This window comes from Lepidochelys olivacea, assembly GCF_965140295.1.
Source record: "Lepidochelys olivacea isolate rLepOli2 genome assembly, chromosome: 6".
Lineage (NCBI taxonomy): Eukaryota > Metazoa > Chordata > Testudines > Cheloniidae > Lepidochelys > Lepidochelys olivacea.
Window position 1 is genome coordinate 7,901,176 of NC_140416.1, and position 137,997 is coordinate 8,039,172.

Consider the following 137,997-nt stretch of genomic DNA (forward strand, 5'->3'; position numbering starts at 1 on the left):
TAAGGTAGCTTTCCTTGCTGATCCCTCCCATCTTCCACTCCCTGTATGCTTTCTGCTTTTTCTTAATCACCTCTCTGAGATGCTTGCTCATCCAGCTTGGTCTACAACTCCTGCCTATGAATTTTTTCCCCTTTCTTGGGATGCAGGCTTCTGATAGCTTCTGCAGATTTGATTTAAAATAATCCCAATGACATTAGGGGGTGGCTGGGTCTGGAAAACCACCTAAAGCGTATTCTGTAATTGATGGGCAGCCCCATGGCTGGGGGAGGGCGCTCTGTTCCTGGCCTGCTGTTTTGGGCGCCTGTCTGGATGGCTGGAGCAGGGGCAGTTCCAGGTTGGCAAGAGGGATTGAAAATAGCTTATAGGAGCCAGTGACACCTAGCTCCTCCACGGTAGGTGCTGAACAGCTGCTCTGGGGAGCGCATGCTGTAGGAGCCACTCCCACAGCCCCGTGCCTCGTGAGCACATGGCCCACCCACTCCATGCCAAGCCAGGTCCGTGGGCAGCGGCTGTCCCCCGAAGGCCCGGCCCTGCCACAGCACCTCCCCCCGCCATCATGATGCGTTTCACCCTCCTCTTGAGGAAGATCAGAGTTGAGTGCCCCCTTCTGCTGCCTCCTTCCCTTCACAGAGTGCCCCACTCCTCTCTGGGTTCCTCACTGAGATGCCAGGGAGCCAGCCTGGCAAGGCAAGTATGAGCCCCAGGTGGCAATAGCTGGTCTGGGCCAGGGTGCCAGAGTGCATGGGCATCTGGCCCGTGAATGACCTCCCCACCCAGAACACAACCCAGCAGCCCCCTCAGCCCAGATACACACAGTCCCGGCAGCTCAGAGAGAGGATCTTTATTGGGAAAGGGCCTTTACAAAGCACAGTAGGACACGGGAGGTGTGGGGGGCAGTGTCCAGTATCCAGAACTCAGCCTGCAGACATGGTATGCTCTGCTTCTTGCGGGGGCTGGTGGGGCAGGGACAGGGAAAAGCAGCTCGAGCAGCAGGAATCACAGCTCCTCTACTGCAGGACAGGGCTTTACAGCACCAGTGCCCAGGCTGGCCTGGCCTCATGGGCTTCCCCGCTCACACAGGTGCCAGGCCTCAGTAGGCTGCTGAGTATGGGGCTGGGCCCTCCCCTCCTGGAAGGGGGCGCTGGCAGAAAGCTCTCCATGCCCCTCCCTTGCTTTGCCAGGAAAAGGCAGCTGTGGGGGCTGGCATCGTCCCCTTATGTGGGCACCATGTGTGCTGGGAAAAACAACTGCTGCCCTTTTCAGATGGGAACAGCAGTGGTGCCCATGCACAAAGGGCAACGATCAGTGCCAGCCACTCCACGTTTGGAAGAGGGCAGATCCCAAGCCCGAGTATCAGGCATGGTAACACAGTACTACTCCACAATGCACCAGCCTCTCTACGCACTACCCAGGGCTGGGCTGGGCCCGGCCCATTACAGACAGCACCATGCACAGTCCAGAGCTGACACGAGCCGGTGCCTGCCCTGGGAGACCGGGCCTGATTCCCGACCAGCTCCAACAGCACCAAGGCCCCTGGAGACCCCAACCAGTGCAGGGGGCGCTCTGGGGGCAGCCCGGAGGGACGGATGCTAAACAGCCCCATAGCAAACCTGCTTTGTGAAGTGGACTGGGAGTCCCAGCGGAACAGGGCTCCAATGCCCTCTGGAATAGTCACCGGGTCACCTTGATGTGCGGGGTCCTCTCTCTGCCTCCAGGCCCCTCCCACCAGGCCTGGAAGAGGGTGGGAGATGCTGCCAGGCCCGGCTGGCACAGTTCGGTGGGGACAATCCAGCACCACAGCCAATGGGCAAGATGGGGGGAAAGCTGCAGTGAGTTGGTGATGGTGGCGGGCATGGGGGGCTCCCTAGCCCACGTTCTCCCCATCCTCCTCCCCCAGTGCTTGCTCATAAGCACACTTCTGCTGGTGCCGCTGCCCACCGGGCCCTGCCTGCTCTTGCTGGGAGCTGTCACTGTCCTGCTCAGACTCCCCCTCCGAGCCCGTCTCGTCTGAGTTCTCGGCCTCCAGGTAGCGGTAGCCCCGCACCTTGTGCCGCGGCTTGGGGATCTTGGGCACGCGGTAGAGCACGTGCCGCCCCAGCTTGTGCTCCATCCACAGGTAGGAGAGCACCGAGGCCACCAGGGTCAGCAGCATGATGGACAGCTTGGCCTGGGGGAAGGGAGAGTGCAGGCTGAGCAGGGGTAGGGCTGGACTCTCCCCCACCCCTGCCCCCCACCAGCTGGGCCCAGGAGAGGGGACAGGCTAGGGTCACCCCTCCCGCCCAACCATCTGGGCCAGGCTGCCTACCTCACCCAGAGGGGGAAATGATGGGAGAGGCAGTTCCAGGAAGGGGCTTGTCCTGACTGAGGCCAGGGCCAGGCCCATGACTAAACAGTTTGATCTAGAACCAAAGGAAAGTCTCTCACGGCCCCGCTGGGGAGCAGGGCAATTGCCCCTACGGCTGGTGAAAATGGCTCCTGTCCCACATCAGTCCTGCGCCCTTTGGGGATCGTGGCCTTAGGCCTGCACCTCCCATGACCCAGCCCCCTGTGCCCTGCCCCACTGGAGAGCAGGCTGGGAGCAGCTCCCGCTTACCTTCATGGGCAGCCCCGACCATAGGTACACCACAAAGATGGCCAGCGCCTGCCACCAGTGGTAGATGGTGAAGACGAAGTCCTGGCGCTCCTTGTCTTGGTACAGCATCCCCAGGAGCGCTGCGGGGGGACGGACAGACAGACAGACAGACATACATACAGACAGCAGCTCCTCCCCCACACTGGACAAGGTCACAGCTCCCGGGTCCACTGGGGCCAGGGGAGGGGTGGGGGGACCTTCCAACTGCACAGACAGGCCCAAAGCCCCATTCCAGAGCCACTGGGCTGCCTCCCCCATGGGGGTGGAGGTATCACTGGGAGCGACGGGCAGGGTCCGGCTGATATTGGGCCCGGGGCTACACTCCACCCCACCACCCCTGACCCCACTACTCACTGCTGAGGCTGGTCTTGTTCAGGGCGCTACCCAGCCCCCAAAGCGCTGCCACCAGGTAGAGCAGGGGGGCCTGGTCCAGGACACGCGGGTGGGGTGCCCAGCAGAACAGGCCGATGAGCAAGATGGCATGGGCGGCAGCTCCAGCCAGCAGTGGGGCCTGGCGGGGCAGGCGCAGCATGGACAGCGCCAGGCTGGAGCAAGCTGCAGCCGAGAAGCCATAGGCCATGATGATGTAGGCCAGCTTCTCCAGGCCAATGGCGCAGACGCCATAATTCTGGGGGGGGCAGATGCTGGTTAGCATGGCATGGCTGGCCCCCAACCAGAGTGCAGCCCCCCTTCCCACTCCTGCTCCCCCAGCAGAGGGCAGTCCCCCTGCTCCCCCAGCCCCTGGCAGAGGGCACCCGCATCCAAATCCCCACCCCTTCTGCTACACGCAGCCCCACCCCCATAGTGCAGACCCCCACCCCTTTGCCTGTGCCCAGCCCCCCACCAGAGCACTGTACTCCACTCCTTCTGCTGTGGCCTCCCCCACCCCCACGGAAATGGGCGCAGCTGTACCAGGGAGAAGCCGGTGCAGACGAAGAGCACCTCGAAGCCGCTGTAGATGAAGAAGGGGAAGAGGTGGCGCAGGCGATAGTCCCGCATGTGCTTGAAGGGCAGCTGGAAGATGTTGCCCCAGCCGATGCTGCGCAGGTCAATTTCCTCCGTGGGGCGATAAGCCGAGCCGCACAGGATCAGCACCTGGGGGCGGGGGGTGAGTATGGGAGACCCTGAAACCCAGAGGGGTAGGGACCCCACTCCAAGGGGGGGCACTGCCACCGCTTGCATAGGGTGAGCTAGGGAGTGATGGGAAGAGCTGGCCAAGGCTGTGGGTCAGGTTGGGTGTGGAAGCTGTAGACCCCTCTCCAGCAACTGCCCCATTCCACAGCTCCCACCATGGGCTCCTTGACCCCATCACACCCACCTTGGGGAGCTCTGCGTGATGAGCATGGAGGAGGGTGGCACAGCATGGAGAGGAAAGCCCTGCCCCCATTCCCGCCCACCAGTCCATACCATGAGCATGGAGAGAAAGGCCCCCCACTGCCCTACTGAGCAGGAGTTGGACTAGATGACCTCCTGAGGTCCCTTCCAACCCTGATATTCTATGATTCTATGCCCCACCCCACCAGTCCCTACCATGAGCATGGAGTGGAAGGCCCCCTACACACTCCCCTACTGGCCCATGCCATGAGCATGGAGAGGAAGGCCCCCTACACACTCCCCTGCTGGCCCATGCCATGAGCATGGAGAGGAAGGCCCCCTACACACTCCCCTGCTGGCCCATGCCATGAGCATGGAGAGGAAGGCCCCCTACACACTCCCCTGCTGGCCCATGCCATGAGCATGGAGAGGAAGGCCCCCTACACACTCCCCTGCTGGCCCATGCCATGAGCATGGAGAGGAAGGCCCCCTACACACTCCCCTGCTGGCCCATGCCATGAGCATGGAGAGGAAGGCCCCCTACACACTCCCCTGCTGGTCCATGCCATGAGCATGGAGAGGAAGGCCCCCTACACACTCCCCTGCTGGTCCATACCATGAGCATGGAGAGGAAGGCTACGCCCATGAGCACACTCTCGACGATGATGAGGTTAATGCTGCGTGGCAGGCTCTGCAGCACGGTGGCGTTGAAGCCGGGGAGCATGCCTTTGCTCAGTGTGCCTGAGGAGCAAACATGGTGTCACAGCCCAACCGGCCTGCAGGGGGCGCCCAGAGCCCCACCTACAGGATGGCGTGGGACTCAGGGCAGGTGCTCCGACAGCGAGGAGGGGGCAGGGGCAGCAGGCAGGGGACGGGGCAGGGAGCAACAGGCGGGAGCACTGGGGTGAGGGGAGTGTAAGTGGCAAGGATAAGGATGGGGCAGGAGGAGCCAGTCTGCACTGGCTGGGTAACGCTGCCCCTCTGCCAGCAGGAAGCGCCCCCTCCGCAGATGCTCACCGCAGTTCTTCACATTGCAGAGCGTGTGGTTCAGGTCGTACAGGTACGAATTCAGGAAGAAAAGCATGGGCATCTGGGCGCAGACGAAGCTCAGCTGGAACCCAGGAATGGGGAGGAGGTGAGGCCGGGCCTGTCCCGTGCGTGTGTGGGGGGGGTCTCCTACCCCAGCCCGGCCACACTAGCACACTCCACTCCACCCGCAGCTCTGTCCTGGGACACGAGGCCCAGCACTGCCCAGGCCAGCCCCTGGGCCAGCACAGCCAGCTGCATTTCCTGGACTTGGCACATGAGAACCAAGCTGCAGCCAGAGTGCCCGCCGCGCCCAGCCCACCTCCCTGTTCCCCCCCCGCGTCTCCCGCCGCGCCCAGCCCACCTCCCTGTTCCCCCCAGTGTCCCCCCCCCGCGCCCAGCCCACCTCCCTGTTCCCCCGCGTCCCCCCCACGCCCAGCCTCCCCCAGTTCTCCTCCCGCGTCCAGCCTAGCTCCATGCCCCCCCAATACAGCCCCAGTGCCTAGTCCACAATGGGCCACCTCCCTGCCTCCTCCCCCAGTACCCCCAGCCCCCAAGGCCCAGCCCTCCTCCCTGGCCAGCCAACACCTAGCCCCTGGCCCCTCCCCCGTACCCCCAGGCCCTGCCTCACGTGGAAGCAGCCGTAGAAGAGGCTCTGGAAGGCGATGATGTAGGCGTTGTAGGCACCACGTGGGGCACGCTGCTGCTCCTGCACATGCTCCTCCTTGTAGTTCATGTATTCGTAGTACTTCTGCGCCATCCTGCAGGGGGCAACTGTGAGCACGAAATGGGGGAGGGAGGGAGGGTGTGGAGCAGCAGCCCCATGAGCCACACAGTGCCCACCAGGGGTCACAACCCCTCCTTCGCCAACACCTGAGCGCCCCCCCCCCCAGCAGGCAGGGCCTTGCTCCATGGCAGCTCACCGGGTGACGTAGTTGCCCATGGAGGCCCAGAGGGGCACAATGGCCACGCCGATGGCCACGGCCGAGGGCACCAGCGTGTAGTAGCGCTCCCAGTAGTTGGTGGAGACGAAGAGGGCGTAGATCCCCACGGCCAGAAACATGGTCCACTTGGTGCCGAAGAACCTGGGCAGTCACATGGGGAGCTGGGTCAGCAGTAGGACCTCCATGTCCCCGTCCCTCCCCTCCCCCCCATGAGGAGACATGGGGCTCTGCCTGCCTCGGGGATAGGACGTGGGTCTGTTCACCACAGGGGGCGCTAGCTCAGTGGGCAGGGGCACCAGCTCTGATCAGCCCCAGGGCAGGGACTGGCTCAAGGGGGCAGGGAATGGGACATGGAGCCTTTCCCCTCTAAGGGGCACCAGAGCGGGGGCTGGCTCGGGAGGGAGGGATCTCTCGGGTTCCGGAGGGTGTGGTGGGCTGGCGGGCAGGGCAGGTACCTGATGAGGATGGGCGTGTAGAGCAGAGCCACAATGGGGGTGACATTGATGCCCATCAGCATCTTGCTGTCGATGTCCTGCAGCCCCATGTTGCTGTATTTCACCTCCCGGTACGTCTCGTCATAGTGCAGGATCAGCTGCATCTGCAGCAGGCCTGGCGGGGCCGGATGCACCAGCGTGAATCCTGCCCTGCACCCCATGAGCCCAGCCCAGCACATGGGGGAACTGAACCCAGAGGGACAGGGCCTCTTCCCCAGCCCCTGCAGGATGGGGCAGCTGGGAAAGGATGGGGGAAGTTACCAGGGCCGAGGTGCTGCCATGCAAGGGCCCTGGATGCTTGGAATCAGGCTGAGATCTGACCCACCTCCATTCCTCCCCGCACTCTCCTGGGATTGGAGGGGCAGCGACACAGGACCCAGGGAGTGAGTTGAGAGGCAGGGAGGGACAGCTCAGTGGTTTGAGCATTGGCCTGCTAAACCCAGGGTTGTGAGCTCAATCCTTGAGGGGGGCCATTTGGGATCTGGGGCAAAAATTGGGGATTGGTCCTGCTTTGAGCAGGAGGTTGGACTAGATGACCTCCTGAGGTCCCCACAGCAGCTATCTGCAAGGGAAGGGGGACAGAGGAAAAGTTGTGGGGGCACCAGGAAAAACCCTGCACACAGTTAGCAGGAGGGGGCCCCCAGAACAGTGGTCTGTAACATAGATAGATGCCGTATTCCAACATCACACCCAGGTAGGGGGCAGTGGGTCGGCCATACTTAGGGAGACACCCAGGCTGAGGGTGGGGGCGGCCAGGAGGCAGGGACACTGGTGGAGCATACCCCGGTAGATCCTGTAAGTCAACACCCCATCCAGGCTGCGGGCCAATGGGTGGGGCCAGGAGACAGAGGTGAGGCAGTGGGCGGGCCATACCCAGCTAGATGCCTGGGGGGGCAGTGGGTGGGCCATACCCAGCTAGACGCCTGGGGGGGCAGTGGGCGGGCCATACCCAGCTAGACGCCTGGGGGGGCAGTGGGCGGGCCATACCCAGCTAGACGCCTGGGGGGGCAGTGGGCGGGCCATACCCAGCTAGACGCCTGGGGGGGCAGTGGGCGGGGCGGGGCAGTGGGCGGGCCATACCCAGGTAGATGCCTGGGGGGCAGTGGGCGGGCCATACCCAGGTAGACGCCATAGGTCAGCATCCCGCCCAGGCTGGCTGCAAGCACATTTTTGACGATGGCGAGGCGCTTGCGGCGGAAGTACTTGCGCTCCTCCTCCTCCTCGTTATAGTCGGGGTTGGCGCCCACAAAGTCATCCAGCTGAGGAGAACCAGGGAGCCATGAGGGAGGCGGGGCCAGAATCGGAACCCTTTTTCCCAGGGGCCAGCCCCTCACTTTGCTACCCACACTGCTCCATGGAGGGGCCCTGCCGGGCACTTCTGGAACTGCCAGCATAGCGGCTGCCCTCCTTACCCACCAATCCCCATCCCCACTCCCACCAGACAGCGACACCCCTTGGGCTGGGAGCCATGTGACTGCTGGAAGCACTGAGGGGCCCGGCTGGCCCTCGCCCAGCCCAGCCCTGACCTTCCTCAGCCCACAGCCGCCAGGACACAGCGCACAGCCAGACAGGCTCAGCAGGGAATAGGGGGCTCACCCCCACATCCAGGCCAGGCACGTCACCAGCTCCCGCCACCAGTCTGTCAGCTGCCACCCCATTGCCCACGGCCTCCTGGTAGTGATTGGGGTCCTTCTCCATCGCTGGGTTCACAATGCCACCTGCAGGGACACAGACACAGGAAAGAGAGACAGGAATGGGGAAAAGTGCCACGACCTGGCCACAGCACCGCCAGCGCCCCTCACTCCCGACAGGCCCCTGCTATCCCAGCCCTGGGCTCCCCCTACAGCACTGCCAGCGCCCCTCGCTCCCGACAGCCCCCTAGTATCCCAGCCCTGGGCTCCCCCCACAGCACCGCAAACGCCCCTCACTCCCGACAGCCCCCTGCTATCCCAGCCCTGGATCCCCCACAGCACCGCCAGGGCCCCTCACTCCCAACAGCCCCCTGCTATCCCGCCCTGGGCTCCCCCTACAGCACCGCCAGGGCCCCTCACTCCCGACAGCCCCCTAGTATCCCAGCCCTGGGCTCCCCCCACAGCACCGCAAACGCCCCTCACTCCCGACAGCCCCCTGCTATCCCAGCCCTGGATCCCCCACAGCACCGCCAGGGCCCCTCACTCCCGACAGCCCCCTGCTATCCCGCCCTGGGCTCCCCCCACAGCACCGCAAACGCCCCTCACTCCCGACAGCCCCCTGCTATCCCAGCCCTGGATCCCCCACAGCACCGCCAGGGCCCCTCACTCCCGACAGCCCCCTGCTATCCCGCCCTGGGCTCCCCCCACAGCACCGCAAACGCCCCTCACTCCCGACAGCCCCCTGCTATCCCAGCCCTGGATCCCCCACAGCACCGCCAGGGCCCCTCACTCCCAACAGCCCCCTGCTATCCCGCCCTGGGCTCCCCCTACAGCACCGCCAGGGCCCCTCACTCCCGACAGCCCCCTAGTATCCCAGCCCTGGGCTCCCCCCACAGCACCGCAAACGCCCCTCACTCCCGACAGCCCCCTGCTATCCCAGCCCTGGATCCCCCACAGCACCGCCAGGGCCCCTCACTCCCGACAGCCCCCTGCTATCCCGCCCTGGGCTCCCCCCACAGCACCGCCAGGGCCCCTCACTCCTGACAGCCCCCTGCTATCCCGCCCTGGGCTCCCCCCACAGCACCGCAAACGCCCCTCACTCCCGACAGCCCCCTGCTATCCCAGCCCTGGATCCCAACCACAGCACCGCCAGGGCCCCTCACTCCTGACAGCCCCCTGCTATCCCACCCTGGGCTCCCCCCACAGCACCGCCAGCGCCCCTCGCTCCCGACAGCCCCCTAGTATCCCAGCCCTGGGCTCCCCCCACAGCACCGCAAACGCCCCTCACTCCCGACAGCCCCCTGCTATCCCAGCCCTGGATCCCCCACAGCACCGCCAGGGCCCCTCACTCCCGACAGCCCCCTGCTATCCCGCCCTGGGCTCCCCCTACAGCACCGCCAGGGCCCCTCACTCCCGACAGCCCCCTGCTATCCCGCCCTGGGCTCCCCCCACAGCACCGCCAGGGCCCCTCACTCCCGACAGCCCCCTGCTATCCCGCCCTGGGCTCCCCCCACAGCACCACCAGGGCCCCTCACTCCCAACAGCCCCCTAGTATCCCAGCCCTGGATCCCCCACAGCACCGCCAGGGCCCCTCACTCCCGACAGCCCCCTGCTATCCCGCCCTGGGCTCCCCCCACAGCACCGCCAGGGCCCCTCACTCCCGACAGCCCCCTGCTATCCCGCCCTGGGCTCCCCCCACAGCACCGCAAACGCCCCTCACTCCCGACAGCCCCCTGCTATCCCGCCCTGGGCTCCCCCCACAGCACCGCCAGGGCCCCTCACTCCCGACCCGCAGCCCCCTGGTTTGGGGACGGGGGACGGGGGGGGTTTCAGGAAGTTCCGTCTGACACAGAAAGACTCAAGAATGAGCAGATTCCTCCCCAACAAGAGGCACCGGGGCGGAGGAGGAGCACGCGGGGCAGGTGCAGGGGTTCTTGGGCTGGGAAGCGGGGAGGAGAATGGGCCGGGCAGGAGGGAGGGAAGGGGGGACATGAGGAAAGCAGGGCAGGGGTGCAGGCGGGACGGGGATCAAGCGCAGGAGCCGCCCCGGCCCCGGTACCTGACTCCATAGCGCTGGCGAATTCTGCAAGCTCCGGTCCGGGCTGGGCTGGGCTGGGACCCGCGGTGGGGGAGGGAGCGGGCAGCACTTCCCCTTTCGGCCAGGGGGAAGGGTGGGGAGCATCTCTTAAAGTGGCAGGACCCGCCCGGCCAGCCTCGGCGCTCTTGCCTCCATCAAGGCTGCCCCTTGGGATGGAGATAGAGGGGTACGATCCCTTGCCCCTCCCACGTTCCCCTGTCCCCCAGGATCTGATTTTTGAGGGACGCCCAGTTACAGCCTCTACCCTGGAATATTGTGATGACACAAGGGCACTTGCTACTGTGCGGGGACTCAGCTCCAGCGCTGCCCCTCCATCCCCTTAATTCTGCCTGCACCTCCTTAACTTTGCCCCCTGCAGGGGCAGCAGTGGAGACTCGCCCAGAAAATACCCCATGGCCCCCGAGGTGAGCACCCAGCAGGGCAGAGTTAAAGGGACATTATTGCCCCAGCAGGAAGTGGCACCCTCACTACGTGCTGCCGGTTCCCAAGGGTGTTGGGGTCAATTTGGGGTCAGTGCTAGGAGCAAATTGGCTCTGATTCCCTGGCAGCAAGATGGGGCTGACCCTCCCCCTGCACACACACATACTTGCTGGAGGGCCCGTATAAAGGGAGGGGACCAGTCCCAGTCACTAGCTGCAACAGGGGGCAAAGACGGGCTTAGATCTTGGCCTGTTGGTGCACCGGGATGGGAGGGGATCACACTGCCCCCACACCTCCCCAGGGTCACATGGCAGGGAGAGTCCTGGCCTTTGCCAGGCAGGAGGCCCTGATCTCCTTGGCGGTCTCTAGGCACTGGGGAAATCTCAGAGGGAAAGAGCTAGAGCAGCCTGCATTTGGGGATGGGGTGGGGATGGGGATGGGGCAGCATGGCCTCCTGCTCCCCTTTCTTGCAAGCACGGACGCAGCAAGTGCCAATCTTATTGCCAGCTCTTGATAATTGGAGCTTTTCGTCAAGGCCCAGCTCCTGGAGTTCCCAAAGGATCTCAACACAGCGCCCCCTAGTGCTGACCTGAGGCATTGAGCCAGCACTGACTGCCAGGGGAGAGTGCCCCGTATATACTTGCATCCCTATTGGCTGCAGTGCTGCTGTTCAGCCTGGCCCTGATCTCCAGCCAGCACCCATCAGAGGGATCCTTACTATATCCTGAAGAAGATGACCAGGCCAGACAGCACAAGAGCAAGTCCACAGGAGAGCAAGCCAAGCGGGGTCTCTGCAGTGAGCTCTGCCAGCTCAGCAGGCCCTGGGGCAATGGACTCAGAAATCCACAGCTGACAGAGTGCCCCAGGCCCTACACAGCTCCCCCAAACCCAGTCGCCTGGTGAGTGGTGGTGGGAGTCCCATCACCGGGGAAGGTGCCTGTCAGGACAGGCGTCTGATACAGGTTCCTTCTCTGCTTGGTACGTTCACCATCTGCCCTAGTGCGGCCATCTCTGCCCATCGGGCCCATGGTGGGTTACTAGTCCTAGCGCTGCCTCACTTATGTGCTGAATCTCCCCTTTTACTGGCTGCTCAATGTCTTTTCCCCCAATCTCCCACCCTCTCTGCCCATCCAGATACCCTAGCTCCTGCCTCTTCTGGATTTGCCCTCCCCTAGCCCGGCCCCAGGAGCAGCCTCTTCAAAGCTAAAACTAGGGGCAGGGCCTTAACGCCTCCCCAGAAAAAGCCCAGCTGCTCCAACCAGCCATGGGCTGCCCTTGTTGGCCACTTGAAGGGTCTGTGCTGCTTCACAGCATGCTAGGATGGGAGCAGCTCTAGAGGATTGTGGGAAATTCCTGCCATGCTGCCTCAAGCAGCAGCAGGTGTATTCAGCGGTGCCTGGATGCACTGTGCCACGGAGGGGTTTGCCCCAGGGGTGTCACATGCAGTGAACGTGAGCCCCTGCTCAGGAAGTGAGCTTGCAGTGCAAAGGCCAGCCGCTCGCAGCAGACGGGAGCAGCTCATCCAGCTGACACCACACAGCTTCGAGCAGGTTTCACTTGCCCCAACTTCCCTTTCTGCAGCGAGTCGCATGCTCACCAAATTCCCTTTCCGGGGCTGCATCTGGTGGAACAGCCACCAGCTTTCATTCTCAGTTCCCCATCGAGGGTAGGCTAGTCTGTCTGGAGCAGGGAAAGAGGCAAGGGCTGTGGACTGAAGGGATGTTGAACAGATTCACAGATGTTCAGGCCCGGAGGGACAATTAGATCAGCTAGGCAGACCTCCTGCATCACACAGGCCAGAGAACCCACCCAGTGGTCCATGCCTCCAGCCCACAATGCCCGGCTGAGCCTGCTTGTTATACCAGCAACCCTGTTCCCATCCGTCCTTGGCACTGAATGGAGGTGGGAGTCTGGGCAGTTAGGCTTGTGATCACAAACCAACATGGTGCAATTGTGCAAGGGGAAGGTGGCGCAGGCGGCTGGCCTGCGGCCATCTCCTAGCACCCGAGTGCAGTCCTTGGCCACCTCTGCCACATCCTGGTCCTGTGGAATTTCCTAAAAGAAAAACTCAGGTGAGAAATTCCACCAGGTGCAGCTGCACAAACCCCCCCACAGCTCCATAGCTGGACGTGAGCCCAGAGCCTGCAGCAACTCCCCTGCCCCCCTACTGCATGGCCCCGCAGCCAGCCGGGGGTGAGCCCAGCTCCTTCATCCTGCAGCACTGAACCCTGGCACCTGCAGTCAAGGAGGAGCTGCACTAATTGACTGCAGTAGTTGGTTGTTATCCTCTCTGACCCAGCCACTAGCAGGGAGCCATGCAACATACTGGAAGATTCATATATTCCAAGGCCAGGAAGGACCACTGTGATCATCTAGTCTGACTTCCTACAACACAGGCCAGAGACCTGCCCCAAAATAATTCCTAGAGCAGAGCTTTGAGAAAAACATCCAATCTTGATTTAAACATTGTCAGTGATGGAAAATTCACGGCAACCCTTGGTAAATTAGTCCAATGGTTAATTACTCTCACTGGTAAACATTTACACCTTATTTCCAGTCTGAATTTGTCTAGTTTCAGCTTCCAGCCATGGGATCATGTTAGGCCTTTCTCTGCTAGACTGATAAGACCATTATTACATATTTGTTCCCCACGTAGGTACTTAGAGACTGTGATCAAGTCAACCCTTAACCTGCTCTTTGTTAAGCTAAATAAATTGAGCTCATGGAGTCTATCACTCCAAGGCAGGTTTTCCAATCCCTTAATCATTCTCTGACCGCTCTCCAATGTATCAACACCCTTCTGGAAGTAAAAAGAAAAGGAGTACTTGTGGCACCTTAGGGACTAACCAATTTATTTGAGCATGAGCTTTCATGAGCTACAGCTCACTTCATCGGATGCATTCCTATACAGACTAACATGGCTGCTACTCTGAAACCTTCTGGAAGTGTGTGCTCCAGATCTGGGCTCCAGATTCCAGCAGTGGGTGCGCGAGGGCCAACTACAGAGGGTGGGTTACACCTGCATTTCTGCCTCCACAGCTGAGCACATACTCCACACTGCCCCACTGTGGCCGGGGGAACCATGGGGCGCACACCGCTCCACTCTGGCTGACTGTTGCTCCGCAATGCTCTGTGCTCTCCGAGCTACCAGCGCGGGGCTCCCATTGACACTCACATACCAGCTCACAGAGGGGGATTTACTAGGGCAACCAGAAGCTGAGTGGTGCCAACTACCCGGGGCCCCAGGCACCCAGCAGCTCTGCAGTCCCATTGGGGCAGCTCAGTTCAAGGGGGCAGGGCCATCCCAGTGCAATGCCTTCCCCGCCCCCGCTCTGCAGGCCATTGCCCAGAATCTTCCTGCCTGCTGCCAGCCAGCTCCCTGCTCCTAGCAGCCCCAGTTGACAGGCTGCTGCCCGCAACCCTCTCCCCAGCCTGCTTCCCTTCCCCAACCTCCAGACATTGCGTTCTGGGGGCATGGAGCCCTCCACAATCTGGCTAACATGGCAGCCTCCAGGGCTGGATCCTTCCCCACCAGTGCAGGCGTGTATGTGGGGCAAGATGGCCCCCAAGAGTGGCCAGCCTTCAGCTCCTGGTCTCCTGAATCCCAGCCCAGTGCACTTTCCTCGAGGCCAAAGGGGAAAGCCAGAGGGGGAGCATCCGTTTGCTGCGGTTCAGTTATGTGTGGCTGCTTCTGGGTGACAAGGGCAGCTCAGCATGGCGGGGGGAATGCGCCCTGCATGGTGCCAGAGGTGAAGAGGCAGCACGCTCAGTGTGCCACTGGCAAGTGGGCGTGATGGGGGGGTGCTCTCAGTGTGCCCCTGACAAGTGGGCGTGACGGGGGGTGCTCTCAGTGTGCCCCTGGCAAGTGGGCATGACGGGGGGGGGGTGCTCTCAGTGTGCCACTGGCAAGTGGGCATGGCCAGGGGTTCTTGGTGTGGCGGTGAGAAGTGGGGATGGTTGGGGGCACTCTTGGTGTCAGGTGGGCATGGCTGGGGAGAACTCTCAGTGTGACACTGGCCAGTGGGCATGGCTGGGGAGCACTTTTGGTGTGACACCATGGGCGGGCATGGCTGGGGCGTGCACTTGGGGTGACACTAGCGGGTGGGTGTGGCGGGGGAGCACTAGAGGACAAGAATGGGGTCTGTTTAGATAACTTCAGTGTCAAGGGGCATTCAAAGTTGAAGCAGGAAATTCAGTGTTATTTTACATGGACCTCTGGAACTTCCTTCTACTAGATGGCACCGAGAACAGGAACTTAGCCAGGGTGGGTGCAACTGTCCCACAACTGCAGGCATCCTGGTGCTGTCCTGAAGCAGCTGGCTGGAGCTGGGACACCGGGCTAGACGGGCCCCGGGCTGACTCTGTGGGATAACCCCGGTGAGATTTGAGGGCCGCTTCCCACCCCCTGCCCTGGCACGGCCAATCAGCTCCTTGGATTTCGGGCAGCCATCCAAGCAGTAGCGAGGCTGGCAGGTGAAGCTGGAGGCTGGGTCCTGTGCCAGCTCAGCAAGGCCTTCCCTGTGGGCTCAGCGGTGAGGAGACAAGGGGCAGGGGGCGCTGAGGCAAGGGGACCTGCACTCCAGCGCGGAGACTGGCATGGCGCGGGAGCTACTGGCGGAGTCGCCACTCCCCCGGGCAGGAGCTCGCTGCCAGGGATGGTGCCGAGGAGGAGGTGGGCGGATGCCACGATGGGGGGACCCGGCCAGAAAGACAGGGAGAGCCTTCGCAGGGGGGGCCTCAGCTGGGCCGGGTAGATTGGCTGGGGCAGTGCTAAGGTTGCAGTGCAGCCGGGTTGGGCATCGTGCCCAGGGAATGAGCGGCAGGGGGACACGTTGCCCAGAGGCCCCTTGGTAACTCGATCGCCCGCCTTTGTTCCTGCTTTCGGGGATGCACCTGCATCCTGCCAAGCAGCAGTACAGGTGGGCACTGGCTGGGCCCTTGCTCTGGAGGGGAGCTGCCTGGGGCCTTGCCCTGGCTTCCAAAGCCCAGGCCTGGGATGGCACTGTTGGTGTGGGCAGCCTGTGGGCAGAATGGCCAGCCAGCTGAGCAGAGGGGCGGGGGCATAGGGACTTGTGGCAGGGCCCTGCTACCCAGCCTGACAAGCCCTGGCTGGGGGGCTGGCTGGACAGCCCCAGACAGACAGTGAGAGTACATGGATTCCCTGGCTGTCTGGCTTCCCCCATGTAAGGGGGTGTGTGCAGCCAGCACCTTCCATCCTCTTAGAGAGCTACAAGGGGCAAGGTGCCCCTGGTATTGGGAGAACTTGTGCGCATGAGGGTGCAAGTGTGCCTGAGGGTGTGTGGGTGCAGGTGTCCCTAGGGATGTGTGCGTGTGGGTGCAAGTGTGCCTGAGGGTGTGTGCGTGTGGGTGCAGGTGTGGGGGGGTGTGCATTTGTAGACACAAGTGTGCACATGTCTGTGTGAACTCATCTGCCAGGTGCCTGGGGGAGCAACAAGCTCCAGGCTCAGTACATAAAAGAAATCAGAGCTCCCCCCTGCTGCCCTGCTCCTATTTCTGACATCGGGACATTAACGTGCCCCCTGCTGCCCCTTGGCCCTTTGTCCTCCCCCCTCGCAGGTGTTGAGCACCACAGGAAACACGGACCCCCAAGGATCCCTCTATTGCGGGAGATGGAAAAACCCAGAGCCCCTCTCTGTATATTTCCAAACAAGAAAACCAGCAACACCCAGCTCCGTGCTTCCGGAGCCTGCTCCCCACCCGTCCCCTTCCCCTGGATTCAGGGAGCCTCTGTCTGCCTTAGCCAAGTCCAGATCTCTTAGCCCTTCTGCAGACGTGCTGCACCAAGAGCTCTGCCTCTGCCCAGCCTGCCGGAGGGGCGTGAAGATCCCATAGGTCAGGGCGAACTCTGCTTTGTGCCATTGCTGCTCCAGCCAGGCTTCACGCTGAGGCCAGCTCAGCACCTCTACTGGGGCGTCCCCTGGCCAGGCTGCCGCAGCCACACCCCCTGGCGCAAAACGGGCCTGCTCCAGGACCCGCTCACCGCCTCCTGAGCATCAGTCTCTCTGCTGAGTTCGGAGCGTGTTTCTTGACCAAAGCTCGCTGCTTCTCCAGGCGGGGCAACCCTCCTGCAGGGCTTATCCTGTCAATCCCGCTGCCCTTTCGCAACGACATCCGGTGACCCTTCACTGACCCTCGAAGGTGCCTGGCTCGCCCTGTTCATTGCACAGGGGGCTGAGGCGGCTGAGTCAGCATCGTGAATCGCAGCTTGGCGTTCCTGGGATCTCCTAGTGCAGCGACACTTCATGGGTCCCCCTCGAAATCCAAGGATGGGCTTGAGCTCTCTGTTATTACCTGGGCCTGACCATGGGATCAGAGGGTCTGGACTCCCCCTTCTTGGGGTGCAAGGTGCCCCACCTACAGAAGTGCCAGTTGTGAGAACAGCTGCATTCATTGCTAGCTTCACTACCCGACCTGACACTCACAGGAGCCTTGCTTCACTTTGTGCTCCTCTGAGCGCACAATCAGCTCATCAGATTACACCCGTGCTTGTGGTAAATTCACCCCCGCACACCTGCTTTCTCCACAGGCTGTTGGAATAAGGTGGTGCTCCAGCTGTGCATCCTCAAATTGAGTCACAGTCAGCTGTGGGCTCTGCCCTGCTCCCATGGGTTCTCAGGCCTTGCTGCAAAGGACAACCCCTCATTCTACACAGAGGGCAAAACCCCTCTACTCTCTGCAATACAACTTTCCTCTTGCACGAGCTAGGATTTCCTTACCCAACCAAAGTCCACTAACAACAGGCTTGGAGTGACCCCTCTCCCCGGGCCCAGCGCAATGCCACTGTCCTGGTCCCAAGTACAGGGCACAATCCTTGAGACAATTGACACAGAAACCAATTCTGAGCAAACTCTGCAACACACGGAATTGGAGCTAAGCCAGCTTAAAGTGTGATGCAAACAAAGCTGACCAGAGCTGATTTCCCCTTCTCCCCGATAGCAGAGAGCCCCATCCCTAGAGAAGTGGTTCTCAAACTTTTTGTATTGGTAATGCTGACCCCTTTCACACAGCATGCCTCTGAGTGTGACCCCCCCTTTATAAATTAAACACATTTTTTATATTTCACACTATTTCAAACGTGAAATGTATAACCCTGTTGTTTAAAATGAATTGATGTTTTCTCACCGCTTTTAAATGAAGACTAAAACACATTTGTGTCAAAATTATTGTTATAAGCAGAAAAGTTATTTTTTAAAACTAGTTACTGTTTAATACACAGGGCGTCTGCAGAGGGGCGGCCTTCTGCCTCCCCCACCTCTGGGAGGGACAGAGGCTGCTGGATCCCAAGGCGCCCTGGCTGGAGGGGCCCTGTGTTGCAGATGCAGCATTGCGTGAGGAGGAAGCGCTGAGCCGGCCTTACAGCACCTGCACAATGCTGCCGATCCGTTTGGCTGGCGTCCTGTCCGGCCCTGCGCCTCCAGCCCTGGAGTCTAGGACCTGCCAGCCCTGCGCCTCCCATGCCTCTCCCCACAGCTCAGGCTGGGCCGGCAGCTGGCTCTACCCCCTGCCGAAGCAGTTGCCGGGGGGAGGGGGGGGGTTCCCCTCTCCATTCAGCGCTAGGTCAGCTCTGCCCTCCCCCCAGGGACCTGCTTTCCCTCTCGTTTCTGCACCCCCTCCCCACAAGCAGGGTCTGTCGGGCCCCCTGGCAGCAGGCAGGGGCCATTGGCAGGTCTCCCAAGGGCAGCCCCACAGGGGCCAATGGCCCGGGGCCATTTACAACCATTAAGAGCAAATGAAGGAAATTCCAAGGCAAAGAACTTGGGTCCAGCTCCTCAAAGGGACAGTGGAGTTTGATTTCAGCGGATGTTGGGAGCTGAAAGACCTTTGAAGAGCTGGGCACTTAGTCCTGGGGGGGCCAGGGGATTGGGGCCTTAGGGGGGAAGCAGAAACAGGACCCCATCCACACTGAAAAGGCAGAGGACTCAGGTTAAACTCAATCAACAACCAGTGGGAAAGGCTAGGAATGACCAGGCCAGGGTGCCTTAAGTGGACCCCCAGATTGGGCATGTAGTGTGCATCCTGGCCCACAGCAGGCTGCAGGAGATGTGCTGGGCAAGTCACACAGCCACGGACCCTGCAGAGCCCCCCACCTTTGCGGGCAGGGCTGGCAGCCTTGCCTTAGTGATGGCAGGGGGAGGATTCATAGGCAGCACAGAGTCTCCCCATGCAGAACACTGAGGTGGAGCAAGGTAAGGCCAACTGGGCCTCACCCCTGTGCGGGACCTGGAGCTCTCTTTCCCTGACATTAGCTCCTGGAGGTGACTTTGGCCTGGCTGTTTCCTGTCTTGGTGCCTCAGTTTCCCTTCTGCAGCTGGGGCACTACTGCCACTACCCCTTGCTTACAGGAACGGTAATTAGCAGGGCAAGGAGCCGGCCGGCATGTGGATCCCTGCGGGAGGTGAGTTACTGCCGGGCATGCCAGTGGCAGGGGCAGATGTGCTGGCACAGGGGCCCAGCTGTGTCACCTCCCACACATGATTCTGTGGGATTATTAGGGTGTGGGGTTTTCAGAATCAGATCATGACTAATCCCAGCCAAGCTGATGGGTGGGAATCTGCCTGAGCCCCAGAGAGTCAACCTCTGGGGCAGGGTCCCATGGGGAGCAGTGTGGGGGAGGAGAGTTCCTGGGGGGGCAGTGTGAGGGGAGGGGGATTCCCAGGGCAGTGTCTGGGTGTGGGTGTGTGAGGGGAGGGGGGTTCCCAGGGCAGGGTCCGGGGGGTCAGTGTGAGGGGAGGGGGGTTCACAGGGGGGCAGTGTGAGGGAATGGGGGTTCCTGGGGCAGGGTCCAGGGGGTCAGTATAAGGGGAGGGGGGTTCCTGGGGCAGGGTCCCAGGGGGGCAGTGTGAATGGAAGGGGGTTCCCAGGGGGTGGTGGTGTGAGGGGAGGAGGGCTCCCAGGGCAGGGTCCCAGGGGGGCAGTGTGAAGGGCAGGGGGTTCCCAGGGCAGGGTCCAGGGGGGCAGTTTGAGGGGAGGGGGGTTTGCAGGGTCCCAGGGCGGTGGTGTGAGCGTGGTTCCCAGGGCAAGGTCCAGGGGGTCAGTGTGAGGGGAGGGAGGTTTCCAGGGGGGCAGCATGAGGGAAGGGGGGTACCGAGGGCAGGGTCCAGGGGGGCACTGTGAGTGGAGGGGGTTCCTAGGACAGGGTCCTGGGGGTGGGCAGTGTGAGGGGAGTGGGGTTCGCAGGGTCCCAGGGGTGGTGGTGTGAGGGTGGTTCCCAGGGAGTACTGGTCCCCAGGTTCCTGCGTGTCAGTGAGGCGGCATGGTCCAGCTGTGCCCAGCTCTCTGGGGTGCTCACAGTGCCCCCTGGCAATCACCCCCATCTCCGAGGCACTGCCCTGCTCTACACTTTGCACCCCGCTTTGTGTTTCCACAGAGGTGGGGAGCCGTCCCGCCCTCTCTGCTGTGCCCCAATTGGCTGCCACCCACCCACGAGCACTGCTGGAGTGAAGCACTGAGCAAACAACACTGCCAAGAGGGCTGAGTCGGAGGAAATCCCTGCGAGAAGCCAGCAAGGTGCTGAGCTCCCACCTCAACAGCACCCAACCCTGGAGTGCATGGGCAGTGCCTCAGGTACAGGTCCCTCGCTGAGCCACTCCAATGGGGTGTCCAGCCTGGAACAGGGCCTTTCCCTTCTAGGGGGTGCCTGCTCCAATCCAGTCCTAGGGAGGGCAGGCTTGCTCAGGTGTGTGTGGTGGGGATGGGACATGGGGTCTTTCCCCTCTAGGAAGTGCCAGCTCCTATTTGGTCCCAGGGTTGAGGGCAGGCTGGCTCAGGGGGTCAGAGAATAGGCAGGGGGCCTTTCCCCCCTAGGGAGTGCTGGCTCTGATCCAGGCCCAGGGCAGGAATGAGTTGGAGTCAGTGCTGTCCGATATCTCCTGGTGGCCCCGTGTGGACAGCGTTGGGGTCTGTAGGCTGGATCCAGCTCACTAGGTGGCTAATGCAGTAAGTGCAAATAGCACCTTGTGGGGAAGTGTCAGCATGGCTGGGCCCTGGGCAGCTTCCTGCCCCCTTGCCCCAGGAGGTTCCAGCCCTTCTGCTGTCTGGTGAGTGAGAGGAGCCTGGAGAGGCTTGTGGTAAGGCACTGGGCGCTGTGCCCAGCCCTGGGCTGGCGGCCTGAGGACCAGCTAAAGCCCTGTACCTGGGCTGGGCTGTGCCTCTTCACCATGGCAGCAGGTACACATGTGGGCCAGGGCTATTATCCCTGATGTACTGATGGGAAGCAGTGCCCTGAGAGATCCAGGGCTGGCAGGGATCCCAGAAGGGAACCCAGTTCTCCTGAGTCTCACCCCGTGCCTGAACAACAGGGCCAGCCCCTTCCTGGCTCTGTGCCTCAGTTTTGTCCATGGAAGGGGACAAAATTTCACTGCTCCTCCCACCAGGGTGGCAGAAAGGCTGGATCCACCAGGGATGCAAGGGCCAGAGCCCAGTGCAGGGATGCCCAAGGCACGGGGGGCAGAAATGGGCTCTGGGTGGGCCCTGTACAGATCCCTGGGGGACACCACTATTTACCTCTGTCCATTCTGAAAACTGACCATTTATTCCTACCCTTCGTTTCCAATCTTTTAACCAGTTACCAATCCATGAGAGGACCTTCCCTCTTATCCCATGACTGCTTGTTTTGCTTAAGAGCCTTTGATGAGGGACCTTGTCAAAGGCTTTCTGAAAGTCCAAGTACACTATATCCACTGGATCCCCCTTGTCCACCTGCTTGTTGACCCCCTCAGAGAATTCTAGTAGATTGGTGAGGCATGATTTCCCTTTACTAAAACCATGTTGACTCTTCCCCAACACATCATGTTCATCCAGGAGTCTGATGATTCTGTTCTTCACTACAGTTTCAACCAATTTGCCTGGTACTGAAGTCAGGCTTACCTGCCTGTAATTGCCAGGATCACCTCTGAATCCCTTTTTAAAAATTGGCATCACATTAGCTATCCTCTGATCATCTGGTACAGCAGCTAAGTTAAACGATAGGTTACACACTGCAATTAGGTTACATATTGCAGGGTGGGGGAAGCTTACCCCACTGCAAATCCCCTCAGACTCAGGACTGGGTCCCATGAGGACCAGCCCTGGGACAGGGGAGAGGAGCTGGCAGTCAGATGGCTGAGTCCCATGGGTCCCAGCTGCTCTCCTTGGGCCTGTTCTTCCTGCTGCCCGAGCTGTATGCAGAGATCTGAGCCAGTTGCCCAGGGGCTCCTAGACCCACACGTCTCCTCTCACTGCTCAGACCTGCCTGGGGTGGGTCGCACCCATTCCTTGGAGAAGCTGTTGGGCTCATCCCTTCCCTGGGCTGCCCCCAGGCAGAGAGGCTGCCTGGCAGCTCTGACAGGTTTGGCCAGTTACAAGTGCCTGGGAACGTGAGTGGGCGTGGGGCTGGGTGACAGACTCCTGCTCCCAGCCCTGGCATGTACCCAGGAAGGGGCTGGCGTTCACTGTGCATCCCAGACTAAGCTTTGGGGTCTCCGCTCCCCTCTGCTGGCCACACCATGTTCACAGGCTTAGGGCTCTGCTCCTGCGCCCTCCAGCCAGGGGCGTCGGCCCTGGCACTTGGGTAGTGGTGCCTCCCGCTTTCAGAGCCAGAGGCCATGGGTTCAAGCCTCTATTTACAATAGTTCCAATATGCTAATCCTGAGACCGAATCCCATCTCCCCGGGCTGCCACTGCCCTGTACCCCATAGGTACCCCTAAACACCCTACTGAATCTGGTGAGGGCCACAGACCGAGCGGTGCTCTGTGCTCCTCCGTGCCCACCCCTGCCCTCCGCTGGGATAGGCTGCATCCCCCTTGGAGCTGGGCACTGCTGAGTGCTGTGCCAGTGACCTCCTTCCTCACTGGCTGCAGGACTTCCAAGGCCCCGTACACCGCGCCCCTGAAGCCTAAATAACCCCATACTCCTCATCGATGTTGGAGCGACTGACAGAGTCACTGCAGAAGCCAGGCGTCTGAAGGCAGCTGTTCTCCTGCTGGATGGCAAACACAGGAGAGAAGTTGTGGGGTACAGGGGGTGCCGGGTGGGGTGTGGCCTATCTTGGCTGCAGCCTGGGGCACCCTTCTCCCTGGGGTGGGATAGGAAGTGACCCCTTGAACAGCAGTTGGGGAAATCAGGATAGGCCTGACTCCCTGCAAAGCTTCTCGTAACCCAGTAGTCGCTCCAGGCTCCCAGGAGCCGGTGAGGCAGGGAAGCAGGGTTCCCAGCATTGGTAGGCCCACTCCAGGGCTGCGTCGTCACCCCTGAGCTGTGTACATGCAAGGAACCCATTTCTCCTCCTGGAGATAACCCCATTGCTCCAGCCCCTAGGACAGAGAGAGTCCCCACCTGTCCAGGTGGGCTGCATCAGGGTCTCTTGGTTAAGGGAACTCACAGCACGCATGGCCACCCTTAGCTCTGCCTGGTTGCTGTACCCATCGCGGGGGCTTTCCTCAGTCCATCCACAGTAAATCCTTCACATCCTCAGCTCCAGCAGGGCACCCACCCCGCCCCACCCCACACACACACACGCCAGGTGCAGCATTTGTGGGGCATTTCCCTTTGCAGCTGAAAACATTATCGTCCCTTTGGCCCCAGCTAGGGTAACCAGATAGCAACTGTGAAAAACTGGGACGGGGGGTGGGGGGTAATAGGCACCTATATAAAAAAAAGTCTCCAGAATGGGACTGTCCCTTTAAAAACGGGACATCTGGTCACCCTAGCCCCAGCCGTTCATTCAGGCCTTACCAGGCTGTTTCCATTAGAAGCAGAAATGGGGGCTACGTGTCAGGGCTGTTCTTTGGTGCAATCCCATTTCTGCCCAAAGAATGCAGCCAGAGTCCGGTCCCCTGTGCCCAGCAAAGAAACAGGAGGCAGGTCCCTTGCTCAGAAATCCAAGGCTGCCCCTCCAGAGAGCTCCCTGCCCAAAGGCAGCCCAGTCTCTGCTTCCTCCAGGGCCCCACTCTCTGCTGCATCTCTTGCAGCCTGGCTGCTTTTTCACACACAACAAATCAGTATCCCCCCTTTGCCCACCCCCCACATTTGCAATCAATCCCAGGAAAGCTCCTTAGCTTGTGATTAGCTTTGCCATGAGGTTCATTGCCTTGGACAGTGGCTTCCTGGTGTTTCCAGCTACCACTACACAAAGGGACATTTAATGGCTCCATTCCTTTGGCCTGAATGACAGGTGCTTAGCACAGCCATTGACTTTAACCAGTTCTTTGACTTTCTATAGATCAAAGACACGTTTGTTGAAAGCCACCAACACCTTCCAGGGTCACAACATGGACACAAACAGAGACACCCCAGGGAAGGCGCCCACAGGCAAGACGGACTCCAAAGCTGCTGGGTGAGGGGCTGAGTGCCGAGAGACACCAAGCTCTGTGGGTCACCTCAGCTGTGGGGTGCAGAGCCCAGTGGGTGGGCTAGCAGGTTTAAGACTTGGGGCAGCCAGACCCCCCCACCACCACACAAAGGGGGCCCAGGCCAAGCCCTGCTGACTGAAGCAGGGTTAGGGCCTAGGAGGGCAGTGGCAGCGCTGGGCTCTTGCGCTAAGCCACCAGTCCCTGCCCCTCCGAGCATCTTACTGGGGAGAGCACCCAATAGCAGAGTCTCCTCCCAACCAAACCAACACCCAGCACAGGCCAGGCAAGCCCATCCTCACACTGACAGCAGGGAGCCACAGGCCAGTAGGGTCACACCTGTGCGGGACACTGATGGGAGGATAAATCTGTGCTCTGAACAACTGCAGGACAGAGCTGGGATAGAACCCAGGAGTCCTGGCTCTCAGCTGCCCCCAGCCTCTAACCACTAGACCCCACTGCCCTCCCCAAGCCAGGAAAGGACACCAGAGCCCTAGCCCCCAGTCCCTGTCACCAGTCTAACCACTAGACCCCACTCCCCAAGTGAGGCTACAACCCAGGAGTCCTGGCTCCCAGACCCCAGCTCTAACCCAGCAGACCTGCCTCTCCCCTACCCCCCTCCCAGAGCAGGGATGGAACCCAAGAGTCCTGGCTCCCAGCCCCCCACTCTAACCCAGCAGACCTGCCCGTCCCCTGCTCTGACCCCCACTCCCCTCCCAGAGCAGGGAAAGAACCCAGGAGTCCTGGCTCCCAGCCCCCGCCAGCGCTCACGGCTCTAGGTCTCTGCCCTGCCCCAGGAGGCGGGGGGCGGAGCCGTGGCCGCGTCACCCGGCAGGAAATCACAGCGCGTGAAGGGCCACAAGATCCCACCCCTGGTTCAGCCCCGCCCCAGCCCAGCCAATCACCTTCCTCCGCCGGAGGGCCGGTGCCCAATCGTCATCAGCATGGCGGGAAGGGGGCGGGGCTGTGCCAATCCCAACAGCCGCGATAGGTACGTGGTACGGGGGGGATCCGGACCCGGGGGCGGGGCCTGTTGCAGGGGCGAGGTGAACAGGTGCTGGGGGCGGGGCCTGCTGCGGGGGCGAGGTGAACAGGTGCTGGGGGCGGGGCCTGCTGCGGGGGCGAGATGAACAGGTGCTGGGGGCGGGGCCTGCTGCGGGGGCGAGATGAACAGGTGCTGGGGGCGGGGCCTGCTGCGGGGGCGAGATGAACAGGTGCTGGGGGCGGGGCCTGCTGCGGGGGCAGGGTGATCAGGCGGTGAGGCCGGGGCTTGCTTCATGGGGCGGTAGGGGGCAGAAGAGGGTTGTGGGATTGTGTCCAAGTTGTCGCTGCCACCCCCCGTCCCCCGCGTCCCTGATTTCACTAAAATTCCCAACCTTTGGGCCCCTCTGGGGCTGGACCACTCCACTCCCCATTTGCACCCCCCCGAAGGGGGCAGACCCCCCCCCACTGCCTGTGCCCCCCCCCGACAGGGGTCAGGGTTGGGGACTGTGGGGATGGGCATGGTCAGAGGCTCAGAGGCCGTGGGGATGGGCAGGGACTGCAGGGGGAGAGGGGTTAGGGGATCAGAGGCCTTGGGGATGGACAGGGAGTGGGGATTAGGGGATCAGAGAGTATGGGGATATGTAGCGGGTGCAGAGGGAGGGGAGTTAGAGGCTCAGATGCCGTGGGAATGGGCAGGGGGAAGGATCAGTGGCCGTGAAGGTGGGTGGGGGTCAGCGGCTGTGTGGATGAGAGTTGGGGATGGGCGGGGGGGACTCTGGGTCCTCCCAGGACAGGCTGACCTACCCCCTCCCAACCAGCATGAACCCCTATGTGGGTTTGGTGAGCAGCCTGCGCGCTGCGTGGCTCACGGGGAAGACGCGCACCGCTGAGCACCGGGTCTCCCAGCTGGAGGCGCTGGGCCGCTTCCTGGATGACAAGAAGCAGCCTATCCTGGATGCCATGGCCTCGGACATGCGCAAGGTGAGCCGGGTGGGGCTAAGCCCAGCGCAGGGCAAGTGGGGGGCAGGTCTCCCTGTAGGGAAGGGTTGGAGGGGGAATGGGGATCTCCCTGGGGATCCCCCACAGCGCAGTTAGCAGGGGGTGCACTGGGGCCTCATCTGCCCAGGTTTCTGGCCCACCCTCCTACCCGCAGGAGCCGAGGGCTGTGGGTTGTGCATTACGCGAGGTGACTGCAGCATGTGGTCCCCTCTCTTCTCCCCTGGGGGCAGGACTGTGTGTGTGCAGGTGGGGGTGTTTTGGTAGGGTCTAGTTAAATGTCCTTGTTGCTCTGGGTTCTGTCAGTGAAGGCCACTGGGAGCAGCACCTGGCCCTTGGAGGGGAAGGCTGGGATGAACCGTAGTTCCCAGGACAGTTCGTTCCCTGGGCTGTGACTGGCCCCGGAGGAGGCTCTGTCTCCTGCACAGACCAGCTTTGCCTGGTGGCAGAGAGTCCCCCTGGCCCAAGGAGTGGAGCTGTCAACGCCGGTCCCCCTCCCTGGGCTTTAGGCTCTGTTAGATACGCCGGGCCCAGGCCATGGAGCGCTGAGACGCGCCTGACCCAGCCCTGGTCTCTCTTGTCCATGGGGCGCCAGTGCAGGGCGAGATTATGGGGTGAGGGCTCCTGTGGTGCTGAGGAGATGTGCTACGGTGACTTGCCCCAGCTGGCATTTCCTGCGGGCGGGACGGCTCTGTGCCGAGGCCTGTCGCGTTGCTTGGGGCCAGCTGGGAGGTGACAAAGGCAAGAAGATCTGAGGCCAGGGATCGCCTACCGGCATGGGTCAGCATCTCCTGGCTGCCCGGAGCTGGCAGAAGGCCTCATGCGCCCAGGTGGCTGTGTGAGAGTCTGGTGTTGGCGCAGAGTCCAGGCACCACTGGCCCGGGGACCGCACTGACCCATGAGGGGTCCTTTTGCCAGGGGAGATGGCACTGCATCTGCCCCCAACCCCGTGAGCTTCCCCCAGCTGGTCCTATCCCTGCCCCACACCGCCCCCAGGGTCAGTAGTGGTGGATGGGCAGAGCTGTGTATCTGGTGGGGGGGTCCCTGATGGGTAGGGGTTGAAGATAACGCTGCTGTATGCCCCCAGCCCCGCTTGGAAGCGGAGCTCTCTGAGGTCATGCTGGTCAAGAACGAGGTCAACTACGCGCTCAACAACCTGTCCAGCTGGATGAAGGACGAGTTTGTGGTGAAGAATCTGGTAATGGGGAGATGCGCCCCCGGGGCTGAGCTGCGGGGATAGGGGAGGAAACACACCCACAGGTCGAGGCCTGCAGCGGGTGGGAACAAGCATCCAGGGCTGAACTGGGACGTGCCCCCATGACCGTGCTAGGACTCCTATCCCCATGGGCGAGTTCAGTCCCCCCCTGGACCTGGGACCTGTTCTGCCCAGGTCCTGATGCCGAGGCCTCCCCTGCAGGTTACTCAGCTCGACACGGCCTTCATCCGGAAGGAGCCCCACGGCGTGGTGCTGATCATCGGGCCCTGGAACTACCCCTTGCACCTCATCCTGGTGCCCCTGGTTGGGGCCATCGCTGCTGGTGAGTCAGGGACCTAAAACTCCAAAGCCTGGAACCTGCCCCAGGCAAAGAGGGCCCACCCCCAGCATGGTGCCCAAGTGCTCCAAGGCAGGGCTCCTGACCCAGAGCCTTGCCCCAGCACCAAATGAGGCTCCTGGTGTTTTCTTGGGGGGCATATCCTTGCAGTGCTCCCCAGTGGTGGGTCGGGGTGCTGCGGCAAGGCCCTGGGGAGGGGAGGTGTCTGTGCTGCTTAGTGACGTCCCCCCTGCCCCACCAGGGAACTGTGTCATCATCAAACCCTCCGAAATCAGCAGCAGCACTGAGAAGCTCGTGGCTGAGGTGCTGCCCAGTTACCTGGACAAGGTAAGGAGCTGCCCCCTCCCCTGGCACCATGCCCATTTGTTCCCCAGGCGCTGAGCCACTTCTTCATGCCTAGCACCGTGCCCAGTCCCCTGCCCCAGCCTCCCACACCCAGCTATCCTCTGTGCTCCCCAATACCTCGACCACTGCATCCCCGCACCCACTGAGCTGCTCCCCAGTGCCCCCCTTCCCCCCCAATGCCCCATCAGTGCTGGTAGCCAGAGTGACGGGGACAGGGCCACAGGGAGCAGAGAGGGGAAACAGTACAGTAATGGGCAGGAGTGGGGCAGAGTAAAGGAGGCAGGATGAGGATCACCCCAAACACCCTCCCCTCTCCGATTGCAGGACTGCTTTGCTGTGGTGACTGGGGGCCCCGTGGAGACCACCCAGCTGCTGGAGAACAAGTTTGACTACATCTTCTTCACTGGTATGTCCTGAGTGGCCCAGCCCTTCCCATGGTTCCCTCCCCTTCCACACCAGAGGGCACTGTCCAGCCCCCCCCTACACACGTCCTCTGCCTACCCTCTCCCAGGGAGCTCCCCCCAGAGCCCATTGCCAGGGCCCACACTTGGGGCCTGGCCAGTGGCTCTGGGCCCCTCGGGGTTGTCCTGACTGGGCCAAGAGGAGGCTCTCCAGGGCTGGGATCCCAGCTGAGTGACTCTCCGAGCCCTGAGGCCCCTGAAGACTGGGCCTGGGAGTGACTGGAGCTCCCAGCCAGATGCAGGGTCCTTCCTCCTCCTGGGTGAGGCCGAGGCTGCCTGCATCCTCGGGTGGAAGAGTGGCAGGTCTGTGCCCTGACGCGTCTCCCCAACCCCCACAGGCAACCCCCAAGTGGGCAAGATCGTGATGGCAGCTGCGGCCACGCACCTGACGCCGTTGACGCTGGAGCTGGGGGGCAAGAACCCCTGCTACGTGGCTGACGAGAGCGACATGCAGAATGTGGCCAACCGGCTGGTCTGGGGGCGCTGCTTCAACGCGGGGCAGACCTGCGTCGCGCCCGACTACGTACTGTGCAGTGCGGAGACGCAGGAGAAGCTGCTGCCCGCCCTGCGCCACGCCATCACCCAGTTCTTCGGCCCCGACCCCCGGGAGTCGCCCGACTTCGCCCGCATCATCAGTGACAAGCAGTTCCAGCGCATCCGGGCCCTGCTGGGCAGCGGGCGCGTGGCCATCGGGGGGCAGACGGACGAGAAGGAGCGCTACATCGGTGAGGGCCCTGGCCAGGGTACGGGGCTCTGGGGGACCTATTGCCAGGGAGCTGGGTTCTGGCCTGCGGATCCAGGGGAGCCCTGATGGTGGAGAAATGAGTGCTGGGAGCTCTGGTGGCAGGGCAGGGCCTGTGGGGAGCTCCGGTGCCAGGGCAGGGCTGGATGAGGGCAGACCCATGGCAGATGAGGGCTGCCATGTGCCCCTGTGCAGTGAGTGATGCCCCCTCCCCACAGCCCCCACGGTGCTGGTGGACGTGCAGCCATCGGAGCCTGCCATGCAGGAGGAGATCTTCGGGCCTGTCCTGCCCATCGTCACTGTGCCCAACGTGGACGAAGCCATCGCCTTCATCAACAGCCGGGAGCGGCCGCTGGTCGTGTACGTCTTCGCCGCTGACAGCAAGGTGCGGGGCAGGGATCTAGGGTTAGTTCTGCCTGAGGACTCATGCTGGAACCGGCCTTTCACCCATTTACTGCTGGGCCAGTGCAACCCCCCGCCCCGACCCTGGGGCCAGTCTCCACAGGAAAATGGCTCTGCTTTGCACCCCAGGTCAGCCGCCCCCCATGTGGACACTCTTGGCTGGGTTCAGGAGCAGATGCACTGGACTTAGCTCCAGTAGATTGGGAATAGGCCAAAGCTGAATCGCTGTGAAGCGGAGTGAAAGCGTCCAGATGGGGGTGGTACTGTGAGACTGTACGACTGACATGAAACCAGCCCAGGTCTCTGTCAGCCGTGAGGACACAACTGGGGCCCTTCAGGGGTCCGCACAAGGCCCCAGCCGCAGAGTCACCCTCTGGGCATCATGAGCACAGTGCGTGGCACTGGCTGGTGGGTGGCAGAGGCTGCCCTGGTACCTGTAGCCCCCTTGCTTCTGTGTCGGACGGTCTGACTGTCCTGGGAGAACACGTGGGGCACCACCCTGGTGGGAGAAGTGGGGAGGAGTGTGGCTGTTACAAGGCGAGGGCTGAACTGCACCTGCCTGGGCAGTGATGTAACCGCATGGCGAGGGCAAGGGGGCAGGAGAGGACGGGCTGGAGAACATGGCTGGGCTGGGTAGGAATTGGAGAGACGGCCCCAGTGTCCCAGACCCTGCCCCGGGCCTGGTCGCCCTTCCCAGAGGGAAGCAGCTGTGTGGGAGGGGCTCCTGGCCAGCTGATGGGGTGGCACCCACCCCCAGCTGCCCCAGTATCAGGCAGGAATGGGGCTCCCTCACTCCCCATCTCTGCTTCCCCCCAGCTGGTGCACCGGGTGCTGGAGCGGACGAGCAGCGGTGGTTTTGGTGCCAACGACCCCATAATGCAAATGACGCTGCTCTCACTGCCCTTTGGTGGGATTGGTACGTCTGGGCCCCCAGCCTGCCCCTGTTCCCTGCCCCCCAGCCTGGGGCCGAGCCTCTGGGGGGCTGCTAGATGCACAGCCTGGGGAAGGGGCCTGTCTGCCATGGGGCTCCTGGAACAGGCTGTGGCACGTCGGGGCCTGGCTCTAATCAGCTCCAGCCATCACAGCCCGGAGCCGTGCAGCCTCCCACTGCTGACCCAGCTGCCTCCAGATATCCGGGCTGGGAGCAGGGCCCAGCGTCTCTGCCCAGGGCATGGTGCATACACTGGGCCTTGGCTGGGGCACTGGGACTGCACAGAGCGGCCCACGGACACGCTGCTTGGCTGCATCTCCTCCGATGTGACCAGGGCCTGCAGCTATGCCATGGCTGAGCTGCGCTGTATGGGCAGGGCCTTGTGGGCTGGGATCATACTGTGTGTGTGGTGGGGGCTCAGCCCCGTGACTGAGCCACGCTGTGTGGGCAGGGCTCCGTGGTCAGGGATCATACCGTGGGGGTGTGTGTGTGTGTGTGGCTGGGCCCCGTGACCGTACCGTGGGGGGGGGGATGTGTGTGGCTGGGCCCCATGACTGAGCCACGCTGCGTAGGCAGGGCCCAGTGGGCAGGGATCATACTGTGGGCAGGGCCCAGTGGGCTGGGATCGTACTGTGAGGGTGAGCGCGGCTGGGCCCTGGCATGTGCCCATGTCCGAGCTCTGCTCTATTTCTAGGGAACAGTGGGCTGGGCTCGTACCACGGCAAGTTCAGCTTTGACACCTTCTCTCACCACCGCGCCTGCCTCCTGCGCAGCATGGGCCTGGAGACCATGAACTCCCTGCGCTACCCACCCTACAGTGAGCGCAAAATGGGGCTGCTATCTTCTGCCTCCGAGATCAAGCGCAAGGGTACCTGCGCCCTGCTGTGACGGGAGTGTCGGGCCCACCCAGCCCAGCCGCCCAACACCGTACAACCCACAGGCTGCCTGACTGCCATGGGGGGAGAAGGCCTGGCTGACCTTAGGAGGGCCCCTCCAAAGGGGCTAAATAGTCTTCGTCTGACTCCTTCATCTTCCTGGGGAGAGGGGCACAGCTTCCTCCATCCCATCTCTGGGAGCTCCTGCCCCTCCTAGCCCAGCCTCTTGCTTCCCCATCTCCAGCTGCTTGGGTAGTAGGGAGAGAGCTTCCCCTGTGTCTCCGAGCTGCCCCTACCCCACTGCCCCCATGGAGACAGATGCTGGGAGGGGGGAAATGCCAAGGGGGCTGCCTAGGAATGACCCCTCCAGGCCAGGTGTCTGCCCCACCATGTAGGCCCTGTAATCCAAGTGGTGCCCTCCCACACTGGTGCCCCCCCAGGCTGCTGCTGTGTTGCCCAGGAAGGGCAGTGCCATCCTCTCAGTGCATGTTTGGGGAGGGTAGGTGTCCCGGAGCCGAAGGACCCTGCTCCAAGGGGGACGAGGGCCACAGGGGCAGCAAGGGCAGCTAGCAACCCAGCCTGCTCTCAGGGAATCACTCCTGCCTCAGACATGCCCGCTGTGCTGGCCTATCCTCATTCTCCCATCATGCTCTGTGCTCTCTGCCCATCGCTGCCTTTGCCCCCTGCTCTGTGCTTCGCCCTGTGTAGATTTTGGTTTAGTAAAGACTCAGCGTTGAACTCGCCTGCCTGGTCCTGCAGGTCCTTCGCCCTCCCTGGCTCTGGCTTGGCGGGCAGCATAGGCGGGGCTGGGGTGAGGGCACCAGAGAGGGGACTAGGCACAGCAGCCAGCAGGGCCAGCGTCACCCCCTGGTCTTCTCCCTGCTGCCAAGGAGCAGCTTGTGGGAGAAAGAAAGACAGGGAGCAACAGCTAGCATGGGGGAGCGGGGGGAGCCTTGCGAGTTGGGATTGAGGGGCACTAGCAGGCAGGGCTGGTGCAGCAGAGGTCTGTGGGTCAGCATTGAGGGCACTGGCATAGCTGGGGGTAGGAGGAGCCTAGGGATGGGCCAGCAGGGAGCTGAGGGTCAGGATTGAGGGCTATTGGAAGAGCTGTAGGGGGAGCCCAAGGCTGGGATAAGAGGGGGCTATGGGTGGCCCCAGTGGGCTAAATTTAAAGTGTGCATTAATTTTCAAGTGGCCCAAGGCAGCTCTTCTGTTCTTCCCCATGGCCACAGCTCAGTGCCTCTGGGGCCAGGCACTCGAGGGCGAAGCCCCTGAGAGCTGGCTGTGGGCTCTCTGGGCAGTGGGAGTGTGAAATTCCTTAGCAGGGCCAGCTGCAAACCAAGGTTCCTCATGGCAGAGCTGGGAGTAGCCCCCGGGTGCCCAGGGGGACAGACTGGGTGGCTGAGCCCTGCAGCGCAGACTGACTGTGCCACATCGCTGTCTGCGTACGCGCAGACGTAGCCCCTCGGCCACACATACCTCCTTGGGCCCGAAACAAAACCCACGCCCATGAGCCCTGGCAAACAGCGAATCCCACGGGCCAAGGCTGGGTCCCCTCTGCTGTGGTTGACCCGCACAGCCTTTGTTCTCATAGCTGGGGCTGAGGGGCCCAGGTTCAAAGGCTGCTTAGGAGACCCCCTCCCGTTTTAGTGCACATGAAGGAGTTTGTGTTGTTCCAGTTTCCTTTTCAGCTCACCTGTGGAATTGGCCCAGCGAGAAGAAGAGGGACTGACCCGCCAGGAACTGCTCCTACAGCCGCTGGGCCAGGGTATTCCACTTCAGATGGGCACGTGTCCTCATGCACAGTGGTAGTGTCCAGTGGGGCCATGACCGTGCTCCATAGATGAGGACACAAAGTGCCTCACCCATCCCGCTGCCTAGCTAAAAAAAGCTCCCATCACCTCACCCATCCATAGGTGCCAATTCCTGCTCGCACCAGTGGGTGCTCGACGCCCCTCTGCCCCCAGCCCTGCCCTGCCGCCCCTGCCTTGACCCCATTCCAACCCCTTCCCCAAAGTCCTCGCCCCCTCCCTGCCCCTATTCCGACTCCTTCCTGAAATCCCCGGCTCAGTCCCACCTCCTCCCCTGAGCATGCCACGTTCCTGCTCCTCTCTGCTCCCTCCCGGAGCTTGCTATGCTGCCAAACAACTGTTTGGTGGCAGCAAGCGCTGGGAAATAGGCGGAGGAGCAGGGATGCGGCACACTCGGAGGATGGGGGGGGGCGGGGAGGGGCTCTTGGCTGCCAGTGCCTGCAGAGCACCCACTAATTTTTCCCTGTGGGTGCTCCAGCCCTGGAGCACCCACAGAGTCCGTGCCTATGCACCCATCCCCCTCCACCCAGGCTGACAACCCCCATTGCCTCACCCATCCTGCCTTGTCTAGCCACAACCACATCCCAGTCCTTGTCCCCCCTTAAAAACCATTCTGAATGAGATTTAGGAATTGTTTAAAAACATTTCATTAGATATCCAAAGAAGTCACAATCCAGAAGAAAGACCACACTGGCAAAAAAAACCAACCTAACTTAGAGGGAAGTGAAGTCAGTAATAGAAAATATATATATAAGAAATGGAAGACAAGGCAGTTTGATAGTAATGGATAGAAATCAGAAGCTAGGAATAGTAGAAAAATGATAAGGGAAGCAAGAGGACTCAAGGAAAAATCCATTGCCAGCAGAGTTAAGGACAATACATTTTAAAAATGTACTAGAAAACAAAAGAATCATAACATGGTATCAGTCTATTGCTAGTTAGAAATAGAATTGTCAATAATAATGCCAGAAAAAACAAAAGTGTTATATAAATATTTCAGTTCTGTATTTGGGAAAAAGCTGTATGATGTAGTTGTATCATATGATGACTCTTTTCATTACACTAGTATCTCAGCAGGATTTTAAACAGCAGCTACCAAACTTAGACATTTTTAAATCAGCAGGCCTGGATAACTTCCATCCAAGAGTTTTACAAGAGCTGGCCAAGAGAACTGCTGGACCATTAATGATATTCAATACATCTCAGAAAATTGGGGATGTCCCAGAAGACTGGAAGAAAGTTAATGTTGTGCCAATAATTAAACTGGATAACCTGGGTAATTATAGGCCTGTCAGCCTTACATTAATCCTGGACAAGATAATGAAGCAGCTGATATAGTAACCCATTAATAAAGAATAAAAAGAGGACAATGTAATAACTGCCCATCAACATGGGATTATGGAAAATAGATCCTGTCAAACCGCCTCATATCTCTTATGGGATTACAAGTTTAGCTGATAAAGGTAATAGTATTGATGTAATAGACTTCTGTAAGGCATTTCACTTGGTATCACATTTTGATTAAAAACTAGCATAATACAAAATTAACTTGTCACACACTAAATGGATTAAAAACTGGCTAAATGCCATATCTCAAAATGTAATTATAAATGGGAAACTGTCATTGAACAAGTGTGTTTCGGGGGAGGGGGAGGGTGTCACCCAGGGTTCAGTTTTTGGCCCTATGCTATTTAACATTTTAATCAACAACCTGGAAGAAAACAAAATAATTGCTGATAAAGTTTGCAGATGATGCAAAGATTAGGGAAGTGGTAAATACTGGAGATTACAGGTCACTGATACAGGGTTCAAGCAAACCATATTCATTTGAATATGGCTAAACATAAATGTATACATCTAGGAACCAAGAATATTGGCCACACCTACAGGATGGGGAACTCTATCCTGGGAAGCAGTGACTCTGTGAAAGACTTGGGGGTTGTGATGGATAATCAGCTGAACATGAGCTCCCAGTGCAAGACTGCAGCCAAAAGGGCTAATGCGATCCTGGGATGCATAAACAGGGGAATCTGGAGTAGGGGAGAGGTGATTTTACCTGTATATTTGGCACTGGTGCAACTACTGCTGGAATGCTGTGTCCAGTTCTGCTGCCGTTATGGGGTTTGCCAGTCACCACTAGGGGCACCTCCTGCTGGCTGCTCTGGGGCTCAGCTCTTTCAGCCTGGTGCCCTCTTCTTGCTGTTCCTTGGCCTGCTGTCTTGCTCTGGGGCCCCTCTCTTGCTCCTCAGAAGCTGCAGCGCCTCGTCTCCATGGCTTAGCCCTCCAGCCAAGTCACAATGGTCCTCCTCTTCCGAGGTTCTACAAAGTCCTCCACAGCCTCCCAGGCATGCTGTAGCCAGACAGCCAGCCCCCCCCCCCCTCAGACCAGCATTGCTGGAAACAAGGAGGAAGCAGGAACAGGGCACTTAACATATATTCCAGCACAGCCTTTGAAGCTGTGAAAGCACAGGTGTGCTGCTACAATGTGCCTCTGGGAACAGATACAACGATTAAGCTCACAGCAGGCAGAGGCCCTGTGACAGACATGGCTCTTAGCCCCAACTAAATAGCGTGATGCACACACACCAACATCCTAGGTGGGAAAATATTTACCCTGATAAAAGAAATGTCCAGTAGTCGAAACTTATTGTTTCTCTCCCTTGCAAGTGTAAACTTCTCTTGTGAAAGCTGGCGTCACCCCGACAGACCAGCCTCAATTTGGCATAAGAAAGGAGAAAGAGAATAAAGGAGTACAGAGGTATAAGTAGGGGACCTACAGCACCATGATTTTTGAGTGCTTTTCACTATCTATCTGCTGGTCAGATAAGTGACAGCCTCCCAAGGCTTCTGCAGCTAAGAGGGTCCCTACGCCTTGTCCCTTATTCGTCTTTCCACGGAATTAAGTGACCGATCCTGGCTTGGCACCGCTGGAATCGAGAGATGCAAGGAGGGTAAGAAGCACCCACACCTGATCTCCTATCTTTAGTGTACACATATTTTGAAATAGAGCTCTATACTTTGTTTTCTTTCTTTGGGATTGTGGCTTCAGTTTTGTAACTTGTTTGTGTGTGTAACATCTCTACATTTAAATAAGTAGGCACTAGCAATTTTGTAACCACATGATTAGAATCTAGCTTAATAAATTTTGGTAACCATTTATGCATAAGCCTGACTTGTTTTCTCTGGTTTACTGTAAAGCAGCCAACACAATTAAAGAACCTCAGCCGTTTTGGCTCTAAAGCCTGGCCATTAGGTGAGAGTACTAAGAGCCTAGCGTTGAGTTGTGCTGCCTCCACGGGGCAAACTCTTGGGGCACCTGTCAGTCAATCCTGGCTGCCCGCTGCGAAGGAGCTCTGAGCTCTAGCAGTTAAAGTCACGGGTGTGGAGAGGCTCTTAGTGCTGCCATTGGGGCACCTGTCAGTCAGTATTGACTGCCCGCTGCAAAGGAGCTCTGAGCTCTAGCAGTTAAAGTCACGGGTGGTTAGGACCTTGGGGCATCCGTCAGCCTAGCCCGGGCTGCCCGCCGCAAAGGGACAGTGCGTCCTAGCAGTTAAAGTCACGGATGGTATAAACGGGCATAGCTGGCACCTCACCAAACATCCTTGGCCGTCGGCTAACACATGCGCCCTCAGTGACTGGGATGAACAGTCCCAGACGGTCTTCACGATCACTGCCCGGATCGTGCCAGTCCTTCAGGGACTGTAGGGGAACCCAGGCCCACCCTCTATGCTGGGTTCTGGTCCAGGGGTCCTGTCTCCAGCAGCCAAGCTCTGTACTACCCCAAACCTTCCTGCCTCACCCCTAGAGTACTCCCTACCGTGCATGTCCCAGGCTTGCATTGTCCACCCTAGCTAGACCCCTATGTCCTCCTGGTCTACTAGCCAAACCTTCCTCTTGGGGCCAATACCCCTTTCTCTCCTTATCCCAGGGACAGCGACTGCAGTTCTCCTCCCTGCAGCCTCTTTCTGCCACCAGCCGCCTGGTTTTATAGACGCCTCTCCTGTTCCACCACAGGTGAGCTTCCCTTACTTAGGGCTCTCCTCTCAGCCTAAATGGTACGGTAAGGAGGGTCAGCTCCCAAGGCTCACACTCCCCCACTCTTCTCGCAGAGGTAATTGCTACCCCAAACACCCCTTTCGTGGAAAGACGAAGGAAAGAGCAGGCAGCCATTGGTTCCAAGCGTGGACCCCTCGACCCTGATAATAGTAGATTTAAATTCCAAGGAAGGATTGAATCCGCCACCTAGGGAGATAGTCTGTCCAGACCCTTTAAGTACCCAACGGACATGCAATTGGAGAATCCTGAGTGACCTGCACTTGGTGGCTGGAAAACAGAAATAGCTGCTAGTGAGCTCTGACAGAACTAACAGCCAGGCCGTGTTATTTCCAGCAGAACAAACAGTCCAGAACATGTTTTTATTCTGAGATCACGAGGAGAACTGCGTCCAATTTCACAGGTAAATTATCTAGGCAGAAGGCTTTCTGCTATTTAGGAGAATGTTTTGCATGTTCTCTGAACAGTCGGCCTCCTGCGGAGTCAACCATGGAGTGTCCATAGCGTGTGATGAAGAGCTGCTGGGTTGGGATGCAGCAGGCGACCATGCTCTTGTGAGGTCAGGTCTAGTTCTGGAGGCAGTGTCAAGGGAGGTCTGGCGGACAGGGTCAGCAGAGTAGAGAACTGAGGCCAAGCCAGTGCTATAAGGGATCATCCAAGCACGATCCTTCTTGATTTTTGAGCAGCACCATAGGATAAACATACATCTGTTTGTCCTTCCAGGGTAAGAGGAAGGTGTCTGTGAGAGATCCTTGTTACCTGCTCTTGAACAGAAATGAGTCTTACACAATCCAGCCTGAGAGATCCTTTTAAAGCAGCAGGTATGATATATTACTGGTCCAGATTTTATTCTGTTTGCACATCACAGATGTGATCAAGTCATGATCACTTACATCTAAGCCCCATTCATTTTCAGTTCTGTTATCAGTTCCTCTTTATCTGTCAGGACAAGAGCTAATAAAGAATTTCCCCCATGTTGGCAGCAATGCTTTCTGAGTGAGGAACTTGTCATCTATAACGTTTTGCAATTCAAGTGTGTTTCAGTGCTGATAGCAGGACACCTCCAGCATATGGCACTCAAATTAAAGTCCCGCATGAACACGCAGTGTTTTCCCAACACATTAAGATGTGTAAGGATCTGGTCACCCTACTCCCTAGTGCATGGGCAGTGCGTAATAGAGGCTAAGCCTCCTCAAACCTTGTGCAGCCGGGGCCACAGGGGGAGGGAGGGAGTTCTCTGGCTCCCCTCCAGCCCGGCTAGGCCATAGCGGGGCTGCAGCCTCAGCCAAAAGAGGCGGGGCAGGAGGGCTAGCCCTAGTGTGATTTGGTGGTTGTAGCAGACACCAACTAACACCCTGTGCTTTATCTGTTAGGACAGCAGGTCTCAAACATTAGCAACCTGAGGACCCCCATTTAGATTTAATTTTTTTTGCAGACTCCCAAGTCCCCTGCTCAGCCCTAGCCTCCACCCCCCACTACACCCCTTCCCCCAAGGCCCCACCTCTTCCCGCCCCTGCCCCTCATCTTCCCTGCCTCTTTCCACCCCCTCCCCCAAGTGCACCCCATCCCCACTCCTCCCTGCTCCCTCCCAGCATTTCCTGCACCCCACTAAACAGCTGTGTCACGGCAATGCTCTGGAACTACTCCCCATGAAGCCAATCAGGACTCTGGGGAAGTCTCCTTTCTGTGAGCAGCCTGTCTGCAGGACACACAGCTCACACAGCTTCCACCTTCCTGGGTCCAACCTCGGAGCATTTAGCATCCTCTGCCCCTCCGTGCGCTTCCCACAGCGAGTCCGCCCAGGCAGGCTCCTGGAGAAGTCAGAGGGTCCTGCACCCCAACTTCGCAGTCAGACATGACTCTCAGCTAGCCAGTAAAACAGAGGTTTATCAGACGACCGGAACATGGTGTAAAACAGAGCTTGTAGGTGCAGAGAACAGGACCCCTCAGCTGGGTCCATTTTGGGGGGCAGTGAGCCAGACAACCACTTCTGCACTTCACTTCATGTCCCAGCCAGCCCCAAACTGAAACTCCCTCCAGCCCCCCCTCCTCTGGGCTTTGTTCCTTTCCCAGGCCAGGAGGTCACCTGATTCCTTTGTTCTCCAACCCTTTAGCTCTCACCTTGCAGGGGGGAAGGGCCAGGCCATCAGTTGCCAGGAAACAGGGTGTCGGCCATTGTCTGTGTCCAGACCCCTGCACACACCTGCCCTCTAGGGCTCTGCAATGATCATATACCCTTACCCCACCACCTAGATACTTAAGAACTGCATAGAGGAAACTGAGGCACCCCCACACTATTCAGAGGAAACATTAAGAACAGTCCCACTTCGTCACAAGCTGTTCCCCACTGTGCTGGAGGCACTGGGAGGGAGGGAGAGGAGTTGAGGGAGGAACAGGGAAGAGTTGATCAGCAGGGCCGGTGGACCCCCTGGGGTATCCTCACAGACCCCAGTTTGAAAAATGCTGTGTTAGGACATTGAGCCTTAAACATTCCAGATCATTTTCTTCCCTCGTCAGTAGGGGAAAGAGGAAGGCTGGAGAGTGTCTTTAACCCATGGAAGGTGGGGGTCAGATTTCCTAGGTCAGCTTGGGAGCTCAAGCCAGCTGCTCCTCCCCAGCATGGCAGTCAGGCAATACAGGAGTCGTGTGGTGCTGGGTGGCTGGGCTGGGCCACCCATCACAGCAGGGTGCAGGTGCCCGTATGCTTGATCCTGAAGGTGGAGAGGACCAGCCCCCTTTTGCGCTCGCTGTAGGGTGAGTAGCGCAGGGAGTTCATGGTCTCCAGGCCCATGCTGCGCAGGAGGCAGGCGCGGTGGTGAGAGAAGGTGTCAAAGCTGAACTTGCCGTGGTACGAGCCCAGCCCACTGTTCCCTAGAAACAGAGCAGAGCTTGGATACGGGCACAGGCCAGGGCCCAGACGCATCCACCCCCACGGTATGATCCCTGCCCACACACGCACACACCCAACGGTACGATCCCTGCCCACCCCCACCCCCCCGCCCCACGGTACGAGCCCAGCCCACTGAGCTCTGCCCACACAGCGTGGCTCAGTTACGGGGCCCAGCCCCCCCCCACCCCAGCGTACGATCCCTGCCCATAGAGCGCGGTTCAGTCACGGGGCCCAGCCCCAGGCTGGAGGGCAGGGAACAGGGGCAGGCTGGGGGCCCAGACGTACCAATCCCACCAAAGGGCAGCGAGATTAGCGTCATTTGCATCACGGAGTCATTGGCACCAAAACCTCCGCTGCTCGTCCGCTCCAGCACCCGGCGCACCAGCTAGGGGGAAGCAAAGATGGGAAGTGAGGAAGCCCTCATTTGTGACGGATACCCACCCGCAGCTACCCCAGTGATGCCACATCAGATGGCCCGGAGCCCCTCCCACACAGCTGCTTCCCTCTGGGAGGAGTGACCAGGCCCGGGCGGAATGTGGGGAGCCAAGCAGAGCCATCCTCCTGTGGAGAGTGGCCCCCAAGGTGGTGGGGTCGTACTGCCCCAGCAGCGAATGGATGAAAGGCCAGTTCCAGCATGGAGCTGTGGGCCCAGACATGAGTCCTCAGCCAGAACTAGCCCTAGATCCCTGCCCCGCACCTTGCTGTTGGCGGCGAAGACGTACACGACCAGCGGCCGCTCCCGGCTGTTGATGAAGGCGATGGCTTCGTCCACGTTGGGCACGGTGACGATGGGCAGGACAGGCCCGAAGATCTCCTCCTGCATGGCAGGCTCCGACGGCTGCACGTCCACCAGCACCGTGGGGGCTGTGGGGAGGGGGCATCACTCACTGCACAGGGGCACATGGCAGCCCTCATCCGCCATGGGTCTGCCCTCATCCAGCCCTGCCCTGCCACCAGAGCTCCCAGCGCTCATTTCTCCACCATCAGGGCTCCCCTGGATCCGCAGGCCAGAACCCAGCTCCCTGGCCATGGGTCCCCCAGAGCCCCGTACCCTGGCCAGGGCCCTCACCGATGTAGCGCTCCTTCTCGTCCGTCTGCCCCCCGATGGCCACGCGCCCGCTGCCCAGCAGGGCCTGGATGCGCTGGAACTGCTTGTCACTGATGATGCGGGCGAAGTCGGGCGACTCCCGGGGGTCGGGGCCGAAGAACTGGGTGATGGCGTGGCGCAGGGCGGGCAGCAGCTTCTCCTGCGTCTCCGCACTGCACAGCACGTAGTCGGGTGCGACGCAGGTCTGCCCCGCGTTGAAGCAGCGCCCCCAGATAAGCCGGTTGGCCACATTCTGCATGTCGCTCTCGTCAGCCACGTAGCAGGGGTTCTTGCCCCCCAGCTCCAGCGTCAGCGGCGTCAGGTGCGTGGCCGCAGCTGCCATCACGATCTTGCCCACTTGGGGGTTGCCTGTGGGGGTTGGGGAGACGCGTCAGGGCACAGACCTGCCACTCTTCCACCCGAGGATGCAGGCAGCCTCGGCCTCGCCCAGGAGGGGGAAGGATCCTGCATCCGGCTGGGAGCTCCAGTCACTCCCAGGCCCAGTCTTCAGGGGCCTCAGGGCTCGCAGAGTCACTCAGCTGGGATCCCAGCCCTGGAGAGCCTCCTCTTGGCCCAGTCAGGACAACCGCGAGGGGCCCAGAGCCACTGGCCGGGCCCCAAGTGTGTGTCCTGGCAATGGACTCTGGGGGGAGCTCCCTGGGAGAGAGAAGGCAGAGGACATGTGGGGGGGGGGGGCTGGACGGTGCCCTCTGGTGTGGAAGGGCAGGGAACCATGGGGAGGACTGAGTCACTCGGGACATACCAGTGAAGAAGATGTAGTCAAACTTGTTCTCCAGCAGCTGGGTGGTCTCTGCGGGGCCCCCAGTCACCACAGCAAAGCAGTCCTGCAATCGGAGAGGGGAGGGTGTGTGGGGTCATCTTCATCTTGCCCCCTTTACTCTGCCCCACTCCTGCCCATTGCTGTACTGTTCCCCTCTCTGCTCCCTGTGGCCCTGTCCCCATCACTCTGACTACCGGCACTGACGGGGCATTGGGGGAAGGGGGCACTGGGGAGCAGCTCAGTGGGTGCGGGGATGCAGTGGTCAAGGTATTGGGGAGCACAGAGGATAGCAGGGTGTGGGAGGCTGGGGCATGGGGGCCAGCTTGGCATGGGGCAGGGGGCTGGGCATGGTGCTAGGTGTGCAGAAGTGGCTCAGCATCTGGGGAACAGGAGATGGGTGTGGAGCCAGGGGAGGGGGCAGCTCCTTACCTTGTCCAGGTAGCTGGGCAGCACCTCAGCCACGAGCTTCTCAGTGCTGCTGCTGATCTCGGAGGGTTTGATGATGACACAGTTTCCTGGTGGGGCAGGCGGGACGTCACTGAGCAGCACAGACACCTCCCCTCCCAAGGGCCTCGCCTCAGCACCCCGACCCGGCACCAGGGGCCACTGCAGGGAGGTGTCCCTAGGGAACACACCAGGAGCCTCATTTGCGGCTGGGGCAGGTTGTGGGTTAAGAGCTCTGGCCCAGAGGATGTGGGTGTGATACTTCACCCCGTATTCTTCACAGTGATATTATTATGATATGATTATGGCATAATTATGATGCACTTTATGCAAGACGGGTCATGTAAGGTGTCATTGGGAAGGTTATGATTTGCTGAATATCATTATCCTAGTTGTATGCATGTATCATTTTTGTATCTGAAGTTATAAATACGGACACTGTATCTATACTCAAATGTAGTTACACCTGGATAATGCCCACTAGACAAGATGCTTTTAGTGTAGATAGATGGCTGCGAAGAGCCTATTGAGGGCAATGGGCCATTAGGAAAAACAACAGGCCTTAGGAGAAGTTTATCCCCCACCTGGTGAGCCTTCCTGAGAACGCTACAAACAGCCTGTAGGTAATGGCTACTATTACTCCACAAGGACATGTGACCAGGCTACTCCATCTTGGGATGTCAGTATTTTCCCCACAAACTGGTTTGGGAAGCAACTGTGGAAACAAAGGCTTCCCGCCATATGCTAAAGCCATATAAGGCAGGGAGTGACATCATCTGGGGTTCTTCACTCCCCACACAAGAAGACTCCTGGAAACACCAGGAACAAAGACTGAACCGGGAGAAGTGCTGGACCTAGGCTAAAGGGATTTCTAGCCTGTGTATGAAAGACCTGGGGATTCCACGCTGTAAAGCAAGTGCAGCTTGCCCCTTAAGTATCTACAGCCTGCTTGCATCATTTCTCAGGGTGAGAATCTGCTAATTCATATCCAATCTATTTAGTATATTAAGCTTAGTTTGTGTTTTTTATTTACTAGGTAATCTGCTTTGATCTGTTTGCCATCACTTATAATCACATAAAATATATCTTTTGTAGTTAATAAACTTGTTTTTGTTTTAATCTAAACCCATGAACTTTGACTGGAGCGCTTGGGGAAAATCTCTACTTGGTTACCACAAGTATGCATTGCTCTCTTCATATTGAGGGTGAGGCGGACCTGGTATTAAACCCATATACTGGCGAGATTTGACCAGGGCAGGACAGTACTGCTCTGCAGTCCCAGGCTGGGAAGCTGGTGGTTAGAGAATCTGCGTGTAATTGCAGCTGGGTGTGTCCCTACCTGTGTGAATGCTGGTGAAAATGCAGGCTGGAGGGCTTTGTGGTTTGTCACAGCAGCACAGTGTGAGAGGGAGCCCAGGCTGGTGGGTCAGGGGACTCAGTGATATTCCAGTTCCAGGTGGCACCTCGGGGAGAACCCATCACAGTAGGGACCATGCTGGGGGTGGGAGCTCTGCCTGGAGCAGGTTTCAGGCTGGGGGGGTAGGGACCATGTGGAGGGGGAAAGTGTCCCTACTCCCTGACTCACCAGCAGCGATGGCCCCGACCAGGGGCACCAGAATGAGCTGCAAGGGGTAGTTCCAGGGCCCGATGATCAGCACCACCCCATAGGGCTCCTTCCGGATGAAGGCCGTGTCCAGCTGAGTCACCTGAAGGCAAAGCCTTGGCATCAGGATCTAGGGGAGCAGGTCCCAGGTCCTGAGGGGCGGGGGAGTGAACTGGGCCATGGGGACAGGAGCCCTGGCTCAGCCGTGGGGGCAGGTCCCGGTTCAGCCTTGGGTGCTTGTTCCCGGCCGCCACAGGCCTAGGCCTGGGAGTGTGTTTCTCCCCCCAGGGCACGTCCCCTCTCTCTCCCCACTCAGCCCAGAGGATGCGTCTCCTCCTTACCAGGTTCTTGTCCACGCCCTCGTCCTTCATCCAGGTGGACAGGTTGTTGAGTGCGTAGTTGACCTCATTCTTGACCAGGATAATCTCAGAGAGCTCCACCTCAAAGGGGGGCTGGGGATACAGAACAGCGGTAGCCTCATCCCCCATCCTGGTCATGCCCATTCTGCCACTACTTCGAGCTGGATGCTGCGTGCCTCAGTACATCCTACTGCCAGGCACTGGAGGTGCCTGAATCCCATAGCCAGCTGGCTGGAGAGCAGAATTGCTCCGGTGAACTGAATGGAGCCTGCCCCTGGGAACGGAGGCCCCGGAGGAGATTACGGATGCCCAGCCAGTGGGCCCTTCACCCTGACTGGCAGGGAGGCCAATGCAGACTGGGCTCCTGAGGGTGACAGCAGGTCTAGAGCCAGGGAGGACAGTGTTAACAGACTGGGCTTGCGGCTGCTACTGGGAAACAGAAGCACAGATGAGGGGAGAGCGAGTGCAGCTGGAGCGCAGAGGATCAGCGCATGGCACAGGGGCTACAGGGTGAGGGGCTGGCTCTCTGGCTTCCACCAGTGTGAGCTCTGCCCTACACTCCACTCCCCGTTTATGCTTTGCTGCCTTGCCGACCCTGGATTCCAGGTGACACAGGCTACCTGGTTTGGAAAGGGCTGTCTGGCATGGCTGCAGATCCTGACAGACAGGCATTGATCCCCGAGGGGTAAAAGGCTCTGAGCAGGAGTCTGGCTCAGTGGGACATGCTGGGCAGAGCTCTCAGGGTAAAGCAGGAGGGCTGGAGCCCAGAGGCTCCGGAGGCAGTGAGGCTGCGTGACTGGCCCTGGAGGAGGAATGGGACCTCTTGGGGGCCTGGTGCACAGAAGGGCTCCTCCGAGCAACTGTTTAAAGACTGGGGCATAGACCAGACCCTGTGAATCCATGACACCACCAAGGCCTGGGACACAAAGCTCTGCCTATCCACCACTACAGACCCTGAGGGCGGCGTGGGGCAGGGGTGGGACCAGCTGGGGGAAGCTCACTGGGGTGGGGGCAGATGCATAGAATCATAGAATATCAGGGTTGGAAGGGACCCCTGAAGGTCATCTAGTCCAACCCCCTGCTCAAAGCAGGACCAATTCCCAGTTAAATCATCCCAGCCAGGGCTTTGTCAAGCCTGACCTTAAAAACCTCTAAGGAAGGAGATTCTACCACCTCCCTAGGTAACGCATTCCAGTGTTTCACCACCCTCTTAGTGAAAAAGTTTTTCCTAATATCCAATCTAAACCTCCCCCACTGCAACTTGAGACCATTACTCCTCGTTCTGTCATCTGCTACCATTGAGAACAGTCTAGAGCCATTGTCTTTGGAACCCCCTTTCAGGTAGTTCAAAGCAGCTATCAAATCCCCCCTCATTCTTCTCTTCTGCAGACTAAACAATCACAGTTCCCTCAGCCTCTCCTCATAAGTCATGTGTTCCAGTCCCCTAATCATTTTTGTTGCCCTTCGCTGGACTCTCTCCAATTTATCCACATCCTTCTTGTAGTGTGGGGCCCAGAACTGGACACAGTACTCCAGATGAGGCCTCACCAATGTCGAATAGAGGGGAACGATCACGTCCCTCGATCTGCTCGCTATGCCCCTACTTACACAACCCAAAATGCCATTGGCCTTCTTGGCAACAAGAAGTAGTGCCATCTCCCCTGGCAAACAGTCCCTCCATGGGTCTGTGCGGTCCCCGGGCCAGAGGCACTTGGACTCCTCACCAACACCAGACTCTCACACAGCCGCCTAGGTGCATGCCAGCTCTGGACGGCCGAGAGATCAGACCCATCACGTTGAGCGATCTCTGGCCTCGGATCTCCTCACCTTTCTCACCTCCCAGCTGGCCCCAAGCAACGCAACAGGCCTGGGCACAGAGCCGTCCCGCCCGTAGGAAATGCCAGCTGGGGCAAGTCACCGTAGCACATCTCCTCAGCACCACAGGAGCCCTCACCCCATAATCTCGCCCTGCACTGGCGCCCCATGGACGAGAGAGACCAGGGCTGGGTCGGGCGCGTCTCAGCGCTCCATGGCCCGGGCCCGGCGTATCTAACAGAGCCTAAAGCCCAGGGAGGGGGACCGGCGTTGACAGCTCCACTCCTTGGGCCAGGGGGACTCTCTGCCACCAGGCAAAGCTGGTCTGTGCAGGAGACAGAGCCTCCTCCGGGGCCGGTCACAGCCCAGGGAATGAACTGTCCTGGGAATTAAGGTTCGTCCCAGCCTTCCCCTCCAAGGGCCAGGTGCTGCTCCCAGTGGCCTTCACTGACAGAACCCAGAGCAACAAGGACATTTAACTAGACCCTACCAAAACACCCCCACCTGCACACACACAGTCCTGCCCCCAGGGGAGAAGAGAGGGGACCACATGCTGCAGTCACCTCGCGTAATGCACAACCCACAGCCCTCGGCTCCTGCGGGTAGGAGGGTGGGCCAGAAACTTGGGCAGATGAGACCCCAGTGCACCCCCTGCTCTCTGTGCTGTGGGGATCCCCAGGGAGACCCCCATTCCCCCTCCAACCCTTCCCTACAGGGAGACCTGCCCCCCACTTGCCCTGCGCTGGGCTTAGCCCCACCCGGCTCACCTTGCGCATGTCCGAGGCCATGGCATCCAGGATAGGCTGCTTCTTGTCATCCAGGAAGCGGCCCAGCGCCTCCAGCTGGGAGACCCGGTGCTCAGAGGTGCGCGTCTTCCCCGTGAGCCACGCAGCGCGCAGGCTGCTCACCAAACCCACATAGGGGTTCATGCTGGTTGGGAGGGGGTAGGTCAGCCTGTCCTGGGAGGACCCAGAGTCCCCCCCCCATCCCCAACTCTCATCCACACAGCCGCTGACCCCCACCCATCTTCACGGCCACTGATCCTTCCCCCTGCCCATCCCCACAGCCTCTGAGCCCCTAGCCCCGCTCCCCCTGCAGTCCCTGCCCATCCCCACGGCCTCTGAGCCTCTGACCATGCCCATCCCCACAGTCCCCAACCCTGACCCCTGTCGGGGGGGCACAGGCAGTGGGGGGGGTCTGCCCCCTTGGAGGGGGTGCAGATGGGGAGTGGAGTGGTCCAGCCCCAGAGGGGCCCAAAGGCTGGGAATTTCAGTGAAATCAGGGATGTGGGGGCAGCCCCGACTTGGACACAATCCCACAACCCTCTTCTGCCCCCTACCGCCCCACGAAGCAAGCCCCGGCCTCACCGCCTGATCACCTCGCCCCCGCAACAGGCCCCGCCCCCAGCACCTGTTCATCTCGCCCCCGCAGCAGCCCCCCCGTACCACGTACCTATCGCGGCTGTTGGGATTGGCACAGCCCCGCCCCCTTCCCGCCATGCTAATGACGATTGGGCACCGGCCCTCCGGCGGAGGAAGGTGATTGGCTGGGCTGGGGCGGGGCTGAACCAGGGGTGGGATCTTGTGGCCCTTCACGCGCTGTGATTTCCTGCCGGGTAACGCGGCCACGGCTCCGCCCCCCGCCTCCTGGGGCAGGGCAGAGACCTAGAGCCGTGAGCGCTGGCGGGGGCTGGGAGCCAGGACTCCTGGGTTCTATCCCTGCTCTGGGAGGGGAGTGGGGGTAAGAGCAGGGGACAGGCAGGTCTGCTGGGTTAGAGCGGGGGGCTGGGAGCCAGGACTCCTGGGTTCTTTCCCTGCTCTGGGAGGGGAGTGGGGGTCAGAGCAGGGGACGGGCAGGTCTGCTGGGTTAGTGCGGGGGGCTGGGAGCCAGGACTCCTGGGTTCTTTCCCTGCTCTGGGAGGGGAGTGGGGGTCAGAGCAGGGGACAGGCAGGTCTGCTGGGTTAGAGCGGGGGGCTGGGAGCCAGGACTCCTGGGTTCCATCCCTGCTCTGGGAGGGGAGTGGGGGTCAGAGCAGGGGACAGGCAGGTCTGCTGGGTTAGAGCGGGGGCCTGGGAGCCAGGACTCCTGGGTTGTAGCCCCACTTGGGGAGTGGGGTCTAGTGGTTAGACTGGTGACAGGGACTGGGGGCTAGGGCTCTGGTGTCCTTTCCTGGCTTGGGGAGGGCAGTGGGGTCTAGTGGTTAGCGGCTGGGGGCAGCTGAGAGCCAGGACTCCTGGGTTCTATCCCAGCTCTGTCCTGCAGTTGTTCAGAGCACAGATTTATCCTCCCATCAGTGTCCCGCACAGGTGTGACCCTACTGGCCTGTGGCCTGTGGCTCCCTGCTGTCAGTGTGAGGATGGGCTTGCCTGGCCTGTGCTGGGTGTTGGTTTGGTTGGGAGGAGACTCTGCTATTGGGTGCTCTCCCCAGTAAGATGCTCGGAGGGGCAGGGACTGGTGGCTTAGCGCAAGAGCCCAGCGCTGCCACTGCCCTCCTAGGCCCTAACCCTGCTTCAGTCAGCAGGGCTTGGCCTGGGCCCCCTTTGTGTGGTGGTGGTGGTGGTGGGGGGGGGGTCTGGCTGCCCCAAGTCTTAAACCTGCTAGCCCACCCACTGGGCTCTGCACCCCACAGCTGAGGTGACCCACAGAGCTTGGTGTCTCTCGGCACTCGGCCCCTCACCCAGCAGCTTTGGAGTCCGTCTTGCCTGTGTCGCTACCTGTGGGCGCCTTCCCTGGGGTGTCTCTGTTTGTGTCCATGTTGTGACCCTGGAAGGTGTTGGTGGCTTTCAACAAACGTGTCTTTGATCTATAGAAAGTCATAGAACTGGTTAAAGTCAATGGCTGTGCTAAGCACCTGTCATTCAGGCCAAGGGAATAGAGCAATTAAATGTCCCTTTGTGTAGTGGTAGCTGGAAACAGCAGGAAATCACTGTCCAAGGGAATGAACCTCACTGCATTGAACCCTTTGTGGGGTGATAAGCTGGAAACAATAGGAAGGCAATGAGGCTCACAGCAAAGCTAATCACAAGCCAAGGGGTTTCCATTGGATTGATTGCAAATGGTGGGGAGCAAGAGGAAGAATGGATTTGTGTGTGTGTGTGTGTGTGTGTGTGAGAGAGAGAGAGAGAGAGCGCAGCCAGGCTGCAAGAGATGCAGCAGAGAGTGGGGCCCTAGAGGAAGCAGAGACCGGGCTGCCTTTGGGCAGGGAGCTCACTGGAGGGGCAGACTTGGATTTCTGAGCAGGGACTTGCCTCCTGTTTGTCTCTGCTGGGCACAGGGGACCGGACACTGCCTGCGTTCTTTGGGCAGAAACAGGATTGCACCAAAGAACAGCCCTGATGCGTAGCCTCCATTTCTGCTTCTAATAGAAACAGCCTGGCAAGGCCTGAATGAACCGCTGGGGCCAAAGGGGGGACAGTGTTTTCAGCTATAAAGGGAAGAGGAAATACCCCACAAATGTTACACCTGGCATGGTGTGTGTGTGGGGGCACCCTGCTGGGGCTGAGGGGGTGAAGGGTTAATGCATCCTGTGAACCTTTCATTTTCTCCAGCCTGCTGGATTGGGCCTAGGAGTTCGGTCCCGTTCATTCAGAGCAGAGGTGCTGTCCCAACACCATGTCTGTACTGCAATAAAACACCCACAGCTGACTCAGGCTCACAGGGCTCAGGCTATGGAGTTAAAAATAGCAGGGCAGATACCCAGGCTGGGGATGGAGCCTGGGCTCCAGGACCACCCCCACCCCCATGCCCCAGCCCAAATGGCTACACCCCAATTGTACAGCCCCACGAACCTGAGTCAGCTGAGCAGGGTGGTGCTGGCTAATAGATGGGGTGGCACTGAGCAGGACCAGGCTTGCTGGGGGCCACTGAGCGGGGCTGGGCTGGCCAGGGGATGGGAGGACACTGAGCAAGGCCAGGCTGGTCAGAGGATGGGGAGGAGGGCACTGAGGGGGCCTGGCTGGCCAGCAGATGCGGAGGCACTGAGGGGACTGGGCTTGCCAAGGTAGGGGCACTGAGGGTCCAGGCTGGACAGAATTGGGGGGCACTGAGGGGGCTGGACTGACCAGAGGAGGGCGGGGGGGTACTGAGCAGGTACGGGCTGGCTGCAGGGGGCACTGAGCAGGGCTGGACTCGTCAGGGGATGTGGTGGAGGGGCACTGAGGGGGCCTGGGGTGCCCAGGGGACGGCACTGAGGGGGTCTGGGGTGGCCAGGACTTGAGAGATCCCACAGGGTTGCTCTGCTCCAGGTTCTCTGTCCATTCGAAGTCTTTCTCAGCAGAGGGCCTCTGCTACCCTGACTTGGACACCCCCAAGGGTGGGCTGGGCCCAGGGGCCTCACTTGAGTGTTGCAGGGGAAGGACTGGGCCCTTGGATAAATGACAGTGCCCCAGTGTCCCACCCCAGCTGGCCTCAACAGGAAACCCCAGAGAACAGGGACCAAGGCACCCACTCTCCAGAGCTGCTGGGCACAGGGACGGGATGCCAGGGCCTGCCCAAGTGTCCCAGCACAGAGGCAAAGTCTGTTCTGGGCCTGCATTAGCAGGGGCAGTTGGTCAGTGCCAAGGTGTGCATGGGCCGGGCAGTCCCCTTGCCCTGCTGCCCTCCATGCACTGATGCCCCCATGTCTCTCTGTGGGTGCTCTCCTCAAGGATCTCCACAGTTGACAATGCCCCAACGGGGTTACCTTCCTCCACACTCACGCAGTGCTGACCCACCAGGCTCCTGAGTAAGAGGGGCACAGGAACCCCCAGCCTCACTGGCGTTACCTCTTCTCTGCACAGCACCCAGCCTGCTCCCTGCCGGGGGTTTGCAACAACTGCTGTGCTGACGGTGCCCAGCTGCCTGGCATTCCTGATGCATCACCCTGCCGTGATGAGCCTGATTCTGGTTCAAGGGTTAGTTTTATTTGTGTGGCGGTACCAAAGTCTACAGGGTTCAGCCCTGGCGCCTGGGGCAAGGTCCCCTGAGCTGGAATCCACGGGGATGGGAGAGGCCCCATCCAGTTCCTCTCCTGGGCCCAGAGCAGGACTCACCCACCGCCTATGCTGCCCCTAGCGGGAGCCTGGCATCCACACTGGCCAGCAGGCATGGTAAGCATCACTGCCCTGCCCGCCTGCCCGAGGATAACATGGCAGAGCCGGTACAGCTCTGTCCTGGGCAGCTCCATCCCACAGCTGCCTCCAGCCGCATGCCCTCTGCCAGCATGACTGCTCCCCAGCCAGCTAGGGAATCCCCTGCCCTGTGGCATGCTGCCCCCTGGCACTGGCTGTCCCAGATTGCTGTCCTATCCCACATTACCACAGCTTTTGTTACCTGCCCCCCCAGGGTGTGTGTGTATGTGTGTTCCCACGGCCGTGTGATGACCCCCCGGGTGTCAGCAGGTTCCCTCCTGCTCATTTTCTAGCCCCTGACTGTTGCTCTGTCCTCACAGCTCCTCCCAATTGAGTGCCCCCCCGACCCAGCAAGCAGTTAAATTGGATGGGCTCTCAGCCCACCCCATGTGGCACCCCCTGCGCCCCACCCCGCAGCTCCTCCCATGTTTGCCAACCAGTAGGGGAGCATTGACTACAGCTGTGTGGGACTGGCCTCAGGATGCCTGGGTTCTGCAGTGCCTCAGTCAGTCACTCCAGCATTGATCAGGAGTAGGGGGTTATCCAGGCTCGGGAGCCCTGCAATGGGTTGGGAAGGAGGCCACTGACAGGGGTCAGCAGAGCCTCATTTAAAGGGAAGCAGCGTTTGGGGGTGGCACAGAGCCTCCAGGAGGTTCAGGAAGCACCAATGCCCAGTGCCAGTGCCCGTGGTTGGAAGGCACAGGAGCAGAGCCCTAACCCTGTGACCCAGTGCAGCCAGCAGAGGGGGGCAGAGAGCTGCAGCAGGGGGTTTAGTGTGGGGCACACAGCAAACAGCCCCTTCCTGGAGAGGTCCAGGCATGGAGAGGTGGGTGCCCAGCCTGGGAGCATGGGCCATTCCCACTAGCAGTGAGTGCCTGTGTCCTGGTAATCACCAGGCTAGCAGCACCCCCATGTGGGGCCATCACGCAGCCACCTACCTGCCCACGTTCCCAGACACCTGGAGCTGGCCAAAGCTCTTTTGAGGCCAGAGTGACCCTAGAAATGTACACTGGCCTAGCAATGTGGGTTATGGGGGTCATTTCTTCACATTTCTATACCAGCTAGAGCCCTGGCGCACACCAGCTAGACCAGCAAAACCATCCAAATCCTTTTGCCACTATAGTTTATTTTGCTCATGAAACTGGCAAACAGAATTTCCCCTGGGGGTTGCCCACCTGGCTACAGTGGTGTTGTCATGATATTCCTATCAGGATAGCTATCCCAGCACATCCCTCCTAGTGTCTCTAGCACCCCTTAGGGACTCTAGCCGCTGCCTGCCAAGGACAGGGTACCCTGCTATCCCCTGGAGACAAGGGATGGCTCCTGGACTGCACAGGCCCCTGGGAAGGTATGAGCTCCTTCACCCAAAAGATTCCCCAAGGTTGAGGGGGTGCTACTCCCTCCAGAGGGCTCCCAAAGGGGTGTGAGCAGCAACAGGGCACATGAGGGCCAAAGAGAAGGCAGGAGCCTTAGGGAAACTGGCCCTGATCTTCCCATCTGGCTCCTCCTGGGGCAGGCTGGAGGAGATCATTTGGGATACACAGCCATGTGGCCACCAGCTCCCCTCCCTGTCCTGGGCATGTCCCCTGTCCCAGGGCCGGTCCTTAGGGACCCAACTCAAGTCAGAGGAGATTTGCACTGGGGTAAACAGCTGCACTTCCTATCTCAGGTCCTTATCCAGTCACTGCAGTATCTGGACACTTCACACTCCTTTGTGTGTTTATCCTCTCACCCCCAGTGCAGCAGGGCCAGGTTGTGACCCCACTGCAGCCCTGAATATTCACACACTTGCTCAGCCTCTCTCCTCTAGTGCAAGTCTCACCCAGGCCAGCAGCTCATGTCTAGCCAGGAGGGGGCCAGGTAAGCGCTGCCTTATGGCTTTCGGCCACAGTGTCAGAGGCGAGGCTGGCACAGAGGGAAAACTGTGCAGTCTGAACCCTGCCGACTGACTGTGGTGCGTGGCACTAGCTGCTCAGGCTGTGCTGAGCATGTCCTCTAGCCACAGCACAGAGCCCACACACCCTCCACTCCGGGCACTTGACTCACCTGCCATGCCCAGCGTGCAGCACACCAATCTGGGCCACAATTAACGAGTTAGAAACCCTGGCCATTGCTGTCATGCCCAGGGGGCCTGCATTAGCAGCCCTGCTTCCCTGGCTTTTATTCCTCCCAGCCACACGCAGCAAAGCATCGCCTGGGGCACCTCTCCCATGAACTGCTGCACAGCTGCGATGTACGGCAGTTTGCAGGCGCCCACAAAGAAATGATCCCAGTGCATTGGGGGACAGCCATGGGAGCACTGATTGTTCCACAAGAGCTAGATTGTGTAGGTGCTCACTGAGCCAAGGGCTCATTGTGTTAGGGCCTCAAAAAGTCCGCAAATTCAGGCAAGGCCAGGCCTTATTCAAGGGGTGTTGAGAACCTTCATCTCCCCCTAAAGCCTGGGGGTTGGCATGGACATTCCCAGGAACAGCCCCTCTGGAAGTCACACTTCAGAGGGCTGCAGATGGCTCCCAGAAAGCCAAGCACGCAAAGGGGGACGCGTGCGCAAGCTCTATTCACGTTGCTAAAGCAACAGGAAGCAAACATGGCTCTAACGGACTCACTGGCCTGGACAAGGGCATGATCCCCAATACACTCATTGTCACGGTGAGTCCCACATCCAAAAGGAAAGGTCCCTCTGGCTGCAGGCTGATTATACCAATCACACAGGGCAGCCGCTGTTGCCACTGGGGGTCCAAGGGGTTCTCCCACCCTCAGCAAAAATCCCCCCTCTTTCCCCCCAGGATGGTGTCTCCCCCTCTTTCCATGGTGCCTCTTGCTTGCGGCACTGCCTGGGCCCCTGTTGTCCAACCACCCCACAGAGTGGTCACTTTATATAAGCTATTACCAACAGGAGAGGGTTGGGGCGGGGGGGTGGGGGGGAGCGAAAACCTGGATTTGTGCTGGAAATGGCCCAACTTGATTATCATACACATTGTAAGGAGAGTGATCACTTTAGATAAGCTATTACCAGCAGAAGAGTGGGGTGGGGGGAGGTATTTTTTCATGCTTTGTGTGTATAAAAATATCTTCTACACTTTCCACAGTATGCATCCGATGAAGTGAGCTGTAGCTCACGAAAGCTCATGCTCAAATAAATTGGTTAGTCTGTAAGGTGCCACAAGTACTCCTTTTCTTTTTGCGAATACAGACTAACACGGCTGTTACTCTGACAGTCTCCAGTGCAGTACAGCCCTGTGGATCCCACCCCAGTGCTGCAGGTGGGGAACCAAGGCACAGGGGATGCAAGCCTTGTCTGCACAGAAAGATTAATCCGGATTAACTGCAGACGCACAATTAAACTGGATCAGCAAAAAGACAGGCCCCACAGATTCACCCTCCCGAGACGCTGCTAAACCAAAGTGAGACCGGGTAGGCCCGTCCACACAGGGCCCTACGACTCTGAATTAACACCACCCATCCCACCAGCTCCAGGCCGCCTCAAACCCCACGTTGCGTCCACGCGTGCGCTAAAAGCCCCGCCCCACCCCACTGCGTCATAGGGAGGTCCCTCCAGCAGCTCTCCACCAATCCGCGGATCTGTTATGTGTGTAAATCCGCCCCCATACCGCTCCGCCAATCCACCTGGCCGTTCTGGACGTGGCCACGCCTCCCTCCCCTCCACCAATTGGACTGGCCGTACAGAGATGACCCCGCCCCATACCTTTCACAATCACCAATCAACCGAGGTCGTCACTAGTTATCCCGCCCTAAATGCCATCCCTCCGCCAATCATTTAACTGCAGAGATTCTTCGTCATATCCGCACGGCGGAATCAGAACTCGTGCCCCGCCTCCCGCCCGGTCCCGTAGCCAATGAGACACGAGCTGGACGCTGATTGGCCCCAGCGCTTGCCGGCCTAGGCTTGGGCCGCTCGCAGCAGACTCGGAGCCGAGCGGAGTAGGGGTGCCCGGTGCTGTCCCCACGGGGGTGAGTGTCGCCCCCCGGCCCTGCCCCGGCCCATGCCCGGCAGCCTCCCCCCGGGGTCGGTCCTCCCGGTCTCGCTCGGGTCACTGGGACCTTCAGGGGCACAGGCGGCTGCGCATGCGCACGGCAGCTGAGCGGGGCAGGACGCCTGGGTTCCTTCAGCTCGCCGCTGTCTGCCAGACCCAGATGCCGCCAGGATGGGTCCTAGGTCACTCAGCCCCGTGAGGCGCCGTCCAGGATGCCTGGGTCCCTGTCCCGGAGCAGGGGAGTGTGGGAAAAGTGCCCTGCACTACGGCCCCCGGACGCCTGGGTCCCATCCCGGGAGAGGGGAGCTGCAGGACCCCTGTGGGAAAGTGCCCTGTACCGCCATCCCCTAGTCCCGTCTGCAGGGTTCAGGGGCTGGTGGGCAGGGCTGGCCCGTATTGGGTAGGTGCAACGCTGAGTGTGTGAGCTGACACTGCCTTCTCCTCCCTGTGCTGCAGGATTGCCCTGGGCTCAGCATGGCGGCACTGCGGATGATATGCCGAGCTTCCTGCACAGGTAAGGCCTGCAGCAGCAGGGGAGACCCACCAGCTCCCCCACGCTGTAGGGCTGTGGGCTGAGCCTTCTTTCCCTCTGCTGCCCCATGGCGCTGGGGCTGGAAGCATTCTCTAACCTTTCTCCTTGGTTCCCCAGGGACACCACCCTGCCTGAGTCTCACCCGGCTGCTCAGTGTTACAGCCTCAAGGAAGTCCTACAGTAAGTACTGCTTCCAGCCCTCCCCAAGGCTGCCCCTAGAGCTCTCCTTGGGGGCACAGCATCCAGAGCCCATTCTGGAGGACATGGATGAGCCTGGTTTTCCTGTCCCCCAGGGGACTGCACCCAGAGTCCCTTCCTCCAAGGGATGTACGATCCAAGTTAGGTCTCTTCCATTCCCCAAGCTGCCATAGAGTCCCTTTCAGGTGCTGTCGGGGCACCCTATCCAGAGGATAGGGTCCCAGCCCCTTCATGTTGGTCTGTGTAGGGGGGTGATGATTTATATTTCCCCTATAGAGTATGTGAATGTACAGGAGCTGAAATCGGACATGAAATCCATCACCGACCGGGCTGCTCAAACCCTCTTGTGGACAGAGCTCATCCGAGGTGAGCCCTGGGCTCTGTTGGGGTGGGCTGTGATGGCAGGACCTGGAGTGGGATGGCTGTCGGGATTGAGACTGGGGGGAGGTGGGCTGTGAGGGTCTGATAGGCATGGATGCCTCCCTGTGCCAGTGAGATGGCAGTGGGGGGGCCCCCACATGGAGATGGTGTAGGGGCTGAGTGATGCTTTGTGTCTTCGCTGTTCCTCAGCTGGATTCTAACCTCCCCTCGCTCTTCCTCTAGGCCTGGGTATAACCCTGAGTTACCTCTTCCGGGAACCTGCCACCATCAACTACCCCTTTGAGAAGGGTCCCTTGAGCCCGCGTTTCCGGGGGGAGCATGCGCTGCGCCGCTACCCGTCTGGAGAGGAGCGGTGCATTGCCTGCAAGCTCTGCGAGGCCATCTGCCCTGCCCAGGTGAGCCTCCCCTTCGCCCCAGGGGTTGCCCCTCCCAGCCCCAGTGCCCTTTCTGATGCTTGTCTCTGGCATGGTGCAGCCCAGGTAAGGCACTCTTGTGTGCTGAGGTCCCCCGGTCTCTGCTCCCCTCCCTAGGATCTCATCCCCAGGGGGCCTTGATTTGGTTCCCTCTGCGAGCCTGTTGCCCAGCTTGGATGCCCTGTGTTTGGGGCTATGAGAGCTGCATTGACCCCAGGAGGGAGAGGTGCTGCACGGGTGCTGACACAGCTGGGTCCTGACTCTGTCCGGGCAGCGGCTCCAGCCCTTCCTCCAGTCCCATTGGCAAAAGCTCAGTGTGTGCTCCCCCCCCTCCCACCACTTGCCCCATTCCAGGGCAGAGAGTCTCCAGCTCCCTGTGGTGCATGGTGTTGCCCTCAGCCAAGTAGGCAGCACACCTGCTTTTCCCCAGTGTGTTTGGAGCGGGGGTGCTGGGGCAGGGAATGACCGTGTTCTCCCCTCCCCTGCCAGGCGATCACCATCGAGGCTGAGCCACGCGCTGATGGCAGCCGCCGAACCACCCGCTATGACATCGACATGACCAAGTGCATTTACTGCGGGTTCTGCCAGGAGGCCTGCCCTGTGGATGCCATTGTGGAGGTGAATGTGGCCGGCTGCGCGTGGGGCTGGTGTCTGGGGGAGCCAGGCATGCAGTCTCTCCCCAGACCTGCCCTCATACACCTTGGCCTCTGAGGGTCTCTGTAGGGAGGGAGGTCCGGGTGGGTCTCTGCACTGGGCAAGGGAGGAGTGGAGTCTGTCCGTCCATGAGTCTCTGTCTTGGGGGCGAGGCCCTGGTGGCAACTGTCTGCTCTCCTGGTCTCTGCAGGGCCCCAACTTCGAGTTCTCCACTGAGACACATGAGGAACTGCTGTACAACAAGGAGAAACTGCTCAACAATGGGGACAAGTGGGAGGCTGAGATCGCGGCCAATATCAAGGCTGACTACCTGTACCGGTGACAGCTGGGCCCCCCGAACTGCCCAGCCTGCTTCCTAGATCCACCCCTGCAATAAAGGGCCTACACCCACTGCCACAGCTCCTCTGCGCCTGCCTTGGGGGAGAATGGGGCTTCAGGGTGTGGGGTACAGGGGGGAGTGAGTGGGTGGTTAGGGGGCACCCAACCCAACCCAGGTTCTTAGACTCTCTCCCACCTAATAACCCCTCACTCAGGGGCTCTCATTCCTGTACGTTTGCATCGTGGTGGGTGGGTGGAACTGAGGCCCTGAGCAGGGGAGGGGACTCTGCTTAAGGAACTGGGATGTGGGGGACACATGACCCCTCCCTCCTGCTGTCCCAGTGCTACGCATCACAGTGGGTCTGTAACTGGCTGTGGCTCATTCCCAGCGCCCTTGAGAATGGTGGGTAACGCTGTCCACCCAGTGCTCAGGGGGGAAGAGCGGCTGTTGAGGGGAGCAATAGGATATTCACTCTAGTTAGCCCAGTGTTTGGTGGGCGAGGACACCCTTCCTCACAACTCCAGGGAAAGGAGCCAATGACAGAGCCAGGGTTGGCACCCAGTCCTGCTGTCCCAGTACTGCCCCTCCCTGCCCTGCTGTGTGAGAAATAGGCTTAGGCATGCTGGGGGAACTCTGCCAAACACTGAGCCAGGCAGTGGTCTGTCCCTGCCCCCTTTTGGCCCTGGTTCTGTCTTGTACTGCTATCATCCCTTGCCCTGGCAGGGGGCTGCTTGCCCTGAGCACCATGGAGCTAGAGCAGGGCCCCCACTGACTGAGCTGGACTTGGTAGCAGAGAGGGGCAGCTCCCCACAGACCTGCTGACTCCTGCACTTGGATGAGTGGTGGCCAGGAATATACTCCCCCTGGATGACTCTCACTGCCCAGCAGAGATGAGGTCTAGTCTCCTCTGGTAGTGTCTGTCTTGCCTCATGAGTGCCCCCAGGAGCTTGGGATGTCAAGGTGTCCTGCAGAGGCTGAGCAGCATGAGTACCAACCTCAGGGCAGACTGTTACGAGGCAGGGCACAACCCCAAATGGGCTGGGAGTTCTGGATTTAGATTTCACCTATCAAGTGTGAACGTCTCAGGCATTGTAACAGCCTAGCAAGGGAGTCTCAGACCTTCCCCTTTGCTACACTGCTCTATCTTGCCACCTAGGTAAGGTTGCTTGTGTGATAGATGGTCCCTTACACCAAAGGTCACAACAATATTCAGCTTTCTTCCAGTCTGAAAGGATCAGTTACTTACTCCAGGGCAACTGCACCTTAGATCTTGCACCAAAGACAATGCTTGTATCCAACCCTTTTGAAAAAACGGTCTAAAGATTAACTAGGCAAAGGAAGTAGTTAAAGCAGGTAAACGTACACACAAATGAGTTACAGCTTTAAGTTTCAAAAAGTAATAGAAGCTTCTTATAATAAGCAAGCTCTCTATGTCCTTTAGGGCTAACCTAGGCCAAGCACTGGGGATCTTTGACTTACGCTTGGTAGTCTTTGCCATTCAGAAGCAAGTAGCATGAAACACAATTTCTCCTTGTTGAGGGCCTTTTATTCCTTCGCCCAACCCTTTCTGCTTCCAGCTGCAAATTCAGCTGGTGGGAGGAATTCAGCTGCAGTCTGCTTTTCATGGAGGGTGGGGGGAAGCAATTCACAAAGCCTTTTGTCTTCTGATGTTCTACAGTGGTTTGTCTGGTGTCTCTGGGCCTTCTTTTGTTGGGCTGGAGATAACACCTGTAGCAAACTAGAACCTTGCAGTTGGTAATGCTTTTCACCTGACGGGTTCTGTCCAGTTACAGAGCCAACACTGAAATATCACCACGTGGGATACAGGTGTAAGTGAGATTACAGGATGCAGCAATCTACAAGCACTTTATACTCTCTAACGAAACACTTTTGTAACTCTAATACCTATTTTAACAGTACAACACACAGGTGAGCCAGAGTGGCTCCCTATGCCCCGTGGCTCTGTATTTGTCAGGGTTTAGCTGAGGCCTAGGGGTCTTGGCATGAGGTGGCACCTGGTCTGTCAGTATCAAGGGGAGGTCAGCCAAGTCAAAGCAGCACCCCCATCCCCCCACCAATCATACCGAACAGGGTCAGACCTGAACAGCCCCAGTGCCCACTTCAGCTTGGTGGGATTGCAAACATTTAGCCAAGGTACCAGCTGCAGCACACCCACCTGGGTCCCTCACTGCCATCCTGAGCCTGCCAGAACCAATGGGAAGGGCGGGGGAATCCTTCCTGCTGGAAAGTGCCAGTTACAGGGGCCCAAGGGGGTTCTCTGTCCCTGCTCAGGAGACACCCCTCCCTTGGGGGAAGGAGAGGGGACTGCAGACCAGCCCCTCTCCCCTTCTCTAATCCTCCTCATTGGTGCCTAGGGTGGGGGACCCATGGCAAGCGAGAGGCTTCATCAGCCTGCTCCAGGATGCGGGCCCTGTGCTGCTCCAGGCCTGGCCTCCTTGTGGGCACACTCCTCCCCAAGCGTATCCTGCTATCAGATTGTTTCCCCCCTCCAAACCTGGCCCAGTATGCTGCACAGGGCCCAGGTGAGTCCCCTGCCCCCAGGTCTCACCTCACCCGGCCCCTCAGACTTGCTCTGTCCCTGGGATTTGCAGCTGCCCCCCTTTTAGTGCGAGCTGGGAATGAGATGTCCCCGTGGGTTGTAGTTTCCTTCCCTGATGTGACGTTCCCCTCTGGTATTGTCTGGACCAGTGATCTGCTAGGCCACTCCAATCCTTGACTCTGGGAGCCAGCCTTACCCTGCTGTGCTGTGAGAACCCCCACTCCTGGGCACAGCCTCTGACATGTAAGCTGCTCCCCGCTACTTGCAAGGGAATGATGCTAGCCAATATCTCTGGTCCCAGAAACAACCCTAGGAACCTCTGTCTTGCAGTGTCCAGTTATGCCCACTGGACGCTACAAGCTTACATGAGTTCGTCAGTTTAACAAAGGAATTGATATGTACCAGGCTGTTCTCCCAAGGGGAGTCTCTGACACACTGTAAACCAAACACACTGCTTCAGGTAGGATAAACAAACAGATTTATTAATTATAAAGATTGATTTTATGTGATTATAAGTCAAAACACAACAAGTCAGGTTTGGTCAAACGAAATAAAAGCAAAACGCATTCGAAGCTGATTTTAACACTTTCAATGTCCTTAAAGAGATGCTTCTCATCACACGCTGGCTTTTCAGTCAGGCTTTCCCCTTTGATCAGCGTTTCGATCGTTTCGTGGTGGTGGTATCTGTAGGTGGAGGTAGAAGAGAGCGAGCGTTGCAAAATGTCTCTCCCTTTTATCATGTCCTTTCTTTCCTCTTGGCTTTGTCCCCCACCCCTTCAGAGTCAGGTGAGCATTACCTCATCGCAGTCCCAAACTGCCCAAAGGAAGGACGTGACTCCCTCAAGGGTCTAACAGATTCTTTTGTTGCTGTCTAAGCCACTGTCCATTGTTCCTGTGATGCTGGGCTGGGTTTGTCCCATCCATGCCCTGAGGAGGTGTGAACTGCCTCTCTGTTCTTGGAGAGTTTTGCATGGGCTTGCTTTAAGCCATGAGGATACATTATAACCTATAACCTTACTCTAACATTACTGTTACAATTACTATAACATCACTATAACAACCATGCTCAGTGCACTATGATCCTTCCGAAGACACCGGACATGACAAACTTTGCATTGGATAATACCACACAATCATTTTATAAGGATGAACATGGGGGTGTAGGGTGTTCCCCCGAGGTACAGAGCGTCACGCCTGGGCCATGACCAAACCCTGCAGCTGCCCCAGTATGCTCATCATGCAGAGGTGCTGGGATGCTTGGTTCAAATGCAGTGTCCTGGCAGGCCTAAGTTGGCTGGAGGGGAGGGGGGCCCTGGAGAAGTGCAGATGCTGTAGCCTCCTTGAGTTGGCTCTGAATCTCCTGCTGGCCCCCATCCCTGTGGGGCAGCATTCCCTGTACTCTGGGCAGCTACTTCAACTGCCAGCAGGGAGCATGCATTAATACAGCAACCTTTTCCAAGCACGGCTTTGCTGGTGCTTTCCCTCGCTGCAGGGTGGGTGCTGCCATCCTCCTGGGAGTGTAACGGGCCCTGTGTGGAGCTCTGTCCCCTGACCATGGGTTTGGCCCCACAGGAGAGGTTGTTGAGCCTGCTCCAGTGGCTTCCAAGCCCAGGCAGTAATGGCTACTGTGGTTAGACCCTGGAGTCCCAGGTTTGATCCCTGCCCAGGAATGGGATGGAACAGGTGTGTGTGTGTGTGGGGGGGGTGTTTCAGTAGCTGTGGTTTGTGCTGTGGAAAGGGGGAGGGGAGCTTGGTGCCAAGTGAGGCTCTCTCTGCCCTCAAGAAAAGTCTGAAAAGCCAGCTTCCCCCCTTCTCCCACCCCATTCCCCAGCAGAGTCCAGATCCCATGAGCCCAGCATCCCCACCGAGCTCCAGCTCTCCTCCTTTGCTGGGAGGCCCCTCCATGCTCTCTGATGACCTCAGGCAGGAGCCCAGATCCAGCTTGTTTCCTGTCCAGAGGCAGGGCTGTAAAGCTCAGCGTTTCCCCTCTCTGGGTGCTGCCTGCAAGTCACTGCACCTGCCCAAGGCCCTCTTCCCCAAGGGACCCCAGAGGCTGAGGGAACTTGGATTGTTTCGTCTGCGGAAGAGAAGAATGAGGGGGGATTTGATAGCTGCTTTCAACTACCTGAAAGGGGGTTCCAAAGAGGATGGATCTAGACTGTTCTCAGTGGTAGCAGATGACAGAACAAGGAGCAATGGTCTCAAGTTGCAGTGGGCGAAGTTTAGGTTGGATATTAGGAAAAACTTTTTCACGAGGAGGGTGGTGAAGCACTGGAATGGGTTCCCTAGGGAGGTGATGGAATCTCCATCCTTAGAGGTTTTTAAGGCCCGGCTTGACAAAGCCCTGGCTGGGATGATTTAGTTGGGGATTGGTCCTGCTTTGAGCAGGGGGTTGGACTAGATGACCTCCTGAGGTCCCTTCCAACCCTGAGATTCTATGATTCCTCTAGGGCCCCCCGACACAGAATTAGGGGGTGGGGCTGCAGTGCTTACAACACAGGACGAGGACTAGGGCTGTAGCAGTACTATTTGCACCAAGAGAGAAGGGGCTTCTGGCCAAGCTGAGCAGTGGGTAGAGATGTCCGGGAAGCCACCACAACGGGGCATGGTGCCGTGCTATTACATCTGGGATCTCTGTCTGCATGGGCACTGCCCTGCATGAGCCTGGCACACCGGCTTAGGGTGGGGTGTTTTCTCTGGCCTGCCAGGAGAAATGGGGAGGGGGGATGGATGCCAAGGCCTCACAGACAGGCTGGGGACACAGGAGATTAGTAGTGGCACATTTCTCAAGGGGAAGGGCAGCAGGGGTCACCTTGCAGATAGAAAAAGCCCCAGAAATACCCACTGGAGCAAGCAGATGAGGCAGGGAAGAGAGGGCCCGAGTCAGGCAGGGCATGGAAACAGCGATGCCAGCCCCTTGGCTAGGATCATGGGATCTGGCTTCTGCCACTGCAAATGTTGACTAAGTGTCCTGGGGAAATCGGCCGTCACATGTTATGTCGAAGCAGCTATTTCCATACATACTATGGAAACACCGTCACATGGATCTAGCTGGAGTTCGAGGCAGTGGAGATGCCAACACCCTGGGGCAGGAATCCCACCATGCTGGGGGGGTGGTCACACAAACCTCAGGGCACAGACCCTGCTGGGAGTGTGAGTCCTGGCACTAGTGCCCTGGGCCTGGATCCTGCTTCGAGGGGGTGAGAGAGAGCTGGGAGTGAATCCAAGCTGAGCCCATGGGCAGTGAGATCCAGGAAGCCACCGCAACAGGGCCTGGTGCCCTGCTGTTACATCTGGGATCTCTGTCTGCATGGGCTCTGCCCTGTATGTAACTGGTGTGATGGCTCAGGGGCTCGGTGCAGGGGCCTTGGTGTGTGCGTGGGTGTCCAGTTGCACAGGGGCTTGTGCTCTAGGCCATGTATGTTGCCACACCAGGGTCAGCAGTGATTGAGAGGGGAGAGCACCCCCTATAGAGCACCCCCATCCCACTCCACAACATGGTGTGCAGGGTGTATGTTTTGGCCTGGAAGGCTGGTATCCAGGTGCAAAGGGTTCAGTGTTGGGGGTGGGGATTCAGCTGTGGGGTGATTTGGCTGCTGGGGAGGGGGGGATGCACGGTGGTTCTGATGGGACATGGGAGTGATCCAGGTTTAGAGGTGTGGCAGGGTTTGATGTGGAGGGATCCAGGTGTGGGGCAGGCAGGCTCAGCCTGGCAGGATCCAAGTGTGGAGGGGCTTGGTGTGGGACAATCTGGGCACAGGCAGAATGGGACCGGAGGGGAGGAGTGTCCAGGTGAAAGTGGTTGGGGCTCAGCAGAGGATCCACGTGGGGGGGGGTATGGGGCTCAGTAGGGGGGTCTTGGTGCAGGGGGCTCACTGAGTGGGTGCAGGTGCTGAGGGAGTGGGGGTCTGAATGCGGGGGGCAGGGGCTCAGCTGGGTGGTCCAGGTGCAGCTGGTTGGGGCTCAGTGGGGTGGGGTTCACCGGGGTGGCCCAGGTGCAGGTGGATCAGTGCGTGATCTGGGTGCGAGGGGGTCCGAATGCAGGGGGAGGGGGCTTGGCTGGCAGGGTCTGGGTGGGGGTCCCGTGGGGCCGAGGCTCGGCGGGAGGGGGGTCTGGATGCAGGGGAGGGAGGGCTAGGCGGGGGGAGGAAGTCCAGGTGCAGAGGGGGTGAGGCTCGGCGGGTTGAGTGGGGGGCAGCTCCCCGTACAGTGCCCCCTGCCCCGCGGCTGGGGCGCGCTTGGGGCAGGCAGCGCGGGACGGGTGCGGAGCTTCCTGCAGCTGGCGGTGGGGGAGGTCCCGGGGGTGGGTCTGACCCGGCCCGGGAGCAGCCCGCCCAGGGAAGGAGGAAGTCCCGGCCTCCCGTCTCCCTCCAGCCCAGCCGGGACGAGCAGCTGGAGCCCAGCGCAGGTAGGAGCCGGGGCGCCCCCAGCTCTGCCCCTCTGCCGGCGGCGCTGGGACCCCGGCGGGTTCGGGGCCGGGTCCCACCGCGCGGGTGGAGGGTGTGATGGGACAGCCTGGCGGGGCCTGGCCCCGCGTGCTGCTGCCGCCACTTCCGGCTCCCCCTCACCCCGTCCCGGCTCGGGGGGGGTCTCTTGTCCCTCCGCTGAGCCCCCTGGAGTGGGGTGACCCACTGCCCCCCCTTCCGAAGCTGCGGGGCTGGGGCACAGCTTGGCTCCAGGCAGGGGGTCCCCCCGCCCCCGGTGCTTGTGGGGTTCGCTGGGCATTGGGGTAGCAGAGCTTGGCTAAGGGGGGGAGATCGCCCTCCCCCCATCCCTAAAACCGAGGGGCTGGGAGTCAGCCCCCCCCCCAGGGTTTCTGCTAGAGCTGCCCTGGGTCAGAGACTCCGGAGCAATTTGTATAGTGGGGGTGCTGAGAGCCACTGAACCACGTTGTAACCCCTGTATATAATGGGAACCACTTCCAACCAGGGGGTGCGGCAGCCCCCCTAGTTCCAGCACTTATGCCCTGGGCCCGTTCCAGCGGGAGCGGGGAGTCTGGCCTAACCTGGGGCCCTCGGTAGCCCCAGCTGTGTTGGTCAGAGCTGTGATGCCCCTGCCCCTCCTGGGGCGGCTGGGGCCCCTTGAGCTTGGGGCACTGGGGACAACACAAGGAGAACCTCTGCGGTGGGGCTCAGTGGGGTCAGGTCTCTGCGGTGGGGCTCGTGTCCTGCTCTGGACCAGGCTGTGTCTGAGCTGTGGGCAGCATGGTGCCGCAGCACCATGGGGCCTGCCTATGCCCGGGGCCTGCCTATGCCCCGTCCCTGTCACATCCGTGCATCCCGGGGGGATTAGTGCAGCAGGGCAGGGCTGGGACCCCTGTGACAAGGGGGCGCTGAGGCTCGGTAACTCAGGGCTTGTCTACATGGGGATGCCGATGGCAGGCGCTATTGCAGAGTAGTGGCTCCCACCCCAGCGGTGGTCTGTTCTGGAGCAAACGTCACTTGGTTCTGGGTATATTGCTGCGTTTCTAAAGCAGAGCCCGGTGGGGAGCCATTCCCCAATAGTTATTGCTGTCAGTTTCCTGTGTCAGAGCAGGGACTGGAACCTGTGGCCCGGGTGGGCACGCTACGCACTGGGGCGGCCTTCCTCTGCTGCTCCCTTGCTAGGTGCGCCCGTGTCCTCGCTCCGGGGTTACCGTGAGTGCAGTGCTACGCATGGCAAGCCGCGCTCTAGCATGGTTGGGGTGCTGCCTTCCTGTGCAGTCAATGAGGCAGGGCATGTTCCAGATGGGGGCTAATGCTTGAGTGGGGTGGCATGCGGGTGTGGTTGAAATGGGGCGATACAAGACTTGTGCCCAGGATAGCTGGCACCCGTGCGCTCTGGCCATGCCACAGGAGTCGCAGGGAACGTCTCCGCTGTCACAGATCAACAGCATCGGTGCTACGCCCCCAGTTTTGGAACAATCTCTGGAACGAACCCTTCAGTTTGCCCAGCCCCCAAGGGGTCTCAATCTTAGTGCATGGGGTAGGCCTCAATGCCTCCTTCCGGTGAATCTCTGGGGCTCCAGCACACATGTTTCACAGCATGAGCTTTGCCTGGTGAGTCTAGCTGAACTGAACTGCTGGGAGAGACTAGGCCACTCTTCAGGGACTAATGCACCTCAGCCAGTGTTTGCAGTGACACTCAGGGTTGGCAAACCAGGTGGGTTTATTAGTCACCTGTTACATAGCATGGGGCGGCCTTAGGTCAGCAGAGAAAACTGAAGGTTAAAGCATCGATCGTTCTGGTCAGCCAGAGCCCAGCCAAGCTAGAGCAAAGGCTGGACACATGCACAACTAGGTTGATGCAAGGCAGCCTACTTCAACCTAACTTTGTAGCATAGACCAGGCCTTAGTCTCTTAGCCTGTCCTGAGAGCAAACAGTCCTTCCCCTGCCCTCTGGGTAACAACATGAAATATGGGGGAACTGAGGCACGCATGGGCTTAATTAAAAATATTACAGAAAATTCCCACTTTGTCCCATACCCTGCAGATGGAGGGGTGATTCCTAAGTTGGGTAGAGGTTCCTGCACTAGTGTGTACAGCTACTTATGAATTGCATCTCCAGTGGCAGTGTAGACAGGCCCCCAGAGAGCTCCGCTTATGGGCCGCTCTAATTGTATCCTTGGGGCTAGCACTAGGTTCTGTGGGTTCCCGAATCCAGCTGTGCCTGGTTCTGGAGGGGATGGACGTTGGCTTGGACACACTAACATCTCCCATGTACAGTGTTACCCCTGGGCTAGCATGCTGGGAGCGTGGGCTGTTCCATGGGGTAATGGTCCTCTTGCCAGCCTTGGGCCAGTGTCATTGGGAGGTGATGGAAGGAGGCAGCTTGGAAGGAACAGTCGGTGGTGCTGTCTACCTGTCTGTGAGGCTGGGGGAGCTGGCTGCGGCTGGGCTGGCTGCAGCGCTGGTGCCCCATAGAGGCAGAAGAAGAGAGGAGAGGGTGGCACGGACTAGCCCTGGGGCCGAGTCCTGCATGGCAGGGAGAGCCAGCCCAAACGCCTCCGCTTCAGAAACGTGGGCTTTTCTGCTCCCAGCGCAGCCACTGGAGTCCTGTTCACAGCGGACAGTAGCCAGTGATGCCTCAAGGTGGGCTGGGTGTGGTTCAACGCCGGGGGCTGCTTGACCCCACTCCTGGCACAGCTGGGACCCTGTGCAGGCAGTGGGACTCCCTCCCCAAGGCCGCTTGTGTTTCCCTGCTTTCAGCTGGAGTGTTGGCATGGCCCTGTTGCAGTGAGCTGGGCCCAGCCTGAGGCCTGGATCCCCTCCTCCCCCTGCCCCAAGAGCTGCTGCTGGGCCCCGGCTGTCCTCCAATTGCAATGGGGCGTGGAGGGTGCTCTGGATCCCTTAGCGAGCCCATTTGACCCTCTTCTCCAGAAATTGCTTACCTGGCAGCAAGGGTCTCATGTGCCCTTCCCTGCCCCTTGTTGGGCCATGGGGGTCTGGCTGTGTCAGCCCCAAAGGTGAGCGGCACGGCCAGCCCTGACTCAGGCGCAGCTGAGGCTGAGCTGGTCTGGGATGGAGGGGGATGGTGCTACTGGAAACTATTTTGCAACCTCTGAGGTCAAAAAAGTCCAGGGTGACTCAGCCGAGCTGCTGCCGGGTGTCTCGTGGGCAGAGCTGCGGATCCTTGTTCCCTGGGTGGGTCCCTTACGCCGCGTGCCCCCCGCAGCTGCAAGGCCATCCCTGAGGTGAGTGACTGGCTGGGATGGCTGCTGAGGTGCCAGCGGGACAGATGGCTGGAGCTTGGTGTGACTGTCTGGGGGCCAGGCTGGGTTGTCGGGGAGCTGGAGTCTGAGCCACGATTGCCCCTCCCAGCTGGAGCGGGGGCTCCTAGCCATGCCCAGAGCTGCTGGGAGTGTTGTGGCCCTGCCGCCCATCTCTGCCAGCTCCAGCTCCTGCCGGTGGCACAGACTGCTTCCTCTCCTCCCTGCCAGGCGAGGAGTCCGTCCCCACGCCTGGGCTGCCTGCTACAGCATGGCTTCCGCTGCCCCTCGCACCAGTCCCCTTCCCCATGGCTGCAGGGGTCTCTTTCCTGCGGGGCTGGGTCTCTGTGCCCCTGCCCTCTCTGCCAGGTGCCTGACTCTCCCCTTCCCCCGGCAGCGCCATGGGCTCCATGTTCCGCAGCGAGGAGGTCTGCCTGGCCCAGCTCTTCCTGCAGTCGGCCTCGGCCTACGCCTGCGTCAGCGAGCTGGGCGAGAGGGGGCTTGTGGAGTTCAGAGACGTATGTGCAGGGCGGGACATGGGGAGCAGAGGGGAGGGTCACTGGCTGGGGTGGGGTGGGAGGAGGTGGCTGTCGGGGGGTGGTTGGGAGAAGTTGGGGTCCTGGAGCAGGGGAGGAAGGGGGCATGGGGAAGCCAGGGTATCTGGTGCCTATGGGGGGCAGTGGGAATTGGGGTTTGTCACTGGGGCGCTGTTGAGGGGGGTAGGGGATGTTGGGGACCCTGACTGGGGAGGTGTCTGGGCAGCTGGTCCCAATGGGGCAGGAGTTGGGGTCCCTGACTGAGGGGTCAGGGCTGTTGGGGTGGTTGGTCCCTGCTAGCCACCCGGAGTCGGGGCCCTATGCAGGGTGGGCTGCAGCTGGGCTCTGATGTGCTGTCTCTGCTCCCCCAGCTCAACCCCAATGTCAACGCCTTCCAGCGGCGCTTCGTGGGTGAGGTGCGGCGTTGCGAGGACATGGAGAAAACCTTCAGTGAGTGCCCAGCCACCCTGGGGGAGGGGGCTCCTTCTGGGGGACAGGGGGACTTGGGGGAATATCTAGGACATTGGGGACACCATGGGGTGAGGGGAAGGGAGGTAGGCTCTGGGGTGGTGGAGAGCATGTGTGTGGAGGGAAGGGAGGGTAGGCTCTAGGCAGGTGGGAACCCTGTGGGGAGGAGGTCTCTCTGGGGTGGCAGGGGCTGCACGTGGGGATGGGAGCCTGGAGTGGTGGGATGGAGGGGGTCTGTGGTGGCAGATGCCCAGTGGTGTGGGGTTAAGTTAATTAAGTCCAAAGCAGACTGTGGAGAGTTACAAAGGGATCTCACAAAACTGTGTGACTGGGCAACAAAATGGAAGATGAAATTCATTGTTGATAAATACAAAGTAATATACAGTGGAAAACATAATCCCAACTATACATATACAATGATGGGATGTAAATTAGCTGTTACCACCCAAGAAAGAGATCTTGGTATCATTGTGGATAGTTGTCTGAAAACATCTACTCAGAGTGTAGCAGCAGTCAAAAAGCAAACAGAATGTTGGGAATCATTAGGAAAGAGATAGATAATAAGACAGAAAAGATTATATTCCTTCTATATAAATCCATGAAAGCCCACATCTTGAATACTGCCTGCAGGTGTGGTCGCCCTATTTCAAAAAAGATATGTTGAATTGGAAAAGGTACAGAAAAGGACAACAAAAATGATTAGGGGTATGGAATGGCTTCTGTATGTGGTGAGATTAATAAGATGGGGACTTTTCAGCTTGGAAAAGAGACAACTAAGGGGGGATATAATAGAGGTCTATAAAATCGTGAATTGTGTGGAGAAGGTAAATAAGGAAGTGTTATTTGCTCCTTCACATCTCACAAGAACCAAGGGTCACCCAAGGAAATCAACAGGCAGAAGGTTTAAAACAAACAAAAGGAAGTATTTCTTCACCCAACGCATAGTCAACCTGTGGAACTCATTGCTGGTGGATGTTGTGAAGGCCAAAAATATAACTGGATTAAAAAAAAAACTAGATAAGTTCATGGAGGATAGGCCCATCAATGGCTATTAGCCCAAATGGTCAGGGACACAACTCCGTGCTCTGGGTGTCCCAAAGGCTGTAACTGCCAGAAACTGGGGCGAGGGGTGTCTCCAGATGGGTCCCCGTTGGGGGCAGGCTGTGCATGGGTAGTGTTGATGGGCGCTGTGTCCCTGCTGCTCAGCGTTCCTGCACCAGGAGCTGCGGAAGGCAGGGCTGGCACTGGGGCCCTGCCCTGAAAGCCCCCCGGCCCCTCTGCCCCGTGATGCCCTGCACATCCAGGAGCAGTCCGAGCAGCTGGCCCAGGAGCTACGCGAAGTGAGCCGCAACCGGGAGTCGCTGGGCCGGCGCCTGCGGGAGCTGCAGGAGTATGCGCATGTCCTGCGTGAGGGGCAGCGCTTCACTGGCCAGCTGGTGAGTCCTCGTGCGGGGCCAGAGCAGAGGCCTTGGGGGTGAGGAGGGGGCTGGAGGGCACAGAGGAGGAGCAGAGTAGAGAGGCCTGGGGGGCAGGGAGGGGATAGTTGGAGTAAGGGGTCTTGGGGTTGGGGGGCTGGGAGGGTGTGATGGTGTAACCTGGACTGGGGGGCTGCTGAGCCCTGTTCCACCAACCAGGGTTGCCTCTCACACGGTGGTGCTGATGTCAAACTACAAAACTTGGAGAGGCACTGCACTTACACAGACATCCACAGGCAGAGACATGCCCAGCTGAGTTACTTGAATGATCTCCCAGCCACTCATGAACCATCAATAGAGAGGTTCCAGCCAATTCCCCCCAGCTTCAGCCCTGCATCCCAGGACTGTACCCGTGTTACACTGTTCAAGGCCCCCTTGGGCAGTGCAAGTTCATTAAGTAGTTTTTCACTCCCTCTATGTGGAGTGGACACACACTAGTCTTTTTAAACTGAGCTGAGATTTCCCAAGCACTTCAACTAAAGCACACTGTTTTAGGTAAAATATAGAACAGATTTATTAAATACAGAAAGATCGATTTTAAGTGAATATAAGTAGCAGGCACAGAGATCAAAGTTGATTACTTAAGAAATAAAAATAAAATAAATTTGCAGTCTTAAGTTCTACAAACTAAACAGGATTTGAATCAAGCAGTGTCTCACCCAGACCGATGGTACAAGCAGGTTACAGATCCTCAGTGCACAGCCTGGGACCCTTTTCCAGCCTGGGACCACCCTCCTCAGTTCAAAGTCTTTGTCCTCCAGATATTTCCCCTCCCAACTCAAGTCAATTCCTGGAAGAAAGAGGCCAAGTGATGATGTCACTGTCCCTCTCTTATAGCTTCTTCCAGCTTGCTTTGCTGTGACATGGGGATCAGGCAGTCTCCATTGGTCAAGCAGTCTCCACTGCATACATGCTCTCTCTGAGAAGTCTCTGGGATGGCCCTTGGGAGAGTGGATTCCCTTTAATGGACCATCAGCATGACTGGCTGGTCCTTTGTTGCAACTGAAAGGTTGGCTGGGGACATCTCACAACGTATTTCAGTAACACATGTAGCAATGCTTCATAACTTCACACACAATGGTAGCACATACAATCCAACGGTATTCATATTCAGCAGATCAAGATTATTAAAATGATACCTCACAAGACATACTATGTACAAAACTTATCATAATTATATGACAGTAGAGAATATGGTAGTTCCAGGGTGCTACTTTGAGGTATAGAGGGGCAGAATGGAAGGGAATCTGGGAGGCAGAGAGGGGATGGTTGGAGTGGGGGTGTCCTAGAGGTTGGCGATTAGGGAGGGGTGAAGTGGGTCACCCCCAGGGCTGGGCACTGGTGTGTGTGGGGAGGCCTTTGGTGGATTTCTGGGGGAGAACAGAGAGGTTGCCAGGCAAGGAGGGGGGCACTGTGGTGCCGGCTCCCTGGGGGAGGGTGAAGGAGGGGGCCCCGTTGGGCTGGGCAGCTCCCCTGATGGTCTCTCTCCTGTCTGGCAGGCATCACTGGGCTCCCCTGCCCGGCCCCGCGCCCTCTCAGACCAGGAGCCCCTGCTCAACCCGTCCATGGCACCGCGTCTCGATGTCAAAATCAAGTGAGTCGGTTCCAGAGCGGGCGGGATGAGTTACAGATGGGGCAGCAGCTGTGGGGCAGGCCCCGTCTGGGACAACGTAGGGGTGGGGGGCAGAGCGGGGCTGTGCCTGGGACATGGCAGGTTCTGTGGTATTGTCATGGATGCTGTGGTGCCCTTGGGCGCTGTGGGGCTGTTCTGCCCTCGGATGCCAGCACCCCTCCTCCCCCTTGGCTCTCTCTTCTCTCCCCTCCCCCAGCTTTGTGGCGGGCGTGATCCACCCATGGCGGGTGACCTCCTTTGAGCGGCTGCTGTGGCGTGCCTGCCGCGGGTACCTCATCGCCAACTTTGTGGAGATGGCGGAGCCCATGGAGGACCCAGCCACAGTGAGTGTGGGGCGGGAAGTGGGGATGCAGCAAGGGTGGTCAGAGCAGGTCTGGGTGTCTGTGAGGGGGGCAGGCCTGGAGGGGACGTGGGTGGATCTGAGTGGGGTGGGGATGTGGGGGTTTCTCTGGAGCCTGGGAGCATGGGGGGGGTTGGTTTGTAGGTGACCCTGTGCTGTGCTGAGGCTCATGGGTAATGTGCTCCCCTCACAGGGTGAGAGCATCACCTGGGTTATCTTCCTCATTTCCTACTGGGGGGAGCAGATCGGACAGAAAATCCGCAAGATCTCGGACTGGTGAGTGCTGCCCCCCCGCCTGCCCCGTCACCCCCCAACCACTCCTGCCCCAAGCTCCGGCGCTCTATAAGCCTGCTGCTGCCGTGTGAGGGGTCCTGATGCCATATCGCAGCTGCTCTTGTTCCTGTCTGGAGAGCTAGGTGTCTGGGGGGGTGTCTTGGGGGCAGCCCCTCCCCTACCTCCTGGTGTGGCTGCTCCCTGGGGGGAGTGGGAGCAGAATGCTGGGGCTCCCTTCAGCCGGCTGGCATGACTCCACTTGGCCATAGGACACGCAGGATTGATGGCAGTTATTTGTGCCTCCAACTCAACCCAACCCAATCCCTCCCTTCCCTCCCGCCCCCCCCCCCGGCTGTCCCGTTTCTCCATCAGATAACTCAGCCCCCCTCTCCCCCAACATACCCCCCACTCACCTGTGTGTGTCTCTCCCAGCTTCCACTGCCACATGTATCCCTACGCCGACAGGGAGGCCGACCGGCTGGAGGTGCTGAGTGGGCTGCTCACCCAGATCAATGACCTCACCACGGTGAGATGGGGGGAACTGTAGGGCGGGGGGGGGTTCCAGGGACACTCCCCAATCAATGACCTCACCTCAGTGAGATGGGGGGCTCCGGGGATGCTCCCCGCTCAACAAGCTCACCGTGATGACATGGGGGAGCTGCGGGGGTGGGTGTGTGTCCTGAGGACGCTCCCTGCTCAACGACCTCACCGCGGTGAGATGGGCGGGCTTGCGGGAGGGCCCCGGGGACACTCTCCACTCAACGATCTCCAGCGTTAAGGGTCCCAGGCTGCAAGGGAGGTGGGCAGCAGTTGAGGACCCTACCAGGGTGGAGGGGAAATATTGGGGTGGGGGCCCCAGCTGTGTTGGGATAATGGGGGATTGGTGTCTGCCCCTGTGAACCTCCCTCCCCCCGGCAGGTGCTGGGGGAGACGGAGCAGTACCTGTCCCAGGTGCTGCAGAAGGTGGTGCTGATGCTGCCAGCCTGGCGCGTGAAGGTGCAGAAGATGAAGGCCATCTACCTCATCCTCAACCAGTGCAGCTTCAACGTCATCGAGAAGTGCCTCATCGCCGAGGTGTGGTGCCCCGTGCGTGACCTGCCACAGGTGCAGGAGGCCTTGTGCCACGGATCGGTACGTGCCTCCGCCTCCCCTTCCCCCGTGCCGTGGACTGGTCCGTATCCTCCCCCGCGCACCTTCCCACGGATTGGTACATGCCCCACCCCCCCCGGATCGGTATGTGCCTCCGCCCGCCCTCCCCCACGCCATGGACTGGTACATGCCCGTCCCATCCCCCCCTCCCTCCTCACAGAGTGGTATGTGCCTCTACCCGCACCCCCAAACCACGGATCGCTTCATGCCTCCGGCCCCCTGTGCCAGTCCATGTTCTCCCCCCGTGGATTGGTTGGTGTCTCTCCTGCCCACCCCTTCCACGTCGGTGTGTCCCTAGCCTCTCCCCACCCCCTCCTACTATGCTACACTTCCCTCCATGCCTTGACCTGTCCTGCCCTCCTCCGGCTGTGCCCTAGTCCCAGCCAGCCCCTGCCTGCTCCCCAGGGGGCAGTGGGGGGTGGGGGGGGTGGGATTGGTGTTGCCTCGAGGCTCCCTGGTCTCAGGCCTGCCTTCCCTTGTAGCACAAGAGCGGCTCAGGGGTGGAGTCGTTCGTGCACCGGATCCCCAGTTCTGAGAGCCCTCCCACCCTCATCCGCACCAACAAGTTCACCACTGGCTTCCAGAGCATCGTTGACGCCTATGGGGTCGCCAGTTACCAGGAGGTGAACCCGGGTAAGGGACCCCCGGGGCCACCTCCCCATCCTCGGGTTGGATCGGAGCCAGTGCCCTCTATAGGGGAAAAGCCCCATGGCCCATCCCCAGCCCCCCTGAGTCAGCCAGTGCCCCACCCTGGGGCCAGATCGGAGCCAGCGCCCCCCAGAGGGGAAAGGTCCTGTGTCTGGGGTGTGGCAGGGTGGTCTGGGGAGGGGGAGTCCATGTGGGGTGGGAGGGCCTCTCTCTGATGTGCTCCCTGCACCCACAGCGCCCTACACCATCATCACATTCCCCTTCCTGTTTGCTGTCATGTTCGGGGACGTGGGCCACGGGCTGCTGATGTTCCTTTTTGCCCTCTGGATGGTGCTGGCTGAGAGCAGCCCCCGCCTGAGGGAGGCGCGCAACGAGGTGAGCAAGGAGGGGACTGCTAGGGTGGGAGAGGGCTGGGCTGTTATGGAGCTGTGCCTCCATCTGTCTGTCTGTCCCCAGATCTGGCGGACGTTCTTTGAGGGGCGCTACCTGATTCTGCTCATGGGGGCCTTCTCCGTCTACACCGGCTTCATCTACAATGAGTGCTTCAGCAAGGCAACCGCCATCTTCCCCTCCGCCTGGAGTGTGGCCACCATGGTCAAACACTCCAACTGGAGGTGGGCCCTGCTCTCTCCTCCCCCACCCCCCCCGGGACCCCCACTTGGTACCCTGTTCCCCCCCATGGGATCCCGGCTTGCACCCCTGCCTGGTACCCTGCTTCCCCCGCAGGACCCTCAGCTGGTACCTGGCCTGGTACCCTGCCGGACCCCCGCCTGGTACCCTGCTCCCCTCGCAGGATCTCTGCCTGCTCCCCCTGCAGGATCCCTGCCTGCTCCCACCCCATGGGATCACCACCTGGTACCCTGCTCCCATCAGCTATCCCCCACTGGGTCCCTCTTCTCACACCCCCTGCCTGCTCCCCCACCTGGTACCCTGTTGTCCCTGCGCCAGGACCCCTGCCTGCTCTCCTGCCTGGTACCCTGCTCACTACCCCCCATGGGACCCCTGCCTGCTTCCCCACCTGGCTGCTGCTCACCCCCCAGGACCCTGTCTGCTACCCCACGCCTCTTCTCACACCCCAGCCTGCTCCCCTGCCCCCATACCCGTTACCCACCTGTGGGATCCCCATCCCTTCCGTCCCATTCCTGGCTTCCCACACCTATGTGCCCCGTCCCTGCCACCTGCCCTGCATACTCCCCTGCATCAGCGCTGCCTCCCCACGTATTGCCCCACCTGCAGATCCGTATGTGCCCTCCACTCTCCCCAGCACTGACACCCCCCGTGTCCCCACAGCTCCGACTACTTAGCCAGCCACGCCTTCCTCACCCTGGACCCCAACGTCACTGGAGTCTTCAAGGGGCCCTACCCCTTCGGGATCGACCCGGTGAGTAGGGAGGGATGGGGGGGACGTGCTGGCCAACTGCCCCCCCTGCCCTGCTCCCCTCACTGGGAGCTGCGTGCCCACCCTGGCTCAGACGCCTCCTCTCACCTGGCTGCAGGTCTGGAGCCTGGCCAACAACCACCTGAACTTCCTGAACTCCTTCAAGATGAAGATGTCAGTGATTCTGGGCATCATCCACATGAGCTTTGGGGTGCTGCTCGGTGTCTTCAACCACCTGTGAGTCGCCGCTGCCCAGGGGGCTGCCAACACCCACCCATGCTGCCCACCTGTGCCCCCTCGCTTCGGCCCGGCAGGCCATGTGCCCTTGAGGAAAGGGCTACAGAGCCTGGTGCATCCCCCACTCTGGCCCCACCCTTTCCTTATGCTCGGGGATCTGCATCTGCAGGAAATCCTGGCCCTGCTTGGGGGGGAAGGATTGGCACCTGAGCCTGGGGCCCTGCCTGCTGGCAGCCATGCACTGGGACAGAGACCACTCCCCCTCAAGCCTTCCCTGCCCTGGGGCGTGGTCCCAACCCCAGTCCCTCGGGCAGATGGTGGCACTCCTCTGAGCTGGCCTTCCACCAGTGCCACTTGTCTCTCTGTGCAGGAGCAGCCCCCTGGGGCTGGCATTGGGGCTTGTGCCCAGTGCAGAGGGGGCTTGTTCTAGCCCCTTGGGGCTTTGTGAGATATGAGCTGGCCGTGCTGCCAGGCTGGGGAGGAAGCCTGGCAGGGCAGCTCTGGGGCTCCTGCTGCCAGGAAGGGGTGTGTCCGCAACTCTGCTGCGCTATCTGACTCCCCTGCCCAGTCCCCCAGGGCACACCCTGAACCCCTGGCAGCTGGGATCCTGCCTGTCAGGATTGCTGCTCTCGGCTCCAACCAGGGCAGCGGTGCAGGGCACTGGGCCACCTCCCAAGGGTTGTTGCTCCCACCATGGGGGCAGGCAGCCTGACTATGCAGGGCCTGGGCCGACTCCCCTCTCGCTGGCACACAGGCACTTCAGGCAGCGGTACCAGGTGGCACTGGTCTTCCTGCCCGAGGCGCTCTTCCTGCTGGCGCTCTTTGGCTACCTCGTCTTCATGATCTTCTACAAGTGGATCATGTTCAGTGCTGTCAACTCCCTGCTGGCACCCAGCATCCTCATCCACTTCATCGACATGTTCCTGTTCACTGAGAACCCTGACAACCACCCGCTGTATCCGGGACAGGTAACCCCAACCACAGACGCTGTGCCCGGCACTGGTAACCCTCACAGGTAACCCCAACCACCCACTGCACCCAGAACAGGGAACCCTGCCAGCTGGCCCCCACTGCCCCTGGGATGGGTAAGCCGAACAACCACCTGCTGCGCCCGGGACAGGGAACCCCAACGGCCAGCCCCCACTGTGCCCAGAACGGGAACCCCTGATGGCTGCTCCCTGCTCTGACCAGGAGGGGGAACCCCCACACCAGGCCAGCATCTGCAGCTGCTTACCACTGCCCCCACCCAGTCCGGTTCCCACCTGCCCCCCAGATCAGACCAATAGGCCTATCACATCTGGCCAGACCCAAGGCTGGTGTGGTGGGACCCAACCTCCGGATCTCATGTGCTGCTCACCCCCTGGGGCTGGGCAGAGCGGGGTCACTGTCCTAGCTCTGGGTCTCTTGGTCCCACACCCAGGGCGACCCCACGTCTGCCACCCTTCCTGGGCACACAGGCAGTACAGCCCGGATGGCTGGGCCCTGGAACCAGCTCCTCAGTTAGCCCCTTTGGGGCAGGCTGGGGCTGAGCCATGTGCTGAACTGGCCATTTGACTCTGACCAAAGCAGGAGAGCTACAGAGCTTTGCAACACAGAAACCATCCTGCCTGCGGCCCCGGGTCTCATCTCCCCCCATGGGCCCTGGGGCTGGGCAGCCCCTCCACAGCCAGGGCTCACTGCCCGTGCTGGTGTCGGCCCCCAGCACTGAGCAGCAGCCACTGTAAAAGTCCGTCTTTTATACCCTCTCCCCACTGCAGGTGACGGTGCAGAATGTCCTGGTCGTCCTGGCTCTGGCCTCTGTGCCTGTCCTGCTCCTGGGCACGCCCTTGTACCTGTGGTGCGATCACCGCCGCAGGGGGCGCCCACGTCTTGGGGTAAGGGGCTGGGCGGGGGCCCCTGGAGGGCTGGGCTGGTGGCAGGGTTGTGGGGCTCTGCAGGACCTCTCCAAAGGGAGCTGCAGGTGCTGTGGGGCGGGGCGGGGGCTGTGGTCAGTGGAGTGTGTCCCCCCACCCCCCATGTTTGATGTGTGGCTCTGGGCTCTGCACAGCAGGGCCCACCTGGGGACGCCGGGGAGCGTCAGCCGCTGCTGAGCTCGCAGGAGCCGGGGAACTCGGTGAACGTTACGGAGGCCGACGTGGAGCCTGGCGGGCATGGCCCTGAGCCTGAGGTGAGATCCCCGTGGCTCTGTGATGGCTGGGGAGGGGGATGGGTTTAACACCACTGGGTGCCGGGACAGTGAGTGTCCCTGCTGTCCTGCCAGTCCAACTCAGCATGGGGAAGCCCCACAGCTTCCGATCTGTGGGACTGAAATGTACCTGCACTGGGTGGGGGCAGGGCCATTCAGAGGGGGTGGGGCTTGACCAGCGGCTGCCCATCCCCCCAGCATGGCACAGAGTGGCCCCGGAGTGGAAGGACAGGGTCCTGGGGTGGGCAGGAGACCCTGAAGCTATGAGCATCAGGGACGGGATTAGTCCCCCCTCCCCATCCCAGTCTTCTCTCGCTGCACAGGGGGTGGAAAAGGGCACTGCTGATTGGCTGGGCTCCCATGTAGCCTGCGGGCTGTCCCCCCGACAGCCAGCTGAGTGAGCTCCAGATGGTATGTGTCTGCCCGAGCCCACGGCAAGGGGCACAGAGAGCTTATGGATGGGCCCGGGGTTAGCTCACTGTGCCAAAGCTGGAGGAGAGTGGTTGGACGTGGTGCCCCGCTCCCCCTGTGTGGTGCTGCCCTACGCCCTGCGGCTGGGCATGGTGCCATGGCTGGGTGCTGCCCTTCACCCTGTCCCACTGCTTTGGTGTCTCCCGCAGTTTGAATTCTCTGAAGTCTTCATGCACCAGGCCATCCACACCATCGAGTATTGCCTGGGCTGCATCTCCAACACGGCCTCCTACCTGCGCCTGTGGGCGCTCAGCCTGGCCCATGCACGTGAGTCGGGGGGGCGGGGTGTTCTCACAGCCTCCTGTCTGTGCTGAACTTGGCCCACAAATGCTTTGTGGTCCCTCATGCAGACCCCTGGAGGGAGGAGGTGGGAGGGAGGCCTGTGAGGGGCAGGGTGGGGGGGCTGCAGGGGAGGGAGGTGAGGTGGGGTGGCAGGTGTCGGTGAAGGGGGGCATGCCCAGCTCTGACCCCCCCAGTGCCCCTGCAGAGCTGTCGGAGGTGCTGTGGACCATGGTGATGCGGAACGGCTTCCTGATGCATGTCTACGTGGGCGGGGTGCTGCTTGTGCCCGTCTTCGCCTTCTTCGCCGTGCTGACGGTGGCCATCCTGCTGGTGATGGAGGGGCTGTCGGCTTTCCTGCACGCCCTGCGCCTGCACTGGTGAGCCCCCCATCCCCATCCTCCCAGCGGGGGGAGGGGGGAGCGGCTTTGGACTCTGGGTTGTGGTGGACGGGCGGGTCTGTGGTGGGTCAGCCCCTGGGTATGCCCAGTGTTCATACCCAGCACCTCCCTTGGGATGGGGGAGGCCCGTGGTCAGTTGTGGGGGGTGATGTCTGCGCTGACTCCCCCACCCCCTCCTGTGTTGTTTGCAGGGTGGAATTCCAGAACAAGTTCTACGTGGGCACCGGGTACAAGCTGAGCCCCTTCGCCTTCCCCGCCGACAGCTGGGAGTAGGGCCAGCCCGGCCCTCGGCACCATGTGCCCCCCCGCCACCCCCACCTCAAAGGGATGGTGCCCCCTCCCACCCTGTCCCAGGGCAGGGGCCTCTCTTTGGGTTTGCATCTTCTACACTGGCCACTGCTCCCCTAAGCCTGGTGCTGTTTCCCCTCCCCCACCCTGCCCCTCCCCTCCCCTCTGGTCTGGTGCTGTCATCCGCTGTCTGCGGAGCCTGGTGCTCCCTGCCTTGGCACAGATTACTTTTGTCCTGTCTTTTGTACAATTAAAGAGTGAAACAGCCCCGTCCCTGTCAGTGTGTAACTGTAAACCACTGGGCCTCTGGTGGCGCTCACGGGGCCTGGCCAGCTGAGCTCCCGGCTCTGGAGCGTGAATCTGCCCTGCTCTCGGTCTGGGCAGCTCTCCCAGCAGATCTCACTCGAGCAGCACCTTGCACAGCCCTCGCTGCAGTTACCCTACACTGGCACCAGCTGCGCTGACTCCCCTCGCTAAACTGGTCCAGCACCCCTGGGTGTGAATCATGTCAGACCAGCTGGGGCCAAGGCTCTGTTGGTTGCCCCCTGGTCAGCACTGGCTGGGAGGGAGAGGAGGGGGGAGCTGAAGGCAGCTCCTGCCTGAGCGGGCGGGGGGCAGGATCTGACCAGCCATGTGCTATGTGCTCTGGGCACCGCCCTGCCCTGTGTCCTGGGCATGAGCTGTGGCTCCTGCTCCTGGGGCAGTGCTCAGGGCTCCCCCTGACACCAAAGGCTGGTGCAGGGATGTTTAATGGCCACAAGCTGTGGAGACTTGTGTGGCAGCTCATGGCCCAGGGGGCCAGCCCTGCAGCAGCGGAGAGGGAGGGGAGCCCCGCAGCGCTGCCTCGAGCAGCTGGCTAGGATATGGGGAGGCCAGCCTGGCCAGGAATACTGTGAGTGGGGAAGCAGGGGGGCTCCTAGCGAGGCTCTCAGGCTGGAGCCTGCCTGTGTCACGCTGCAGCTGGGTCTCACCATGGGGCAGCCATCTGAGTACTTGGGAGTGGGGGTGAGTCAGAGTGGGTCCTATGAGCCCCGCTACCTATCACTGCTGCCCGTAGTTGAGGGCAGGGGGGCTGGCACTGTAGACGTTGAATGGGTGGAGGCTGGCAGGCAGTGGGTAAGGTGCCACCCGTGGCTTGGCCCCGACGTACATGCTGTGGTAGGAGAGGGGCTTGTACAGGGGGGCCCCCAGCTCTGGCGGGAGAGGGCGCCGCATAGCTGAGCTGTCCTGGAAGCCACGGGCTCCGGTGAGTGGCACGAGTGAGGGGTTCTGGAGCTGGGTGGCCTCTCGCAGGAGGGTGGCAGGGAGCTGCCCCCTGACACGGCGCCGGCCCGGCAGCCCTGGGGAGAGAGTAGAGAACGAGGGCAGGTCACAGCCACTGCAGGGCTGCTGTGCCAAGATCCCCAAGCCCTGCCTCTGCCAAAGCCCCACCCTCTCCGTCAGCTCTGCCCCTGCCCCCTACCTCAGCCAGTGCTAGAAGCTGAGCCCAAGAGCCCCAGCACCCGTCTGTGGCTCCCTGAGCCCTGCCCTGCCCGCATGGCCTGCACAGCTGCACGTGGTGAAGAGGCCCTGGGTGGGGCTCCTCCAGCACCCACAGCCCAGCACCTCCAGCCCCGGTGTGTGCCCAGCCAGCTGTATGTAACAGCCCTGCCCCCGCATGCTCTCCAGCTGGGCTAGGGGTGGGGGGAGCACCCTGGTGTCAGAGCTGGTAGCCCTGTGGGTGGGGGTTACCTTTCTGCATGTCCTTAAGCTGGGAGGAGGGGCCCGTCCCCTGAGTGCGGGCCAAGGTTCCCAGCAGAGGTCCTGATGCCCCAGGCCTGCACATGAGAAGGGGGAGGGTGAGAAATGGGGAAGGGGCTCAGCTGGGGTCAGACATTTGGGTGGGGGGGGCAGGAGGATGGGCAGAGATGCTCCTCCCCCACCAGAACACAGCTCCCCTGGGAGACTGCATGCAAACTATTTAATGAACTAATTTGCACATGTGCAAACCATCCTACACTGATTCAGGGGGTGGCTGGTGGGGGCTGGGTGGGAGTGGGCACTGGGATATGTAGTGGGGTGGGGGCAGCTGCTGGGGAGGTGACTGGGGCTGATTATAGACTCCTCCCTCTTGGGCTGCGGCCATCACTTGCCCCTCCTGCCTCCTCTTCTTTTGGGATGGGCTGCAGGGGTGGGCACTGCAGCTGGGTGTGTGACATGCTGCCAAGTGGATGAGCCCTGGGATGGGAGGGAGACTGCCCCCCGCCCCCAGCAGTTAGAACAGTGGGACCCTATGTGGGGAGGGGAGGCATCAGTGCTCCCATCTCCAGCTGGGTGGGGAGGGTGCTGGAGGGGCAGTTACCAGTCGTCTGGCTCGCAGTCCCGGAAACCCTTGGCAAAGGGGTTACTGGCGATTTTCAGCTGTGTGATCTGCAGAGAGAGAGGGGGCGGGGTGAGGGAAGCAGCCCTCCAAAACCAGTGCCAGAGACCCCACTACCCCAGGGGCTGGCAGCAGCTCAGGGACACCCACCCAGATCAGCAGCTCCCTAGGCACAGTGGGACAGGAATCCTGCAGAGAGATGCTGCACCCACTGCATGAAATCAGAAACAGCCATGTGGCCACCACCCAGCAGGGGGTGTTGTGACACCAGTGACGGGGAGGAGCCTGCACCACTCAGCCCCACCCTCCCCAGCAGGGGGCACTGTCTAGCCCTGCCCTCCCCAGCAGAGGGCACTGTGGCATGGAGATGGTGTTGGGGGACGGACTCCTGCATGCAGGGATCACAGGGAGGGGACTATAATGTCCAGCCCTGGGGCCCAGGGCGGGGTGGCTCAGTGCCCTGAAGGGTGGGGCCAGTTTCTGGGCTGCACACACACCCGATGGTTCTGGTAGGCCGTCACCGCCATGAACTGGGTCTCTGCGAAAGTGAAGGATTTGAAGTTCTCGTGGGCAAAGCGCTCGCTGTCCCGGCGTGGGTCCACGTACACCACATGGAAGCGGGGCTGGTACCGGTGCATGGAGTTCAGGATGATCTGTGTGTGCCAGAGAAGAGCCATGCTTGAGATGGGCACTGGGACAGCCATCGCCCATAGCAACATATCCCACCCCCTCCTTCACCCTACGGCATAGCTCTGCAACCCCTCACCCCACCCCCAGCCCACCTTTCCCCGACCCTCACAGCCCATGGCATCCTGTCCCGCCCCCCCCATCCTCCACTCTGTAGGGCCGTGTCCCATGCATGGTATCTCAGCAGCCTCCTGCCCCTGCCAACGGTGCCATATCCCTGCCCCCCCTGAGCCAGGCAGCCCCACCACCCACCCTGGGGCTGGATTGGATCCGGCAGCGGCGCCCCTAGAGGGGAATGGCCCTGTGCCGATTTCCCACCCCGTGAGCCAACCAGTCCCCTATCGTGGCCTTGGATCAGAGGCCGCGCCCGCTGCCCAGGTCTGGCACGGTGGCTCACGTGGCCGTTGTCGTCCAGCAGGTTGTTGGTGAGTTTGAGCTTGTCGAAGGAGACGATCTGCCTCATCCACTGGCCGCCCTTGGCGGGCGAGTCGGGGTGGAAGTGGACGCGGCCGGGGGCGGCCGGATCTGCTCTGCCAGCCACCAGCCACGAGGAGCTGTGGAAGGCGTATCTGCAGGGAGAGGCAGGGCCTGAGCACCGGGGTCCCCCCGCTCAGATGGAGGCCTCATTGCATGGAGGAGGGCAGTCTGGGCCCCAGAGCTTCCTCCCGCCCCCTACAGAGCCCTCTAGCCATGGGGAGCCAGTTCCTGTTCTGGGCTCCAGCACATTTCCGTGGGGCCGGGAGAGACAGTGGTGAGTGGAGGCACATGACTGAGCAGTGGGGGGAGGCGGGGGGAGGCCGATGCAGGCCATGGCTGGGGCAGCCGGAGTGCAGGAGGCAGGTGGGGGGTGGGTAGAGCTGCCAGATCTACGGGCACCACACCCAGCACAGGGCTGCCCCCCGCCCCCCACGCAGGCTGCTCTGCTCCAGGCTCTGGTGGTGGTGGGCTGGGCAGGACCTGCCCCCCCCCAATCTGTATACCCCCCACCTGTATCGCTTGTCGTCCAGGGGCATAAAGTCCATGAGCAGCACGTAGTCGGCCAGCGGGTCCAGCCCTGAGAGCTTCACCTGGAAGGTGGGGAACATCCTCCTGTGGCAGAGGAGAGGGGAGGGCATGGGGCGCTGGGGTCGCCCTTGTTGTACGGGGGTGGAGCACTAGGGTCTCCCCATTGCACAGGGCCTGGTGTCATTGGTCACGGGGGAAAGGCTGGGGTTATAGGTCACAGAGTGAGGGGCGCTGGGGTCCCTGGTCACACAGAGGGTTGGGGGTCAACCTGTTGCAAGTGGGAGGGCTGGGGGTGTTGGTCACATGGGGCACTGGGGTTGCCCTGTCTCAGGCCTCTTCCCCACTCAAGGGGCCCAGCAGGGTGACACACAGGGGCTGGGAGAAAGGGGCCAGGCTGCCCAGCCCGGCGGATGTGTGCAGATCCCCACGGACTGGGGCGTGTAGGTGGGAGTGAACGTGAGTGTGGGGCAACATGAACCCAAGCATGAGCAGGAGAATGAGCGAGAGTGGGGGGGCTGAGGCAGGGCCAGTGGGGAGAGTCGGGGGGAAGTAGGAGGCGGTGGGAAGGTACTGGGGGGCAGGTGCATTTGAAGCACTCAATGGGAGGGGGCAGCACTGCTGGTGGGGGGCAGAGCTGCCCAGCAGCACCCCTGCCCCCGGGAACATCACGCTGCTGCAGCAGCTCATGTCCCCTGTAATATCAGACTGGAACGGAGAAGCTGGAGGACCAGGCGTGGGGTGGGGGCAGACTCCACCCCGACTGCCATCCTCGCAGCCCCCTCTCAATAGGCCCGGCACCTCCACAGCCCCAAGACACCCAGCCCCCATTGGCACCCACAGTCTGCCCCGGTGCCCCCCTCTGTGCCCAGCCTCCTAGTGCCCAGCCAAACCAGGCAGGGAGTGCTGGCTCCTGGCACCGTCCAGGCTCCTGGCAGTCCTTGTTCCACCCACCTCCCCCCATATTTCCAAGGATTGTGGGGCTGGACCCTGCAATGGGGCCCTGGGCAGCCGTGATGTGTGGCACCAGCCGCCAGCCCTTAGCACCGGGGGAGCGGCTTTTCTGGCAGGGAATGAGCCACATTGCCTGGTGCTACAAGGGGCCAGATCAGACCCCCAGGAGGGTGGGGATGGCACCGGATCCCCTTGCATGGAGCCAGGACGGGGTCTCACAGAACACCAGGCTGGGACATGGGGGCACAGCTCCTGCCATGGGGTAGTGTTGGTGGTGGCATGGCCCCTGCCAGGGGCTGTAAAGTAGCAGGGTACAAGGGGGTCCCTGCGCTGCCGTGCCTGGGCAATGCCCACCTACCTCCCCGCTTTGGTGACAATCATCTCGGTGCCCAGGCTGTTGAATTCCTCCCACAGGCTCCGCATCTCCAGCTGCACTGACACATTGGACACATGCTGGTTCTTCCTGGCCGGTTGGATGCTGTCCCCGAGCCCCACGGCCCCCTCCCCAGCAGGGACACCGAACCTGCCACAGGCCGGCAGGGGCCCCAGCAGGCAGGGAGCCCCCATGGGACTGCTCCACTCGGGGCCAGAGGCGAAGGGGCTCCCGTCTGACGTCAGGACACTCAGACTGGCTGTGAGGAATGCTGCAAAGGAGGGGAGAGGATCAGTGCCAAGCCCCTGTGGCTATGGGCATCAGGGGGCTGGGACATGGACTCAGAAACCAGCTGAGGCATCTTCTGGTGAGCCCCAAAGCACCTGTGAACTGGGGAAATGGCAGTGCCCCTTGATACCCCCCATGCTGCCCCTCAATCCCGCCCCACAGCCCCCTGCTATCCTGGCCCTGAGCTCCCCCCAGTCCCAACCTGCAGTCCCCTGCTATCCCAGCCCTAAGCTCCCCCCACCCCCCGACCCGCAGCCCCCTGCTATCCCAGCCCTGGGCTCCCCTGAGTCCTGCCTGGCAGCCCCCTGCTATCCCAGCCCGAAGCTCCCCCCATCCCTGACCCACACCCCCCTGCTATTCCTTGGCTCCCCCTAATCCTGCCCCGCAGCCTCCTGCTATCCCGGCCCTGAGCTCCCCTCAGTCCCAACCCGCAGCCCCCTGCTATCCTGGTCCGGAGCTCCCCTCAGTCCCAACCCGCAGCCCCCTGCTATCCTGGCCCTGAGCTCCTCCTAGTCCCGCCCTGCAGCCCCCTGCTATCCCGGCCCTGGGCTTCCACCACCACCCCCGGCAGCTCTGCCAGTGCCCCTCAGTACAAATCTGCAGCCCTCCACAAGCCCAGCCCTGGGCTCCTTCCATAAAGCTCTGCTGATCCAAGGCCCCCATCCAGCTGGATTTGCAAAGTGCCTCATGCACAGGAGTGGGCCCCACTGCGCTCCCTGACCATCAGCATCATCTCCGGCATCATTGCTGGTCCAAGGGCTTGAGCACCTCTCATCACCCCGATTCCCCTTTCAGGGAGCCCCAGCCCCTGACCCTCCCACTCTCTCGCACCAAGCCCCTCTCTGTAGCAAAATTCCCTTTCCCAGGGATGCTTGCTCCTTCCTGAGACCCCATCCCCTTCTGCTCTCCCCAGGCAGTCAGTAACCGGCCACTGAGCTCCAGCTCCTGGAGCTGGGCGACCCCCGCTCTGCTGGTGTTTGGATTTTAACATCGCGGAGAGGCATTAGCCAGGGCTGCTCCCCGCAGGCTCCAAGCCAGGATGCTGGGATTCCGCCCCATCAGCCTGCTACCCTGGCAGCTTGGCCTCCTGCTCACACCCAGCTGGTATTTTAGCCAGCCCTATACACCGGCCCCAGCCAGGCCAGAGACTGCCAGTTCCCTTAGCCTGTTGGCCCCTTCATCAGGGGAATAGAACCCAGGAGTCCTGGCTCGCAGCCCCCCCTCCGTTCTCACCCACCAGTTCCCTCTGCTCCCCCCTCACACGAACATGCTTTGTACAGGTATGTAACATGTACCTGTGTTCAATACCCGCTGTTAGTAATTCTATGAGCTGTAACGATTCCCACGCGCTATCCGAGTGGTGGGAGGGACCCTGAACACCCAGCTGATCTGCTCCACACAGAAGCCACCTTGTCATAACCCTGGGTGCTTCCTACTGCACAGCGACCCCTAAACGCGGTACCTAGGCTCTAGGGGTTAGGAACGTGGGTCTCTTGTGATCAACAGGCTCTGGAGCTCAGCCAGTGATGGAGAGGGCAGGGCCTGAGCCCGCCTCCAGCCAGGCTCTGCAGATCGCTGCAGCCGGGGTCCTATGTGCACACTCCCCTCACTCCACTGCACACCCATCCCCCCTGCATCTCCCCCTGTCCACCCACCGTTTGTAGCCAAGTCCCTCGACACCCCGTAACTCACTGTAGGCTGGACAGGTGCAAAATGCCACAGCCTGGCGCAGGGAGCCGGGCGGAGTGGGGGATGGGGGCACGAGGCTGCCGGGGCTCGTCCCAGGGAAGAGCTAGATTGGAGTCGGGGAGGTAAATGGGCCAACGGGAAATGTCAGCGAGGGGTTCCCAGCGGAGGAGTCCCCAGCCGGATTTACCTGCCATCAGTGCAGCGGGCGTTGCTCCGGCTCCCCGGCCAGAGTCCGTCTCCCCGGCCCAGTGTGGCTGTAACTCGGTTTCTGAAGCCTCCGGGCTGGACCTGGCGATTTTATTCTCCTGCTCGGGGGGCGGAGATTCACCGAGTGTGGCGTGGTGCAGAGCTGAGCAGCTCCTTGGGGGGCACTGGCTGGCCCAGGGCGAGATGAGCCGAGAACCCCCCACCCCGGGCAGCAGCTCCGCCATCAGCTATTGATGAGCATACCGCAAGCGGGGCACTGGGGGCAGCTGCCCTGGAGCATGGGCTGGACTCAGCCAATATCCCCCGAGCCGGAGGGGCGCTGACCTCCCTGCTGGGGGTAGGGCTTAGCTTTGCCACTCAGAACTGAATGAATTCTTCCTTGCACAGCCCCAGAGCACGGGACATGAACCCAGCCATGAGGGGACCGGCCGGCTCCCCGGCCTGAGGTGGGAGGGATGGTGAGGGGCTGCCTGTTCCCCCATCCCACGCGGCCAGAGGGCCCGGGGTAACCATGCCAGCAGCTGTGCTGACTGAGCCGGCATCACCGGGAGCAGGATCAGGCCCAGTGGAAGGGACAGAGTGCGTTAGACCCTCTGTGCAGTGACCCACTCCCCTGCTATCCAAGTCCTGGCCTCCCACCACACAACTCAGCCCTTGCCCCTCAGTTCTGACCCACTGCACCCTGTTACCCCAGATCTGGACTCCCTTCCCCCAAGCTATGCCGCCCCTCGATCCCAGCCTGCTGCCCCCTGCTGGCCTAGCTCTGGTCCTCCCCTTCCCACCTCAATCGCAATTGCAATCTCCCCAGCTCTTCCTGCTTCTCCTTTCCCGGCTCTGTTGATCCCCCTCTGATCTCCCATCAGCCAAGGAACTAATTAAATAACCCCCCTGGGACATTTGCCCACCATCCGCCAGACTTTTTCCTAAAAGCCGTTTTATAATCAGCCGTTATTTGGCAAGGTTGGTACTTCTGACACTTGTCACTATTCGATGGCACGTGGTGAGCCGCTCGTCTCGCAGCCCAAGAAGTTACATGGGCAGATCTCAATTCCTAAAGCCAATGAACTAACAGCAATCAAGCCAAGCGGAGTGGCTGGATCAGTACTGATCCCCAGGACTGCACAGTGCCGTGCGTTACAAAGCAACGACACTCCAGTGCAAATGCTCCCTTGTGTAACAAGGCAGGTGAGTCAGTTACACCCACCAACCATTAAAATCCTGGGACGTCCCTCCTTATGTCACACACTGCAGCACTCAACCACCACCACAATCTTCAGCTGGCCCCGCTAATATCTACAGCTTCCATCACACTCAGAAACAAAACAACACCCAAGTATCCGGGGGACATCAGAGGACAGTGGCCTAGTGGCTGGAGAATTGGAACGGGCTCTGTTCCCAGCTCTGTTGCAGGCAGGCTGTAGTCACTTTCCCACTCCATGACTCGGTTTCTCCATCTGTAAAATGAGGAGAATGCTACGATCTGCTTTGTGAAGTGCTTTGAGCACTATTGCTAACAGCTGTTAAGCTTGTGGCACCTTAGAGACTAACCAATTTATTTGAGCATGAGCTTTCGTGAGCTACAGCTCACTTCATCGGATGCACAGTATCCCTCCCACCACAGGATGCATCCGATGAAGTGAGCTGTATGTAGCTCACGAAAGCTCATGCTCAGATAAATTGGTTAGTCTCTAAGGTGCCACAAGGACTCCTTTTCTCTTTGCGAATACAGACTAACGCGGCTGTTACTCTGAAACCAGCTGTTAAGCTTGAAGCTCACACTGGCCTGGTGCCACTTACGTACTTTATCCTGGAGCTTAGACGATTCCCTGTTTATGCTGAACACCAGCCTGGTCTCAAATGTCACCACATCAACACTGACAAATGGTGCCCCTCCAGCACTGTGCTTTATCTGGAGCTGGGAAATTTAAACTGAAAACTCATTTCATGCAAAAACCCTCCCTCTGCGCTGTGTGGGTTCTGCCCTCTGCTGGGACAACCAGGAGAAGCTGTGAATCTGAAATCAGATGCCCATCCCCACTTCTCTGCCTTCCCCAGGGCAGCAGCTGTTGAGCTGGGGGGAACGGGGATCTTTAAATTGTGCTCCCCCCATGCTCAGCAGGTACCAGGCGTCTCTGGCAGAAACCCCTAGCCCCACCACCCTGCAGGGCAGGAGTCCCGAGGTTCCCCCCCCTGCAGTTTGCTAGGCAGAGAATGCGGAGGGGGGGCTCAGCGAGCCACACTTTTACTGCTCACGAGCCATGGTTTGGCAAGTTTGTGTCACCATCTGGCTGTTAGAGCTGGTCACAGGATCAGAGCCCTGGTGCTAAAGGTGGCGTTGGCTTGTCTGGCAGAGCCAGATGCTTATTAGACAGAGGAGCGTGAGACCGGCAATCAGGTAGGGAGGGACAAGGGAGAGGTGACCAAAGGACCTCACCAAGGCTCTCACCCCAGGGCTGGTGAGGGTTTAGCTGAAGCCAGTGGAGTTAGCGGTGCTGTCTGGGCCAGTCAGGGGGCCAGGAGGCAGGCCCAATGGCATCCCAGGGGATCCCAGCATCCCAGGAGACGCTCACTCCTTCCTGGCAACGCAGCCCTCGTCCCCACAGAGTGACCCCCGGAAACATCGGGGGGAAGTATCATCCCCAGTAACACTTGCCCATCGACCCGCCAGTCAATGATCTCAGCACAACCATCCTGCCCATTGCCAGGCTGTCAGCTCATCACCGTGCCAAGCCCCGACTGTACCAGGAGCCCGGCAGACCCCTTTGGCCGAGCCTATTTGGCTCCAGCTTTTCTGGGCTGAAGTGTCTGGCTGAGCACAGGTCCCTGGGGACCCTGCTAGACCCCCCTCCCACACACACAGCGGAGTGGACAACCCCCAGGCTCAGCCCCCAGCAGCAACAGTCTGGGGAGGCACAGGGCAGGACTTGGGGGCACAGGGCAGGACTTGGGGGCGACGAGGGGCCAGGAGCAGAGCTGGGGCGGCGGGTTGCTGCACTGGACGGGCACAGCGGGGGATTCTGCCCACGCATCGTCAGCAGTGACACTCGGTCACCCACGAGCTGGAGCATCCCATTCATCTTGCCCCCCGACTGGGACAAGTCCAGCCTGGCCGGGCTGTGGGGGATGCTGCCTCATGCAGGCCTGGCTGGACCCCCAGCCCCAGATGGCTACTGGCCATTGCAGAAGTGGCTGAGGGACCAGACCATGGCCAAACTGAGCCAGGATGTGTGTCAGCCTGATGCCCCGGCCCAGTAGGAGACTACCCTGGATCCCTGGGCTACTCCCCAGCCTGCCCTGGCCCCTCGTCGCTCCCAGAGCCCCCACGGGGTCTGTGCTGCTGACACTGGGGCTGCTGAAGGGGCTGGTTATCCTGGGGGTGGAGTCGGCTGCGCCCTGCTGTTCTCGGGCTGGGCAGCACCTCTACTGACTGTGCCCTGTGTGGCTCGTGGGCACTGCACACGCCCTGTGGGCACAGAGGGACAGCGAGCGGCCACTGCCCATGTGCTGGGGGGCCTAGAGGGGCCCAGTTATCACAACAGATGTCACTGCCGCCCCCGACCCTGCCCCACGGGCCGGTGTCACCAGGCCAGGCAGGTGGCCCAGCTATTGCACAGACAGACTCTGGTGCAGCCGGGAGCCCAGCTCAGGTGCTGGGCACCCACCCACCCCTGGATAAATTGCCAGGCCAGATCCCCCATTCCAGCTCCCTCCCCCTGCTCCTGAGGCCCAGCCAGGCCAACAGCCCCCCCTCCTCCGTGCCCAGTCTGAGCCCTGCTCCAGTGCTCACCCCCCACGCTCCCTGCTGTCCCACTAAGCAGCACCACCAACAGCCATCATTCCCCCTCCCCCACTCTGGCTGTGCACAGCCCCCAGGCTCAGGACCGCCACGGCCCTCATCCATCTTCCCCCTGCCAAGCTGCTGTCAGCACCGGTGCGCCTCTTCTCACACCTGCTCATCTCAGCGCTCGATACGCGCTGGCCCTGCCAGGGACTTATTGGAGCTGCCAGCGCCGGCGACAGAGGGAGATAAATGGGGCAGTGCCGGATGGCGCTGCAGGGGACAGGGAGGATGAGATGCGGCGGGAGGCAGGGCTGGAGAAACTCGTGCTGTGATGGGGGCTGGGGCGAGAACAGGCGAGCCCTGTCCCAGGGCAGAACGCAGCCAGGCTCCAAGAGGGGCGGAGAGCTGGGGGACCCGGCTTGGTGAGGGGGTTCCCCTGGTGCACCCCTCGCACTGCAGACGAGCTGGGGCCTGGAGCCACGGGGTGTCTCAGACTCCAGTGACCTGCTGGGGAAGGGGGGTTACAGCTGCGGCTCTGTGCTGCAGGGTTGTGGGGCTGCAAGAGCCCAGGGGACCTGGCCGTGTCTCAGTATCCGAGGTCGCTGGGGGATCCCATAGAGCAGGGCGTGCAGTTGTGGCTCTGGCCAGCGGGGAATGGGGACTGCATGGGAGCGGGAGAGGTACAGTCACATCTCAATTGCAGGGGATCTCGGGGCTGTGTGTAGCTCATACGGGTCTCAATGCTGGTCAGGCCTGGCAACAGGTACAGAGGCCTCACTCGTGTTTCAAGCCCGACACTCCAGGTGCTGTGCTCTAGCAGAGGGGGAATTGCTGTGTCTGGGTGCCAGGTGCCCCCGGGTGCTGTGTCCTAGCAGAGGGGGTCTGGCCCTGTCTGGATGACAGGGGGCCCCTGGATGCTGTGTTCTAGCAGAGGGGGCAGGTCTGTGTCTGGGTGCCAGGCGCCCCCGAGTGCTGTGTTCTAGCAGAGGGGACGTGGCCATGTCTTGGTGCCAGGCGCCCCTGGGTGCTGTGTCCTAGCAGAGGGGGCGTGCCAAGCTATCCTGCGATGGCTGCAGAGTGAGTACCAACCTCCGAGCAGACTGTTAAGGGGCAGGTCAAAAACCTCAAATTGGCTGGGAGTTCGAGACTTTGATGTCACCAACCACGTGTCCTCAGGTATTATAACAGCCTAGCCAGGGAGTCACAGACAGGCTCCTTGGCTAAGCTGCTCTATCTATCCTGTCACCCAGGCAAGCTTGCCTGTGTGATAGATGGTCCCGTACACCAACGATCACAGCAATATTCAGGTTACTCGCAGTCCGAAAGGTAGGCCTGGGCTTAGGGAAAATGGCGCCCTGGGCAAACTTGTATTTTGGTGCTCCTGGCCCCCATGGGCACCCCTGTTCCCCTTGGGTGCCCTGAGATCCCCAGGATCCCCACCTCTCCCCTGGCCCCCCTCCCAATGCTTAATTTGTATTGAAAGAGGTGCAGGGGCTCAGCCCCGCCACAAATTAACCGCTGGCAGGGCAGCCGGAGAGCAGTGGCTGCTGGCCGGGCCCCCAGCTCTGCCGGCAGCACCGCTCCCAGCAGCGGCGAAGTCAGGGTGGCCTGGTATCTGATGTATTGCCATCCTTAAGTCTGCCCTGCACTGCTGTCAGAGCTGGGTACCCGACCAGCAGCCGCCGCTCTCTGGCTGCCCACTTCCGAAGGCAAAAGACCAGAGAACTGCTAAGCTACAAGAGAGTTGTCACACGATAGCACATCACGTGATTTGGGCAAAAAATAAATTTCAACTTCAAAATGCTATACAGAACATTGTCAAAGATGCCACTTTCTAGAGTTTGTCTTTTATATCTGCTCTGTCTGGCGTGTTTAATATGCAATGAGAAAGGGTCATTCAGAGATGGGCTTTCCTTCTTGCTGGGCTGTTATTGCAAAGTTAATATTTTAAAATAAACAACCAGGCTAAAGACTTATTTTACCCATTTTGTTTTCGTATTTGTAATTAAAAACCCAGTAGGAGGTAAGTCACCTAAAACAGCAGCGCACCCGTTCACACCTTCCAGGAAAAGAGGGTGGGCCCTGCATCATCTACTACAGGATGTTCCACTGTCCAGAGCTGTGGAATTGGAGTCTCAAGAGATGAAGGCTTAAAAGAATATAGTCACAACAATCAGTGAAACAAACACACAGAGCGCTTCCTTCACCAGGCTTTCGTTGCTATAATTGTATAACTTAGCGACCACTTAGCAACTTCTATCTTAGCTATAGAATAAAAAGCAATAACCAAAATATGGAAACTAGTGCAAAAACCATGAACTTTGACATATTGTTTAAAGGCAGACAGATTGTCTTTACAAAAATAATAATTTGATTAGGTTAATCAATATTGCACAAGTTGATTCCAGTGCTTATGATGAATAAATTATCATTATCAGGAATTAATTTGTAGGGAAATTCCTCCAATGCAGACCCATGCATTTTAGCTTTAATGTTATGCATCTGCAGTGTCTGTCTCAAATCAGCAAGGAAACATGCTTTCTCTCACAATAGGTGCTGTATACAGCCAAGAGGAGTCTGCCATTTGTGGTTTTACTTCGGGGTACAAAGACTGTGTGGTAGAACCTTGAATTGTTCTTTATTTCTCGGGGCAGCAGAAAAACATCAAAATGTTTGCAGACAAAATCAACACAAATGTAGAGCTGCTCCAAAAGGCTGAACGGCTGAGCTCCAGCAGGAGCTGGGGACAGATCCTGCAACCCCTGTGAGTTCAGTGGGATTGAGTGTGGGTGTAAGGACCCCTTGCAAAGTAAAGGTTTCAGGATCAACTCTGGCTCCCGCTGATAGGTTTCTGCATCCTCCGAAGAGCAAAGCAAGGGACCGAGCGAGAACCCAGACGGGCGGAGGGGAGATGGGCCCAGCTTGTGCAGAAAAGCTGCGAGGAGCAGTCATGGGGAGTACTGAGCCTCACTTCAGCCACCTGATTGGAGTCGTGTGCCTGAAATTATTGGTAACACACACCACCACCACAACGAATAACCCCTCCTGAGCCCCTTCTCCCTTAGGAGGGCAGTGCAGGGGCAGGAGGGGCTGGGGGAGAAGGAGCATAGGAGGGGGTGCAGGGGTTAAGGGAGAAGAGGGGCTGGGGGAGAAGGGACACAGGAGGGCAGTGCAGGGGTTGTGCCCCTTCTCCCCCAGCCCCTCTTCTCCCTTAACCCCTGCACCACCATCCTGTGCCCCTTCTCCCCCAGCTCCTCCTGCTCCCCTTCTCCCTTTCACCCCTAACCTCTCCTGTGTCCCTTTCACCCCAACCCCTCCTGTGCCCACATGGAGAAATTGACCTGAACGCAAGGAGCCCCTGGCTTTGCTGCTCATTTCCCACCCCTAGCCCCTTAGGGGGGCCCAGAGGAATATTTTGGGGGTGGGGGGGCAGGAGAGCAGCAACACCAGGTGCTCCATGCATCACTGCTCCCCCCCAATGTTCCTCCATGGGGAGGAAGCTGGGAAAAATCTGGGTGTCACCCCCCATGCCTCATCTGTGAGTTTGGGAGGTCAGTGCCCTGCAGGCTCCCCCAAACACCACCCATGCACGGTGCTCCCTGCTGTCACTGCTCCCCTCTGCCCTGCACATGGTGCCCCTCTGACCACTGTGCCCTCATCACCCCCACTAAGGCTGGCCCTGTGTCCCAGCCCAGGGCCCGCACCCTGAGAACTCCCTGGTCCCCTGTCACCAGCTTCCCCCTGGGTCCCACAGCTGAAGTGTCACCGATGGGCCAGGAAGGGCGTCTTGGAGAGAAACCTCAGTTTTACTTCTTCCCTGCTGACCACAGGCCCAGACTATTGGTATCAAGAGGGAACTAAAACATTCCAGCAGACGTGGGGGTGGGGGGAAGGGGGTTGGGGCAGCCATCTGAAACCAACACCGCTAGGTCATTCTCCGCACGAGCGGCTGTGATGCTGCTCCCTCCAGGAGCCAGGCCTGAGCAGGCGCTAACTGCTGAGCTACTCAGTCCCCAGGCAGCTGGGTTGCACCTGCAACCTCAGATCAGCCCCTCCAGGCTGTGGGGCAGAGAAGGGACACCAGGAGCCGCCCAGCAAGCGTTGGACTCATCAAGGAACCCAGGCTGCAAGTGGCCTGAGGGATAAAGGCAATGCAGGCAGTGGCCACCGGGTGGCAGCACAGGCCAGGGGTCCCTAGTTAGAGCAGGGACCATCAGCAGATCTCAAAGCACTTTCCAGAGCAGGTCAGCATCATTCTCCCTGTGCTAAGCATGAGAAAACCAACACACTAAAGAAGCGAAGTGACTTACCCCAGGCCAGAAAGCCAATGACATAGAACCAGCTCTCTCCAGCCACAATCTAGTGCCCTAGGCCACACAGTGCCCCCTTGCATTTCATTGGGAAAGAGCCTCTGGGAATCAAGATGGCTGAGAAGAGGGGTGGGTACTAACATAGGCTCCCCCAGTGATATAAAATCATCCCAGAAAGTTGCAGCATTGGCTTTTACGCTCTGGCAGCAGGGCTCAGCTGGTTCCACTGGGGCTTGAACCCAGGCCCTTCTGTACATAAAAAGAGCTAGAACCAGGATTACACTACAGAGTCAAATACCACAAGAAAACTCCATTGATCTCCTAAGCAAAGGTCACAGCGGCTTCTAGATCTATGCATGGATGATATTTTAAGGCCTAGATCTTCAAAGGTATTTTTAGGCACTTAACCCGCATTAAAAGCGATGGGAGTTGGGCACTGAAGTCTCTGTGAAAATGTGGGCCTAAGTCCCTTGCTGCATAGCTCTTCAGCTGCTAGAGCCTGTAGGTTCCTTGCAGTCCTTGGGGCCATTTCCCAGCCTGGTCTTGCATGTAAAGTGCATAGATCCATCTCCATGACTGGCCATGGGGAACTGCAGCAGCATCGACTGGAAGAGAGCGCTAGAGGACACAGGGGCTGGCAAGACAAAGGCAGCAGGAACCACGCCTTGGTTTTTGATCCCCGTCCAGACATGAGGGCACGGACTAAACCCGCCTCACGAGCCCAGCTGCAGCTCCTTTCTTTGCTCTCCGGAAGTGAGAGACCAATGCAGGGAGGTGTCATTAGTCGCACAAAGCAGGATTATGCTAAATTAGTACAATAGCTCCTTCTAGCTGTGATTGTGATCCATGGACTTCTAACCATTCATAAACAGAAAGAAAACAGCCACAACTAGTGCCAAACAAATTGGCTTCCACCTGGTGTGAATTCCGGTTTTGTTACTATTGTTTACCAGGACCTACACCCCATTTGGAACTCTATAAAGTGCATAGAGACATCTAATGTCCGAATACCGCCCTGCAGGTACAGATCATTACACTGGTAACAACACAGCTTTACTTAGGATTAGGGTCTACTGACATTGTGGAGAAATCACATTTTTCAAAGGTTGATCACAGCATAAATAGTAAATTTTGTGGATGTGTTCATACAGTATAAACACAAGTATTGTACTGTACAACTGTAATGTTTGTAAGTCGCCCTGGATAAGGATGTCTGCTAAAATTCAGAGTTAGAACCCCAATACCCTACCATGTTACCCTTACTTCTGCACTGCTGCTGGCAGCAGTGCTGCCTCCAGAGCTGGGTGCCTGGCCAGCAGCTGTTGCTCTCCGACCACCCAGCTCGGAAGGCAGCGCAGAAGTAAGGGTGGCAATATCATGACTGCCTGCCCCCCAATAGCCAGATTTCACAGGGGAGACCAGATTTCAGAATGTGTGACATGTTTTTCATGGCTGTGAATTTGGTAGGACTCAATTTATGATGTCATAATTGTGGAGTAATGAACAATTGAACAATATTAGAAATAGGATAAGGGCAGGATGTGTAGATAAAGGCACTGAGAAGTCTCTTCATTTTTCTGACTGTGGCTGTCACAGCTCAACCTGTGTTGGGAATTAAGGCTGTGAAGCGTGAAGAAATATACAACGGGAGCCTTGTCTGATCTGGATGACAATGGCAGACCAGAAACAGAACAATGTATCTAATGAAATCCAAAGCTTTCAGGATACAAGCACCATTTGTTTTACCCATTTCTTTTTCTCCCCAATCTCTAGGGAGCATTCCACAGGATGGGCCTAATGGGGAATGTATTTTATTTATTCCATTAAAAACAATACTGCATTAAGCTTGGGCGCTGGCAAAGCAGCAGATGCCAGAGCTAAGGGGCTATGCACAACCTTAACTCCGATTCTTTGGGTCTTTGCCTGATTGCATCACAGCCTGTAATCCCAGGGTCATCTACTACATCACCTTACCACCCGAGAGCTGCGACCGAGCTCTGTAGTTAGGGCTGGAGACCAGATTAGTCATCCCTAGTGTTTCCAGTGCACTTTTCATCAGGAGATTTCAAAGCATGTCACAAAGTAATTAGCATCCCCCTTTCACAGATGGGGAAACTGAGGCTCAGAGAGGGGATATGACCTGCCCAAGGTGTTGCAGCAGAGCCAGGAATAGAAGCCATATCTCCCGAATTCCAGTCCACAGCACCATCCACTAGGCCACATAATAGAACAGCCCCTCCCCGACCTTCTTAAATGCTTACATTTTTCTACACCTACTTGTGCTCCATCACTGTGCACAACAGTGGTCAGCTGGAGGCAATTGGTGGGAAGGATCCTGGGTGGCTTGATAGCTGGAGGAAGCATAGAAACTGAAATCAGGTTTGCCTGTGTAACCCACACACCTTGTGGGTGTGATTCTCTTTCCCCTCTAGTGGCACAGGGACCATTTGAGATTAATGAATCTGCTACTGCTTTAGCTATGCACCATGTGGCTTTCAGCTAATGCAGTAGAGGCTAATGCATTTAGCTCCAGAGGTCCCAGGTTTGATCCTGCTTGCCGACAACCAGGGTCTGGATCTGGAAAATGCTACACCCTCAATGCCCAAAGCTCTCAGTATTGTTGCTCCTCTCGCTCTGGCAGCTCTCTCCTTTCCTTCTCAGAGTCAAGCAGCTCCCAGTGGACTGGCCTAGGGCCCAGGTGCTCTCTCAAACCCAATCAGGAGGCAGCTGATCAATCCCTGTAACAAGGGGTTTCCCCAGTTGCAAACACAGGGGCTGGGTAATTGGTTTAGAAGCCTGTGTGTGCTGGAGACAGAGAAAGCCAGAAGCAGCAGATGTGAGCATGGCCCTGAGAGGAAGGACCTGCTGGGCTTCTTGGGCAGAGAGCCCGTTGGAGAGGCAGGTGTGGGGATTTCTGGCAATGAAGCTGCCTGCTGCTGTCAGGACTGTGTGTACATTCTTTGGAGATACACAAGATGCCACCAAAGAATAGACTTGACTCACATCATGGACTGACCCATGGTAACAGAAACAAGGCCCCAAACATCAGCTAATGGCTCCACGCTGGGGAGGAGCTCAAGTCCAGCCCCCCCATCTGCAGCTTGCACACCATCACTGCATCTGCCTTCAACCCCCCTCAGGAACCACAGTGCCCTCTTTGCGACTTGGCCCTCCAGCCATGTTGTCATCCGTGTTCCCCCTTCTGGGGGTTAGCATTCCCGCCTAACAGTCCAGTCACTTCCCCAGTGGCAGGGAGGGGAGACCCAGGCCGCCCACAACTCCTGGTCCCAGCCCAGGGACCCTATAGATGGCAGCCACATGCTGCACCCCAACCAACTGCTCAGCACATTTTCCAGGGGCCACTTCCACAGCACCTGCTTCACCCTTACTTCAGGGGCGCAGTGCGTCCATCCTAGCAGCCAGCTGCAAGTTCCCTTGGTCCCCGCCAGCACTGCTCTGTCCATGGTGCCGCAGGGCTCTCCGTCTGCTAGAGACACACTTCTTCCTCCTCAAGCTCCCAGCAGCCACTGACCACCTCTAGCCCAGGGGCTTCTTTTATGTGAGCCTGCTGGGCCCTGATTGGTCACTCCCTGCAGCCCTTCCCAGATTGCCTGTGCCCAATGCAGCCTCTCTAGGCTGATTGGAGGACTCACATCCGCTGCTCGCATGCAGGACTAACCCCTTTTACAGTGTGTGAGGTAGACACCCCATCACAAACCATCCCCCTCAAGACTGCATCCCTCAAGGGGTTGGGTGTCTCCGACCCTGCAGCTTCCTAAGCTGCATCCATAGCTCACCCCTTTCTCTGTCTGCCTCCCTCAACAGGGGACACACGTCTTCCTGGTCCTGCACATCATCGCTAAACTTTCCCCTCTGGTATGCTAGGTCTCCCTCTGCCCTTTGCAATGGCTAGTTTATCTTTCACTTGCCCCACTGGGTCCCCCAGCACCTTTACATTCAGGGTCTGAGTCCCCCCACTCGCCACTGGGGAAGTGACTGAACAGCTGCCTGCCAGCCCCCGAGAAGGGGGGAGCACAGATCATGACTCAGAGGATACCCCGGTCCTTCTGCTGTGAGATGGACCCGAGAGCAGATGTGATGGTAGGGAAAGCACCGTTGGGAGAAGGTGCACCAACCTGCCAGCAAGAGGTGCCACTGTGGTGAGTCACACCTTGTCACAGGGGGCACAAATCACCCCCCACCGGCTTCCCAGAGACTGCTCCAGAGACAGCTCTGATTTTCGTGAGGTGCCCCTTGTGGGGCAGATGTTGGTTGAGTTGTCCCTTTGCTGGCTGACAGGGGCCTGGAGAAGAGCCATAGGAGACCAAGATCCAGCGCAGATCTACCTGGCGAGCCTGTGTGTGCAGTGCCTTGCAGAGACTCATGGAATTTAAGGCCTGAAGGGATCGTTAGATCATCGAGTCTGAACTCCTGTATATCACAGGCCTCAAAGTTCACCCATTTCCCCCTGCCCTGCACCTAGTAACAAGTGTCTGGCTGAAGCATCTTCCCCCAAGGCCTCCCGACTGAGTTTGAAGGCCCCCCCTTCCCTTGGCAGGCTGTGCCACGGTTACTCACCCAGCCTGGCAAACATCCATGCCTTGTTTCTAATTCAGGTGTGTCTGGCTTTAATCTTCCAGCTGTTGGTTCTTGTGCTGCCTTTCTCCACCAGGTTAGACACCCCGTCGGTACCTGGGCTGTTCTCCCCTGGGCAGAATGTAAAGGCTGCCATCAAGTCCATCAAGGCTGCTATAGACCACCGGACCAGGGGGATGAGGTGGATGAGGCTTTCTTCCGGCAGCTCACGGAAGCTACTAGATCGCATGCCCTGATTCTCATGGGTGACTTTAATTTTCCTGATATCTGCTGGGAGAGCAATACAGCGGTGCATAGACAATCCAGGAAGTTTTTGGAAAGCGTAGGGGACAATTTCCTGGCGCAAGTGCTAGAGGAGCCAACTAGGGGGGGTGCTTTTCTTGACCTGCTGCTCACAAACCGGGTAGAATTAGTGGGGGAAGCAAAAGTGGATGGGAATCTGGGAGGCAGTGACCATGAGTTGGTTGAGTTCAGGATCCTGACGCAGGGAACAAAGGTAAGCAGCAGGATACGGACCCTGGACTTCAGGAAAGCAGACTTCGACTCCCTCAGGGAACGGATGGCCAGGATCCCCTGGGGGACTAACTTGAAGGGGAAAGGAGTCCAGGAGAGCTGGCTGTATTTCAAGGAATCCCTGTTGAGGTTACAGGGACAAACCATCCCGATGAGTCGAAAAAATAGTAAATATGGCAGGCGACCAGCTTGGCTTACTGGTGAAATCCTAGCGGATCTTAAACATAAAAAAGAAGCTTACAAGAAGTGGAAGGTTGGACATATGACCAGGGAAGAGTATAAAAATATTGCTCGGGCATGTAGGAATGAAATTAGGAGGGCCAAATCGCACCTGGAGCTGCAGCTAGCCAGAGATGTCAAGAGTAACAAGAAGGGTTTCTTCAGGTATGTTGGCAACAAGAAGAAAGCCAAGGAATGTGTGGGCCCCTTACTGAATGAGGGAGGCAACCTAGTGACAGAGGATGTGGAAAAAGCTAATGTACTCAATGCTTTTTTTGCCTCTGTTTTCACTAACAAGGTCAGCTCCCAGACTGCTGCGCTGGGCATCACAAAATGCGGAAGAGATGGCCAGCCCTCTGTGGAGATAGAGGCGGTTAGGGACTATTTAGAAAAGCTGGACGTGCACAAGTCCATGGGGCCGGACGAGTTGCATCCGAGAGTGCTGAAGGAATTGGCGGCTGTGATTGCAGAGCCACTGGCCATTATCTTTGAAAACTCGTGGCGAACCGGGGAAGTCCCGGATGACTGGAAAAAGGCTAATGTAGTGCCAATCTTTAAAAAAGGGAAGAAGGAAGATCCTGGGAACTACAGGCCAGTCAGCCTCACCTCAGTCCCTGGAAAAATCATGGAGCAGGTCCTCAAAGAATCAATCCTGAAGCACTTGCATGAGAGGAAAGTGATCAGGAACAGCCAGCATGGATTCACCAAGGGAAGGTCATGCCTGACTAATCTAATCGCCTTTTATGATGAGATTACTGGTTCTGTGGATGAAGGGAAAGCAGTGGATGTATTGTTTCTTGACTTTAGCAAAGCTTTTGACACGGTCTCCCATAGTATTCTTGTCAGCAAGTTAAGGAAGTATGGGCTGGATGAATGCACTATAAGGTGGGTAGAAAGCTGGCTAAATTGTCGGGCTCAACGGGTAGTGATCAATGGCTCCATGTCTAGTTGGCAGCCGGTATCAAGTGGAGTGCCCCAAGGGTCGGTCCTGGGGCCGGTTTTATTCAATATCTTCATAAATGATCTGGAGGATGGTGTGGATTGCACTCTCAGCAAATTTGCGGATGATACTAAACTGGGAGGAGTGGTAGATACGCTGGAGGGGAGGGATAGGATACAGAAGGACCTAGACCAATTGGAAGATTGGGCCAAAAGGAATCTGATGAGGTTCAATAAGGATAAGTGCAGGGTCCTGCACTTAGGACGGAAGAACCCAATGCACAGCTACAGACTAGGGACCGAATGGCTAGGCAGCAGTTCTGCAGAAAAGGACCTAGGGGTGACAGTGGACGAGAAGCTGGATATGAGTCAGCAGTGTGCCCTTGTTGCCAAGAAGGCCAATGGCATTTTGGGATGTATAAGTAGGGGCATAGCGAGCAGATGGAGGGACGTGATCGTTCCCCTCTATTCGACATTGGTGAGGCCTCATCTGGAGTACTGTGTCCAGTTTTGGGCCCCACACTTCAAGAAGGATGTGGATAAATTGGAGAGAGTCCAGCGAAGGGCAACAAAAATGATTAGGGGACTGGAACACATGAGTTATGAGGAGAGGCTGAGGGAGCTGGGATTGTTTAGCCTGCAGAAGAGAAGAATGAGGGGGGATTTGATAGCTGCTTTCAACTACCTGAAAGGGGGTTCCAAAGAGGATGGCTCTAGACTGTTCTCAATGGTAGCAGATGACAGAACGAGGAGTAATGGTCTCAAGTTGCAGTGGGGGAGGTTTAGATTGGATATTAGGAAAAATTTTTTCACTAAGAGGGTGGTGAAACACTGGAATGCGTTACCTAGGGAGGTGGTAGAATCTCCTTCCTTAGAGGTTTTTAAGGTCAGGCTTGACAAAGCCCTGGCTGGGATGATTTAACTGGGAATTGGTCCTGCTTTGAGCAGGGGGTTGGACTAGATGACCTTCTGGGGTCCCTTCCAACCCTGATATTCTATGATTCTATGATTCTAAGTCAGCCTCAGTCTTCCAACGGCCTGATGCAGGTGGGGATCCAGGTGGGCTGAGGGGGATGAACCCCTCATTTTTCCGCCCTGGAGTAAACGCTGCCTCCCCGCAGAAGAAGAGTCTCCATACGGGGCACCTTGTAACATGAGGCTGTAAGGTTGGGCCTTCAGATTTCACACATCCCTTAGCCAGGCAAATGCCCCAGTGTCACCGGCTGGATAAGGGCCCTGGGGTTCAGTCCATTGTGGTTATGGTCAAGAGTGGACACAGCCCAATGCTTGCCAGAGCAATTCCACCTCGGGGATTCAGCAGAGCCCCGTTGGGTCTTGTTGGTGACTTGAGATGGGAAATTCAGCTGCGGGAGAGGGTAGAAATCACCCTGTCCCTTGAAATCTCAGAGAGTCAAGAGGAAATCTGGAAGCCTGGCTTATTCCCAAGCAACGCGGCGAGTGAGTGTTCCACCTGGCAAAGCTGCCGTGGTTTTATAAACCTTTCCCCACAGGTCGCTGCCCTTTCCTCCCCTCACCCCACCTCGCTTTGAAGGTTAAAAACATCAACCATTCAGGAGCAGAACTGAGCCTTACAGCCTCCACATTGTCACGTGCATTATTATTTATTAGGTGTATTATGGTAGCACCCGAGCACCCCAGTCATGGACCAGGACCGCATTGTGCCAGGCACAGCTACCGGTCAGTTGGTAATCAATTTGGAGTGGGCAAATCTACTGTGGGGGTTGCTGTGATGCAAGTAGCCAACGCAGTCATTGAGCTGCTGCTATCAAAGGTAGTGACTCTGGGAAATGTGCAGGTCATACTAGATGGCTTTGCTGCAATGGGATTCCCTAACTGGTGGGGCTATAGATGGAAAGCATATCCCTATCTTGGGACCGGACCACCAGGGCAGCCAGTACATAAACCACAAGGGGTACTTTTCAGTGATGCTGCAAGCACTGGTGGATCACAAGGGATGTTTCACCAACATCAGTGTGGGATGGCCGGGAAAGGTTCATGACACTCATGTCTTCAGGAACTCTGGTCTGTTTAAATGGCTGCAGGAAGGGATTTACTTCCCAGACCAGAAAACAACTGTTGGGGATGTTGAAATGCCAATAGTTATCCTTGGGGACCCAGCCTACCCCTTAATGCCCTGGCTCATGAAGCCATACACCGGCAGCCTGGACAGTAGTAAGGAGCTGTTTAACTATAGGCTGAGCAAGTGCAGAATGGTGGTAGAGTGTGCATTTGGACATTTAAAGGGTCACTGGCGCAGTTTACTGACTTGCTCAGACCTCAATGAAACCAGTATTCCCATTGTTATTGCTGCTTGTTGTGTGCTCCACAATCTCTGAGAGTAAGGGGGAGACATTTATGGTGGGGTGGGAGGCTGATGCAAATTGCCTGGCCGCTGAATATGTGCAGCCAGACACCAGGGCGGTTAGAAGAGCACAGTAGGAAGCGCTGTGCATCAGAGAAGCTTTGAAAACCAGTTTCATGACTGGCCAGGGTACTGTGTGACACTTCTGTTTGTTTCTCCTTGATGAAAACCCGCCCCCTTGGTTGCCTCTAAATTCCCTGTAAGCCACCCACCCTCTCTGCTTCGATCACCGCTTGCTTGCAAAGGAAATAAAGTCACTGTCATTTAAAAAACATGTTTTTTTTTTAATTGATTATAAAAATAGGGAGATAACTCACAAGGTAGTCCAGGTGGGGTGTGGGAGGAGGGGAGGAGGGAAGGAAAAGGCCACTTTAAACTTGTTGAATGCCAGCCTTCTGTTGCTTGGGCTGTCCACTGGGGTGGAGTGGTTGGGTGCCCGGAGCCTCCCCCCCGGATTCTTGGGCATCTGGGTGAGGAGGCTATGGAATTTGGGGAGGAGGGAGGGCAGTTAAACAGGGGCTGCAGTGGCAGTCTGTGATCCTACTGCCATTCATGAACCTCCACCAGACGCCGGAGCATGTCTGTTTGATCCCGCAGTAGCCACAGTGTTTCCTCATGCCTCCTCTGATCTTCCTGCCACGACCTCTCCTCACGTTCATCGGCCACTGTCCTGTACTCTGCTATTGTGTCCCTCCACACGTTCTGCTGAGCTCTGTCAGTGCCGAATGACTGCATGAGCTCAGAGAACATTTCATCGCACATGCGTTTTTTTTGCTGCCTTATCTGAGACAGCCTTTGAGATGGAGGAAGGAGGCTTGAAACATTTGCAGCTTCTGGAGGGAAAAAAGGGAGTGAAGATACATTTTACAGAACAATGGCTATACTCTTTCACGGTGAACAACACTATTCACATTACATAGCACATGTGATTTGGTACAAGGTCGCATTTTGCATCTTATATTGAGTGCCCATGGCTTTGGTGTTAGAGATCAAACACGCAGTGCCGGGCAACAGAATTTGGCTTGCAGGCGGCCATGGTAAGTCATAGTCTTTCGGCTTCTGCAACCTTCATAACAGCAGCGCCCTCCTCTCCCATACTAAGCAAAGCACGCTGAGTTGGCCATTTAGTGCTGAGGTTTTCCTGTTAACGTGCAGCAGAAACCAAACTAACCACTGTTGGGGACTTATTCCTTCACGCACTTACTTTCCTGGTCCTTCTCACATGAACAGAGAGCAACAATACCCAAAGTCCAAAGGTGCAAAGAATTCAATGTTTATTGGGGTGAACTTCCAGCAAGCATGATCCAAGTTTCCTTCCTTAGTGTCCCCCTTCCCAGCTCTGATACCACAGAGCCTTACCTGTGTCCCCGTTCCTATTCCCTGCCTTAGCAAAATATGATTCCAATTTCTCCATCCCCTATTCCCATTCCCCACCCCCCTCTTCCTGATTGACTGCAGACTATATAGTAAAACTTGAGTTCTGTTTAGCTATACCTTAACCAATCATTTTCCTGAAATTTAACTAACCAATCCTAACATATTGTAACATGATTATTTAACCAATTATATCCAACCACCTTAATTAGTTTACACCCAGCAAAATTAATTATACAGAAGACAGAAACAATCACAGAACCAGACAGAGATTATACAGACAAACAATAGGGAAATGAGGACTACAATGATAGTCTGATAGCATCCTGTCTGGCAAGAACTCACTTATCAATAGCTGGGATGGGATGTAAAATTCTCATTTCTGTGTTTGTTCTAAGTTTCCTTTTACATCTTCTAGGCACTTCCCTTTCTCTGGAGGCGATAGGCATTATCAGGACAGGATTGTATTCCCAACAGCCCAATAGCACCTTATTTCAGTGTGACTATTTTGGAATGTAAAGATATGACCATACGCTTCCCAGCTTATGGCTGCCTCTGCGGCTTAGCCAATGGCCTTAGCCTAAGAACAGGGCCTCAGATTGTCACAGTAAGAGAAGGCTCTCACACTGGCAGACAGTGATTTTGATTCTTTCTTTTATACCTCTATAACTAGCTAAGTGATAAGAATACACATAAATTCTTAGAGTATAGGCCTTTACAGACAGGCTTGAATATCTACATCCTAACAACCACCCCCACATCCAATTCTCTGGGATGATCACTTTACCCCTCCCCGCACCGCATGGCTGGTATCAGGGAAGATCCCTGCTAGCCAAACCTGAACATCTCAGCGCCTTTGAGTTCCTGCTGTGTCCCTTCTGGTTCCAGCAGCCTGGTTTAAGCCTTTCTCCATGCCCTGCAGCAGCTCACTTTATTGTGCTTGGACAAATGTACTAGTTGTCTTCAGGCAGGGAACTGGCCAACATGGGGGAGAGAATGCATAAGAAAATCTCCCTGGGACCTGAGGAATAGCCACCCCACACCCTGTAATTCCTTTCTTTGCCACTAGTGGAGGGCAGAGTGGCTGCACAGGTGGGAAGGAGTTAAAGCAGAAGCCCGGCAGTGGAAAATTCAACTCTTAAAGGGAAGTGTGCAAATGGATCATGCCCACTGGGATGAGTTTCCCCCCAGCCTACTTGTAACTTGGGAGAGCAATTTGGACAGGGAGGACAGAAATTGGGTAGACACACTGGTTAAAAAACAACACACAATAGCATCTTCAGGTAAATGTGTTACCTTTTGACCTTAAAATTGTCCACGTTATTTGCAGAGAGCTAATTTGGGATTGGTAAAATCCTGGAGACTGGAGCCATGGCGGGTGTGGGTGGCGAAGCGGAGATTGTTTGGAAGAGAAGCAGTGACATTTGTCTTCCTTCTGTCCCCAAGCAGGTAAAGGAATCCTTTGAAGGGCCAAAGAAAGGCCATTTCTGATGCAACCACATTCAACTGTCCAGGGAAAGGCCATCAAGGTGCTGTACATAATATCCACACCAAAATAAAATCAAGGAGGGGATTGTGGTTTACAATCACACTGGTGAGTCACTGCAGAGTGAGTGGAAGAATAACTGTGCTGCTAACTCTCCTTCCTGTGCCTGTGACCCTGAGACTGCCTGAAAAGCTCAGAGAAGTATCACTTAGTCAAATTTAACTGCCCCTCACAACACACAGAGATCCAAATCCCAACCTCTGCCCCCAACACAGAGCTTTGCTACCATTGTCCTTCCACTCAGTATATTGTAAAGAGCAGGTGAAGAACAGGCCACTGTTCTACATAGGCATCTAGAAACTTAAAAGAAGAGGGCAGAATTTGTCTGTGCAGCTATCTATGTGTGGGAACTCAAGAAGCCACCAACAGCTTCTGATGCTCCTAAATTATCAGAAAGATTAAAGGGCCTTCTATGTTCTCTCCTCAAGAAGTCACATGTGTTTGATGCATTTGCCCACTCTATTAATTTCAATACATTTCTAATACTTATTCCACATAAGATTGGGGTTTTTAAAAATTCTTCTTTCAGAAAGGCAGTGTTGCCCAGTGGCTAAGGCACTAGACTGAAATTCAGGAAACCTGGGTTAGGAATATAGGAGCACAGGAATTGCCGGACTGGCTCAGTCTCCTGTCAACAGCAGTGGCCAGTATCAGATGCTGAAGAAGAAGCTGTAAGAACCTCTCAGGAGGAGATGTGGGGTAATATTAGGTCTCTTTCTGGTCTCTAGTAATTAGAGATTGCCTTAAGCCCTGAAGCAGGAGGATTAATATCTCTGCCACAATTTTTGTTGTTAATTATAATTCTGAATATTCTTGTTATCTGCTGAAACAGCTAGTCACCTTTTCAATCTTGCTATCTTCTTGGTCTCAACAATATCCTGTGGGAGTGAGTTCCACAGGTTAATCCTGAATTGTGCAAAAAAAGTATTTCCTGTTATGAGTTTTGAATTTCCCACCTCCCAGTTTCACTGACTGATCCCTTTCCCTTCCTAGGAGACAGGGAGAACAGCAGCCACTGACCTCCCTTCTGTAGACCACTCAGTATTTTATAAGCTTCCACCCTGTCCCTTCCTTCCCATCCCCCTCTCTAAGGTAACAATCCCCCATCTTTTAAAACTCTCTTCATAGGAGATTTTTTTCCAACCTCTGGATTTTTCTCATTGCCCTTCTCTGCTGCACATGGTATCCAGATGAGGCCACACCACGGACTGGTAGGAAGGCATTATCATAGTCCTTGGAGTATTCTTTATCCCATTTCTTATGCATTCCAACATTTTTTTTGCCTGTTTGAGTGCAGCTGCGTGCTGAGCAGGGGTTTCACTGTGCTGTCTGCATTGACGCCCAGGTCCCTTTCCTGAGCTGACACAGCTAATTTATACCCCAGTACGGTGCAGGAGTGGTTTAACTTTCCCCCTCCAGCATGCATTGCTTTGCATTTGTCAACAGCATCTGTAGTGACCTCTTTTGCGGGACTTTGTCAAAGGCCTTTGTGAAGTCTGAAGTTTGGATTCCATTTCTGGCTCAGCTACTGACCTGCTTGGGAGTTGGGCAAGTCAAGTCACATCCCACCTGCCCTTTGATAGTTGTTTGTTTAGGCAGGTTTTCCAAACCTCGAATCATTCTTGTAGCTCTTCTCCACCCTTCTCACCATCCCTTCTGATCTTTAAATATTCATGGTAAATAGGCCTGTGATGGGATGGCCTAATGGCCTGTGATGGGATATTAGATGGGGTGGGATCTGAATTACCCAGGAAAGAATTTTCTTTAGTATCTGGCTGGTGAATCTTGCCCATATGCTCAGGGTTTAGCTGATCGCCATATTTGGGGTTGGGAAAGAATTTTCCTCTAGGGCAGATTGGAAGAGGCCCTGGAGGTTTTTTGCCTTCCTCTGCAGCATGGGGCACAGGTCACTTGCTGGAGGATTCTCTGCTCCTTGAAGTATTTAAACCATGATTTGAGGATTTCGATAGTTCAGACATAGGTGAGGTTTTTCAGGAGTGGGTGGGTGAGATTCTGTGGTCTGCATTGTGCAGGAGGTCGGACTAGACGATCATAATGGTCCCTTCTGACCTTAGTATCTATGAATCTATGTGTGGACAGCGGACTCCAACAGCTGTACAGAAAGAGCAGGTTAGCCATGAGCCAAGAGCGAGGGACAGTTTTTCTCTCAGCTTCAGTGTTTCAACTATGGTGTCAGTTTTGGATTTGCTGCAAGGTGGTGACCCACCATAAGTTTTCTTTCACGAGCTCTACTCTATATATAAGAAGTACATGCCTGCCCAACAAGCATGACTGGACCCTAGACTTTTCTGCAAGGCACTATTTAAAAAGCCTAGCTTTTGAGTGAAAATTATTACAAATTGAGGTTCACCGAGGTGTTTTTTAGACCTGGCATGTTTGCAGAGTCTGAGCAGATAATGAAGTCTGATCCAGACCATCTGGCAGTACTAGTTAAACAAGTCACTCACGGAAGTAGCTGCAGTAGCTGGAAAAGTTCAGCCGTGTTCTCTCTCTGGGATTAAGTTGAAAAACAAAATAAATGTCTCTCAAAGGGTATCCTGAAACACTGAAGGGAAACATTGATTTAAAAGGTTTCATAGTAGCAGCCGTGTAGTCTGCATCCGATGAAGTGAGCTGTAGCTCACAAAAGCTTATGCTCAAATAAATTTGTTAGTCTCTAAGGTGCCACAAGTCCTCCTTTTCTTTTTATTGATTTAAAACTAGCTGCAGGCCCGTGCAGTCACATGGATTTGATTTGTAAAGAAGTGAGTAAAAAAAGCTGAAAATGTCTGAGAAATTAAACACTGGATAACAGCTGCAAATCCCAGTGATTATTGAACTTATAAACAAAAGGAGAACTCACAACCATGTTTGTAGCTCTTTCCATTGCTTCACATGCATTCTGGCAGTCTAGGCTTCCAAGTGACACGCAGACTGAATGACGATCCTGGGATCTTATTATAGAGATGTCCCTTTGGGCCAAAGTGCTTGTCTGTGTTTAGTGGAGTCATGGACTAGAAAGTAACTAAACGTAACAGTGTGTCAGTGTCAGGTTCAGGATATTCAGGGCAGGTCTATGCTTAAAATGCTGCATCGGCGCAGCTGCACTGCTTTAGCACGTAAGTGAAGGTACTTCTATGCCCGAAAGGCAGTAGCTATGTTGACGGGAGAATCTCTCCTGCCGCCACGGGGCTGTCTACACGGGCGATTGGTTCGGCATAACTGCATCACCCAGGAGAGGGAAATCAGGGGTGTGAGTGACGTAGTTATGCCACTATAGGTCTGTAGTGTAGACCTGGCCTCAGTTAACCCTTTATCGATCTGTACAAAAAGAAAGCTAAGAAGAGAGACATGGAGAAGGTGGTGAGACACTCAAAAGCAAGAAAGTGGATTGAGGGGAAACCAGCTGAGGCCTTGCTATTCTGTGAAACACAGACCTGCAATAATGCGATGGGTCGGGTTAAAACCTCATTGAAACTGATGGGTGTGAATGCACCGTTATTTAAGACAGCTATAGGAGACAGTTACGGAGCCCCACCTAAAACAAGGCACAGCGGAGTCCGCCCAGTAACTAGCCCTGTGTGGGCAGGGCGTTCCACGGGCTGTTGTTTGATCGTGTGTTTGTGTATGTGTGTGTGAGGGTGAGACAAGCTGAGGTGTCTTCGGCATAAGACAGTCCCCAGGTGTGAGTGCGACGGGGGAGGAGTTGGTGGGAAAAATCACCAAAGTGGCATCCCAAAGTCCTTAAACACTAAAAAAACTATCGCTAATGCTAAACTACCACAAAACCAGGTATATGCTAACTAGGAGCAAGAATATGTTTGGAAAGTGCGTCACAAGGGACGAGAGAACGGCAGAAGCTCCGACTCGGACCATGTGGCAGTGAGAAGGAACTGAAGGCGCGGCCAGTTGGCCCCATCCCTTGGTCGAAACCATGAAGCAGTACAAGGGCGCATGCGCAGACCAACGGACACGACTACTTTGAACAGCTCCGGCTCTGGGCACGTGGCTCATACCCCTCCAGTGGACTACAATAGGGACCATCACTCGAAGAAGAAGCGGAGAAAGGAAGCGAAGCAGCAGCAGTAAGAACGGGGTGGCCCTGTGTCAGAGACCAGGACATGGGCGGATGTGCCTAGTGGTTGGAACAGGAGTCAATGGGCAGGAAGAGGAACCCAAGGTCAGAACTGGAGCCAGAGGCCAGATGTCAGAGTGAAGTCAGAAATTGGAGCCGACGGTCAGGACCAGGTTACCCGCAAAGCAGAGCTGGGTGTGAGGCAAGGGCGGGGCTGGGAACAAACAGGCACAGGAGACAGCACCAGCACTGGGCAATCGCTAGTGTGAGCAGCTGCTGGGTTCAAGAGCACAGCCTGCTAGCTTCCTCCGCCACTCAGATGGGGCCCGCTGTCAGGCGGTCTAGCGGATGCAGCTCATTAGGCTGTCAGGAGACTGAGCCACCCCAGCTGCAGGGCCTTAGTCCTGGCATCCTGGGAGGAGCCTAGAAAGAAGTCCTGGCTCAGGGTTGCTGGCTGAAAGCAGCTTGGGCCTGTGAACAAGAACCCTGTCTTCAGTTACTTTGGTTCCTTCTGTGGGCAGGGTCTGTGGCTTGTAAATTAACCCGTTTGCTGGCTATTCAGGTCACAAGGGGTCACACCCAAATGTGCTCCTGAAAGGGCTCCGACAGGGTGAAAATGTGGGCGCAGCAGCGTGTCCGGCTAGCAGAAGTCGGGCAGCCTGTGGGCCAGGTCTACACGGACAAGCTTACAGCCAGAGGTGATGTGTAGGGGGAGGAATAGGGGGTCAAGTGCCCCCCAGATTGGCACAGTGGAGGGGCCTGCTGGGGGCAGGGAGGGAGAAGGGTTCTGTCCTTCTCTCCCTGTGCCTTTCTGGGACACGTTCTCCGCTCTCCCTGGCAGCTGGCCGGGCCGTGGGCCAGAACCACTTCTGCCTGAGAGAGCCTGGCTGGGAGGCAGTGGGGCCTGCTTCCTGCCTGGGCTCAGCTGCCAGGGACAGGGGCCAAGCGAGCTGTAAATATGCCGGGAGAGAGGGGGCTCCAGCCTGCTCGGGCCTGACCCCAGCAGCTGAGCCCGGGCAGGGAGTGAGCTGCTGCTGCCTCCCATCCAGGCTCTCTCAGGCAGAAGCTGCTCCCTCCTGCTCTCGCTCTACTGCCAGGATAGTGGCCAAATGGGGGGGGGGGGCGGGGAGGTGCAGGGAGAGAAGGACAGAGCCTCCCTCCCTTCCCCCCGCAGGTAACATTGGGTGGGGGGAACGCTGTGGCCCTGGGCTGGGTGCAGGACAGGAGGGGCCACTGGGCAGGGGAGACACTTGGGCAGTTCTGTGTCCTCCCCTTTAGCTTGTGCCCTCCCAGTATGGGGAGGCACCAGTCGTTTGTCGGAGCGGCACAGCTATACCATTGCCCCTGCGCTGCTGTAAGCTCGCTCGTGGAGCCGCTCCACGCCAACGGCAGAGAACGCTTCTGTCAACAGCATCAAACCGGCTGGATGCGCGGCAGCGGCATTCTCGGCACCCTTTTCACACCCGTGAGCAACATCACATAAGTGCTGGTGTAGACATGGCCCTAGAGAAGAAGATTCATTTCATCGTGGGGGTAGGCGTGAAACCCCAGTTCCACCCTGAGATTGGGGTGTGGATCTCTCCAGTGCCCCAGTAAAGGGTCTGTGGTAGAGCTGTGAGGCTGGGCTCTCTTCACATGAGGGGCCATTCTTGTCTAAGCCAGCCAAGGGAGGGTCATGTTTTTGGGGAAGCCCATGTTAACGTTGTGGCAGCATTTCTTGGGATCCAATGTTGGGTCACATTCACAGGGCTCACCAGCACAGCGTTGGCTGCTTTGAATGTCTGTTTTCACATGGCCTAATGCAAGGTCAGGCATCTAGGCATAAATCGGACGGAGACAACGGCGGGACTGGCTCATGGAAAGCAGCAGCACTGAAAAGGGCTTCAGGCTCATGGCAGATAATCAGTTGAACATGAGCTGCCAGGGCAATGCTGTAGGCAAGAAGGCAAACGCAAACCTTGGCTGTGTAAGCTGGAATATCAACTTGGAGTCGGCAGATGGTGTTACCTTTGTGCATTAGCGAGACCATGACTGGCTACTGCGTCCACTTCTGGCGTCCCCAAGAAGGATGATGAAAAATTGGAAAGGGTTCAGAAAAGAGCTACAAAAGTGATCTGAGGTCTGTAAAATCTTATAGGGTATGTCTGCACAGCCAGGATCCAGGAGCCTCCGAGCCCAGCTCAACAGACTTGGGCTCGCACAACGGTGCTAAAAAAAGCTGTGTAGACAGTGGTGTTCAGTTGCGGCTTGGGCTCTGAAGCCCACCCCAATCCCTAAGCTTCTGAGCCCACAAAGTGACAACATCTGCACAGCTGTTTTTAGTGCCCTAGCAAGAGCCCTGCGAACCCAAGTCTGCCAACTCGGAGGCTCGCTGTCATGGGCTGCGTAGATATGCAAGTAGTGCAATCCATCTTGTTTATCCCCGAGAAGGTTAAGAGGTCACTTGATCATGGTCTATAGGTACCTACATGGGAAGATGATTACTTTTATGTGATTATTTTTTAAAAAATTTGCATAAAGAAACAAACCCCAAGAAATACAGAAAGGTAAATGACAGGTTTCAGAGTAGCAGTGTTATACCAATAAAATAAAAACCAGCAGGATCTTATTAAAAGAGAAAAGGCAAAATGCCACATTTATTGTGAATACAGAAAGAATCATAGTAAGCAGTTAATTATAGCTATAACATTCCATTCAATTTCATATTTATTCACACATTCATTCATTCATTCATTCATACACACACACACAGGTTCGCAAGGTTGTTATCATAGTTACCAGCCTTAGAGTTGCTCATGCCAAGCCACTGGCCAGGTGGTCTGGACACGAGAAGGGAGCAGGGCCTTGTCAGATGCTCATCTGATGTTCCTGGAAGTTGGTTTGCAGAATCAGACCCCAAAGTTCTTACTTTCTAGAGTCCAATTTTATAAATTTCTTCCTATGCCAGTCTATGGGAATTGCTTCATCATGCTATTGCTGAATCAATCAGCAGATGGCACATTCCTGACGGCTCCGTGCTGCCAGATGTTATCTTGTTCTTTGGTTCTCCCGTTCTTGAGGCTGTTGGGTGGATTCCAGTCTGCCCTCTGGGGGGTCCTCTGGTTATTTCCACTTGACGCCTTCTTTCAGCTGATGGACACTGGATTCTTAGGCTGGTACCTCCCTGATCATTCAGTTATTATCCACACCAAGCATCCAACCACATACATCCTCTCTCTCTATTTTAATCACAATTGTTAACAAAGCGAGATGAATACAACAGAAAGGCGGGGAGTCTCTGGGTGCTGTTTCTGTTGTTACAGAGTATTGCTTTGAGTCTCTCTCTGTGTGAGTAGTTGTTGTTACAAAGAATTGCTTTGAGAACAGACTCTGTCTTAGAATGTACTAACACAATTAGCAGCTTGCAAGTTTCACACATAGAGGGAGAGAAACAGTACCAAAAACCAAGAGACCTCTTAATTAGTAATACCCTGGAATTTAAACTATGGGGAATCAAACTCATTTGTGATTTTAATACAGAACTTCTTTAATATGATCCAACAGCAGCCGTGTTAGTCTGTATCCGCAAAAAGAAAAGGTGGACTTGTGGCATCTTAGAGACTAACAAATTTATTTGAGCATAAGCTTTCGTGAGCTACAGCTCACTTCATCGGATGCATGCAGTGGAAAATACAGTGGGGAGATTTATATACACAGAGAACATGAAACAATCGGTGTTACCATACACACTGTAACAAGAGTAATCAGGTAAGGTGAGCTATTACCAGCAGGAGAGCGGGGGGTGGGGTGGGGGGAAAACCTTTTGTAGTGATAATCAAGGTGGGCCATTTCTAGCAGTTGACAAGAACGTCTGAGGAACAGTGGGGGGTGGTAGGGGAATAAACATGGAGAAATAGTTTTACTTTGTGTAATGACCCATCCACTCCCAGTCTTTATTCAAGCCTAAGTTAATTGTATCTAGTTTGCAAATTAATTCCAATTCAGCAGTCTCTCATTGGAGTCTGTTTTTGAAGTTTTTTTGTTCTAATATTGCGACCTTTAGGTCTGAAATCGAGTGACCAGAGAGACTGAAGTTTTCTCCGACTGGTTTATGAATGTTATAATTCTTGACATCTGATTTGTGTCCATTTATTCTTTTACGTAGAGACTGTCCAGTTTGACCAATGTACATGGCAGAGGGGCATTGCTGGCACATGATGGCATATATCACATTGCAGGTGAACGAGCCTCTGATAGTGTGGCTGATGTGATTAGGCCCTATGATGGTGTCCCCTGAATAGATCTGTGGACACAGTTGGCAACGGGCTTTGTTGCAAGGATAGGTTCCTGGGTTTGTGGTTCTGTTGTGTGGTGCGTGGTTGCTGGTGAGTATTTGCTTCAGGTTGGGGGGCTGTCTGTAGGCAAGGACTGGCCTGTCTCCCAAGATTTGTGAGAGTAATGGGTCATCTTTCAGGATAGGTTGTAGATCCTTGATGATGCGTTGGAGAGGTTTTAGTTGGGGGCTGAAGGTGATGGCTAGTGGCGTTCTGTTATTATCTTTGTTGGGCCTATCCTGTAGTAGGTGACTTCTGGGTACTTTTCTGGTTTCTTCACTTCAGCAGGTGGCTATTGTAGTTGTAAGAATGCTTGATAGAGATCTTGTAGGTGTTTGTCTCTGTCTGAGGGGTTGAAGCAAATGTGGCTGTATCGTAGAGCTTGGCTGTAGACAATGGACTGTGTGGTGTGGTCTGGATGAAAGCTGGAGACATGTAGGTAGGAATAGCGGTCAGTAGGTTTCCGGTATAGGGTGGTGTTTATGTGACCATCGCTTATTAGCACCGTAGTGTCCAGGAAGTGGATCTCTTGTGTGGACTGGTCCAGGCTGAGGTAGATGGTGGGATGGAAATTGTTGAAATCATGGTGGAATTCCTCAAGGGCTTCTTTTCCATGATGATGAAGATGTCATCAATGTAGCGCAAGTGGAGTAGGGGTATTAGGGGACAAGAGCTGAGGAAGCATTGTTCTAAGTCAGCCATAAAAATGTTGGCATACTGTGGGGCCATGTGGGTACCCATAACAGTGCCGCTGACTTGAATGTATACATTGTCCCCAAATGTGAAATAGTTATGGGTGAGGACAAAGTCACATAGTTCAGCCACCAGGTTTGCCGTGACATTATCGGGGATACTGTTCCTGACAGCTTGTAGTCCATAGGCTTGTAGGCTGAGGGAGCTGGGATTGTTTAGCCTGCAGAAGAGAAGAATGAGGGGGGATTTGATAGCTACTTTCAACTACCTGAAAGGGGGTTCCAAAGAGGATGGCTCTAGACTGTTCTCAGTGGTAGCAGATGACAGAACGAGGAGTAATGGTCTCAAGTTGCAGTGGGGGAGGTTTAGATTGGATATTAGGAAAAACTTTTTCACTAAGAGGGTGGTGAAACACTGGAATGCATTACCTAGGGAGGTGGTAGAATCTCCTTCCTTAGAGGTTTTTAAGATCAGGCTTGACAAAGCCCTGGCTGGGATGATTTAACTGGGAATTGGTCCTGCTTCGAGCAGGGGGTTGGACTAGATGACCTTCTGGGGTCCCTTCCAACCCTGATATTCTATGATTCTATGATTCTATGATTCTATGATCTTTGTGGGGAACGTTGGTGTAGAGGGCTTCTACATCCATAGTGGCTCGGATGGTGTTTTCAGGAAGATCACCGATGGATTGTAGTTTCCTCAGGAAGTCAGTGGTGTCTCGAAGATACCTGGAAGTGCTGGTGGCATAGGGCCTGAGGAGGGAGTCTACATAGCCAGACAATCCTGCTGTCAGGGTGCCAGCTCACATATGCTATCAAATACCCAACATTTCATAGGATAACCAATCAACATTATGCAATTACTCAGTTTTACAGCTTGTTGAAACTGCAAGACCAGACAATGCAAACATCAATGATATTACATATCAGCTTGGAGCAAAAGAGATATGTTGAATCAGTAAGTTAGTCCCAGTAACTGATTAAGTTTGTAAGTGCATATAGGACAGATATAATGATGGGGAAGTAAGCTTGACATAAAACGTGACAGAGAAGGTACTCCGTTACTTCTGCTTCTTGTGAGTTTTGGAACAGATGTGCTTTCTCATCAACTTCGACATGCAACTGAGCTCGAAACCTTATAAAACATTTGAGCAGCCCCAAAAGCAGTTCTTCCCCGCCCCCCGTGACCTAGTTGCATTATTTTTTCATTTATAGTGGAGCCCTAAGGAAGAGAGACATGTCAGGCTTGAATGGAGACTAGGGGTCTCACAGGATATGTGACCATGTCACATGATACTGGAATCCATCTTAAATCTGGTATTTTTCCATTTAGAAGGAGGGATGGGGACTCAGAGAGACAAACGATTCCCGTCTTGTGCCAGAGCTATAAAAGGGGGTGGAACAGGACAAAGAAGGTCAGTCATGAGAACACCCCTGCTTTCCATCTAAGCTGTCAGCCGGAACTAACAAGGACTATATTGGGGGAAAGGATTGAGCCCAGACTAGGAAGGAGTCTAGTCTGTGAAATAAGCTTATTGGAACATCTGAGGGTGAGATTTACCTGTAATCAGTTTCTTAATTTATTAGGCTTAGACTTGTGTGTTTTTTCTTTATTTTGCTTGGTGACTTACTTTGTTCTATCTCTTATTACTTGAAACCACTTAAATCCTACTTTTTATCCTTTATAAAATCAGTTTTGTTTATTAATTAACCCAGAGTAAGTGATTAATACCTGCGGGAAGCAAACAGCTGTGCATATCTCTCTATAAGTGTTATAGAGGATGGACAATTTATGAGTTTGCTCTGTATAAGCTTTATACGGAGTAAAAAGGATTTATTTGAGGTTTGGATCCCATTGGGAGGTGGGTCTCTGGGTGCTGGAGAGGTAACTTGCTGAGCTGTTTTCAGTTAAGTCTGCAGCTTTGGGGGTGTGGACTAGACCCTGGGTCTGGGTTGCAGCAGGCTTGCATGTCTGGCTCAACAATGCTGTCCACTGGGAGTGGGAGAGGTGGGGCATGCTGGGCCCAGGTCCCTGGTCACCACAGGGCCCAGGCCCCTAGACCCTGCAGGGCACAGCCCTGAGAGTGCAGGGAGAAGGACCATGCAGGCACCCAGCACTCTCCCCGCATCCCCGCCCACCCATGGAAAGCCCCCGCCACATCTTGGGCAGCCGGGCTCAGCCATGTCCCAATGCCGTCTTTCCTGGCTGCAGCCTCACCAACCTGCCTGCAGCCAGGGCTTTCCATGGGAAGCAGGGCCGCTGGGGGCCACAGAGCTGAAAGACAAAAAAAAAAATAAAAAATAAAATTGTTCCCTAGCAGCCTGCCAGTTCTAACATCTGACTCCCATTAACATTGAAGTTAATGGGACGGGACCAGTTCCCACAATGTTGCTAAATGCTAATAACCAAAAGTTGTCAATAGCAGGATTGCTAAGAGGTAGTATCCACAGAACACCCCACACCCCCGCATCCGTCCCCTTTAGAAACCTAACCCAGGCAAGAGGAAAGAAACCTAATTGTCCTGCAAGAGGAAGTGATGGGTTGGGAAAGAGGAAGTAACATGGACAGGTCAGGAAAGATTTATTCCTGTTTACACACACTCTGGAGCAGCGAGATTCAGCGTTAACCTTTTGTGGGCCAGATAAGGGCACGTGCGCCGCTCTGCATACCCAGGGCCTCCTGTCACTATAGGTGGGGATTGGGGGAGCCCTAAGGAAGAGAGGCATGTCAGGCTTGGGTACTTCAAAGCCCCCCCCCCCCACTTAAGGCAGCACCTGAGCACTTCAGAGTCTCTGCTGCATATACCCTCACACTCCCGGTGAGGCAGGCCAGTGCTGTTATCCCCATGGTACAGCTGGGAACAGAGAGACTTGGGGATCTGCTGCAGGTCTGTGGCAGCGTGGGGAACTGAACCCTGGGTCACTGGGGGTGCCACCTTCAGTTAGACCCACTGGGTGGCTAATTCCACACGTTATTACACGTGTGTATTTCCCATGGTAACATGCCTGCTGCCCCCTCTGCCCTGGCATCGTGACTCTAATCTCAGCCCAGGGCAGAGGGAAGGCCCTGAGTGGGGCGGGGCTGGAGAGAAAGCCTGCCCTGCCCTCACCTGGTCCCATGGGGTTGGGCCTGGGGCCTCACTCTGGGCATTGCAACCTAGTGTATGGGGTTGCAGTGCTGTAAAGTAGTGGTTCTTAATCTGGAGAATGCATACCCCTGAGAATACGCAAAAGCTTTCCATGGCTACATCAACTCATCTAGATATTGGCTTAGTTTTACAACAGGCTACATAAAAAGCAGTAGCAAAGTCAGTACAAACTACAATTTCATACAGAAAATGACTTGTTCATACTGCTCTATATTCTATACAGTGACGTGTAAGTACAGTGTTTATATTCCAATTGATTCATAATTATATGGTAAAAATGAGAAAGTCAGCAATTTTTCAGTAATAGCGTGCTGTGATACTTTTGTATTTTTGTCTGATTTTGTAAGCAGTAGTTTTTAAGTGAGGTGAAACTTGGGGGTACACAAGACAAATCAGACTCCTGAAAGTGGTGCAGTAGTCTGGAAAGGTTGAGAACCACTGGTCTAGAGTCACAAAATGGCCGGAGAAGTAAGCATTGGTGCCACCTTCTGTCAAGGTTCCTTCCCCACTCTGAACTCTAGGGTACAGATGTGGGGACCTGCATGAAAACCTCCTAAGCTTACTTTTACCAGCTTAGGTTAAAACTTCCCCAAGGTACAAACTATTTTACCTTTTGCCCTTGGACTTTCGCTGCCACCACCAAACATCTAACCGGTATTTATTATTGGGAAAGAGTCCGTTTGGAAACGTCTTTCCCCCCAAAATCCTCACCAAAACCTTACACCCCCATTCCTGGGGAAGGCGTGATAAAAATCTTCACCAATCTGCATAGGTGACCACAGACCCAAACCCTTGGATCTTAAGAACAATGAAAAAACAATCAGTTTCTTAAAAGAAGAATTTTAATAGAAGAAAAAGTAAAAAGAATCACCTCTGTAAAATCAGGATGGTAAATACCTTACAGGGTAATTAGATTCAAAACATAGAGAATCCCTGTAGGCAAAATCTTAAGTTACAAAAAGACACAAAAACAGGAATCTACATTCCATTCAGCACAGCTTATTTTCTCAGCCATTTAAACAAACAGAATCTAACGCATATCTAGCTAGATTACTTACTAAGTTCTAAGACTCCATTCCTGTTCTGTCCTCGGCAAAAGCATCACACAGACAGACCCAGACCCTTTGTTTCTCCCCCCTCCAGCTTTGAAAGTATCTTGTCTCCTCATTGGTCATTGTGGTCAGGTGCCAGCGAGGTTATCCTAGCTTCTTAACCCTTTACAAGTGACAGGGTTTTTCCTCTGGCCAGGAGGGATTTTAAAGGGGTTTACCCTTCCCTTTATATTTATGACACCTTCCTTAAAAGCTTTTCAGGGGTTAGGACACTCCCCTGGATTGTGGGAGACATGGATTCAATCCCCCCGCGGTTGTGATATGAAGAAGAGATTTGAAGTTGGGTCTCTCACATTGCAGAAGAGTGTCCTATGAACACTGGGACAGGTCTCTCTCAGTTTTTCTTTCTGAAAACAATTCACACAGATGACCATTGGTAATTGGAAGAAGATGTGTTCAATATATTTTAGGGAAGGCTGACGTTTTTCTGATGAAAAATGGCTTTTCAAACCAAACACAAATTTTTGTTTCATTTAAAATTTTCTGGGGAATCAAAAATTTTTTGCTTCATTTTGATTTTTGTTTTTGGGTTTTGTCCCCAGTGAGAAAAGGAAGGGAAGGGTGTGAGGAAGAAACATGAAACTCAGAACAAAACTTTTTGGTTTTAAATTAAATGGGGGAGAAAAGGAAATTGTTTAGTCAAAAAAACCTGAAAAAATTCCATAAACGTTTTGGAGAGAAACAAAGAACATTTCATTCTCAATCATTTTATGGGGGTGGAAAATCCATTTTTTGGTCATTCGTATTATTTCCCAGTCAGGGTGTGGGCTGGGGGATTCTGTGTGGTTCAGTATGCAGGAGGTGATATCAGTCTGACAACAGTGAAAGCAGAGGTGGCGGAGCTCTCCTGATCTGATTTCTTTGTCTCCTTTCTTCCTTCCTTGCTCTTGTTCTCAGGATGGGAGCTTGCAGTGCCCAACCTGCAAAACCATATATAGGGTGAAGACTGGGACTCAGCCCCCCGGGAAGATGGAATATCACCTCATCCCTCACTCGGGAAGATGGAATATCACCTCATCCCTCACTCGCTGCCTGGGCACCCTGACTGTAAAACCATTCGGATCATCTACAACATTGCGCCAGGGGTCCAGGTGAGACCCCAGGTCTACAGGAGGGAGGGGGCATGTGTGACACTTCCCGGAGTTATCTGGGGTTGGGAGGCACTTCCCTACCACCTGCCCTTAGCGTGAGGAAACCTTGTCTGTGCCTACAGGGGACCTGCTCCCTGCCTCCACAGGCATCAGACGCAATCCCCTCTAGGCCTCGCCAGCCCCCCATCACTCAATGGCGTAGCGATAGGCACACTTCAACCCTCAAACCCTCTGAGCGTCTCCCTGGAGCATCCAGCCCCCGCTCCACTGGACACTCACAAAATTCACAGATTGGCTGCTCCCAGAGAAGCAGTATGCCCCAGCTTACCATTTTCATCTCCAGTCACAACTCCATGAAATACACAGCACTGAGACAAGTGTGTCGTGAAAACAAGCCAAAGTTTATTTAACCAGGGACGGAGATTCAAATGAAAGCAAGTAGAAATTTTGGAAACAAAAGGTTACATCTAAAGTAAAATCATAACTTGCGTTCGAAAACCTCGACTGAGTCAGCTAAAGCTCCCACCAAAGCCCTGCCAGTGTTTTTCAGCCAGGCCTGGCCGTGATCCTTTTCCCATAAGGCAAGTCACGCTTGTGTCCTCAGTAAAGAATGCCGGGGGTACCTTTGCCTCCCCGGATATACCCCGACAATTTGTCATCGGTACTTGTAAACAGGATCCCTTGTGTATTTCCTCACTTGATTAGCATCTTGGCTATGTATGCAAATAGATCTGTATTTTGAAGCAGTCAACAGACAATGCTCAGACAGGGAGGTAAGCTCAGCCTGGAATGGCCTGAGGCATGTCACCTCCTGTTTACCTGCCTTACTCACATACCTTGAGAACATAATTTTCAGTATAGATGCATAACTCCTTAAATATTATCTGTAAATACATGACATGTCAATCGTGATAACCAATGAGCTGCTGGTGCTCTGTAGAGACCTCGTGTGCCACCCTTTGATCCGACCCAATGCACCTCCTGTGCCCCCCACCCATTGGCCCGGGATCACAGCGGAGGGGTGTGGAGGGTGCCTCTCGTGAGAGCAGTTGCTGTGTTGACATGTACAGCTGCCCTGGTGCAGCCATGGAGAGATCTCTGCGATAATTCCATACCCCCAAGGGCTGTCTCTGGTTGTGACCCGGTTTCTGGAGGGAACGATCGTGCTGGTACAGCAGCTGTCTTGTGCTTGGTGATGGCGCGTACATTAGAAGCAGCCTTGTTTGGAAGTGCTGCCGGACAGGCAGGCTGAGTGGGAAGCTCGGGGTAATGTCTCTTTGCAGGGCCCCGGACCCCTTGCTGGGCACCCTCCTCTCCCGGTGGGGGGCTTGTAGCAGATCCAGCAGTGGGTGATGGGGACACTGGAGGGCCCTGCAGTTGTGTAGCCCTGCAGCTAGGGGTGCTGCGATGACTCAAGATTAGGCAGAGTTTAAGCACCTTCTCAAGATCCCAAAGGACATAGGCACAGACTCCAGGGGTGCTCCGGGGCTGGAGCACCCACAGGAAAAAATTGTGGATACTCTGCACTCACCACTAGCCAAGCTCCCCGCCCCCCCCGCCCCGCCCCACCTCACCTTCTCCTCTGCCTCCTCCCCTGAGTGCGCTGCATCCCTGCTCCTCCACCTCCCTCCCAGTGCTTGCTGCTGCCAAGCAAGCTCCAGGAGGGAGCGGGGAGGAGCGGGAACGTGGCACATTCAGGGGAGGAGGCAGGGAAGAGGCGAGGCTGGGGCGGGGATTTGGGGAAAGAATCAGAATAGGGGCAGGGAGGGGGCGGAGTTGGTGAGGGGACTTTGGGGAAGGGGTTGGAATGGGGATGGGAGGGGTGGAGTTGGGACGGGGCACACACCGGCGCTAGTAGAAGTAGGCGCCTATGCCAAAGAATGCCATTTCTCTCTCTCCCTCTGCAAAGAGACCCCTGGCTTGTGTCTCCAAAACCCAGGACATTCGGGCTGGGGGGGGACTCTGCCTCAGTCGATGGTTCATTAGGGTGGGGTGGGGTGGGTTTTACCCAAGGGAGCAGCTGGTTTGGGGTGGGACAATAGCCAAAGGAAGAACCACACACCCCTAACATCCCAGATGGAAAGTGTTCTCCAGACCCTGAGAGGGGACAGAGCATCCCTGCAGAGTGGGGTTATTATCCTGTGGAGCTGAGAGAAGGGGCTGTCATAGGACAGGCTGCCCCCTCCTCGCTGGAGAGCCGATGAGGGAGGGAAATCTGTAGGAGATATAGGGTTGCCAGACTAGCCCAGGGGTTTTTGGATGATGATGAGGCTTCATACAGGATTAAGGTTGCCAACTTTCTAATTGCACAAAACCGAACACCCTTGCTCCGCCCCTTCCCCGTCCCTTCCCCGAGGCCCTGCCCCAGCCCTGCCCCTTTTCTAAGGCCCTGCCCCCTCTCTCCTGGTGGGGGTGAGTTGAGTTATGTTGGGAGGGGAGGTCCAATTTCCCCACCCCATCATAAGATGGGTTCTTTGAACAGTTTGTATGAGGGAGTCCCCCTAGATTGCGGTGGGCAAACTTTTTGGCCTAAGGGCCACAGCTGGGTGGGAAAATTGTGTGCAGGGCCATGAATGTAGGGCTGGTGCAGGGGCTTGGGTTGCAGGCTGTGGGAGGGGGTGCGGTGTGCAGGAAGGGGCTCAGAGTAAGGGGTTGGGGTGCGGGAGGGATGCGGGGTGCCGGAGAGGGCTGAAGGTAGGGGTTTGGGGTGTGGGATGCAGGAAGGGTGCGGGGTGTGGGCTCCGGCCTGGTGCTGCTTACCTCAAGCAGCTCCGGGGTGGCAACAGCATGCAGCGGGGCTAGGGCAGGCTCCCTGCCTGCCCTGGCCCCGCGCCGCTCCCAGAAGTGGCCAGCATGTCTGGCAGTGGCTCCTGGGGGTGGGGTGGGGTGGAGCAGGGCAGACGGCTCTGTCGCACGCTGCCTTCACCTGCGAGTACCATCCCCGAAGCTCCCATTGGCCATGGTTCCCCGTTTCTGGCCAATGGGAGCTGCGGGGGGTGGGGTGGGGTGGGGAAGCGCAAGGAGCCCTCTGTCCCCCCCCTCCAGGGGCCACAGGGATGTGGTGCCAGCCACTTCCAGGAGCGGCGCGGGGCCTGGGCAGCAGTATCGCAACCCCCATTACAATAACCTTGCTCCCACCCCAACACCTTTTTTGGTCAGGATTCCTACAGTTACAACACTGTGAAATTTCAGATTTAAATATCTGAAATTTATGATGTTTAAAATCCTATCACCGTGAAATTGACAAAAATGGACCATGAATTTGGTAGGGCCCTAATTATAAGTGACAGCAAACAGATCACAGCAGATTACCTAGCAATAAACAAAATAAACACAAACTAAGCTTAATATACTAAATGATGATGATGATGATGGGTGATCACTCATTACTGACTATGATCATCTTCCATGGGAGTTATGGGTTCTCAGGTGGCTAATAAGGCCAATCCTTGAACCACAAGTTCTATTACAATGAGGACAGCTGTTTTCAGGTTCAGCAGGAGGCTGCTGACCATTGCTGGGAGCCAGTCTCTCCTTCTTCCTGCACCTCTTGTCCTCTTCAGCTTGTTGGCGAACAAGTTCAAAATGCAGGGGACCATCATGTAGGACTTCACTCCATTTTAAGCGATCCTGGGCAATGTCTCCCAAGTGTCAATGTCAATATTACACTTTTTTAGGTTGTCCTTCAGCAAGGCCTTATAATGCTTCCATTGTCCACGCATGTTACGGTACCCTTCTTTCAGCTGAGAGAACAGGACCTGTTCTGGGAGGCGATGGTCTGGCATCTGGACAACGTGACCAGTCCAGCAGAATTGCTGACGGATTATCATTGCCTCGATACTGGTGGTTTTTGCCTCTTCCAGAACACTAATATTGGTGCGCCTGTCTTCCCATTTGATCTTCAGAATCTTGCGAAGGCAGCATTGATGCTGCCTCTCAAGGGCTTTCAAGTGGTGTCTATAGGTTGTCCAAGTTTCAGACCCATACCACAGTGTTGGGTGAATAACGGCTTGATAAACAAGAAGCTTAGTGTCTGTTCGAATGATGTGATCTTCAATAACCCTGTGCTGCAAACGAGAAAAACCTACACTGGCACAGCTCAGGTGATGTTGAATTTCTGTACCAATATCTGCCTTGGATGAAAGATGACTTCCAAGGTAGAGGAAGTGATCGACATTTTCCAGTGCCACTCCATTGACTTTGATAGATGGGGCATGTAAGACCTCATTTGGAGAGGGCTGATAGAGCACTTTAGTCATCTTGATATTAAGATATTAAGATATTAAGATATTAAGAGTGAGACCAAGACATGAGTAAGCATCGGCAAACTCATTCAAGATAGTTTGAAGATCTTTCTCAGAGTGGGCAAAGATTGCGTTGTCATCAGCATACTGAAGTTCCACAATAGATGTGGAAATCTTACTCTTGGCTTTCAGCCTGCTATGCCTGAAAATCTTTCCATCCATTATGTAAATGATTTCAACACCAGCTGTAAACTTCCCAGCAATTAGGTAAAGAATGACGGCAATAAAAACCGCAAACATGGTTGGAGCGATGATAAGGCCCTGTTTGACTCCTGATTGTACTTTGAAAGGTTCACTCTGGGAGCCAATGCTGCTCAGAACAGTCGCTATCATGTTATTATGAAGCAATTTTAGGACATTGATGTATTTATCAGGACATCCAATCCAAAGTACAGTCCAGAGTGCACAGCGAAGATCATATCCGCAGTCCCACAACATGGTCGGAAACCACTCTGTGATTCCAGTAAAATTTATTCTGAAAGGGGCAGAAGGCGGTTTGCAAGGATCTGCGCCAGAACTTTGCCTGCAATGGCTAGGAGGGAGATACCACGATAATTTCCACAATCCACTTTATCCCCTTTCTTGAAGAGGGTAACAATCAGGGCAACCCTCATTTCACTGGGTATCTCCTCCTTTATCCTTTATTAAAAAAATATACTAAATAGATTGGATATGAATAATAGATTCTCACCCTAAGAGATGATACAAGCAGGCTGCAGATTTTTAAGGGGCAAGCTACGCTTGCTTTACAGCTTGGAATCCCCAGGTGTTTCATTCACACACTAGAAATCCCTTTAGCCTGGGGCTAGCACCTCTCCCAGTTCAGTCTTTTTCCTCAGGTGTTTCCAGGAGTTTTCTTGTGTGGGGGATGAAGAACCCTAGATGATGTTACTCTCCTGCCTTAAATAGTTTTTGCATATGGTGGGAACCCTTTGTTCCCAAAGCTTGGTTCCCAGACCAATCTGTGGAAAAGTACTGACATTCCCAAGATGGAGTCCAGAGACATATGTTCTCATCACATGTCCTTGTAGAGTCATAGCAGCCATTACTTAGATGCCGTCTGTAGTGTTCTCAGGAAGACTCCCCAGGTGGGGAATAAGCTTCTCCTAAGGCCTATTGTTTCTTCCTAATGACTCATTGCCCTGAATAGGCCCTTCCGCACCCACTATCTAGACTGAAAGCATCTTGTCTAGTGGGCGTTACCCAGATGTAACTACATTTGAAATATAGATACATAGTCAGTATTTATAACTTCAGATACAAAAATGATACGTGCATACACCTAGGATAATCATATTCAGCAAATCATAACCTTCCCAATGACACCTCACACAACCTGTCTTGCATAAAGTACATCATAATTATGCCATAATCATATATTAATAAAATCACTGCTAAGACTATGGGGTGCAGTGTTACAGTGTCGATTTAATAAACGGAGAGCTCTCCCACCAGGCCAGGGGGTCGTTTGCTCCCTGCGTCGCCTGGGCCTGTCCGTGTGCCTTTTGTTACCCATATGTGGCAGATGGATACCTGAGAGCCCCTTCTTTCCAGGGGGATGGTTGACTCAGGGGTGAGAGGGAGTTACAGAGTCTGATTCTCCTTCACCAGCAGAAGTTGGTCCCATAAGAGAGATTCCCTCGCCCACCTGCTCTCGCTGATAATCTGGGACCAGCATGGCTGCCACAACGCTGCCAACAATCTTTACATATCAGCGAGTTGAGTTGAAACAGTTCTCTGCATTGGTCTGTCCAAGCAGGCACTGCCCCCCCGGCCCACCTGCCAGAGACGATGTCCCCTCTGAGCTGTGAATGTTTAATTCTCTCTACCCCAAGGGTGCTCAGATTTTCTCCCCTCCCTCATCTGCCTCAAGGCCCATTTAGCCCCCTGACAGCTGTTTAAATGCAGGGCCGAGCTCAGCAAGTGGTAGAACAAGGTGGGTTATACTAGGAGTCACCCCTAACCTGGGACTGTTTCCCTAGGGAAGAGCAGGGCCAATCTATGAAAAATCCCTCTTGATCTAGGAATCTGTCCGCCCCTCCCCACAAACACATGCTGGATTTCATAGACTACGACACAGTATATACATATATATTTTTTTACAATTTTTTTAATGCATTGTCCCCTGTGCAATTAACTGCTGGCTGAAATAAGAGAAAAGCTGCATCTTTCTAATCTATTGTGGTGACCTGCCAGAGGTTAGAGAGAGAAGGTAGTGGCTGACTCAGGATACTGGGTTCTTTTTCTATATCCCATTCCTAGGGGCCTGTCTGTCCTTAACGGCATGTGAGCTGACCGTGAGCGCTCAGAAAAGGGTAAAGGGGGGAAGGAATGGGGGCGAGAGAGGGGGTATTTTCAATAGAACACAACCTAGAACCATTTTAGTTCTTGCTTTTATGGATGCCCCCTGGGAGCATGCTGGAAAAACTTCCTATGGATGGACAAAGGCCACGCCGCTCTTTGTGTCTCATGACTGTTGCCCAAAGCAGGGTCTTTGGCTTTCAATGGGGTTTGCTCTGCCTCCCTGGGTGCTAAGGAGGTCTGTCCATCTGCTAGCACCTTCTCCTCCCCCTTCCCCCCGGCGCAGGGTGAACATCATCCTGGCTTTCCAGCTGGAGAATGTAACGTGGGGCAGTGGCAGGGCCGCGGAGCTGTGAACAGAGCTCTGTGCTCTGCCGATCTGCTGCTGTAGCCCAGCTGGGCACCATGGCAGAAATCTCCATGCACAGGAGGGCTAAGGGAGGTCTGGGGCCTGTAGCATGAGAGAAAGGGGAAGGGGGAGGAGAGCTGGTGTGCGGGAGCAGGAGGGAGGTTCCCCTTGTTCAAGGATGACTCTAAAGACACCCCAAACTACACAGCACCCCGAGTGGGGGTCATGTAGGCATAGGTAGGTGAGGGCCATTAAACTGGTGTGGCTGGGCAGGGGGTGCCAGGGGTTAGAGAGAGGCAGGCTGCAGACTGAGGGTTCCTGGGTGGGGATGGGGGCTCTGAAATACAGAGTGCATGTATTTCCCCCTCCCTTGGTGTTGGCTCCCTGGGGCTACATGGCTATGGTCTGAACTCCCGCACCACCTCCCAGTAGATCCATGACTTCTCCTATTCAGATACCCCTGAGTGCTGCAACACTGCCCTGCTCGAGCTGCTCCTGGAGATAGGCTCCTGGCTTCTACCCTGGCTGATTGTGCTTTTCCCTCTACACCTGGGCATTGGGAAAGGGCTCAGGACTTGGGGAGCCCAAAGTGACACCCCAAAAGGGCTGGGTGCCAGGCCAATCAGAGTCAGGTCCCTTTAAAGGGCCTCAGGTTGGGCCTTGTGGAAGTTGAGGCCCCTGGATCACTTAGGAGAATTGGCAGAAGGGGTTTTGTGGGGGAGGGAGCTGGAGGTGAAAGGCGCAGAGACGCTCTGGGCTGGCCCATGAGGGCAGTGTGACGGGTCCCCCGGGGTGCAACCTGGAACTGGGGTACCACTAAGCCCTCTCTCTGTCCAGCCTGGGCTCCCTCTTACACTGTGCTGCTGTGCAAGCTACCAAGCCCTCCACACTTGCACTTCCACCAGCATTCACACAGGCAGGGACACACCCAGTTGCAGTTATATGCAGGCTTTGACCAGCCCTCTGCATGAACCAACGATAGAGAGACTGCAGCCCAAAACACCCCCAGCTGCCCAGCCTGGGACCCCAGAGCTGTACCATCCTGCCCTGATCAAATCTGACCAGTATATGGGTTTAATACCCAGTCCACCTGTCCCTCAATATGAAGAGAACCATGCACAGATTTCTATTAACTGAGTTGAGATTTTTCCCCAAACACTTCAGTCAAAATTCACTGGTTTAGATAAAACATGTTTATTAACTACAAAAGATTTTAAGTGATTATAAGTGATAGCAAACAGATCAAAGCAGATTACCTAGCAAATAAACAAAACCGCAAACTAAGTTTAACACACTAGCTAGATTGAATATGCATTAGCAGTTTCTCACCCTAAGAGATGGTACAAGCAGGCTGCAGACTCTTAAGGGGCAAGCTGCACTTGCTTTACAGATTGGAATCCCCAGGTCTTCCATACACAGGCTAGAAATTTCTTTACCCTGGGTCCAGCACTTTCCCCAGTTCAGTCTTTGTTCCTTTGGTGTTTCCAGGAGTATTATTGTGTGGGGAGTGAAGAACCCCAGATGATGATGTCACTCCCTGCCTAATATAGCTTTAGCATACGGTGGGAACCCTTTGTCCCAAACTTCAGTTTGCGGAAAAACACTGAAATCCCAAGATGGAGTCTAGAGACATGTGACCTTGTCACAGGCCCTTGCATACCTTGCTGAGTCATAGCAGCCATTACTTACAGGCTGTCTGGAACATTCACAGGAAGGTTAAGTTCTTACAGGGTCCATTGTCTTTGCTGATGGGCCACCGGCACTGTCTAGCTTCTTCATTGTTGTACCAGAAAGGCTAATTGTGGGTGTCACCCAGAGTAAGCAGGATTGAAATACAGATTCCTAGTCAATATTCATAACTTCAGATACAAAAATGATACATGCATACAACTAGGATAATCATATTCAGCAAATCATCACTTTTCCAATGACACCTCACATGACTTATCTTGTACAAAATGCATCATAATTATGCCATAATCATAACATAATATTTCTATGATGAATAAGGGGTGCAGTGTCACAGGGTGTATTTAGAGTGATCCCCGCATTGTGTAGTGCCTGGGTCACAGGCTGCCCCCTTTCCGGTCCTCTTTCACATCGCTGCAAGGCAGCCCCAGCCTGATCACAGCTGACCCACGTCCATGGGCTGCTTGTTCCCCACCACCCTGCTGGGTTAATTCCACCCCAACAGGTCGGCCCTTGGGGAAGGCCAGGGAGTTGCCCTCACTGTCTCTGCAGCTAATTGCTTGGTGTCTCAGAGCACAGACAGGAACTGGCTCCACTCCAGTGTCACCCTGAGATGGGATCAAGGGTTACCCCTGACCTGACTCCTGCGCACACACATCTCTAGCTCCAGGGGGCTGGCTGGTGGGGGGTGGGTTGCAGCTCAAGCTAATAATGCAGTGGGGACACAGCTACAGCCTGGGAGTGGGGGAGCTCACGGTTCTGCGCAGCAGGAAGCTTGTTGCTGTGCCTGGGGCCGGAGGGGGCTTTTCCCAGTAGGAGCCAGTGGGAGTTAACCTGTCTGGCTCTCCGGGTCTGGCTGGCATCTCTCCCCCAGCTCAGCAGCAGTGCCATACGCAGAGCTGTCTGGGACCAGGCTCTGTCCCTCTTCCACCGTGTGGTAACCCCTGGCCTTGTACCTCCGGGAGCTGTAGATAGCCAGGGCAATGAGGATGGCCAGGCCAGTGGTGACAGCCACTGTGACGCCGGCTGTCTCCTTGCCCGACAGGCCCCCTCCACCACCCAGCCCTGCAGTGCGTCGCGTCTCAGCGGGATCCCCAAGCCGCCACATGTGGGTCTGGGCATCTTTGACCCAGGAGCGCTCTCCATTGGCATTGGTCACCTGGACGGTGTCAATGCCCACCAGGGTCATGGCGGGTGGACGGGTGTAGGGAGGGAGCTGTGCTGGGGGCAGGGCTCCTCCGGTGAAGATCCCGGACTGGACGCAGTACTCCACTTGGCAGCCATCGCTGATCAGAGCCAGGTGCTGGCTGAATCCCGCCGGGCAGCGCTTTAGGTAGGGGTCATCCACGGTCCCCTGGTGGGCCCCCACCAGGGGGTTCCCTGCCTCACAGCTGAAGAGCCCCCCAAAGGGCACAGAGTACCTGTGCCCCATCTCGTAGTCTCTGCTGACACACAGCTGGAGCTGGTCAAAGAGCCTCAGCTGAAAGAAGCCGGAGGGGCAAGACTGGGCGTTGGTCAAGGGATTGGCGCTCCGAGAGCTGAAGAGACCCCCGAAGAGGTACCCCGAGTTCTCAGGGACCTGGCTTCTTGCCATGCACCAGAAGGCGCTGAACTGGACCTTGGACAGCCAGAACACATCCTTGCACACTCTCTTGCAGAACAGCCCCAGCATACAGGAGCTGTAGCACTCCAGGTGGCTGTAGCCTTCCTCCCGCTCCTGGGTGCTCAGCCGCACTGGGGTGTACCCCACAGGGCAGGAGAATGCCCCGGTGAGCGGGTTCCTGTGTTCTAGCCCCTGGCAGAGGACTGGTGCATCTGGGCCCCCCAGCGGGACGCACTCCTGGTAGGTACCCCCCAAGGTAAAGTTGGTCTCAGCCGCTTTGCAGGAGCCATCGTCGGTGTTGGCGTGGAAGTTGAAGTTTGGCGAGGTGGTGTCGGTGCAGCCGGGGTAGGTGTTGAAGGTGTAGTAGCGGCGGGCGGCCAACTCCACCCTCCGGGAAAGCTTCTTCACTGTGGGGCTGGGTAGCTCCGGCAGGCTGCTGGGCGTGATGAAGAAATGCAAGGGCAAGCCAGAGCGGTCAATAGCCACCAGCTGGTTGGTGGTGCCCTCTTGCCAGGCCTTGAGGGTGATCCCTGGGTAGAAGGGCACGCCACCAATGCTCTCCACCCTGGAGTTGGTGCGGTTGGACAGGTACTGTTTGGTGAAGGAGTTCTCCATGCTCAGTGACCCACTGATGCTGAAGTTGATGATGCTGTGGAAGGAGGCCCCAGCCGAGGCGGTAATGGCACTCCGTGTGGACATGTTATCCTGGACGAAGGTGGATTTGATCTGATCCTCTTGCAACAGGCTGGCGCCAGCATCCAGTGAGGTAATGACATGGGTACCGTAGTTCAGCACCAGCACCTCTGCCAAGTAGTCTGCCATCCGGCTCTGGTTGTTCTCCAGGTGCCCAGCGATGGTCACCAGCTGCTGACGGAAGCCCTTGTCCAGGGCTGCCCCGGGGTCAAACTTGGCAGTGTAGACCAGATTTCTGACCTGAACCCGCGTGGTCATGGCTTGGTCCTTCACCTGATGGGTCTTCATCTTGCGGAAGTCGCTGGAGAACTTGCCGTTGAGAGAGGAGAAGAGGGAGACCTCTGTGTTGACCGAGGCGGCGGTGGTGCTCTGGTAGTCCATCCAAGATTCTATGATCTCCGAGTTGATCTCCAGGTTGCTCTGCTTGCGGGGGATGGTGAAGACCTCATCTGGGATGATGTAGGACCCGTCCTCTGTGGTTTTGCACAGCGAGTAGCCCAGACTGATCACTCTCCCCATATCCAGGTTCCTGAGGTTGTCCCAGCCCCCGCCCGGCAGTACCTCCAGCCCAGGGAGCTTTAGGGCTTTCTTACACTCCTGAAACCCTGCAGCAGCTGGCGGCCCTGGAGGCTTCTCTGCTCCTTGCACCCAGGCCACCAGGCTCCAAGAGAGGAGAGCCCCCAGCAACTTGTTCATGGCTGGGGCAGCGCTTGGAAGATGTAGCTGTCCGAGCGAAGAGGAGGGAGCTGTCAATACGTGCTGGTGGCTTAGCAGCTCTGAGCCCAGCTGTCTGAGAGTTCCTCCTTTCTGTGCTCCAGTTAGTGTTTAGAAAGAGAGAAGTGAGAGTGGATCCCTGTCAGAATTAGACGGCCGGAGGATATAGGTGGAGCTGACAGAGGGAGAGCCAGCAGAGCCCTCTGCCTTGCTCATCATGGTGGCAGGAGATTGCTATTCCCTGATTGTTACAATGCCCAAAGTGTGCTAGGGGCTCTACAGCAATGGATTATTGCCCCATCTTCTCCCACCTGTCTTCCAGTCTGACACCAGTGTTGCCCAGCTGCTGAGTGGGAGCAGCTGCTGAGGCCTTCCCAGAGCAGGAGAAATCAGATTCCACCCAGACGCTGCAGCAGTGAGCATCATTTGCTATATTTACATACAGGCCTGGAAGTGGGGTGGTCATAAACACCATGTAGAGCAACTCCTTCTCCCAGGCACCTCAGCCTAGCATAAATGCTAGGGTCCCAGGGAGAAACTCCACCTCAGCAATTGACTCCAATGGGAGCCCAAGTCAGTCAGCAAACTCTCCTGTTGCTTGCACAGGTCTCTGTTCTAAGAACGTAGCATCGCCCAAAAGCTACCACGCCATTCATGTCTTCTGACACTAAAAACTTGCTCACACAGTCAGAACGGGGAAGACTATTACAGCGTTCTCCGGTGATGCCTGCTGTAACAGGGTAATGGGACAAGGTCCCTGCCCTACCCCACCTCCACAGTCCACTTGTGGGTGGGACTTGCTGACAAGGGGTCTGGAGGAGGGACTCTGGTGTTACCCAGTTTCTGCACCTGCACTTGCCTATACTGTGTTGAGTTTAACTAAGTGCAAGAGGCAGATGTGACGGGGGAGAGAGGTGGTTTGGCAAAAGTGAACTGTGTGTGTGGGGGTGGGGCGGGGTGCTTTGCCCCAGGGGAGGCATAGACAAAGTTACAGGGGTGGGAGGAGGGAAGGAACTAGGGATCAGGTATCATTGGGACAGGGAATGATGTAGGAGACCGTTCACTTCTTTGCAGAGCCCTTGTGGGGAAGGGCTGTGAGTGCACTTTCACTCTCGCTGCTGTGCCATCACCCCAGGCCCAGGCTTGCTTTCTGGGGCTCTGGAGTGCAATGCAGGGGCTGTGAGTGCTGATTAGGGGCCAGTCCCTTTGCAGTGCCAGCATCTTTGCCAGTGGACCTCTATACTGACCTACAGTGGCTTCCTCTATTCCAGTCCCAGCTTCTCAGGTGCCCCTCAATCCTGATCTTCAGCCCTCTGCTACCCCAGCCCTGGGCTTCCCACACCCAGCTCTGCCATTGCCCCTTAATTCCGCCCTGCTATTCCGCTGTTTATACCCTCATCCATCTCCACTGCTGCCCCTTAGTATTGCTACACAGCACCCCTGGGCCAGGAATCAGGCGTAGCCCCACGGTTGGCTTCACTCCTGACCCGAGCTGTGTTGCTGCTGACCTGTGGTCAGCAAGTTGATGCAGCCATGGAACAAAAGATTTTTCTCTTCCAGTGAGTCACGCTGCTGAGCTGCAATTTCACTTCAAGGGAGAGCTATGGAGCACGTGAGGGAGGGGAAGTTGCGTTCTCTCCTTGACAGATGGCTGTGATCCCTGCCCAGTAAGAGCCTAAGTCCTACTTCTGATTGCCCAACTATATAGCCAGCCAGGGCCTGGGTTTTCCCCAACCCCACAAGAGATGCTGAGCAAATGCTATGGCCTCCAACTGGAGCAGGGGGTGCTTGACCCCATCAACCAATCAGGCCCTGCTAATTGTATTGCAGTAGCGCTCAGAGGCTGTGGTTGGGATGGGGACTCTGTAGTGTAACGAACCTGCTGACTCGTTACCAGGCGCTGAGTTAGCACCCAGTCAGATGCAGGCCCCGTGACCAGAGGATTGAGCAGTGACGGAGCTAATGTGGGCAGGAGGTGGCTGTTTGGTGCAGGCGTGGCACCTTTTAAAGCATATTATGCAATGGATGTACATGGGGTACAACACGAATTTTCACGCCGGGCTGGAGACCGCGCCCACCCCGCACTCAGCTGGCAGCAGTGGCTCCTGTCCCCTGGGCTGGGCCTGGCTCCTCGCGCTGGGCGTTGCAATGTGATGCACAGTGCTGCATGGTGCTGTGACCCTGTGTGCTATGTCACAATGCCAGTCACTCAAATTTGGCCCGCTTACCCCTCTACCGTGACAGAAAGGCTCCTGTATAGCACTGCAACCCTGTGCCCTAGGTTGCAATGCCCAGAGTGAAGCCCTAGTCCCAACCCCATGGGTAGGGCCCTACCAAATTCACGGTCCATTTTGGTAAATTTCACGGTCATAGCATTTTAAAAATCTTGAATTTCATGGTTTCAGATATTTAAATCTTGATTTTCATGGTGTTGTAACACAGCAGAAATAGGTATTTAAAAATGGCAAAATATAAACATGTAAAGTCCTTACGTCAGCCTTTCTCACGCTGGGGGTCCCCACCCAAACGGGGGGTTGCAAGGCTATTCTAGGGGGGTGCCGTATCACCACCCTTATTTCTGCTCTTATGCAGGTGGCAGCGCTGCCTTCGGAGACGGGCGCCTGCCCAGCAGCCGCTGCTCTACGGCCACCCAGCCCTGAAGGCAGAGCAAAAGTAAGAGTGGCAATAGCGTGTCCGCCCCACCCCACACAATAGGCTAGCGATCCCCTTTTGGATCGAGACCCCCAGTTTGAGAAATGCTATGTACTTTTGCATACTTTTACTCCATAGTACCCTACAATATAGAGTAAAAGTACACAAAAGACCAGTTTTCATGGGGGGAGACCAGATTTCAAGGTCTGTGATGAGTTTTTCACGGCCGTGAATTTGGTAGAGCCCTACCCATGGGGCTAGGTGAGGGCAGGGCAGGCTTTCTCTCCAGCCCCGCCCCACTCAGGGCCTCCCCTCTGCCCTGGGCTGAGATTAGAGTCACGATGCCAGAGCAGAGGGGGCAGCAGGCATGTTACCGTGGGAAATACACACGCGTAACAACGTGTGGAATTAGCCACCCAGTGGGTCTAACTGAAGGTGGCACCCCCAGTGACCCAGGGTTCAGTTCCCCACGCTGCCACAGACCTGCAGCAGATCCCCAAGTCTCTCTGTTCCCAGCTGTACCATGGGGATAACAGCACTGGCCTGCCTCGCCAGGGGTGCGAGGGTACATGCAGCAGAGACTCTGAAGTGCTCAGATGCTGCATTAAGGGGGCGGCTTTGAAGTCATAGAATCATAGAATATCAGGGTTGGAAGGGACCCCAGAAGGTCATCTAGTCCAACCCATGTGTCATGGTCTGTGGTGGGTACGAGGAGCCACGAGAAGAGCGGGCGGGGAAGGCAGGGGCTTGTGGCTGGAGCAGAGCCAGGATGGAGGGTGTCTGAGGTGACTGGGAGCCTGGAGAAGGGGGACCCACCTGACTTGTTTTGTAAATTGGGGATTTGTTTGTTTGCTCTTGCCAGCTGCCCCTCTGGCAAGAGCAAATGGGACAAATGCCCACTTCTGTAAACAACGTTGGGACAGCCAGGACAGAGCTTAAAAACGGGACATATGTTCACCCTACTTTTAAGCTAATAGTGACAGTATTGTAGAAATGAAGGGCTGGAAAGGAACTTGAGATGTCATCAAGTCCAGTCTCCTGTGCTGAGGTGGGACCAAGTAAATCCAGACCAGACCATCCCTGGCTGCTGTTTGTCCAACACCTCCAGTGAGAGGAATTCAGCAACCTCCCTTGGAAACCTGTTCCAGAGCTTAACCTGATAGTTAGAAAATTTTTCTTAATATCTGACTTAAATATCCCTTGCTGCAGGTTAAACCTATTACTTCTTCTCCCACTTTCAGAGGACCTGGAGAACACCTGATCACCATCCCTTTATAACAGCCCAGAAAATAGTGGTTATTAGGTCCCTGCTCAGTCGTCTTTTCTCAAGACTAAACATGTCCCGTTTTTTAAATCTTTCTCCAGAGGTCAGACTTTCGAAACTGTTTATCATTTTTGTTGCTCTCCTCTGGACTCTCTCCAATTTGTTCACATGCTTCCTAAGCTGTGATGCCCAGAATTGGACACAGAACTACAGCTGAGGCCTTACCTGTGCTCAGTAGAGTAGGACAATTACTTATCGTGTCTTGCATACAACACTGTTGTTAATACACCCCAGAATATCAGCCTGTTCACAATGGCCTCACATTGTTGACGCATATTAAGTTTTGTGATCCACAAAAGCCTACACTTAAAGACTGAAATTGAGAAACTACCATGTCCCTAGTTAAGTTGTCCCAGTGGTTAATTACTCTCATTAGTAAATATTTGCATATTATTCCCAGTTTGAATTGGTCTAGCTTCTGCTTAAAACTAGTGTGTCTCATTCTGTCTGCTAAATTAAAAAGCCTTCTCCTGTCATAAACCTTCTTGGTTAACAGGGAGACTACAGTGGGTCCTACTGAAAGGTGAACTGTCAGGCTGGAGGGAGGTTACCAGTGGAGTTCCTCAGGGATAGGTTTTGGGACCAATCTTATTTAATCTTTTTATTATGGACCTTGGCACAAAAAGTGGGAGTGTGCTAATTAAGTTTGCGGATGATACAAAGCTGGGAGGTATTGCCAATTTAGAGAGAGACCGGGAAATCATACAGGAAGATCTGGATGACCTTGTAAACTGGAGTAATAGGATGAAATTTAATAGTGAGAAGTGTAAGGTCATGCATTTAAAGAGATTAATAACAAGAATTTTAGTTATAAGCTGGGGATGCATCAATTAGAAGTAACAGAGGAGGAGAAGGACCATGGAGTATTGGTTGATCACAGGATGACTATGAGCCACCAATGTGATATGGCCGTGAAAAAAGCTAAAGCGGTCTTGGGATGCATTAGGTGAGGTATTTCCAGTAGAGATAAGGAGGTTTTAGTACCATTATACAAGGCACTGGTGAGACCTCACCTGGGGTACTGTGTGCAGTTCTGGTCTCCCATGTTTAAGAAGGATGAATTCAGACTG

General features: G+C 56.9%; 7 protein-coding genes across 11 annotated transcripts; 3 read left to right on the top strand and 4 right to left on the bottom strand.

Moving 5' to 3' along the window:
• Nucleotides 1-826: 826 nt before the first annotated feature.
• Nucleotides 827-10,193, bottom strand: UNC93B1 (unc-93 homolog B1, TLR signaling regulator). Its single transcript, XM_084631557.1, has 12 exons — nt 10,101-10,193; nt 8,007-8,128; nt 7,528-7,669; nt 6,372-6,525; nt 5,896-6,057; nt 5,604-5,733; nt 4,964-5,057; nt 4,563-4,687; nt 3,545-3,727; nt 2,987-3,260; nt 2,594-2,712; nt 827-2,167 (listed from the first exon to the last, which is right to left on the bottom strand). The coding sequence occupies exons 1-12, from the start codon at nt 10,108-10,110 to the stop codon at nt 1,865-1,867; spliced, it is 1,818 nt and encodes a 605-aa protein (XP_084487683.1). The 5' UTR covers nt 10,111-10,193; the 3' UTR covers nt 827-1,864.
• A 14,621-nt stretch (nt 10,194-24,814) lies between these two features.
• Nucleotides 24,815-31,938, top strand: LOC311522111 (aldehyde dehydrogenase family 3 member B1-like). The gene is made up of 10 exons (XM_084631074.1): nt 24,815-24,897; nt 25,709-25,871; nt 26,974-27,084; nt 27,304-27,424; nt 27,681-27,766; nt 28,109-28,190; nt 28,584-28,970; nt 29,206-29,372; nt 30,206-30,305; nt 31,015-31,938. The coding sequence occupies exons 1-10, from the start codon at nt 24,851-24,853 to the stop codon at nt 31,206-31,208; spliced, it is 1,458 nt and encodes a 485-aa protein (XP_084487200.1). The 5' UTR covers nt 24,815-24,850; the 3' UTR covers nt 31,209-31,938.
• A 6,988-nt stretch (nt 31,939-38,926) lies between these two features.
• Nucleotides 38,927-50,898, bottom strand: LOC311522928 (aldehyde dehydrogenase family 3 member B1-like; the record flags this gene model as incomplete). Of its 4 annotated transcripts, XM_084632517.1 has the most annotated exons (11): nt 38,927-39,930; nt 40,235-40,334; nt 40,647-40,813; nt 41,019-41,405; nt 41,800-41,881; nt 42,247-42,332; nt 43,847-43,967; nt 44,206-44,316; nt 46,806-46,968; nt 48,716-48,841; nt 50,802-50,898. In XM_084632517.1, 11 exons carry the CDS (start codon nt 50,882-50,884, stop codon nt 39,737-39,739), a joined length of 1,620 nt encoding a protein of 539 aa, XP_084488643.1. In that variant the 3' UTR covers nt 38,927-39,736. The 4 variants fall into 4 exon arrangements, with proteins under 4 accessions (XP_084488643.1, XP_084488644.1, XP_084488645.1 ...); XM_084632518.1 differs by lacking the exon at nt 48,716-48,841; XM_084632519.1 differs by lacking the exons at nt 48,716-48,841; nt 50,802-50,898 and adding an exon at nt 47,491-47,537.
• A 4,080-nt stretch (nt 50,899-54,978) lies between these two features.
• Nucleotides 54,979-57,710, top strand: NDUFS8 (NADH:ubiquinone oxidoreductase core subunit S8). The gene is made up of 7 exons (XM_084632232.1): nt 54,979-55,118; nt 55,598-55,655; nt 55,791-55,853; nt 56,148-56,237; nt 56,475-56,647; nt 57,155-57,283; nt 57,510-57,710. The coding sequence occupies exons 2-7, from the start codon at nt 55,616-55,618 to the stop codon at nt 57,639-57,641; spliced, it is 627 nt and encodes a 208-aa protein (XP_084488358.1). The 5' UTR covers nt 54,979-55,118; nt 55,598-55,615; the 3' UTR covers nt 57,642-57,710.
• Nucleotides 57,711-64,485: 6,775 nt separating this feature from the next.
• Nucleotides 64,486-79,909, top strand: TCIRG1 (T cell immune regulator 1, ATPase H+ transporting V0 subunit a3). 2 transcript variants are annotated; one of them, XM_084630213.1, is made up of 20 exons: nt 64,486-64,606; nt 68,283-68,403; nt 68,793-68,871; nt 70,096-70,325; nt 71,864-71,958; nt 72,194-72,320; nt 72,531-72,613; nt 73,043-73,136; nt 73,529-73,741; nt 74,242-74,392; nt 74,643-74,782; nt 74,864-75,021; nt 75,698-75,788; nt 75,904-76,022; nt 76,777-76,990; nt 77,780-77,896; nt 78,070-78,189; nt 78,828-78,945; nt 79,166-79,337; nt 79,550-79,909. In XM_084630213.1, exons 2-20 carry the CDS (start codon nt 68,287-68,289, stop codon nt 79,629-79,631), a joined length of 2,520 nt encoding a protein of 839 aa, XP_084486339.1. In that variant the 5' UTR covers nt 64,486-64,606; nt 68,283-68,286; the 3' UTR covers nt 79,632-79,909. The 2 variants fall into 2 exon arrangements, with proteins under 2 accessions (XP_084486339.1, XP_084486340.1); XM_084630214.1 differs by having other exon boundaries at nt 78,073-78,189.
• A 2,074-nt stretch (nt 79,910-81,983) lies between these two features.
• On the bottom strand, nt 81,984-87,429 carry TBX10 (T-box transcription factor 10; the record flags this gene model as incomplete). Its single annotated transcript, XM_084632209.1, has 6 exons — nt 81,984-82,055; nt 82,503-82,658; nt 83,090-83,261; nt 83,680-83,781; nt 85,007-85,292; nt 87,186-87,429. 6 exons carry the CDS (start codon nt 87,427-87,429, stop codon nt 81,984-81,986), a joined length of 1,032 nt encoding a protein of 343 aa, XP_084488335.1.
• A 42,046-nt stretch (nt 87,430-129,475) lies between these two features.
• On the bottom strand, nt 129,476-133,008 carry MPEG1 (macrophage expressed 1). Its single transcript, XM_084631893.1, has one exon. It carries the CDS (start codon nt 132,931-132,933, stop codon nt 130,771-130,773), a length of 2,163 nt encoding a protein of 720 aa, XP_084488019.1. The 5' UTR covers nt 132,934-133,008; the 3' UTR covers nt 129,476-130,770.
• Between the last annotated feature and the right edge of the window lie 4,989 nt (nt 133,009-137,997).

Bases quoted from the DNA above. Each gene is read 5' to 3' on its own strand.
- UNC93B1 (XM_084631557.1), bottom strand. The intron at 6,526-7,527 runs GTATGGCCCGCC...CGGCCCCGCCAG, and splicing joins GACCTATGGCGTCTACCTGG to GCCTGCTGCAGATGCAGCTG. The intron at 5,734-5,895 runs GTGAGCTGCCAT...TGCCCCCTGCAG, and splicing joins ATGGGCAACTACGTCACCCG to GATGGCGCAGAAGTACTACG.
- NDUFS8 (XM_084632232.1), top strand. From the start codon at position 55,616: ATGGCGGCACTGCGGATGATATGCCGAGCTTCCTGCACAG. The intron at 56,238-56,474 runs GTGAGCCCTGGG...CTCTTCCTCTAG, and splicing joins GTGGACAGAGCTCATCCGAG to GCCTGGGTATAACCCTGAGT. The intron at 56,648-57,154 runs GTGAGCCTCCCC...CTCCCCTGCCAG, and splicing joins AGGCCATCTGCCCTGCCCAG to GCGATCACCATCGAGGCTGA.
- TCIRG1 (XM_084630213.1), top strand. From the start codon at position 68,287: ATGGGCTCCATGTTCCGCAGCGAGGAGGTCTGCCTGGCCCAGCTCTTC. The intron at 72,321-72,530 runs GTGAGTGTGGGG...CTCCCCTCACAG, and splicing joins CCATGGAGGACCCAGCCACA to GGTGAGAGCATCACCTGGGT. The intron at 72,614-73,042 runs GTGAGTGCTGCC...TGTCTCTCCCAG, and splicing joins ATCCGCAAGATCTCGGACTG to CTTCCACTGCCACATGTATC.
- MPEG1 (XM_084631893.1), bottom strand. From the start codon at position 132,933: ATGAACAAGTTGCTGGGGGCTCTCCTCTCTTGGAGCCTGGTGGCCTGG.
- LOC311522111 (XM_084631074.1), top strand. From the start codon at position 24,851: ATGGCGGGAAGGGGGCGGGGCTGTGCCAATCCCAACAGCCGCGATAG. The intron at 27,085-27,303 runs GTAATGGGGAGA...CCTCCCCTGCAG, and splicing joins AGTTTGTGGTGAAGAATCTG to GTTACTCAGCTCGACACGGC. The intron at 27,425-27,680 runs GTGAGTCAGGGA...CTGCCCCACCAG, and splicing joins GGTTGGGGCCATCGCTGCTG to GGAACTGTGTCATCATCAAA.